The sequence below is a fragment of the Apus apus genome, chromosome 1 (genome assembly GCF_020740795.1).
Source record: "Apus apus isolate bApuApu2 chromosome 1, bApuApu2.pri.cur, whole genome shotgun sequence".
In the NCBI taxonomy this organism is placed as follows: domain Eukaryota; kingdom Metazoa; phylum Chordata; class Aves; order Apodiformes; family Apodidae; genus Apus; species Apus apus.
In genome coordinates this window covers 64,543,916-64,673,217 of record NC_067282.1, presented here as the reverse complement: position 1 = coordinate 64,673,217, position 129,302 = coordinate 64,543,916, and the positions used below count along the sequence as shown (strand labels likewise).

The 129,302-nt window shown below is 40.5% G+C and overlaps 3 protein-coding genes across 4 annotated transcripts; 2 read left to right on the top strand and 1 right to left on the bottom strand.

Annotated features, from left to right (window-relative positions):
* The first annotated feature begins 22,134 nt into the window (after positions 1-22,134).
* Positions 22,135-57,210, top strand: SLC9A2 (solute carrier family 9 member A2). Of its 2 annotated transcripts, XM_051644177.1 has the most exons (12): positions 22,135-22,507; positions 28,032-28,495; positions 33,937-34,187; positions 40,699-40,916; positions 42,277-42,479; positions 46,022-46,111; positions 47,350-47,420; positions 48,895-49,056; positions 50,021-50,117; positions 51,066-51,197; positions 53,187-53,277; positions 55,339-57,210. In XM_051644177.1, exons 1-12 carry the CDS (start codon positions 22,231-22,233, stop codon positions 55,710-55,712), a joined length of 2,430 nt encoding a protein of 809 aa, XP_051500137.1. In that variant the 5' UTR covers positions 22,135-22,230; the 3' UTR covers positions 55,713-57,210. The 2 variants fall into 2 exon arrangements, with proteins under 2 accessions (XP_051500137.1, XP_051500138.1); XM_051644178.1 differs by lacking the exons at positions 33,937-34,187; positions 40,699-40,916; positions 42,277-42,479 and having other exon boundaries at positions 22,199-22,507.
* Positions 57,211-62,475: 5,265 nt separating this feature from the next.
* On the bottom strand, positions 62,476-73,585 carry MFSD9 (major facilitator superfamily domain containing 9). The gene is made up of 6 exons (XM_051642999.1): positions 73,264-73,585; positions 70,893-70,980; positions 69,556-69,599; positions 68,166-68,295; positions 66,938-67,147; positions 62,476-66,394 (listed from the first exon to the last, which is right to left on the bottom strand). Exons 1-6 carry the CDS (start codon positions 73,411-73,413, stop codon positions 65,604-65,606), a joined length of 1,413 nt encoding a protein of 470 aa, XP_051498959.1. The 5' UTR covers positions 73,414-73,585; the 3' UTR covers positions 62,476-65,603.
* Positions 73,586-85,829: 12,244 nt separating this feature from the next.
* On the top strand, positions 85,830-109,576 carry TMEM182 (transmembrane protein 182). The gene is made up of 5 exons (XM_051607893.1): positions 85,830-86,171; positions 86,593-86,692; positions 88,084-88,182; positions 97,008-97,145; positions 108,061-109,576. The coding sequence occupies exons 1-5, from the start codon at positions 86,031-86,033 to the stop codon at positions 108,282-108,284; spliced, it is 702 nt and encodes a 233-aa protein (XP_051463853.1). The 5' UTR covers positions 85,830-86,030; the 3' UTR covers positions 108,285-109,576.
* Positions 109,577-129,302: the final 19,726 nt, after the last annotated feature.

The window sequence follows — 129,302 nt, the reverse complement described above, 5'->3', positions numbered from 1 at the left end:
AGAGCATCTAACCTCCATTAGCCACTCCCACCTTGCCAGAGGGTGCGTAAATCAGTAGACCCCTCTTCACACTGAAGCTGGAGCAGTACTGCACATAGGGAGCAAGAAAAGAGAAAAGGGAGCCTAATTTTGTATCCCGCTAGCTAGCAAGAAAGAGGGACCCTGCTTTTTGTAGGGCATCTGCCTGTATGTTGTACAGAGAAGCATTTGCTAAAAACAACCAACAACTGATCAACAGCAACAAAAAAACAACAATCAGAAATAACCAGGGGAACATGCACTGGAGCCTGTGACATCCCAGCTTTTCTACTGAGCTCCCATCCAAGTTGCTCTGTGTGCCAATGCTCCAGTCTCAAGGTGGTTCTCCCTAGTAGTAGGGGAAGCAAGATGCTATGGTCTGGAGTAATTTTGGAAAAAGTCTAAAATCCCAGATAAATAGTTCCTCTGATGGAGCTCTTTTCTGCAAAATGGAAGAAGCTCCATGCAGCTTTTAAATAAGTCTTGTGCCAGGTCTCAATCCTTTAGTAAGTTATATTAACATATCATAAATCTCAATGAAAATATTACTTTAAGGAAAAGAGTGATCATACAAAATCAGATCTTAAATTGCACTGTGAGCAGTTGCCATATGAAATTTAATTGAGGACACAATCAGCGCCCATGTGGCATGGTCCTTAGGCCACAGTGCTGACATAGGTGCATAGAGTGAGGTGACAGAGGTGTGGGACCTGTTTCTGCATGGAAGAGTCAGAAGGAAGAAAGAACTCCAGAAGTGGCTGGCAGCTGATGTGAGCTGGAGGCAATCTTTGGGGACAGCGATGACAGGAAAGTGGAAACCTGAGAGGAAGGTGAAGAAGGGAGGGTGTCTCATCTTCAAAGGGAGGCACAGGAAAGAGATTAATCACAGGAATTAGTGTGAGCTGCAAATTCAGCATTTCCTCTTTAAGACGATTTAATCAACATGTTGTCTGAGGAAACTGGACAGATACAACAGTATGAGATGAGGGATGATAATGCGATGTCTGGAATGGCATGGAAAAACACTAGACATACAACATGAAAAAGAGGAGTCTGTGCAAATTTCTCAGGGTATGTGTGAAAGGCATGCTTAAAAGTGACTCCCAAATTCTTTATTAAGTTTTCTACAAGTTGTGGAGCATTTATTTAATTACCCATTGCAAGTAGGAAGCAAAATGTTCTATTTCTAATGACCATTTATATTAGAACTAGAGAAAAATATTTAAATCTTTCTAAAATACAAATAAAACTAGTGCACAGCTGGAGTCAAATCTCCCTCTTTTGGTTCATTCCTAATCTCTCCCTTGATCAAATCAGTGAGCCAGATCTTCAGAGAGTGTAAAGCCATAGACCAGCTCAAAGTGAATAGAGCTCTCCCAGCTTTTGTAGTCTGCCCCCCAAACTTGTAGTCTATTTTTAGTTTTATTTCCTAGCAATCAGAAAATAGGACTGGAAGAAAATTTCCTTCTGTGCCTTAGTTGCTGTTAATGGTTTTGCTGGCCATTAGCCTAGAAGCAATGTTGCAGATGCCTGTATAAGAAATATATCTTTAAACATATATAGCTGCACTTTTTATTTGTTTTCATAGTTATTTCATAGTTGTGGACAAAAGAGTTCTCCTTGAAGTAGCCCATTGCTTATGTCTTAAATAGCAATAACTACAGCAATGTCTAACTATAAGTAACTTACTTTGTATCTATAGGCTCTCAAGCTCAGTCCATAAAGAAAACAGAAATGGTTTAGGTCATGAATTTAAATCTACTGCTGGTGGATTTAAGTCCTAATGGGTGTGGGCATTCTTAAACTCCTTAACTTGGGTCACAACCAGGAAGCTTGTGCTGATAATTTGAAAGGTAAGTTAATTCAAGATCTCAGGGTTTTTTTGGTTGGTTGGTTGTTTTTTTAGACTGGTACAATGTTATTTACTGGAGAATTTAAATTGTGAACTGTGAAAAAGGTGAACTGGCACGGAAAACTCATACCTAGAAGGTGAAGAATCATTATTCAAAATCCAGAGGGGAAATAGGAACTTAGGGAACTGTTTCCTTGGGACAGAAGCGTAGTGCAGGACATGTGAGTTTCAGGAAGGAATAAAAAATAGCCTGTATCTTCAACAGTAGAGAAAATAGGAGGTACATTTAAGCCTAACTTGCTAACCTATGAGAAAAATATGGCAAGAACAACATTCATAATGAGAAAATATTTTAATACTGAAAGCAAAAATGTTCAAACAGAATATTGCTGAAAAAAGGAAGGAGTTAGCAAAGTCAATATTACATGTGGGCAACCATCAAGACTTTAATATTTATTGCATAGCATGATTAACTGTTTGGTCCTGTTGTTCTTGCTGCAGCTGTTACTTTTCAACTATATCCCAGGCAAGTAAGAATGTGAGGTAAAAAGAGAATCTCTTCTTCAGAGAGCTTATCATCAGGGACACAGGAGTGAGGGGAGCACTGGTAATAAGGACGTGATAGCAGCAAGCCCAGGGACTGCCCACGCTGTGACCTCCTGAAACACCATTTGACAGAGTGTGCAGAAAGAAGGCATTACTGTGGTCCTTCTTCCAGGAGAAATGGTGTCCACTGGGAATGTCTGCATGTGTGTAGTCAGGGCTGCAGCTGCCATCCGTACAGCAGCCAGGGAAACAATACACTGGCTATGTGGTAGCACCAGCAAACAGGACTGGGAAAGATGCTGTGAAGGACCTGAAAGCAGTTTCTGTGTTACACTAAGGGAGGACATTGGTGAAGGAGTGCAGAGGCAGAGGGATAATTCACCTCGTATCATGGCTCAAAACTCAAGGGAGTGGAGTAGGTGTGTGTCTATCAAAGCCAGACATGAGAAGCTATATTAGTTGGGAAAGAACAAACACACTGGCTGGAGCTCTAGATGGACTGATTTACTGCTTTGTGTGTGGGCCAAGAAAGTAGGCCAACCTAAAAGAAAAAAATTACTTCAAATGTATTTCAAATAATTAAGGAAGGCAAGATGAGATTCAGAAAAGCAGGCCGGGGGTTCAGACTGGAGAGACTGGTAGAGAAGAAGTAACAGTGACCATGCTCTGCACGAGAAGGATAGCTTAATCCATATTTACAAGAAAGGTGGTCAGAGAAAGAGGACTGTAGGGAAAATAATCAAATTTCTGGGATGAAATACTGACTTTTACATAATAGAGATGAAAATAATTGTGAAATTATTATTTTCTTGCTGGTAGGTTGATTTTGAGAACTGACACTTTCAAGGTTTTACTTCCAGCCATTAGACCCTAAAAACTCATGTTTTATTGTCATGTATGAATGGACACTACTATTTAAAAGCCTGTAGGAGACTGGAAAATGTAAAAAAAATATATTTCCAAGCCTTCTTTCTTTATAGGTACTTCTTCTAATTTTCTATCTACATACATGGATAAAACACAAACATTAAGAATAGAAAAAGAGACTACCTTATCTTTATATATTGTTTGCTTTTTAGGTAGGACAATTACATTTATTGTTTTTCCAAACTCCCTGTACTTAAGAACCTTAAAATTAGAGGTGTAAGGTAACATGAGTAATGCTCTGAATCAGTTAAGAAGACTAGAAATCTATTGAGCTAAGTTGCCTAATTTATTTCCTTTTGAGAATCTGTCTCAATGTTAATCACAAGTGAAACTCGATTTTCTTTCCTGCTTTGGTTTCACAGGTGTGAAATTTCAAAAGTTAATATTGGTTCTTGTTTATTTCTAGCCTGCCCTTCCTTCTTGAAAAATTCAATTTCCTACTATCTTTCAATCATAAGAAATGAGACACAGACTGAAGAAAACAATGCCAAGCTCTCTTTTTCAGAGTTTGCTTTCTTTGATGTAGCAGATTGCAGCCACACCAATAGTGACCAGCTGGTCAGGGGCAGACACCCAAGATGAACATTATCCCTGATTTTTTTTCCTACTGTCCTTGTGGAATCACTCTAGGAAAAAATAAGTATATGTCAAGAATAGCCACAGTGAGCTGGGGGCACAGGTATAATTAATCTGCAACATCATTTTTACACACTCAAACACAAGTCAGATCCTTTCTCATCACTAACTTATTTTGCTAAATATAAAATTATCATAAAAGAAAGTTGAAGTTAAACTGTTATTTTTGTTTGGTTGGTTGGGTTTTTTTTCTGTCATGTATGTCAGATATTAATTTAGACTTAATAGCTGGTATTGGGCCTAACTTAATTTGCTCTACTGTATCACTGCTCTCTGCTTTGCAGCAGTGATAAAGGGTGAAAATAATGATAATTTGCAAATGCCAAATAAAATATATTCCAAAACAAAGGAGATTTTGTTTTTTTTAAGGCATCTTGGAATAAGACCTATAGCCTAGATGGCTTTATTCATGCCTTTCTTTAAGGGAAAAATTCCCATCACAGAAACTTCCACTGCCTGAGGAAAAACATTATAAATAAAAACCACCTGCCCTGCTTCAGTATCACTGAAGTGGTGACACTGGTAATACTCACGGTGGTGCACAGTGTCTTTCAGGTGCTGCGTGTGCAGCAGGCACAGGCAGTTCAGAGGCAGGGCATCCTGAGAATTCTGGCTGTGCTAAATCCCCATATGAAAGGTGGGGAAACTTGCACAAAGCAAATGAGCCGTGTGTACACCTAGCACAGGAACAGTGCCAGGAACTGAACACAAGACCCTGGTCCCTGGACTTCACGTCTACTTTTCCTTCCCTTAGGCTTTCAGGTGACTGAAACCTCCGGAAAGGAACAAAAGAATAGACTGAAACTGTCTCTTCAGCTCTAACCACAAAAAAAAAAAAAAAAGAAAAAAGAAAAAAGAAAAAAAAAAAGAAAAAGAAAAAGGAAACAATCTGCACAGGAATTACACTGTGCACTGCTTCAAGCCAAGCATCAGGGCCTGATGTTTACAAACATGCAGTGTCATAAAGAGATAAATTTTTGCCATATTCAAGATATATGTATGAAATACACATAACGTAAAAAAGGTGTAATTCTTCACTCAGTCTTCTCCACTACATTAACAGTTGTTCCTTTCAAAATCTACATATGTTCTGCACATTTTGCATAATTATAAAATTTGGTAACATTGAAGGGGCTTTTAAGAAGTAAATAAACTATGGCAAACATCTTTTTTTCCCTTCAAACCTGAAATGAAAACTCTTTGAACTACTTCTCTATTTTGATCTGGTTAGTAAAGGATGCTATAGATTGGCACAGATTTTTTATCTAGAACAAATCTCTTAAGCTTTTTATGTTTCCAGTTCCTCACGTGCAATAGGCATAAAGACACTCAGGGATGTCATACACAAGTGCCTCAAGCCATCTGAGTTTCTAGATTTGGCATAGGAACCATAAGAGCCTTGTGCTCCCTGGTTTAGCATCCAGTGGCCAGGGAAGTCCCTTGGGGCACTTTCACAGCAGCTGAACTGCATCCCCGGGGCTGGGGTAGGTGGGCATCTGCAAAAGGCAGCCAGCGGTGCCCTTCAGTTGGATGCACGTGGATGGCTGCCTTCCAGTGATCTGAGGAACAGCTCAAGCTCAGACACCTACCCCACAGATAGACACCTTCACAGTGAACAACTAAACACAGCTCACTCAGTCTGAAGTGGAATGCCACTGTCCTTGTTCTTTAAGTGATTTTGGCACTTCTGAATGAAAAGCATCTTTGCAAACCCAAGCATTACAACTGGTTTAGCTTTGAGATGAATCTTCTTCCTCAAGAAACGAAGCTATTTCTGTATGTAGGCATTAAAAGGTAATAAATATTTTTTAACAGTGTCTTGCTGTGCACAGCTCCTATATTCTGTTTATTTCTAAAGAACTCTTTGTCTGCAAGCATATTTGGCTCAATCAACTGTAATGGGATTAGCAACAGAAAACTGCAAGGCTCACATTACTGCTGGCTCAAATGGACTCTTTGGCTCGAATTCCTCTTAATCATAAATGTCCAAAAATCTTTCCCCACCATTTTCATAAGTATACAAACTTAGATTCAATGGATGTGATGACTGCTGACAATTTTTTTTTAATCAAGCCTTTGCAATTTGAAGGAGGTCTTTCCAGAGCTTTTTTCTTATTTTTTCCCCTAATGCAAAAATGCCTGATACTGATTTACCAAGCACTTCAGAGCAGATATAACACTCGGTGCCAAGACCAGATTTACAGGTCTTGCTCCTGTATAATGAAAAGGAAGACAGATGTAGCGACAAAGCTCAAACATCACTATAAACAACTTTGCCTGAATTAGATTAAGTTCCAAAACTCAAAAAAGCCCTCCTAGATATTTGTCCTATTTCCTGCCCAGCCCCTCCCCCCTCCCAAGCCTCTAACTATGTATAAATTTCCTTTACCAGGATAAATGGATTAATGGATAAACGGATACTCTGCTAGATGAGAGCATTAATACTTTTGCTTTATCTGCTGGAAAGGCATGCTTTCACTAGAGGAAAAGAGCTGCAGTGACCTCTGTTGATGGAATTAAGCAACGTATTTAAAGAGCCAAAGACGAGAGGTGACTCTTCCAAATCCTCTGTTAAGATTACATTAGGACCAAAAGTCAACTGGGCAAAGAGAGAGCAGGTTTCAGGTTGCATGCGGAAACGACTATTTCTCAACACACACTGAAGTCAGAATCCTCATCTGTCTAAGCTATATTTAGACAACTTGTTCCTTTTTACTGTGGAATTAAAAAATATTGGCATGAAGACAAAAGACGTAACAAACTAGGGGATATGTGGTTTTCTGAAGTGCTATTCTGCATTCCAGGGGTTTATATCAGCACAGAAAAACATCATGATTGTATACGTGATCTGAATGTAGTGACCAGTTCCCTGTGCCAGCCTGACACAGGGTATTCTTGAAGTTTTGAGGCAAAGAAGCTTTCCAGTTGGCAGGCTGCCTGTCACAGAGAGAAGTATCTAGGAAATGTCATGCCTTTATGACCAAGAATTTGGAACATGTCTGTATGGGCTAGTTCTGATCCAGGAAAATAATTAAACACGTAAATACCCACAAGGATCTGGATCTTAATACTTAACTTCATGGTTGAGTATAGTCTCAGTAAGGCCCAATCTTGAAGGATTGACTGTACAATGAAGATTAGTGAAATCAATTAAAAAACATTCCATGAAGAGCTAAGTAGCTTGTGGAAAGTGGGGTATTATGTCCTTATTTTTTTCAGACTTGTCCATTTGCTAAGAACTATGCAGTATTAAACAGAGACATAATTTTGGGCCAAGGCTTTGAACTGTTAAGGTAATTTTATGTTTCTGAGCTGTCCAGTAAACAAATGGTAGCAACACATGTTGGCTTTTCTAGGAACTATAGCTGAAAAGACAGGTATCTTTCTCGTTCCATGTCCAGTGTTATGGGAGATCTGACCATGATCACAAAGTTGGGAGTTTTCCCAATTCAGGTATATTAATTTGTTAATGCCTCCAGCAGAGCCTGACAAGTTTTATTTTTAGTGTATTTTCCAGAACCACTGCTGTCCCTCTGATCCTAGAATGTCCTTCTCACAAGAAACAAATGGATATCAGTAATGAAACTTTACTGGTATCTACTATGGTATCCTCATTCAGGCTTTTGTAGAGAATCATTTCTGCAAGTATAAGAAGGGGAAAAAACCCACGTTGCCTTCTGTTGTTAATAAAAAGTAAGAAAAGCCATACATAAATACCTTATTTTGATATAGATAAAATCAGAAAATTAAATAATAGATCAGTACACTATGATATAATGAACTAGATACTAGAGGTGTACTTGCTCTGCCAGTTTAAGAAAATCAAGATACACAAAATGTAAAGTATTAAAATCAATCCTAGATTACATATGTCATATGTAAATGTTATGGCATCTTATACAAATTTCAAGTCAGAGTCAAATATTATTGCTACCCATTTGAGAACTTCATTCTGTCAAGCACGAAGAAAGTATTGATACATCTTACATATGTAATTAATGATCCTGGCTAAGACCTTCATTGATTTTTGGGAAATTATATGTTTTTTTTCACTCTGCATGAATCTGACATTTTTGTGGAGCATGGTTAGGATGGGAAGTACATCTCTGTGGAAGGTAGGATCAAAGATTTTTTTGCTTCAATATATTTAACATCCAACAAAGACCTCTACATGTCAAAAGATGCCAGTTACCCACTCACTCTTCTAAAGATAACCTAAGGAAAGTCTCTGTTCCTGGGACAGTTTATACATCTAGTAAAACAATTTTATGTTAGAATAGCATATAGAACCATTCTATATAAGGAATAACTATTTTCAGCCATGCTTACATTGCAATAGGACAGTTATTTCTTTTCATATTGCTTGACATACCTTTAAAATGAACATTTGTAATACTGTATAGAGCTACAAGTTTTGCACTGAAGGCTGAAATCACTCAGGCTCTGATATCTGTGCTAAAGCTGAGCCCTAGTTCCCTGTGTATTATCTTTGCTACCTCAGGTACGGTTTAGGAAGCAGGTTGTGACTGGAATAAAAATATCTTATTGCCATTTTTCTACTGTGCATTCTTATTACCTAGCATTCAGGATTTATAATTTAGTTGTTTTCTCTTGTAATCTTACAGTGCATTTATGAAGAAGTTCCTGAGTGGTTATTTATGTACTAGTCTTCAGAGGTCAGCTCTTTTGGCTTATCTTATAGAAAAGAAAGGAAAAAGTCAGCAGTCATCTTTTTTTACATCTGGAAAAGTATCTTTTTTCATACAATTATAACTGTTTGACAGGAATTTGCTTAAAGTTAAATAATATCTTTGGATGGAGATTAAAAATGGAAAATTACATCTTCAGAGATGTACTTTTCTTTAAATTACTAGTATGTGAAAACTGTTTTGGAACTTTAATTGCTGCTACAGACTTACTACAAAATAAACTTTGCCATAAACCCTGGCTGATCCTTATCTATAACCAAAAATCTCCAACTGGCAAGAGTATAATATTGGGTGAAATCATACTTGGATTAGGATTTTTTTGCAATGGAGTTAAACAAGGCAGGATTTTCTCTTTCAAACAGCCCCAAACTTCTCTTTCTATGTGGAGATTATCTGCATCCTGCAATAATTGCTGGTTGGGGCAATTGCTTGATTTGTTACAGTGAGGAGGCTTACATACTTTCTGGTTTTGGCCTCACACAGAAGCATTTGGGCATAATTTCCCAGGGTAAACTGAACAGTCCAAACCCAGAGTTTGAGTGACCTCCTCAGTTAGAAGCCAACTTCTCTGTTCAGTGCCAGCTCTGAACCCTAACAATTATGCCTGTTTCCAAAAACTGCATCTTAACCTGCCATTCTTTTGACCATTGTGATTTTGACAATTTTCATCTCTCTGCTAATCCTGTTTTACCGTGCTGCAGGTGGGACAAACCTGAGGCTCAATCCCAGGAGAGAAGGCTTAGTTGAAAGTTCCCAAAGAAGCAACCCCTGCAAAGTGGGTAGGTAAAATCCTTTCTCATCACAGAATCTCAGAATGTTTGAGAAGGGACCTCTGGGAGGCATCTAGTTCCATCCCTCATCCATGGCTCCTTTTCCCTCTTGTGAGTAGTCGTTTGGAGAAGACCTGGACAATGCATACACTTAAAAGTCTTCAGCAATGGCAAAACCTCATATTCCACCACAGCATTGTAAGAAAAAATCACGAAAGGAGGTACATGCAATAAACAATGAGGGAGGAGGCACCTTGCTCAGCTTGGCCTATGATTTTAATACCAGCAGGACAAATGATGGGTTGGAATCCACTACATCCAGCTTCAGATGTGTCCACCGGCCTATCAACCCAGAGCTCCTTTCATGCTTAGCTGTAAGAGGCAGCATCTACAGACAGTGATTGATGAGCCTGTAATGGGAAGCAACAACCAGGCCGTTTTGAAGTGCCTGCTGCTTTCTAGGAGTCCTAAATAGAGGCCAGGGTGACAAGCTGGGACATAGATGCCATTACTAAAGGACAGATGAGCCATCCTGGAACTAAAATTATTACTGAGGAATTGAAGGGGGTTTAATAAATTTTGTTTTTTCTATGAGCAGCATCTGGGCACATTTATGTGATGTGAGGGCTGAACTTGTGAGCAGTTATTAAAAGCATACTTTACAAATAACTGATACTTTTTATTGTAGTCCTGTGATCAGATACTCGAATTAGTTCTAAAAAAGCAATTTCCAGAACCAGAACAGCTGTATCAACATCTGTATCACAATCCCTGTGCCCATGTTCATCTAAGAAGCCCAGCTATTTTGCCCTAAGAATATATACACCCAGATGCGTAGTGTCCAGAGCTCATCTGGGAATCCCACTGCCAGGACTGGGCTAGATTATTGAGGATAAAAAGTGTGTTAGTCTCTCACTGCTGGACTTCATGCAGCTTTAAATTTTAAGGCATCTGAATTTTACACTAGAAAACAAGGGCCAGATTGGTTCCTCTTTCCTTTCTGAGGTTTTTCAGATAACTAGCTGCTCTGGTTTATTTCAAACACTGTGGGATGGTTTTTGCTACCATTACAGGACTGTCACCAACATGCTGGTCTAGCTGAGATGAGAACCAAACTGCTTACGGTATAAACTTACTTCACCACAAGACAAACAGAGGTTGAATGCACAGGACATATCTGTAGCCTCTGCTCCTCTCAGAACTAGCACTATTATTTTTTCCTGGTGTTTTCCAAGCTACCTGCAAAGGGAAAAGGGGATTTACTCACCTCTGTCTATAAAGAGATGAAAACCCCTTTTGCCAATTCCATTAGAAATGCTGCTAATTCAATTTTTTTGGCAGTATATTCCTTCCTCAGGAGGTATAGATGGAGTGTCACATGGAAGTAGTTTGAAAAACTGCTGGTAATTAATGACTATGAATATAATTGCTCCACCTTTTTTTTTTTCTTTTTTTTTCTTTTTTTCCCTGTGATGTAACATTCCAAGAAAGACTTGAATAAGAAAGCAATCAGAGGCAGGGTAAAATACAAGGAAATGGATATAATCCACTCCGTAAAGCAATACTATCCTGACGTGCCTTCTGTGAGTAGATTTGTTTGTTGCAGGCATCAGAAGGCACGTTAGCATTCCTCTGCACTTTCCTACTATGCTTATTAAACTGACTTTCTTGAGGTTTTTTTGTTTGGTTGTTTTCCTGTGCAGCCTTTTCTCTGATTAAAAGGTATGCTCACATTTTGATTTTAATATGTGTGTGGGGTTTTTTATAACTTGTAAGTGCTTGGGATTAAGTTGGAAACTCTAACATTTACATATTTATGCCTAGTTGAAATTATATAAAAATACAGGAGCAGATTCCAGTTGCAATATCTGCATTTGTGAAGAAAGGGAGAAATAATTCAAAATGTAAGACAGTTTATCCAAGCTAATTATATGGAGGGTATGTAAAACATAAAATATAAATAAAATTAAACTCATATTACTGTATATGTTTGTGAGTAAGTGTATAGATATAGATATATTTTGAATATCTACATATAAAAGGAAAAGAGGGTGGCTGTTAGACCATGCAGAAGCAGTAAATTTGTTCTCTACTGAACTGTTAGCATACCAGTACAATCAAATCCACAATATAAGCAGATAAAGAGGATGTGGGAGTCAGAGTAATACTGATGATCACCAAAGGACTGTGACCATTGAAAAGTTTCATCAGATCTTTCCAATGGTATAAGTTACATACGCCCTGCATTTAAAAAAATTTACAAAATGCTTTTAAAGTTAACTGAAGTCATTTCATTGAGACAAAGAAAATTCACCATCTTTCTTATGATGCCAATGTGTTCTTGTTTTGATAGCAGCCAGCAACAATTAGTTTGTTAATAAAAATTTCCACTTGCTTTCCAATGAAGTGTCCATGCTTTCCATTCCTGAAAGCTCCTGGATCCATCTTCCCAACATAAAATTGCACTAAAACATTTTGAAAAGTTTTATAATATTAGTAATTCCTCCTATTAGTTTTATTTTTTTTATTTTGAAAACTCTGATAATGAAAAAATAGTACACTTTTCTTTACACTCTTTTGAAGGCTTAAATGAGGCGTGAGCTACAACCATATCATCTCTGAGATAAAGAGAAGTCTTGTTCTATAAAACAAAGGGCTTTCATGCTTAGCTGCAGCTCTCTCTAACCCCTGCAACATTTAATATTTTAGCCTGAGGCTCTGTTAATCCCACGTACTGATGCTATTCCACTTGTGGAGTGCTAAAATCCAGACTGTAGGTTAGGGAGGGTTTAATGTGCAGTTGACCATTCTACCCTTTTTCTCCAGAGAAGAGAGGCATTGTTTAAAAGCCATAGTCCTTTCCACTCTGTGTTTATGGTGCCTACAGGGAACTTCCAACCCAAGACTTTCTTTTAGCTCTCACAGTCTCACTGACTATATTCTCCCAAACACCCAGCAATGTGGAGAGTAGATTTTTCATGATATTTCTTCTTGAATGAACATTATTTCCATTAGCTTCTTACCAGATTGGTCTGTGCTGACTTTCCCAAGGACAGGATTATGTGAAGAGGTGAGGTAGGTTTATTTTTACACGTGAGTTTGGAACAACAATGAACTGGACTAATTGTTATTGAAAACAAGTCATATGTAACATTCTGTATAAAATTTAAAGCCAAACTCTCACCAAGTCAAAGGGAAAACCTATGTTCACACCAGCTGTCTACTGGTCATAAAGCCAAGCAGCTGAGGTTTACAGCTAAAGATTGTGCAAGGGTTTATTAAGCTTCTTCAATGAAAATATTGTGACATAAAAAATGCAAGCAATGAGTAATTAACTTCAGTGAGGAGGCTGAATAAAAAGAAGAAATAAGGAAAACTGGAGAGAGATAAGCAAAACAAACCCTAAAGCTACTGAGTGTTCATCAACACCTGAAATTTGTCTTTCTGAACCCTAGCAGAAAGTTATACACAGTATATAGAAGATATCACCTACTCTAGGTTTCTTCTTTTTTTAGATAACATACGTTCACTATTTAACGCCTGCATGCACAGTATTAGTATCCAGGAAGTCAATCTTTTGGCTGACCACTGCAGCAGTTCACAGACTACCTTTTAGTGCACCTCAAACTGCAAACTGCAAAACTTCTTTATATGCCTCCAGCTTCAGCTGTCACAAGCATTTCCCTGGCTTCAGTGCAGTACATGCAGCATCACCCATGACAGAGAATCAGCTCTGAGGATTGTGGAGGATCTAAGGTAGTTTTTTATGGCACTGCTAAAGGTTGGCTCCTCTTGTATGACCAGGGCTTGTCAGCTCTGACTGAGCTAACGTAGAATGTGTGTATTCATTTTTTGCAGGTGGGTTCTTGGTGTAAAAGGGGAGATAAGTGTGTCAGAAACAAAGGAGCTGGTGAAATTGATGTGAACAGTTCCCTGTGCTACCCACATATGCACAGCAATTCCAGCTAGTACTTATAAACTGACCCACATTACTGACAACTGGATGATGTTTAATGTGAGGGCGGTGAGACACTGGAACAGGTTGCCCAGGGAAGTTGTGGCTGCCCTCTCCCTGCAAGTGTTCAAGGCCAGGTAGGACGAGGCTTTGAGCAGCCTGGTCTAGTGGGAGATATCCCTGCTCATGGCAGGGAGGTTGGAACTAGATGATCTTTTAGGACCCTTCCAACCCAAACCACACTATGGTTCTGTGTTCTGTAAGACACTTCAGTAGACATTTCTGTATTCCTCCTGAAGATCTGAGTCCTCTTAGAAAAGCTCTTACCAAAGGCCTAAATCTAACCTATACATACCAGTTCATGTTGGTGAAGAGAGAAGCAGACTTGGGGCTGTGCTCATGAGCTGAGTGCAAGCACACAGAAGGAAGCTCCTGGGCCAGAGGAACTGGTCACAGTAGGAGACTGAGAATAAGGTGGCAGTTGATTTGACTCAAGCTAGAGCACAGCCTGAACATATTTTGTTATTGCTTCAGAACTGCTTGAAAAACATTGTAACATTTATTTTAAAATGAAATTTTACTCTGGAAAAAAAAAAAAAAAAGAAAAAAAGAAAAAGAAAGCAACCCCTCAGCATTTTTGAAAGCTACATTTGTTCAACATGCTTGTGCTAATAATCTACTGACAAAGAACAAGTAGGAAATGTAGCTTAGCAGAAATCCTCCCAGGACTCTAGGATGGGGTCAGCCCTTACCTTGCCCTTTGCAAACAGAGGTTATGTCTCTATGCTTTAAAGATGGCCAGAGTTATAAATATAGGCTGTGGCACTAAAGGAATCACTTAAGTCACTAACTCCAACACTTGAACACATGGGAATGCATTTAAAAATATGTTTATAAACCTATTGAATTCTGCTTTCAAAGGAAAATTCTCATCAGTCATGATGCCATTGTAAGGCTGAAACTGGAGGCATTCTTTTAGTCATTAACTTTTTTTTCCCCAAAAAGTTAAACATTTAAATTAGTGTTTCTGTATTCATGGCAGTGACAGATGTTAGGCTTGAGAACAGTGGCTACTTTTGACAGCCAGCATGGGGACACAGCCTCAGAAATCATTCAGTGACTAAGTGTCCTGATGTAGAAAGGAGCTAAAGAGGGAATTTACAGTTTAAACATTAAACATGTTGCTTAGCTATTAAACAATTAGATTGTTCTAATCCTTAAGAGATGGAGATCAGTCTGTCATCTCCAGTTCTAGGTTTTCAACAAATGTGCCCAATGATGTCATTTTCCGGTGATACTCAGATCACCTGGAACACAAGTAATGAAAGAAAGGACTAACAGCACTAACTCCCTCCAGGCAGCTCCCCTTGATTTTGCCTGTCTTAAGAAAAGAAGCGCACTTTATTTCAAGCAATATCAAAAATTAACTTCATAGGTTATTAGTCTTTCTGGGTTATAAGTGTCCCTCTGGAGCTAGAAACATCACTTAGTCCTCCTGCAGGAGCTGGCAGCAGGTCCCGTTTTTGTTCTTCAGGATGGTATTTAATGCTGATGCCCTGCAGCACTGCAAAAACATCTCTATTTGGTATGAGGCACAAAATGCTCTCTCAGAGCTTCTTGGCTGAACCTGCTAGACATGCTTACTCATGGTGAGTGGAAGTGCCTGTGTAAACACCAGCTGGCTGGGGAAGGCCTTAGGAGAAGTCTCTGGTAGAGTGTTCACAGGGGGGCAATTATTCTGATATCCAGATTAGCTCTGGCCCTGGGGAGGTGGTTGCCAATAATCCACAGAAGCAGCAGCATGTTTCTCCCTCAGGGCTTCAGGCTGGAGTGATTGTGACCGGTGCTGCAGGGCAGCAGTTCCTGCATGAAGCCTCAGGAGATCCCAAATACACAGAGTTCACCACTCTGAATACAGCTGGCTGTCTCCATTCTGCACCAGAAACTAATGTTCAGCTTCACTGCTGCTTCCTTCATTCATGGGGCTGCTTAAAAAAAAAAAAAAAAAAAAAAAAAAGAAAGAAAAAAAAAAGAGCTATGTTTTTTCCTTCCTGCTATGTGTAGTCATGCAGTCGGCTGCTCCTGCCACTCCTCAAGTTATGGAAAATCAGGCAGTTGTTGGTACCTGTGCCCTTTCTCAACCCTCTCCAGTGTAAAACCTGAGTTGTGCCGACACAACAGTTAACATCGTAAGGGCTTACCAAAGTTCAGACCCGCTCAAGTAAATTGCTGCCATTAAAGTGCCCATATTAGGAAGGTATAATGCCTCTGGTAGACCTGGCTTATGGGGACTGTTGCTAAGCAGCCCTGGAAAAGGCTGTGGAAAAACACATCTTCAATGGACTATTGATTTTGTATAATAAATCATTTGACAGCTGAGATATTCTTTCACTAATTAATGGATTTAGAGACAGAGTTACATGGGCAGGCCCTGATGACATAGCCCTTATAAAAAAGATTCAACCTCTAATGGAAGAGAAATTTTGAGAAGTGTTTGCTATCATAATGCACACAGGTGACTGACCAGCTCCCCTCCCAAGGAAAACAACTCTCAAGCGTCAAGCTTATTTTATTTCATAGTACCGAAGCTATTTCTAAGTAAGTAAAAGAGACCTATGTCACCTCCTTGGTGTCTGTTCTCCCTTAACTCCTTGAGCATCCCCATTGGATGTACCACGGGTACAGGTTTTCCCCTTGTTACTGTGATTCCCATGCAGCTGTAGATGTCAAGAGGAACCACCTTTTTACCTGCAGTAACCTGAAAACTTTCTTCTTTGTTCTAATGATAACACTAGAATTTTTAACACATTTATTTTAGTAACACACTGATACAGTTCTGCAAGATGGTCTGTTTTTAAGTCTCCTGTACTATACTTTTGGGGAAAACTGGAGAAAATCTTTCTGCCTGTTTTAGAGAAGTGGCTAGAAAGAAGAGTGAAATTTATATTTTTCTTCTGAACCAGTAACACAGATACTACAATTCTGCTAACTGGACAGTGTCTTTAAGAATTAATTAAAGATGCTATCTAAAAGCTCCTCTACAGAGAGTTAATTTCCATCAAAATAATGTATCAGCAGTAGAATATATATATATATATATAAATTTTTAATCTGCTGAAAATATCTGTCAAACTATAACAGAAATGAGAATTTCAGACACATGTTTTAATATATTTATGAATTTTCCCCCAACCATTTTCATTTTTTCAACACAACTACAAGAGAAAACCTAAAACATCGCTTGACCAAGATCCAGTTATTGAAGTAAGTCATGGTAACATTTTCCAGAAATGCTTCCTTGATATCAAACAGAGATCAGAAAATTAAGTATAAAAATGTGACCCCATAATCTTTAAAGGATCCCTAAAAGTGAAGTCTAAATCTATGATGGAGTGAATTTTTTTCAAAATTCATTCACTTGTTCAAATCGGCATTTTTCTTTAGTTGTGAAAGCAGAGTTGTGATGGGAGCAATAACGATAGATCTTTTCCTACTATATAAATAAAGCTGGATTAATATTAACAGATGATGTACAACCCTCTAACTCAAAGTCATGCCTAGAGTGAAAAAGTCCCGGTGCCTACTGCAGCAGAAGTAAAACTAAGCTGTCATAATGCCTGTATGCACCACCAGAGCCATGGCAAGCCTGTGTGGTGTGCCTGCCAACGCCTCTCTTTCCCAAACAGCACCCTGTGAGTAGCCTGAGCAGTTTCTTGCCCCTGGTAGTAGTTTTCAGTAGTAATCAATAAATGGATTAAAAGGCAAACAAACTGAATTATGTGAGTTACCATCTTGATGTATAAAATAGCATGCACTTTGTCACGTGAAGCGCTGTTAGCACTGTGTCTGGTAAAACAGATGATGCCTGCGAGCGGAATTAAGGAGATGAAAGTACAGGCGGGTGCAGATGGCACAGGGCGGGCAGGGAGGCATCGGCAGGGGCATTGAGGGAGGGTCCTCTATGGATCAGTTGCAATCAGGCAAGTGCAGCGTACGTGCTTTCTGTTTGTGCTGTCATTGAAATGGTGCGGAGCGACCCGACAGAAAATTGTTCTGAAGTGGGAGCAGATGCATTGAGCTGTCAGGGGCAGAGCCATGACGAGACACCGTGGCGCCAGGGACACACCTTCACGTCTCCTCTATCGCTCTCCCTGGCTGAAGGGACCCCCCTCCTTCTCCTCCCTGGCCAGCTTTATAACTTGGGAATATTTTTCTCCATATGGCAATGTCCCTGGCTGTGCCCTCGAAAAGGAGCTGCTTAATGTGTAGGTACCAGCAGGGCTGGGTGCAGTGCGAGAGGTGGTGGAGGGGAGCAAAGCTGTTGCTGCTGTCTCATGCAGCCTGGGTGAAACAGAGGTAATGAGAGTATCATAACCCACTCTGCTGTCTCAGACAAATCTTTGCCTGGATTTAGAGACCCTCTAATGGTGATGGTTAAACCCTCCAGCATCTGTGGGACCAGCTGCATGTGGCTGGTAGCAATGAAAAGCAGCACATGCTGAGAGAAACTCCACAAGACCTTCAGCACCTTCTACTGTACTGAACTTCATTACACCTGTTTCAACAAACTCCAAAGTCAAATGTGGTCTACTTCCTTGCTGTATCATGCTATCCTGTAAAGCCGTTTCCTATTTAAATGCTAGATATTCTCTTATACACAATACATCCATAAAATAGATTATATTTTAGTGTAACAATAGATAGTATCAACTCTAGTAATTCGTCTCACCTTCAGTTTTCTTCACTCTCCCAGTTTTTTGGGATCTGTGTAAATGTACTATTTCCTTTTTTATTACTGGCGTGTAAGCTACCTGCCTCAGGATTAATGATACCTTTCCCTCTTTTTTTTTTTTTTTTCCCCTTTCCATTTGCCTACTTGTCATTTTCATAACCATAGAATCATATAATGTTTTGGGCTTTAAGTGACCTTAAAGATCATATAGATCCAACCCTCCTGCATTGGCAGGGACACCTCTCTCTGAGGTTGCTCAGAGCCCCATCACCTGGCCTTGAACACTTCCAGGGAGGGGACAGTCACAATCTCCCTGGGCAACCTGATCCAGTTTCTCACCACTCTCACACTGAAGAATTTCTTCCTAATGTCTAACCTAAATCTCCCCTCTTCCAGTTTTGATCCATTACCTCTTGTCCTCTCACTACAAGCACTTGTAAAAAGTCCCTCCCCAGCTTTCCTGTGGGCCCCTTCAGGTACTGGAAGGCCACTAGAAGGTCTCCCCAGAGCCTTCTCCAGGCTGAACAACCCCAACTCTCTCAGCCTGTCTTCACAGGAGGGGTGATCCAGCCTCAGCCCAGTAACTAGACCCTCAGAGCAGGAAGGATTTCCATTGTGTGTGCCCTTTTGTTTTTGGAGAGGAGGAAAGTAAGAAGACAAATAATGGCAAATAAGTGGGTGGTGCCCCCCAAAAGAGTCTATATTGCTGTGCCTGGGAGAAACTTTGTGACTTTAAAGGCATGACTCAGGTGCCAAAGCATCTTTCTCTGCCAGCCTGCAGTAGCTGGGCTCTGTCATCCCTCACTGCCTTAAATGAAAAGAGCAGCAATAAAGAACATTTACCATTGAAAGGGACCTTCCTCCACCTTTGCACACCTCAGCACTTTCCCACCCAAAGGCTTTTTTCCTCTCTTTTTGGCAAACCAAAAACCTTCAGCCAGTTCCTCAAGCCTGTGGGTCTATGAGACAATGGTCCAGTTCCTTGCTCTCCAGATATTTTTGCTGTGACTATTGGATGGGGATATGAATCCCCACATAGATGGGGCTTATGAGGTGATATTAGAGAAAAGGGTTGATGGGACAGTATATAAACAACTATACTTCCAATAGCCTTGTCCAGCTTGCTCTTGCCAATGCTTTTTCACTGACATTATTGAAGATTATTCTCAGGCTGTGCAATATCCTGGAGGCACAAGTCAGGTAACTAGAGAGGATCTGCAACATGGCTCTTAGGTGAGCAGGTACTGACACTCATAGAATCACAGAATCATTAAGGTTGGAAGGGACCTTAAAGATCACCAACTTCCAATCCCCCTGCTATAAGCAGGGAACCCTACCGCTAGATCAGATTGCACAAAGCCTCGTCCAACCTGGTCTTAAAAACATACAGGGATGGGGCATCAACTACCTCCCTGGGCAACCCATTCCAGTTCCTCACTACCCTTGTAGTGAAGAGTTTCTTCCTAATATCTAACCAAAATCTCCCCTCTCTCAGTTTAAAACCATTACCCTTTGTCCTATCACTATCTTCTCTGATGAGAAGTCCCTCCCCAGTTTTTCTGTAGGCCCTTTCAAGTACTGGAAGGCCACTATAAGGTCTCCCTGGAGCCCTCTCTTCTCCGGGCTGAACAGCCCCAATTCTCTCAGCCTGTCTTCATAGCAGAGGTGCTCCAGGCCTTTGATCATCTTGGTGGCCCCTCTCTGGACCCTTTCCAACAGGTCGATATCTTTCTTGTGCTGAGGGCACCAGAGCTGTACACAGTACTCCAGGTGGGGTCTCACCAGAGCAGAGTAGAGGGGCAGAATCCCCTCCCTGGCCCTGCTGGCCACAGTTCTTTTGATACAGCCCAGGATGCAGTTGCTCTCTGGGCTCCAGCACACACTGGTGGCTCATGTTGAGCTTCTCATCTACCACCACCCCCGTTATAACTGTATTTTTCAACAATGCTTTATTCATCTGGAGGAAAGGTCAGAAAGTGAAACATATAAGTATAATTACAGGTCTTATGATTTTAGATTGAATTAAATTTATGATTTACATTTTGAATTGCATGTGAGAAATAATGCTATCTCCTTCACTTGAGGGTTGGACTTACCCTCTAATGGTCTTCTGACAAGGACCAGGAGATTCAGGAAAAAAAACCAAACCAAACATTTCTTGGTTTGGTTTGGTTGTTTTGTTTTATTTTCATGTAAAGGAACTGTTCTCAGAATTAGCAATATTAATCTCTTTCTCTTATTTCAGAGAATCTAATATAACAAATAAAAGGACCTATGAAGACATGACATGCAGCTAGAAGTTTAGATGGTGTATACACTGGGTAGATATTCAGGCATGTTCTCTTGGCTGACTTCTAGTTAAAATAAAGAAAAACCTTTTATTAGTGCCATTGTTTTAAATTTGTCATTAGTACAGGCTTAATGCCTTGTTTTCAGGTTTGGGGCTGGGGGTGGGGAATGACAGCTACAGATACTGAGCAAACTGAATCCAACCTTTAATTCCTTACAGAAATGGTAGTGACTGGTTACTTTTGTCATTTGGGAAAACAAAGGGAAACAAACAAAAAAAAAAAGAGCTCTCACCACCTGCTTTATCTTTATCTACCTGCTTCAGTTTTATTTGAAGTCAAGAAAGACATGCTTTGCTATAAAGTCATGCAGAATGGTGTGCTATAAAGATTTTATGAGTTTGAGCTTTGGAATACTGTCTTACTCACAAGTGGTGAAGTAATGAGCAAATCATGGCTGAGATTCCATTCTTTCAGGAAATACGGAGAGTATCTGATGGAATCAGATCACAATGCCTTCAGGAGCAGGATTTTGCCCATCACATGTTCAACAATGGCAACAAACACAGGCACACACATGGAAATACATTATTAATTTCATATTTATATACAAACATATGAGAATATATGTATGAACATTCATAACTCTTTATACGGTGCGTTCTTTTAACTGTCTCAGTTAACATAATGTAAATCTCAGTTAACAGGAATAGGATTGTGCCTATCACAGGGAGCAAAAATTAGATACATTAAAATGCTACATCTTGTTTTATATATTAAATTGGTTATAAAACTTGTTTTATACAATTTTTAATTATATATCATATATTATACAATATACAGCATAAAACATAAAAGGCAGAATATTATAATAGAATCATAAAATGGAATAATAGAATATATATTAGAATTATATCTATCATAAAGCATGTATATACATATATATACACAGAGTATGCTCTTCTAACTCTCTAAATGAAGATAATTTAACTTTTAATTAGTGGGAACAGAATGTTCTCTTTCATATAGTTTGGCAGAAGCACTCTTCCTGCACATGGTAAATAGGTAACGTATGTACATATACATATGTATACATATATACATATATAAAAATTGCTTTTAATATATATACACATACATATATACATACATGTGTAAATAAATACATATACATTCAGCCATATGTATATATACATACACATACGTACTTACATGTCTCTAAATTACTCTGAACTCTCGTGTGTAGAGAATAGATATGAATGTCTATGTATATATAGGCATGTACATATCCACGTATGTTCATAGAGTGTGTTAACTCTCTACATTAATTCAAAGGAGTGCGTATGTATCTGTATGACAGGACTGTATGCAAATCCTTTTGAAGCCCCCTGAAGAACACGCTCCGGCCATGGCTATCCCCTGGAGGCCCGTCCATCGCAGGCGGTACTGGGGGCAGGGACCGGTGCTCGGGTACCTGGCACCCCCCACGCCGGGGGGGCTGCTGCGCACCGCCCCAACACCTGCCGGCGCCGGGGCGCCGGACCCGCCCGCCGCAGCCCGGGCCCGGGGGTGGCGGGGGCGGCGGCGGGGCCAACCGGTGGCTTTGCCCCTCGGGGGCGGCCCCGGGGGCGGCCCGGGGGAAGCGGGGCAAAGCCGCGGCCGGCCGGCGACGCCGGGCCGGGACTCGCCCAGTCACCGGGAGGAGGCGGAGCCGGCGGGGCCACGGCTGCGGCAGGTGCCCGCGGCGGCGGGATGGTGGCGGCGGCCGGCGCGGGGCCGTAGGGCAGCGGGGACGCCATGGGCAGCCGCGGCGGCCCCCCGCGCCCCGCCGCGCCTCTGCTGCCGGCGCTGGTGCCGGTGCTGGCCGTGCTGGCGGCCGGGGCGGCAGAGGCGCGGGCCACCTCCGAGAGCCAGCTGCCCGGCGCCGCGGCGATGGGCACCGGCACCCCGCCGAGCCCCAGCGGCACCGCCTTCGAGGAGACGCGGCTCCACGTCTTCACCCTGGACTACCCCCACGTGCAGATCCCCTTCGAGATCACCCTCTGGATCCTGCTGGCCTCCCTCGCCAAGATCGGTGAGCGGGGCCGCCGGGCGACCCTCCCTCCTTCTCTCTCCCCCCTCTGCCCTCCCGGGCCGCCCCCCGCTCCGGGCCCGCCGCGGACAGCCGGGCCAGAGCCGTCCGCGCCCGGCGGCGGAGAGCGCGGGGGCAGCCGCAGGCTGATGCTCCTTGGCGGGGCGGGGTGCCCGGGCGTGATTTGGCTGGCAGAAGATGGGGCTTGCTCGGTTAGGAAAGGTGCGGAGGAGAAAGGAGGTTATCTCCAGCCCTCGGCAGCACCGCGCGAACCGCAGGGTATGAGGACTGTAAAACCCAGAGTTCACCCAGGGTGCGACTGACTCTTCCTTGGTCTCCCGGCTGTCATTTGAGCACTGCCTGCGTTTTTCCTAAAATAACGCCGGGCACGATGACAGATTTCAGAAGAGGAACAACGGATCGATGGACAGCAAATATTTATGAGGGTAGAATAAGCCACCTCAGTGTATTTTCCCACCATTCACTTATGTCCCGGGAAGATCGAAGAAGACAGCACCGAGTGAGAAAGGCCACCTCTTCCCTCATGTGGAAAATATTTGTATTGCATAGTTTCACTGTGTTTTGTGCAGCTTATATATAATGCTTTTATTTAGCTTTCTATGTCCCAAACGGAAGAATGAGTGCACTATAATAAGCTAAAGAGTATCAGGTAAAGGTGCAATAGAGAGCTTTAAAAATCAGTCAATCTCTATAAATCATGAACCTTACCTTCTTACCAAGAAGATAATATGAATGTTAAGGAATAAAGCCATAAGAACAGGGGGGAAAAAAAAAAAAAAAGTTTACTCATACTCCACTGTTTGATTCACAAGTCTTGATTTTGCAGCACAGATTTCAGTAAAAACTATGATCACACTCATTCTGATAAAAACCATCTTGTGAACTAAAAACTTTGACTTCTGCTTGGGGCATTTAAATGGACTGTGTCACATTTGTGTTAGTCATCAGTTATTTAAGATTCTGCAAAACCAAAAATTTGTACTTACCTCCTGCCATAGCTAGTAGTTCAAGGGTCTTGATCCTCTACCCAAGCAGCTTGCTATGGCTTCATTACTTACTGCAGAAATATTTTATGTTGTATCTTTGAAGAATGCATGTATCTTGATGCATGTGTCTTGATGCATGTGTCTTAATGCATTAAAGATGCATACTTAGTCTTGAGTATGTACTTAGATGTTTGCAGAATCAGGACAGAGTTCAAATATGATGCACTCGAGTACATTATGAACTGTAATAACCAGAAAATACAGAGTTTGGTAAAGAAGTTGTCTGAGCCAGTAGAGTATTGTAAAATTGCTCTGGCTTCTGAGTTTAGATACAGCAAGAACTCTTGAATAAGCTAAGACTAGTGGAAAAGTTTCTGTGTAAACAAAGATCACAGTGAAGCTACTTGAAATGTAAACACACATACACAATAATACGTGGTTTCTGAAGGACTGTACATTCTGACTGTCACGATGCTTTGCTAGGATATGGGCATCTAAAAAGTAAAAAAAAAGTGACTACTTTCATTTTCCAAGCTGACTGCAGTACAGTACACAAGCACAGCATAGATGAGGAAAAATGCATATAATATTTAAATCCCTTCAGTTACACCAAACAAAAGGTAGTGTGGCTAATCTAGGGCATTACCTCTGCTGTTCTAAGTGTGAGTGTGCCAAGCAGTGAGGGCTGGACCCAGGAGAGGCTGTAGGTGTGGTAGAGCTCAACTTCACCACACCTATCTGCAGGTGCCCTGACTCTGGGACTGGAATTAGGAACATCCAGTTCTTTCTCCTGGAGCTCTGTCTGTGCCTCCTTATCCAGTGAGTGCATCAGGTAAACCTTCCCAGGACAAACTCCTATTGTTCCGAAGTCACGATCCAGCAGCGTTAATTTTTCACTTGCTTGTACCTTCTTTTATGTTGAAGATAGTCCAGATGGGCAGAGTTCCCTAACAGGCGAGACACTGAAGTGTCAGCTCTGCCATGTCCTACTGTGTTACTATGAGCGGGTTGTGTGCCTCAGTTCAAAGGGATGGAGAGGGGTTTTCCAGCCTCTCTTGCTGCCTGTAGCCCTGAAAACAGCCCTGGAAGACAGAAGGCTCTCTGGTGCATTCCTCTCTCCAGCATTTCCTGCTGAGCAGCATCGGCATCTCGCCCCTATCATGCCAGGCAGCATGAAATCCACCTCGAGACTCACACACTGCCCAGGAAACTTGGGTGCCTAATCTGGCATCACAAATTCCTTTCTGGGGCTTGGTGCTGAATGCTTACACTTGGCACTGACGAGTAGTAAACCTTGGTGAACTGAGCCCTAAGTTCTTTTCAGCTGCAAAGAGCTCAGAAGATAGGGTCACAATTAATAACAGCCCTCACAGTGTATGAAGGACCCCTAAGGCAAATGTATTGCAGCACTTGCTTGTTACCCTGCAGGAGCCTTTTTGAACAAATGTGCTTTTGCAGAAATGCAGTTTCACTGGCCAGCATTTGCTGTTTTTTTAAGGGGATTTACCTGAAAGGTTTCTGAGATCCTGGCCATGCTCATGTCATTGTAGGCTAGGTTTAGAGACAGTAAAAGAGACTGCACAAAAAGGGAAAACCTAAAGTTGTCAAGCAGAACTTGAACATTTTGACAATGTACATTTTCACAGACATTAGAAACACAGTGCTTTTTCTTCCAGCATAGAAGAAGGGCATATTTTGACATCTAAGAAATTACCTTGAACAGAATTGTTATTTTCTGGCTACCTCTACTTATTTGTGGGTTTGTGCGGTGCTGCCAAATAGGACGTATGTTACAAACATGCTGATTGGCTCTGAGTATATTAGGTGGGACCCAGGGAACCTGAAGTATGCTGCAGTTTCTAGGCAGTAGTCTACTTACCTAGCAGTTTTGCTTAATTCTTATGCTGCTAAACATACAAAATGTTGTCTGACTGATCTACATTCCCATTAGCCCTGCGTTTAATCACAAATGCAGTATTTGAAGTTCTGGGAACTGAGCTGATACCCTTCCAGCACTTCTATCCTGAAAAAAGGTTAAAGCTATTCAGATGGCCCTTTGAAAACTCATGTATAGTCAGAAGTACACATCTCAGGGGGATTTCCAGCATCAGAGTGCACTGGATTTCACCTAACAAATAGGAAACCAGGACTCTAAGGACTTCTAGCTTGAAGAATACTGAACTTGCACTTTAAGCAAGTGTCCTGATGCCCAATGGCCTGAGGGTGAACACCTTCCATGCTGTTGAAGCTAGGTCACTGTGTAGTCAGGAGCCCAAGAACAGAGTCAGAGGAGGAGAAAGTAGCTGTAGTTCTGGGTTCAGCATAAAAGTCTGAGTATTCATGTACTGCAGGGGATCTGCTCCTAGGGTTTCTGACCATGTGGCTGTGGATCCATCAAAGCAGGGAAGATGTCCCTCATCCTGCAGGGCACCTCCACCTGGCTTGATGTGCATTGGATCCTAAATCCTATCTCTCTGCCCTTAAGTGGGGAACCACAGCCTGTCCTTGATAACCTTTTTATCCCTTTCATGGAGGCAGGCCGTCTTTTAGGTGTTTCAATCATGTTTACATGGATAAAAAGCACATTGAACCTAGTGACAGCCTTTTTATTGCCTTTAAGGATGAGGTGGAGTCCTGAAAGCTCTGAGAGGTTATGAACTTTCCAAAGAGTGCCTTGTAAAGAAGAAAAGTTTTTTTTATTTTTATACTCAAAATAGACATTTCATTGCTCTTGCATTACAGCCGGGTAGGAGGTTTTTTGTTTTTGTTAAAAGTTGTGTTTCCAAAAATTACTTCCTCTTCAATTTTTATTGAGAAAATGATTTAAGATACTTTTGAAGGTCTTAAAAAAACTTTTAGCAAAATCTCCTTATTCAGAGGAAACTTCAATCACTGTATTGGAAATTCTGGCATCCTGCCACTGCAGAAAAAAAGACACACTGCAAAATGTTTATGTGGAAGTCGTTGAAAGGTGAAGAGTCAAGTCTTCAGCTACAAATTCTTGTATTTCCAGAGTCATTACCTGTCCTGCTAATATAGGATATTGATGATTCTGGTTTTGAGGAATGACTGTGAATCTGGCAAACCTTTTAATGAGTCACATAGTCTGTGTTTCTAACTATTAAAAAGCAGTCTGTGTTCACCAGAAAGAAAAAAACCTGCAGCTAGAACTGCTTACTTTAAAAAATAGCTTTAATAGTTATAGCATATGTAAGTAAAAAAATCTGTAGATGAAAAAAATCTTCCCCTTGATCTTTCTTAACCATTTGTTTTACCTGGAAAACATCTGTAATTGAATTAACAAAATAGGTGTTACAAGATACAGAAGCCTGAAACTGGGAAACTGGATGTGAACTGTACCAAGCTTTCACTAGTTTAACTGTTTCAACTACAGGTGTGATTTTTACTGAAATAGTTTTACTGAAATAGACGCCCGTTATTACCAAACCCAGTGTTTCTGTGTAGCTCTCATTTAAAATAATTTAAATGCTTTTTAGTTAGGCAGGAATTATGGGATCTTGTGGGTGTGGATAGTTTTCTATATAATTATGTGGGCCAAATATAGATAAGGAGGAGCCTGGAAAAGATTGGCATCTCCAAGACCTGGAATGTGACCTTGGTGCATAAGGTTGATTGTTCCATTAGATTGGCCAGAGTAAGTTCCTTCAAAACTTTTCCCATTCATTAACAAAACCATCCTTAAAACAGTCAACTTATGCAAGTAATGGAAATCTTCAAATCAAAAGTGCATGGCTTGGAGAGTTTTAGTAAGCTGAGGAACATTTAACCATGAAGTCCAAATTCAGAACCCTTTTTTTATTCATGTTTCCAGTACTTTGCACAGATCTTTACAAGAGACACCTGATGCTACCACAATTCATATGACACAGATGAATGAGCACAACCATCCAGGCTACAACTTTTTGTCACTTTATGGAAAACATGTTGGTTATTGTGAAATTAATTTGGAGGCTCTGCTAAAATTGGATAATAATGTGTCTGTAAATGCTTCCTCATGGTGGCTAAGGAAGTGGCCGTGGGTGACTTGGTGCAGGTCACATGTGCCAGTTCTCCTCTTTAGCTTTTAGACTCTAAAACCCTTCTAAAAATTAAATGAATATACTCCTTAAACTCCTTTGTGAAGCTGTGCATGGAGGAAGGGATGATTAGTGTAATATTTTTTTTCTCTGTCTTGACGTAATTGGCTCTAGAAAAGGGCTTGGTTTGCATTTCTGGAGGATTCCATTTTACAGAATTCCCACACTTTCACAAACAGAACCCTTGCAGAGAGTCACTCCAGCAAGCCTAACTATTCACTGGAACATCTAATAAAGTGACTCTCCACCGACTTAACTGTCCTAGCTGACAAATTTGCCTTGACCTGCTGTGATGGTCCAGTTCAGTCTTTGAAATGAAAATAGTTTGTTTACTATAAAACTAAGATAACAGAATCCAGAATATCATTTTGGATTTTTTACAAATAACCATTTTACTTTCTTGTGTTTGAATTTCCTTTGAAGGCTTTCATCTCTATCACAAGTTGCCCTCAATAGTGCCTGAAAGCTGTCTCCTCATTCTGGTTGGATTGCTTCTTGGTGGGATTATATTTGGAGCAGAGGAGAAGTCCCCACCTGTAATGAACAGTGATGTTTTTTTCTTGTATCTTTTACCACCCATTGTACTCGACGCTGGATATTTTATGCCAACTCGTCTTTTCTTTGAGAACTTTGGTACCATATTCTGGTATGCCGTGGTGGGCACACTCTGGAACGCCATTGGCATCGGAATTTCACTTTACGGAATTTGCCAGATCAGTGCATTTGGTTTGACTGATATCACATTGCTGCAGAATTTGCTCTTTGGCAGCCTCATTTCAGCCGTGGATCCTGTGGCAGTGTTAGCCGTTTTTGAAAATATTCATGTCAATGAGCAGCTTTACATCCTGGTGTTTGGAGAGTCTTTGCTGAATGATGCTATAACTGTGGTAAGTTACTTGATAAATGATTAGTTGATAAAAACGATAAGTGATTTCATGCCACCCCGTTATGTCTTTTTGTATCTGGTTATTACAGTTTGCTGATAGATGGAAGTCAAGGTGCGCTAATGTGCTCGTGTAATTTGCTAAACTTCAGATTGACTACATCAGAGTAATGTGTAATGGTAGCATATTTGCTCTAGGGCTTTTACCACCTAATCTCTTTTGTTTCTGTATCTTTGAATTCTGTTATTTCACTAATCTGAAACCGGAGGTTTTCCTCACCTGCAAAAAAGTTGCTGGACAGGAGAAGGAGAAGGGCCAATGGTGGGTGTGCCGGTATGTTCACAGGGAGAATGGGCAAATCATTGAGGTGGCACATGACCTGCTTGATGTGCATGTGCATTTTGCACGTGTTCATCTGCGTTCATCCAGTTGGAACTGTCCTGGGACCACCAGTCCATTTCTCCCAGGCTACAGATTAGATAGGACAGCCATCTGGAGGCAGTAATTTCTAATCATGAGCTAGCTGAACTGGGCTTGTGGTGCTAACCTGAGGACAGTAATCTGCAAGTTCCATTAACATCTCCAGTGCCCCTTGTATGTACCTGATGACACCATGTCTGGGAAATTGCTGCCGTTTATCCATGCCTTAGTTGAAATCCTGCTTTTGCCAACTATGTCCTGGCATGCTTTCTGTTTTGTGAGACATGGAGATCCAGTTTTTCATATGCCAGAAGGATCAGAAATATTTGTGAATTGAGTCTGCACCTTCCCTCTCTCTGTTGCTGGCTTCTTATTCCTGTCTCATTCTAAGCACCATTTTCCTTTGGTTTTCCCTTTTTCTGGGACTTTGCCTCACCTGCTTAACACTTGTGTATCTCAACATTTAGCCTGAGCCTTAGTACTGATAATTTCTTGTGTGTCCATGGGAGTCCTGTTTATTTGTTGGTGTTTGTTTTTTTTTTCACTTATGCTTCCTGTTCATCTGATTCTGTTGCTATCCAGCCACCTGAATCACATCCTCTCTTATGGCCTTGCCTTGAAGCCTAGCTTTTCTCATTAGCTTACAGCTGAATCTGCCTGCCATTACTAAACTGGTACTTAACCCAGTCCTGAAAATAAATGGGTGTAAACATTGAGTTTCAAAAAGCTTAGCAGTTCAACCATGGCTGTGTCTGTCTCTATTAATTCTTAATGGCCACTTGTGCAGTGGAATTAATTTCATACAAGTTTTTCTGGGGGAAAAAATCTGGTTTTATGTTAGTGTAAATATTTTTTTTGGTGTGTGCATTTTTCCAAGCAAAATAACTTTTCCAATAACAAAATCGATCATATTTCCACTGGAGCCATAGTTAAAGGTGGCAAGATTTGCTAGGAAAGCACTGCATCCTGATGATGGAAGTATTCATGTGTGCTATTGCCCAATGGCAAATTGCTTCAAAACACCATTTTTATAAGTGCTGTCATAACAATTTAATAACAGTGATGTGTGGCTTTCCTGCAGACACCATTATTGCTTTATTTGGAGGTAGTCCTTTCTCATGGCATGTCTGCCAAGGTGCCCTAACACAGAGGAGATACTCTGAGGAGCCTGTAGGCCCAGCCCAGTATGCACACTGGCCATACATATATTCATGGGGGAGTGAAAGGAATTTAGAGTACCTTTGGTCTTACTTCACAGCTATCGCTTAAGGGTAGCACTTGGCAGGAGATCAAGTGGTTTTCACATGCTAAAAATTGGTCTGCTAATAGTTCCTTGTTATGATTTTGCACACCTGCAATCATGTGATTAGACTTAGAACATGACCTAGACCCTCAGACAGTTTCCCTGTGGGGTGCCCTTAGAGGACCTCTCTTCCTCTGCCCAGAGCAGTGGTGCCAGACCAGTCCTGGCTGGGGTTACGTAGTTAAATGCTCAAAGGAGACCATGTTTTGTAAATGCTATTTCTTCTTTCCCCTTGTTGTGTTATGTGGAGAGCTGATAGAAAAAGAGAGCAGGCAGAGCTCAGCACCTTCCAGGTTTCATGTGCTGGATCCCTTGTGTCCCACCTACCCTGGCAGGTGCCTCCAGTAGAATGGAGGGACAAAGCAGGATGGGAGTTGAACACAGGCTGGCCATTTGCAGAACCTGCCTAATTTCTATGGCCACTGCAGTACCAAAAACCCAAGGCCTACACAGATGGGCAGTGCAGAACAGTGCAGTGATTTAGTAAACATGCTTTCAAGCTCTTCTTCCTACTCTCCTGCTTGGACTTCCTGGCTGCTCCTAATAAAAGCTTTTATTAGGATAGCGGTGTCATCTATGCCTTTCCTTTCCAGAAACTGTGCTACCACACCTTCATTTTAGGTGCAAAGTGAGGTGTACTTTCTCAAGAATCTCAGCTCTGCTGTGTTTCTCAGATGATCTTTCATCCTGATGGTTTTCACGATACACCCGTGCACTTGGATGATCCTTTAGCCCAGTGATGGAGTTTTGGAGCTTGAATTCATCTGAGGACAATGTTTGCCACTTGGCTTCTTGTTCAGAGTTGGTGCTTGCTGGAAGACTGGGTCAGTGATAACTAGCACAGTGATAGTAAATAGCAGGATCACAGTTGAAGTTGAGAGTTAGCAGTTCAAATTCCAATTCTGGGTTTAAAATCACAAAGAAGGGGCCAGTGTCATTACAATAATATTATTTCCATTCTATAAAACATTACAACAGTGCTCTGTATTCCACCTCTGCTGAAAACATTTAGAGTGCTTTAAAGTAATTTCAGAATTAAATCTTGTAACTGAGAACTGACAAAAAAAAGCAATTAGTGTCTAGGAAGAGCAGACATGCTCTGAGACAAGACTAAAAAGTGATTGCTGACTAATACTCCTTGGTGTAACCTTCAGTGAGTTCAGCTGAAGGATGTTGAGTAAATGCAAATCCTGAACTTGAAAAAAACCCTGTTCTCATACCAAATGACTGGAGTTAATGTTGTTACTCACCTGAAAGTTTAGCTGTAAAACCCAACTGCTGTAGAGTAAAAGGGAAGTCAACCTGATTTTGATTGCATTTATAGCAGTGTAAATAAAGAACAGTAGAAACAAGATTAAAATCACGTTCATGACATTCCATAGTCTTAGCTGCTGCTTCTACCACAACAGTCTGGTTTTGATCTCAGGTAAGAAGGAGAACATTGCTTTTCTTCTTTCAAATAACTTACAGCAACAGACTTGAGATTTATGGGGTTGTCTGTATGTGGAAACAACAAGCTCCATTCTTTTTGTAGGGTGAATATTTTGCTGTGAGGATAAGGTCATTGCTCACAACCAGTAGCCTTGAAAAGGCTATTGCCTGAGTAGATCAAAGTTACATGCTTCTTTACAGGCAGCTGTCAGTGACCTTACTTTGGAGATGTGCCTTATATATATTTATATGCTTAATTTTTAAAATATAAAAAAGGGTATTTAAAACTCCAATTAAAGAGAATAATAATCTCGCCTAATACATACCAAGGGAATATTCTGCCATGTCAAATTCTGTAGGTGTCTTGGGATAGTCCCAGGTTTCAGCAAGTGACTCAGGGAAACTCCTCTCCCTGCACACAACACTAGTCAGCAGTATTTTTTCTTCAGTCTATGATTCATGGAGTCCTGGGAGTCTGTGGGCTGAGAGGTCCTTCTCAAGTGACCAAGGCACACCTCTTGTCTATAGGCTTAGTTCTGGTATACTTCCTTTCATGCAAATCTGTAAGGCCCACAAGTCAAAACAGGTGAAAACGAGTGGAGCCTATCACATTCCTTTCCTGCACAGGACATAGTAACAAGGAACAGGGCAAAAAGGCTCAGAGTCTGCCTCAGAGCAGCAGGACGAAGGGATTTGTCTAGGAGAAAAAGGACACTTCTCCCAGCTGGACTCATCCTGAGGACATAATTATTATCAAACAAATAGTTCATGCTCCTGGTCTTGTCCTGTTTGTTGTTTTGCAATGAAGATTGCTGTTGATCATGTTAGGTTTTATTTAACCTTCTGTTCTTTTTCAGTTCTTCCCTTTCCCTTAGCCCAAAGGACCCATAACAGTCCACATCTTTGCACTAATCTCTACTGAGAACTTCTAACTCTATAAGAGTTGGTGAATTTGGGCCAAGAAAAGCTAAACAACTTACTTTTTGTCATGTGAGAGAGAACAAGCCTGCCAGCATTACAAATGCCTCCCAGTCACTATGCAAACACCTACATTGTTGGCACATTGCAAGTGCTGATAAAATGTTGTTCTCTTAAATAGCATTACTTTTAGAGTAACCTGTTTGGTTTGCTACAAAGTCTAGAAAGAAAATGAGGGTTTAACTGCTGCAAGCTGTCCAAGGTGACTAGTTAGGTGTTTATTATGACCATGGTGGCTTAGGCTGTGAAATCAGGTTCACTCATTCCTATTGGGATAGGAGTAGGTTCCTGTGACCAAGCTCAGATTTGTACAAGGAGACCATGTAGCCATCATAGTATTGCATGGCTGGGAGCACATGTGCAGTATCAGGGAGGGAATGCTTAAATCTCCCAAGTAAGCCTGCAAATGGAGAGACCCTTTAAGGTTTCTTTAAGAGTCACTGGTTCCATTGTTGTCTGGTGCATAGTAAGGAAAATACTGGATATTAGAGAAATGTGGACTTTACATCATTCTGTTTCCTTGGCGGGGGGGGAAAGGCTCTCTGGCTAAGAAAATGTAATAATCCCATTGACCCAGTTTGTTTTGGAGGATGGTTACAAATACTTTGAAAAATAAACTGGGCAAACACATGGTAACAGGTCTTTTAATGGGAATTAAAACCAAATCTCTAGAAATAATCTCAAGTTCAAAAAGTCTTAAAACCATTGCATTCCTAATGTTGAGGAAGTCAGAGAAGGAGGACTCCATGGATGCCATGTTTCTTGTACTCCTTGGAGTGATCACTGTTCATCTCCTTTCTCATGCCTGCCCTACCCTGTGCCAGGTTAATCTATAATCAGATTCAGTACTGCAGCTCTCAGTGTTTTAATATTGATCAAGCACATTTGAAAATATCCTGATTTTTCACTGATTATTAAACTGTATTTTTTCTTCCTCTTTTTTTATTTATTGTATTCTGGGGAAAATCTGAAATGGCCATTTGTGGAGAAATTATAAGCTCTGCAAATAAATGAAATTAAAGAAAGAACAGATAGTTCTATGCACCTGGCCTGCAGAACAACAGGTTTTAAGTGTTAAGAAACTTGTTCCGGTTGCAGAAGTGGAAATGCTAATATTTGCCCTTCTTTGTGTATGTCCCTGATATTTATGGATGACAAGTAATATGCCAGAGGGAAACAACAGCATATCTCAACAGTGAGTTGAAGGTAGATGGAGATACTAGAAGTTCAGGATTGAAGCAGAGGAGCATAATGACATGAAGGGAAATTAAGAAGAGTTCACAAACATAATCTGCTTTCTTTTTCCTCATAGGTCCTGTACAATTTGTTCAAGTCTTTCTGCCAGATGCGCACAATTAAGGTTATTGACATATTCGCTGGGATTGCTAACTTCTTTATAGTGGGGATCGGTGGAGTATTGATTGGAATCCTTTTGGGATTTGTAGCAGCCTTTACCACCCGTTTCACCCATAAAATCCGAGTGATTGAGCCACTCTTTGTCTTCCTGTACAGTTACTTGTCATACATAACAGCTGAAATGTTTCATCTCTCGGGCATCATGGCGTAAGTACCCCAAACTTCACTAATCATAGCACCCAAGTAAGAATGCCAAAGGAAATTGCAGAGAGCACCAGACTTAGCAAACTTTGCCATGTGGCATCCTTCCACTCTGCATGGCAGTGATGCTGGCTTGAGGATTTCCGGCCTCTCCCCTTCCCGCTTCCGTCCCATTAGCTCAGCTTGCCACCACACCAGCTGTGTCACTAAAACTGTTCATGGCATGACACCGTAAACTGTATCTTTGAAATGTTCCGTGTTAAAAATAATGCCTTGTATTTTCAGTGGGATTATTTTTAACTCAGGCCAGTTTGGTGACCTGTGTCCTCATGTGACCCTACAACTAGTCATAAGGGCATGGCTGAGGGGTGGCCCACAGTGATGTGGGGGCAGTGGTGGTTGGGAGGGAGTGGGAGTGGTAGCTGGGAACTTAAGGAACTGGCTTAACTTCTGATGCCAATATATTATGAAAGTACATCTTACACTTAGTCATGGTGAGCAGCTAGTTAGTACCATTCAATGAAGATAATGTGTATGTCATTAAGGCAAACTCTTGCAGGATTACAAGCACAATAAGGATTGGGTGAATGAAATTTGAAGAATCTAATCCTATGGTGATATAACCCTTTAGTGTAATATGTTGATCCATGTGCCTGTGTGTTACAATGCTCTCTGTATGCAACATTATGTAAGGTTATTCATCCTACTTCCAGCAAATAAAAATATTTTCACTCCTGATTTTTTACTCCTGGGCTTCAGTGAAGAGAGGCCACAGACTCTCATTTGATGCGGTTTATACTGTTAACAACCTTAACTTCAGAAATAGCTTTTTATGACATTTGATGTATTTAAACAGTTTGCTCTGGTTCCACGTAATATTTTTAAAGGCCAGCCTTCTTTAGTGACTTTGTATTGCTCTAGTGGCAAACATGAGTCATTCAGGCATTAGGAACATAGCTTTTTATAAAAGATCAGATGTTACTTCTGAGTATCACTAATACTTGATAATACCTCATCTGATTATTATCTTTTAGGAAAATGAAGATAGGCTAGATATCAATCATACCAATATAAGGTTTTCTGGGGCTGGGATGCAGTTTACATGGAAACTTACAGCTGATGATTTCAGTAGTATAAAAATAGAAATATGCCATGAAAACAGAGGGGTTAGTACTTTAATATAAATAAAGAGCTAGAGATTATATGGGTTTCTTTCTTTGATATGAGCCTAAATAAAGTAACGTATGCATCCACTTTGACCGAGTTCATAAATGTGCCATCTCTTTCCCTAGCTTCTATTCATAGTGTTTGTGTGGTTTCTAGTTTCTGCCACTTCTTAAGTCAAATGCCCTTGACATCCTGTGATCAAATACTTAGAGGGCTTCTAAACCAAAACCGTGTAGCTAAACCATGCATGGAAAAATTGTGGCAGTGTACATGAAAATACTGATTTGGACATGCTGTGTGCAGGGTACAAAGGAAAGGGCACGGAGGGTCTGTGGGTGAGTCAGTGGACCCACCACATGCCAGCGCCTGCAGCCAGCACACCCAGGCTGCCCGTGGCACAAATAAAACTATTCCTTTTAGTTTGTAACACTGGCTCCTGAGTGGGTGCAAAGCAGTAGAGGAAACACAAAGTATTTTTTCCCTCTAACAGTACAACAGAAAAGGAGTTATCTCTAAAATGCCCTGTATGTGTTTTGGCGCTCATTATATTTTGTAACAGCTAAGAGAGCTGGATACGTGAGTAACACTGTGGGGGCTGGGGGGACGAGGGGGCAGGAAGGGCTCCCTTTCTGCAGCCTTGTAGTGTCTCAGCTGTCCTGAGGCATGACGTGTGCCCCCTCCCAGTGGTGCTGCTGAGGGCCTTACAGCTCCTGTAATTCCCTTGGAGTAAATCTACCCCATGGTTTTCACATATCATTGGGCTTTGAACTGCTGAGGGTGTTTCGCTCTGTGTCCCAGTACAACATGCATCTGTGTCAAGTTCCCTGTCGTTTTCTGCAGTGGGTGACGCACGGCTTGATTGCCTGTGTCTGACTCAAAAGTCAGCCCTCTGAGCATGCAGTTGGACCAAATGACCTTGGGAGTGTCCCTTATAACCCAGGTTGTTTATTCATTATATGATTCTGTGGCTATTTGTAGCTCAGCCTATAGGTGATAATTGCTCATCTCCCTTTTTTTCACCCATATCCACATGAGTCTGTTACATTATTGATTCCCTCTTCCTTCGTAACCAGGTTTGGAAAGATCAGGGAGACCTTGTGGTTACTTGCTGTTCCATAGTTTAGGTGGAGGATGTGAGCAGGAACATACAGTGTTATCAAATAAATAAGATACGTACACAGAGTCCCTCCTTTCTGTGCAAGTAGGAATTCACTGGCAGAGGAATAGAGGGGAATGAAAGGTGCTTGTCCCTCTTCTGATAAGTCTGTATACTCCTTCTTGGGACAAACTATTCTTGAAGCATCCATGTATAACCCTTGCACCGGGTTACCTAGCTGAAATAGTGAAGGGACTGAACTATGTCCCTGAGAGCTGCAGTGAGAAAGTCCTCTCTGGAAGGAAAAAGCTTCTGCTGTAATCAGAACTAGGCTTGAATCAGGACTGTGACTGTAAAACCTACAGATGTGAACCTGAACTTTTTTTGCTTGCTTCCATTCCTAATTATAATACTGCATTTTATGCTTACTTATTTCTCATAAGTATTCTGCTGATAGTTCTCAGCAGAGCTATCAATACGTTTCCTTTTTTTTTTTTTTTTTTTTTTTTTTCCCTTTGCAACAGTGAGTTAGCAAGCTGAAAGGAACAAACATTGAAACTACTGTAAATTTAGTAGGTCAAGGAAACTTGAGGACTGAACCCAGTAGCCTAGTTTATTGCAGTCATGAAAGAAGCTGTACTGTTTGTACAGGAGGACTTTTATTCTTGAGAAGCACAGAAGGTTGCAGGTTAATTGCAATTAACTGTTTTTTCCCTCCCCTTTTTGACCAAAGCAACTACCTAAGGTCACAGAAGCGGAAAGCAGAAATAATGTGTGTGGATAAGAAATGTAAAATAAAACACAGTAAACTTTTATGACAGATTATGACAGTAAAGATTTAGTTTGGGAAGAACATATTACTATAATGTACATGAAATCTTCCATATTTAAAGGAATGTATTTTATATTAAATTCTAACACTATATTGAAATAGCATTTTCAGCTTAAAGAGACTTACTCTGAAGAGATACCAGATTCCTAAAGTGAGCAGTGATCAGCTGTGGAATAGTACTTACCTGAAGAGTAATAAACAGTGTATTTGTTACACTGGTGAACCAGCTCATCAATTAGTTGACACTAGTTGAATGAATGCAAAATGTGACTGAAAATAATATTGTATATATGAGTGTCGTTCCTTTAAATTCTAGTGGTTAAGCATGACAGGTGTTTTAAGTTACAGCTTGCAAAGATCCTGATTAATCTGGTGACAGATTCTTGTCAGACATCTATTTACAGTGTCTCCATTACCTCAGGATTCAAAAACAAACCATGTCCAGAGCATAATTCCCCCCTCCCAAGGCTGCAGGGCCTTCCTAAATGACTATAATAATGAAAACTATTTATTTTTAAAAAGTAATCAATAGCCCTGTTTTGTTCTGTCTTTAAAGCAGGCCTGACAGCCCTAATGGTTGGGACAGTAAGCTGCAGCTTTGACACTCTGAAACAACCACAGATCTGGAAATGGCTGTTTTGCAGCCTGCACTGTCTGTTCTTGCTGTGTTGCATTTGCTGCCCCTGTGCTTGCCAGCTCCACTGTGCACAGTTTGCTGGAGGGAGCCAGGATGCATCTGACTTGTTACACTAGTACAGACTAGCTGTGCACACAGAGAAGAGCTGTCATGACCCGTGACATAACCTGAGATATTTTTAAGTCTGTCAGTGCAGCCTGTGGCTTGTGAAGAGTTGGTTTGCCACTGAAAATGAGAGTTTTTGGAGGGTGAAGGTGTTAAGTAGATTTGAGACCCTTATTCTTTTGCACTTTTAAGGTTGGTCACCAGAACTGCATGTAAACTGAAGAACCTGAGAATGTTAAACAGCTTCTGGGCTTGGATATATGTCCTGGACAAGCCATTACTCCATGTCAGGACAAAATCCATGTGGGGCCCTGGTTCGCTTCCACTTTTTTCTTGAGATGAGCAGAAACATATGTTTGTAGGATCTGTGACAAGTTCCCAGTCCGGACAACTGTGAGATCAGAACAAGGAGGAGAACTATGAAAAGCATTGGTGGTCTGTCCAGACTGGCAAAACTGCAGGACCTGTGTTGTCCCAATGACACGCTCAAGCTAGAAGTGTTACCTACACCACTGAGTGTTGCAGGAAGGAAGCATGCATGTTCATGAAATCTGCATAATTTCTTCTGTGGTGGATCCCACGTAGCCATGATGAGCATTGTTTCCCAGACATCATACTCTTTTTGGGCCACTGAGGATCTTTCTGTTTAAGCTTATATTTAAATCAGCTGTCAATGAGGAGAGAACTGTCAGTTATGTCAGTGCTAAATACGGATGGGGGTCTGGGATAGTTTTAGTCAAGTTTTCCTTCTTAATCTTAGAGTTTGCTTCGGTCTGGAGCTAGTTTTTGTATGGCAATGGCCATTTTATTTTGGGCTGTCTAGATCTGCTTCTCTATCACCGAGTGCAGGGGGATGAAACTGCAGGATGAAGGCCAGTTAGATGCACTATCTGCTAGCAAATACTCTCCACATATATTTGTAAGCCACTACCTTCTCTGCATCTGTCTCCACATCAGACCCTCTCTCCTGGGTTGTGCCTGTCTGGGCTGTGCTGCTTGACAGAGGTCAGCACAGTACACTGTGCCCTCTCCCAGTGTCTACGTGTCCTCCCAGATTCATCCCTCAGAAGTAATGCTGCCCAGTCACTTTGGGGATGTGGATGTGTTGGTGGGGACAGAGATCAACAACTATGTTTAAGATCTTGGCCGTTGTCCCCTCCAAAGCAGACCATGCTGGCTCCACTTAAGACGAGGAAACTTCTGGATAAAACCAACTTCAATTAACTAGGAGAAACATTTTCAGAGTCTTGCCAGTGACTACAGCCTCTGCTCCTGCTATGGATGCCCTCTTGCAAAATCCTAAGGAAGTTTACTCTGCAAAGGTCATTTTGAAGTTATTGCTGTTTCTGGGATTCCCTTTTCTGCTTTGCAATTATTTTTTTTATCCCCTTCTTTTAGAAGAAGGAACCTAGGCATAAGTGTTCATAATGTCATTGAGATTTTTCTGAGCTCTCCTTCAGTCTGCCTTTTCTTTCACACTCACATTGAGGGATGTTTGAATTGTTCAAAGTGGGGCTCCTGGCTTAGATTCAGGACGTGCTCAGCAGAAGACTTTGTCCAGTGGGATCTTCATGAGTTGGAGTGTCTGCTTCAACTTTTTCCAGAGGTGTTGGCAAGCCTACCACCCTTCTTTGTAAGAGAGAGAGCAGTGTGGAGATTTCACTAGGAACAAATATCCCCAAATAATTGTAAACTGAAAACCTGGTGAAACTGGGATAAATAACAGTAGCACAAGTCTTCATGGGCTATATTCAGAAAGACAACACAAATACAGTCTCCCTCTCTGTTTAGGTTTAATGTACATGGTTTGACTGAGAACCCAGAACCAGGAGCAACAGCTGCTTCACAACCCATCTTGCTTTATTTGCCCACCTTCATCATTATTAGGCAATACAGACTGTGTTTCCCTACACTGAGGCACCACCTTGAGGTTATCCTTCAGCCAGCTCTGCTAACTATCCTTAAATATGTGAACTTTGTAGCTTAGTAGTACTCAGCTATCCCCACACCGTGGGCAACCATACTGAGGAAGTATCAGCCTGTTTCCTTCATTTGTAGGTGCTTTAAAAGTGTGAAAGCACCAGCATAATTTCTAGTTGTGTATTTCTCCTGTGGGTCCATGGTCAGTTCTATGCACAGGCAAGGGAAGCAGTGGCCTAGAGTTGTGGAGGATGACAAATTGTAGCCTTGCTGCTTGGTTTGCCTGAGAAGATGAGCTGGCTATTGTCACTCCCATTGAGGAGACTTATGGTTTGGTGGGACAACTTCTGGTAGTGAAATCCTGTCCCAGTATGTGCAGTTGCGATCTTGTCTGATGTGCCTCAGCAGCAAGAAAAGCAGCAATAACTCTGTTCCAGAGCTGCCCCTGGCACTCCTCAGCTCCACCTCATTCAAAACGCAGAGTCTGAGTGACCTCTGCACAGATTATGTGGATTTAGTATGTCACAAAACTTTCCCTATACTGATGTCTTCTCAGAAAACCCCAACTGTCGAAAAAAAAAAATTCTTGTGCCCAAAACTTTAGGTTCAACAAGTCTATAAATTTGAGAATGGTTGTGGAGTAAATTATGCTTTGTATTCAAAGAGAACTGTGGCAAAGTGAAAACTATTTTGTAGATATGAGAGAGGCTAAAAAAAAAAAATCAAACTAATGAAATACAGAGTAATGCTTTCCTTTCAGGATTACAGCTTGTGCCATGACCATGAATAAATATGTGGAGGAAAATGTTTCCCAAAAATCCTATACGACAATAAAGTATTTCATGAAGATGCTGAGCAGTGTCAGTGAGACCTTAATCTTCATCTTCATGGGAGTGTCTACAGTTGGGAAGAACCATGAGTGGAACTGGGCCTTCGTTAGCTTCACCCTCCTTTTCTGTTTAATCTGGAGGGCACTGGGTAAGCAAGTCTCAGATTACCTGTTGGTATTCTTTGCCAGTGAAGCTTTTTGCCTCCCCTCACATAGAAAATGCCAAGATTTAGGCAGAGTCCCATTAGCCTGTAGAATGGTCTTCTGATTTGCAATATGTCCTACATGTCAGGGTCAGCTTCCACCTTCCCACACAATGGAACCCAGAAATCAGTCTGGTCCTGATCCTGCCCATTTAAAGGCAGAGTCAGTCTGCTTGTTAATCAGAGTACATGTATTTAAATAAAGATTAATTTTTAAGTAAGCAAATTTTGCTTAAAAGAATTAGCAGTTGAACAACAGTAAAACAGTTATGGGGTTTTAAAAATTTATGTTTACTAGCTGTGGGATTTCCCAATCATTGGCATAAATAGCATCAAAACAAGAAATGCTGTAATTGTAGTGTTGTTCAGGTATATATTGTGCATAAAAAAGTCATGTAAAGAAACTGCTTGACCCCTCCTGAATCTGAAATGCTAGGTCTTTTTCTTTTACCTTCAGACTTAAGTGCAGGTCAGGCTTGTAAATCATACAGTTCCCTATGTAGTGATTCTGTCTGTCTGTGTGTAGAGGTGGCTCATGCTCTGGTCTGCTGCTGCACCCCTCCTTCCAGCTCCCAAGTCTCCTTCCAGTGCATAAATTTGGACTATTTTCCCTCCTGCACCTGGAACCCCACAATTATAACCTTACCCTGGAAAACAGCCAAACAGCCTGAGTACCTCCAGTTCCTGGACCCATGCTTGCTTCCTTCACCTGCCCTTGTACCTTTACTCTAGTCTTCCACATCCCTGCAGTCTTTGCCTTTTGTGCATCAGCATGCATTGGCATCTTCCCCTCCATCCCCAGTCTTGCATCCTTCCTGTCTGTGCAAGTAAAATTAAGTGAATTAATAGGATTTTGCAGGATTCAAGGCATAGATTTGCAGAGGTGACAGGCCAAAATGTTCAAAAGCACCTCAAATCCTATTAAAAAAATGTTGGGAGTCTTGGTCTATACTAACACAGGGAACTACTGCTGTCCTAGAGGTGCAGAGTCTAGCAGATAGCTGTCTTGTAGAGATCAATTAGCTGCTTTGGGTCCTAAATCCTGATGTGGTTATCTCACTAAATATGTTTAAGATGATGCTCCTTCGGCATTTTAAATTTTTCTTCCATGTTGTTTTCAATCTGCTAAGTAACATTTCATTTCTCCAGTTATATATAAGGAAAAAAAATATTTTAAACCAAATATTAACATCGTGGAGTATTTATATGTGATTTTAATTTCCCTTTTTTCCCCCCATCCTTTTTTCCCCCCCTCCTGTCTGCATTTCTGTGTTTTTTTTGTTGTTATTTTATTTTTTTCCCTCAGGTGTTTTTGTTCTGACTCAGATCATAAATGTATTCCGGACAATTCCTCTCACTTTTAAGGACCAATTTATTATAGCCTATGGAGGCCTCCGAGGAGCTATTTGTTTTTCACTTGTATTTCTGCTTCCTCCTGCTGTGTTCCCCAGGAAGAAATTGTTCATCACTGCTGTTATTGTGGTGATATTCTTTACTGTTTTCATTCAGGTAATGCCTTTCCTCTTCTAGACTTATTATTTCTCAGACACATAAATAAGCAGTGGGCAGAAAAACAGATGTCCTAACTTACTGGAAGGAACGTAATTGAAGGTACTCTCCATGGTTATAGTTTAGGAAAAAATGGTATGCAGATTGAAGAGAAGTAGCAAAAGTATGCTAGATATTAAGTACTTACGCTAACACATAAGTAGTACTAAGCATTTAAGACCTAGTGAGGTTGGAGCAGAGATAAAAGATAATCTGGGTACAGCCCCAGCACTAATTCCTTGTTAGAGTATTTCAAGTTGTGCATTTACACAGGACTTTGGTGTTGGATACAGTGCACAGTGAGCAGGGGATGGAAGACACTGAGGGTACTGAGACGTGGTCTGGAGTGTGTGAGTCTGAGTGTTAGACAGTGGTGCTGCAACCCAGCTGGACATCCATGCATAAGGTGTGTGGAAGATTGTGAAGAACTTGTGAGGCCACACCTTGAGTACTGTGTCCAGTTCTGGGCCCCTCATTTCAGGAAGGATGTAGAGCTGCTGGAACGAGTCCAGAGAAGAGCTACCAAGCTGGTGAAAGGTCTGGAGAATAAGCCCTATGAGGAGAGGCTGAGGGAACACAGATTGTTTAGTTTAGAGAAGAGGAGGCTGAGGGGAGACCTTACTGCTCTCTACAACTACCTGAAAGGAGGTTGTAGGGAGGCAGGAGTTGGCCTCTTCTATCAGGTGAATAATGACAGGACCAGAGGAAATGGCCTGAAGTTGCACCAGGGGAGGTATAGACTGGATATTAGAAATAATTTCTTTACTGAAAGAGTGATTAGACAGTGGAACAGGCTGCCCAGGGAGGTGGTGGAGTCACCGTCCCTGTAAGTATTTAAGAGAAATATAGGTATAGTGCTTAGCAGCATGATTTAAGCACTGATTGGGTAGATTAGGTTATGGTAGGGGGATTTAGGTTATGGTTGTACAAGATGATCTTCTGGGACTATTCTGTCCAGGGTTAGGGCTCTAGCATTAAAGGTCAAGGTTTAAGGGTCTAGGCTTAAGCATCTAGATTAAATGGTCTAGGGTTAAGGGTCTAGGGTAAGGGTCTACTGTTATAGGTCTATGGTTAAGTGTCAAGGGTAAATGATCTAGCTGATGTGGTGGTGTTAGGTTATAGGCTGGACTTGATGATCTCAAAGGTCTTTTCCAGCTTTGGCAATTCTGTGATTCTGTCTGTGGTGTCAACATGGCCATGGAGACCTGGTTAGAGTGACCTAGAGAGAGGGATGTGACTGAAAGCAGCAAAATGTAGTGGAGATTAAGCCCCTCAAAGAAACATGTGGGTTTAGTCATTATCCAGAATGTTGAGAAAGATGTGAGAGGCTACTACATGGAGTTTCAGGTCTGTGGGAAAAAAATAAATAAAGTAATTAACCTTCCTTGTACATGAAGGGTGTTATGGGAAGTAGCAAGTATCTATGGTCATGCTTAGAAAAGGGGAAAAGGTAACTGGAACAATAGGATGTCAGTTAGTTGACCTTAGCATGTAAGCTGTGAAAAATAATTTTGAAGGATAGAATAATTTAAAATACGGAGGTAACTGGAATGTGTTATGAAGTGCAACACAGTTCAGAAAAGGGAAACCTGTTATCATTCTTTGTTAAGGCAGTTTCTTTTCTAGAGAATTTTGTCTAACTGGACTATTGTAAAATCTTTGGGGGAGGACACTGCATAGAAAGCTGTTAACTTAGCTACTCATTAAACTGAGGTTTATATTGATATTAGAATTATTGTAAAGTGGATGAGAAAAGAACTGACAGTTTCTCCTATAAAGGGGAACAGAAGCATATGGTACTTTGGGTCAGGAAGGGCCTCTGGGCGACTCTAGTCTAACCCCATGCCCAAAGCAGGTCCAGTTTCAAAGCTAGATCACATTGCTCAGGAAGATGTCAAGTTGCATTCTGGTTATCTCCATGGATGGAGATTCCCCAGCCTCTCTGGGCACCTGCTCCAGCATTCGATCATCCTGGTCAGATGATAAGCTGACAAGATGTTATTAATGGAATAGTTAAGGATAGTTTCTGTGAATGGTTTTGTTTAATTTTTTTGTTATTGACCATGGCACATAAATGTAGGAGTTTTTGGCATTGATGTTTCTTGATGACATCCTTTGGAATGTGTTTTCAGGGTGAAAGAGAGATGCAGTATCATATAGAAAGAAGAGCATTAATTGAGGGCAAGCATGATAGAGACAGAATGAAATTTAACAGTAATAAGTGTGAACATGTTCTTGCTAGGACTTTCTTACTAGGGATTTCTCTTACACAATGGGAAACTTTCATTTGGAAAAAAATAGAAAGGTGAAAAGATGCAGGTGTACCAGTTGATAACAGGGTTGAGTTTAAGCCCCCAATGCAGTGAGGGACAGAAGAAAGGCATATCTGAGCTAAGACATACTGAGACAGGTATTTCCATCAGAGAATGTCATGTTCTACAGTGATCATGGGAGTGGTAAGCCTGTCATGTGGAAGGAGACCAGGATGCCTTAGCCTTAGCAAACTGAAGGAGAAGAGGGAATATAATTACTGTTTATATCAGGGAGTGAATACCAGAGAAGGAGGAACACTGTTTAAACAAAAAAGACAAATGTTGGCACAAGAACAAAGTGGTACAATGTGACCATGATGCAATTAAGAAGGCAGCTTTCTAATTATCAGAACAATAAAGTTCGGGATGAGTGTTCCAGTATGAGCAATGGGGCAACAAAACCTAACTACTTTTAAGATAAAGCTCAATTGATTTACGAAAAGAAGTATGTGACCTGGTTGTCTGGGATAGTAGGGACTTATGTCAACATGATGAGAGATTCATTCCCCTCTCCTGTGCCAGTGCGCCTATACAAATAAACAAATTATGTCAATTCTTCCACAAATAGTTGTCAAAACCATTATATCATTCCAGGACAGCCAAAGTTTCGTGTTATTTCTCTAAGAACAGTCGGGCAAGGACACATATGCACAAGAAGTCTTAGTGTCAGGAGTCTTGAATAGCAATTTTAGTGATACTGTTGCCACATCTTTAAGTACCCGTTGTGGAAGTAATCACTAGCGCAGAGAACTTAATATATTTGCTTTGGCATGACAGGGGATCTGTTTTTTAATTTAGAAAACAAATGAGGGGTTTTCTAATACATAATAGAACTGAAAAAAAGTTTAAAGATACTATGGATGGGGCAATTGTCATCTTCCTGATGGGGTTTGTCAGGTTTCCCCTCTTGGACCTCTTAGCTCTAGGGAGCCCAGAGCCCCTTGCTTCCTTTTGTTGCATTAGTGGAGTCTGTGTGAAGACAAGGACTTAATAGCAAATACACTATTATAACACTATTATATGGTACTTGGGTCAAACTGGATTTGGGGGTTAGGAAGGTAAAAGGGTATCCATAGCTAAAAAGACCATTTTCAGTCCTCTGACAGGGGTGGAAAAGACTGAAAGTCTTTGTTTTTCCTTTGTGTTATGGAAAAAAAACCCAGATTATTTTTTTTTTCCCCTTCTTCATAGGGAATAACAATTCGCCCACTGGTGGAATTTCTTGATGTGAAAAGGTCAAATAAAAAGCAGCCTGCTGTTGGTGAAGAAATTTATAACAGGGTATGTTGCAGCTTCACTGTCATAGATGAAACCCTCATATAGGTGAAATTCCTACTGGCTTTCAGCAAGATGGCGATTCAGCACACAGTATTACAGAAAGACACATGCTTTTTTAGATTTCTTTTTGATAGCTGTTACAAGCACAGTAACTGTAAAGCTTGTATTTAACCTTTGGCAATTATCAAAATTAGCGTTACTACATAACCTTCACTTGCTGAATTGTTCACCTCTTAAGGTAAATTAACCTTCTGTAGTTTGTTTCACATATGAGATATGTGTTATTTTAGAACTTGGCTACATTAGGAAACATTTGCCAATTTAATTGCATTCCATTGCATTTGAGCTAGTCTAATGAAACAAATTCAAACTCCTCCTAAATGCACTCTTAAACTTACTAAACTCTCACATCATCAGCCTCTTTGTGGATTTGCATTTCAGACGTATATGTCTCCAATTATTGCAGTTTATATAGCCATGCATATTCTTGAATGTATACCTCCTTGCAGCATACCTGTGGCAGGTGTTTTGAAATTCTAAAAATGAGTAATAAGAGCTACATTCAGCAAAGAAGTCAATGTAGGCATCTGCCAGGATTCATCCCTGAATTTTAGAAACCCCTACTATGGTACTTGAATTAAGAACAAGCAAGCTGCCTCTGGGGATCAAATGAGATCTTAGCAGAACTGATTCACTGCTTCATAATTTATAATAGACTGAGGAAGAGTTTGTTTTTAATATTAGGCCACAGTCCCCTAAAACAGGAGCTCAGGACCTGATGCTGGGTGTCTTAGCTCTGTCCTGTGCATCCTGAGGGGCCGATGGTGATGTGAGGAGCTGCTGCTCACTCAGGCTCTCTCCTCTGCAGAGTCATACATGGTTCACTGTCAGGCCTGGGGAAATCCCTGTAGAAGTCCCAGGAATAGTCCTGAGTAGTTAGGGAACTTAAATAAAAATATGGGGGTGAAAAGTAACCTCCAGATTCAGGTAGAAGCTGAGCAAGACTGATGTTGAGGAACTTAGTTACTAACTTCTGTCCTTTTGGGCTGTGAGCTGAGGAAGCTCCAAGGGAATAAAGCAAAGTCTGGCTCTGAGTTTCATTAGACTGCATTTAGTTAAACTGAAGTGTCTTGAATTCAGATTAGACTTTTCTGTTTTGAAGTGTTAGAAATTAATAATATCTAAGGGAAAGCCAAGAGATGTCTGTAAATTTATGTAATGAACCAACATTTTCCCTTTAGTTCTTTGACCACGTGAAGACTGGAATTGAAGATGTGTGTGGACACTGGGGTCACAACTTTTGGAGAGATAAGTAAGAATGTAATTTGAAACTTTTGTTATATAGGAGAGGCCAGACTGGCTCAGCAGCAACAAACGAAGGCTGTGAGGCATCAGATTTCATTTTCAGCATTTTGTTCTTCAAAGCAAATGGTTGTTTTTAGAAAGTGTGGATAACAAAGGGAAAGGAGAAAAACAATGTCTTTTTACTAAGCCACAAGCAAGTAGAACAAAATCTCGAGCTGGAGGGAAAGGCAGCTCTCTGATCCCAGGGTAAAGGATGGTACCTTGTAAGGGTGCCGGTCTTCTCCCTCTTTTCTGACTGTTTCAGAGCATTTCATGTATGCCTGCTGAGCCTTTCTTCCCATCCAGCTTTCCTCCTATAAATTGTACATTTCTGTGGTGTTAAATTAGGGGTCACTTCCCTATTTGATGGGAGACATATGAAAGCTTTTAGGCTTTCTCTAGAAAGACCAAGGCACCAAGCTGATGTGCAATGCATGAGAGATCCTAATGGCAGGCAGCTCCACAGTTGTTGTTGGTATTATTTAAGACTTATTGTCAGTTAAGATTACCACTGACAATACCTGAGTAATTCCTGTTTTCAGTTTGGCTGCTGAATCACCATAATCATCATTGGTTTGGATATAACTCCTTTTTCTCAGAAGCACATTCTTTTACACTCAAACCCTTTAGACCCAAAGTTTGGGCATTGCTCAACTATCTTTTAGTCACTGCTCCAGCAAGAATTTAAGTTTTCTACAAAGAGAACTAGCACCAGCAGGAAAGGCTGAGAAGAGCCCTCTTCAAATTACTTGAAGGCATGACAGTGAGGACATTCAGACTGTATGGGTTCAACTTTCCTCAGCCTGGTTCTCCTCCAATCTGTGTGAGATCTTTAATTAACAGATTACAGAGCTGAGGAAAGTCCCACCTCTTCATGACCTTCTGAAACATTTTTGACCCAAATTCAAGAATAACTTCAGAATGGCCAGAGGGCAAAGTATTTTCTGACAAACAAAATCTCTCCAGCTATAACCAATATTTTTTCACTAAGCATCCAAGAGGGTTGCAGTTGCTTTAGAGGAAGGGAGAATTTCCAAAGTTTTACAAGAGTAGGCTAACATTTCAAAGAAAAAGCAGTGAATGCAAATTTAGACCTTTTATTTGTTATTACAGTAAATATTTAATGTTCTCTCTGTCTTGATGAAAGCGGAGAATTAAAAATAATATTGCCTAATAACAGAATATCTAAAAGATGCTGCTAGGGAGACTGTCCATTAATATATTAACTAAAACACAGGTTAATACTATATAGGCTACATAAAAACATACCAACATAAAAAAGGATCAAGTTTATCATCTTACTCAACAGTAAGTTGTTAATACGAACAGACACATTCCCAGGGAATAAACTAATTTACAATTGCATTAGCTGCAGTATATTGGCTTTCGTTAACTATGCACAGTAAAAATTAACTGGTTGGGTTGGTTTGCCTCACATACAGGTTTAAAAAGTTTGACAATAAATACCTGCGAAGACTTCTAATCCGGGAGAACCAGCCCAAATCCAGCATTGTTTCTTTGTATAAGAAGCTGGAAATCAAACATGCCATTGAGATGGCAGAGAGTGGAATGATAAGCAAAGTCCCATCATCAGTGTCTCTCAGGTAAGAAAGCAATGACAGTGTGGTCGAGCATTTCAGCTGGGTCACATAATTTATTTCACTGCCCAGTCTGTAGGGAGAATCATAGACTCATAGAATGGTTAAGGTTGGAAGGGACCTTAAAGATCATCAGGTTCCAACCTCCTTGCTATGAGCGGGACACCTCACACTAGACCAGGCTGCATCCAACCTGGTCTTGAGCACCTCCAGGGAGGGGGAGTGCCTTATTCCAGTGTTTTACTAGCCTCATTGTGAAGAATTTCTTCCTGGTGTCTAACCTAGATCTTTCCTCTTCCAGTCTGAAAACTTTCCCCCTCGTCTTATCACTACACACCCTTGTAAAATGCCCCTCCCCAGCTTTCCTGTAGGCCCCTTCAGGTACTGGAAGGCTGCTATAAGGTCTCCCCAGAGCCTTCTCTTCTCCAGGCTGAACAGCCCCAACTCTCTCAGCCTGTCTTCATGGCAGATGTGCTCCAGCCCTTTGATCATGTTCATGGCTCTCCTCTGAATAATCACTTTGACTTAGGACACTTCATGTCCAAATGTCACCTGAACAGTAAGTGGATGTGAAATGAGAATGTTTTGCCTGCAGCTCACAGATGAAGCACTTGGTGAGCTGTCCTCATCCAGAGCTGGTAGCTTTACAAGGGCAGCTGGTCAGGGAAACATTGATTTGCCACATAGAGCAGAGCTGGATTTGAACCAATGCCTGTCCATCTGCTGCAAATAGCTACAGGGGAAGCCTGAAGGGCTTACAATTTAATGTAAGTTGTATCATATTTGGGAGACTGAGCTTGAAGTCTTACCACTGACACAAATGAGATCAAGGTTTCATTCCTACATATTATGCTTTCACCTCTTCCTGGATGGTTTTGAAATGCTTTTTGCAGCTCTAAACCAATAAAAACATTCTTTCTCTCTCTTTCCTCTACTTTATGATTTTTTTTTTTTTTTTATCCTAACACAGTGAATATCATGAAGGAAAGATAAAGCCACTTTCTCCCACTGAAATGGAAAACATGCGGGAAATCTTAACAAAGAATCTCTACCAAATACGACATCGAGTAAGGATGAAGTTTTGCAAACTTAAATACCCCACTTATCTTTGAATATACTTATTACCTTCCTAACATATCTTTGGGCTATTTTATCTGCTGTACCATAGCATAATAATTCTACTGTCTATGAATCCATGTCCTACCATATGTACAGCAACATATTCATACTCCTTCATATAAGTGGCTTACTTGATCTTGTAGTGTTGATAAAACTTAATGTGGGGATTTTTTTGGTCATATTACCTGCAAAATACTTACATTATTTAAAAAGAATCATAGGTGCAAATTCAATCCAACACTGTCCACTCATATCAGTGTATTTTTGGTCACTTCATGATATGGGATTAGATTTCCCATTTGCCTCCGGTTCTGAAGTTGCTTGTATTAAGAGCAGAGGTGATGAGCTGGAAAAACAGTGAAATAAAGCAAAAGGACATTTCATGTTTACCCTCCTGTGGCTAAGTAGTTTGTATGCCTGAGCCCTTGGAAAACATTCAAAAGTAGAACAAGCTTCAGCTTGCTGGAAGTAAAAATTACTCCCCCCTAGGTGACTCATTGCTTTCAAATGTGCGTCCTCTACTGACATACTGACTGAGCTAGTATGATGCGGGGTAAATGCTGTATTAAGCCAGCTTTTTCCAATTTCTCTTTCATTATAAAGATCAGCAGGTCAAAGAAAAAACAACCCCAAACAAAACAGGTGCTTGTGAAGCAGATAGCTAAAGAAATGCTGGCATAATTGTTGCTCTTAATCATAGAATAGCAGAATGGTTTGGGTTGGAAGGGACCTTAAAGATCATCTAGTTCCAACTCCCCTCAATATGATTTTGTTCAAAAGGCTTTTTTGATGCTTATTAAAACATTAAAGCAAAAAGCCTATTTTGCACTGTACATATAGTTCAATACACTTGACATTTTTGTTTTCAGAATGTGACCACTGGTTTTCTGTTGCAGACCATGTCATATAACCGACATAGCCTGGCTGCAGATGCAAATGAAAAGCAGGCCAAAGAAATTCTGATCCGTCGCCGACACAGCCTCAGGGAGAGCCTGAGGAAGACAAACAGCTTGTCAAGAGAAAGACCGGTACTTGGATTTTGATTGTTTTATAGAAAGCAGTTCTTTGTAGCTAAATGTCATGCAGAAAGAAATCTTCTGAAATGCAGAAAAACTAAATCCTGAATGGGAAGACAACTGCACATACAATCACAGAATCACCAAGGCTGAAAATGACCTCTAAGATCATCAAGTCCAGCCTATGACCAACACCACCACATCGGCTAGACCATGGCACTAAGTGCCACATCCAGCCTTTCCTTGAACACATCCAGGGACGGGGCCTCCACGACTTCCCTGGGAAGCCCATTCCAATGTCATGCTTACACACAGAGTTGCACACGTATTGATCTTTTCAGCAAAGCTTCAGTCTTGTAGAATGTGCTATGGGAGGGGGATCTGCTGCCATAATTTTATCGCAGAGGAGCTGAACAGGCTCTGCACACAGTGTACTTCTAAGGGATGCTCAGTATTCCATATCGGTATTTTGATGAAGCGTGGAAGAACAAGGTCGAAAATTACTTTGAGACAGACAAACTACACACAGTATGCTCCAAAATATGGGAAAGAGAACTTTTATCAAGTCTGTCAGAATGAGCTCTTCATTTGAGCAATGTTTTGGACTCTTTAGAATTAATAAATGTAACAAGGACTTCAGATTTTAACAGAAAGGGAGACCCCCCTCCACCTACAAGAAATGCTGTGGCATGATAATATTTGGCTCTCTGAGACAATCCTGTAATATGTTCACTGTAAACTTCAGTCCATATTTGAAGGAGCACACTGATTCAGCAGAGAAACTGATCCCATTTTCAGTATCAGGGAAATTAACCCTCCTATAAATATGTATTGTCATGTTACAGGAATACTTACAGACTGTCATCTTCACTGACACATTTGTACATTACAGCTGAGGCTGTAACAATGTTTCCAATAAGTGCTATATCTTATTTGTGATCATTACCAGGGCTACTGTGGTATTAATAGTGACAATGTCTGTTTCTGGATTATTTTTTTTTTCCTCTAACTAAGGTTACATGTGTTACTAGGTGGAATATCAGAGACACAGCAGGACTGAGACATTTTTGCAGCAGAGAGAGAAACAGGGTGTCTGACAGCTTTTAAAAATGCCAGGCTGCATTTTTAAAATAATTATTCTTGGATAAATCCACCAGGGAGGGAAGCATAGTGGTCCTGAGCAGCAGTACAATATCCAAAGAGGAAAATTTCTCCTGGAAAATGAATTTCCTTTCAGGTTCCCTTTGAGTATCCAACAATGAATGGCACAAACAGAGAAGAGCTGGTAGACTGTAATGGTTTTAAAAAGATCTTTGTAACAAGGATGCCCTTGAGGAACTTTTCAATTTAAAAAAAAAAAAAAAGCAACCTGCCCTGGAAAGCACCTCTCCTGTTCCAGGAAGCATGAGGTGTGTTTTGCTCCCAGGGACTTTACAGCTTAGTCTTGGAAAACAAGGGGCTTATGCCCTGAACTGGTAAATGATCATGCTGGTTCCTAACTTTCCCATCAGCCTCAGTGTGACTAGTCAACTGTACAAAGTCATTTATATGTATAAAGCCCTGGCAGGATCAGAATACAGATTAGTTCTTGCACCTGAGCTTCAGTCTCAACCTCATTTTTGTAGCTGACTAATAAGAAGTTTCAAACTGGAGCTGCATGAAGTCATGCTATGTTTGCCTTCCTTAGAAAAACTTGTACTGGTAAGGCTAGAGAGCATACATTTTACTAACTTTGATCTCAGAGAGCATATCACTAGGCTTTCCTTTGATTAATCTGCTTGAGATCACTCAGTATTTACTGTGGTTAGCACAGACCTCAACGAGCAATCAGTGTTAACTTGAGTGTGTAGTAAAAGGTCACATATTAGCTAATCCCAAACTACTCTCCAAGCCCTTCAGCTACATAAACCTGCTCAAGCCTCAGTCGTGTATCTTAACATACATTATGCAGGTAATTCAGTCTGCAGTAACTGACCGTTTCTTATATTACTTTGCATGCAGGCTGCTGCAAATACAAAAAGATTCCTTTCACTTCCTAAAAACACTAAACTCCCAGAGAAACTACGAGTGAGGAATAAAACGTCTTCCAAAGGTAATGAAAAATGTTCTGCTCTTTCTTACTGTGCTACATGTTCCCTGTGTAGAAAGAAAGTTTTTCCCGGGATGGTATAGATAAATCAGCATATTCATTTTCAAATAAATACTAAATGTTATATGTGCATGTGCTTTCTTTCTAGAGTTAATACCATCACAGTATATTTGGATTTTAGAGCATTAAAGCAATGGGTCCTAAAGCTGTTATTTGAGTGGAGAGAAGTGCCTCTGCAAGCAGTCTTATGGTTGTTTCTCAGTTCAGATGCCATAGTGGCATCGTCTTCCCAGCACATCTCCTCATGTCAGCAAGCAGTAGTTGAAACACTTCTGCACCAGAAACATTGCCGTGGCTTAGTCTCCTTGTACTTATTCCAAAATGTCCACATCTCCTTCTTGGATTATGAACCTATTTGTTTTCTTTTCTCACTGAGGTCAGGATAGTGGACACTGTTCTGAGAACCAAACCAGAGAAGAGAATGAGGACATGAGGTTTGGTTTATGGTTGTCAGGAAGAACTTCCCAAAATGCTGTGGTTTACAACCAAAATGTCAATTATTTCTTTTCTGCCTAAGCTCATAAACAATTGTTTTATACTGGAGTTCTTGAATTATAACAAAAAAGAAGAAATCTGTAGGAAGGCAATCATGTGCCGTGAAAACTTTGCCCAGTTCTACTTTTGATTTTTACTGATTGCCTTTCCATGCTCAGGAGCATTCTGTTTTATGACAGGCAACCATCAAGATCTCTTGCTGGGAAGATGGAATCTCTGCACAATCATTAAAATATCTTGATCCCCATCCCAATTGTTTTCCCACCCCTCCAGATTAATTTAGCAATAGACCATGTTTTTTCTCTGTTGATAATTATATCTTTGCTCTCCTAAGTGTAGGATGCTTTTAATTCTGTAGTTATGTCTGCAGAGGTCACCTACTGTCACCTAGAATTAAAAAGGAAATGTGCCTCCAGATTATTCAGTTGTCAAAAAAATATATTATTTGACATATTGGGGGGGGGGAGAGCCTGCAAATACAGTCTGATAAAGACTTTTCTTGACATATAGTTATCTGGGTGAATGGATGATTATGTACTGTTATATATTTGTTGACCCCTTCCTCACCTTTTTAAAAGAAATAACATGTAGGTTACTAAGAGAAGTTGTTCTTATGACAGTTGCACAATACACAATTTGCTTTGATATATTTAAAACATCCGATCTGATTTAAGCATAAGAACAAATTTCAGGCTATTAATAAATGATTGTTAAAATGATTATCATATTACTGAAGCGTGCAGGTTTTGAGAAAGATGCTAATCAATTTAAAAGAGGTCTGCTGGGGAAAGTATGCGCACATGTACACATCCAGGAAGTTTCCAGCTTGGTTTACCTGACAGTGATCATATGAGAACATTCCTTGAATTATTCTGCCAGCTTTTCCTTGACCATTTTCTACTCTGCTGTGAAGGGGTGAAGGAGTCTGCAGCACTTTCAGTGTATAAGCTTTGTCCTATGAATTTTCTTTGATACCTAACATTCAGGCATATTGAGGACAGGATGTTTCTTCCCATCTGAGCATTCACCATGGGACATCCAAAATCCTTTCCTCAGTGGAGTGTTGACTTTCCTTTTCCAAAGTCACGTTTCTGGAGCCCCTGTACATGTTGTGCTATGGAAATGCCTCTCAGACTAGATTTCATGGGATGTGAGGAATCACATTTCTGTATCCTGCTTGGACATAAGCAGGGACTAGACCTCAGGTAGCTCAGAAAGAGTCAGATTTTTCCATGTCCAGAGAAAGAGCTGGGGAAATACCAACTCAAATGGTGATTAAGGAGAAGCTGAGTAGGGGCTTTCTAAAAATCACAGTTTTGAGTGGAGGGATGTTTGTAATTCAGATTTGTTCTCTGTCCTGTCAGAGCTAACTCTCTATCATTAGGTCTAACCAGAAAGCCCTGGGAAGCTTTCTTCTATGGCTATTAGTGCTCTGTGTGCTCTTATTTAAGTATTTCTGAAACTGCAACATTCTGCACCTAAAATTTTAATTTTGTTTTCAATTAACAGTGGGTGACAGCAGTGACTCTGAGCTGGATGCTGCTACCACAGTGCTCAATCTAAGACCCAGAGCAGGGAAAATCTTGAGAGACCAGAGACTGAGACAGCAGAGACCACCAGCACCTGAGTTTAGGGTGGAGTGGAAGAACGAAGTTGATGGGAGCCAGGATAGACGAGGAGAGCAGCAGGAGCCGAGCACCTTGCCTCAGCCATCCATCGGGTTCAGGCAGCCACTGCTGACCAGACCAAGATTTGGCACTTTGAGCAGGGAAGATTTGACTGCAGACCATGGGCCAGCAAGACCTATGCCACCACCACGGTTAGTTAGGCAGGTATCACAAGGAGAAAGGCAGAGAAGTAAACCTGAGAACCAGCCATACTAAACATAGCTGAAAGAGAATAATGGTAATAAACCATGGACATATCGAATTAGGATTCTAACCTATCTGATATGGGATCCATTAAAAAAATACAACCAAGCCTCAGTGTGGATCTAACCACTTCCATTTGGGTAAAGTCAATGCCACTAACTAAGTAAAAAGAATACTGGAGCGATTGCAAAGCTGAAGACATAAAAGATAAAAAAATAGATTTTATAAATAACTTATTGCAATGCTTTAATTACATTATTTCCACTATTAAGATAGGATGGAAATGTGCCTTATCACATCATCTCTTGTGGAACCAAGTCATGCAGGTTCAATACCCAGTTATCCATTGAAAATCATTGTTGAAAGTACAGTGATGAATGGGTTCTTAAAAAACTTCTGTATCATTTCAGATTTTATTTATAATCAAATAATACTTGTTTTAACCAGAGCTTTAACATGACTAACAATGAAAATTGCACAATGCACCTATCATATAGACTCTGCAAGAAGAATAAATATATTCCTGAAGTCCAGTTTGTTCAAAGAGCTGTGATGCAGAAAAAAAGAAGATAAGAAAGAAGCTGCAGAAGCAGAATTGCAAGTACAATTTATAGAGAGGAGTTGCAACAGAAACAAGACCTGAATAGCTTGAATTTTTATCTTACGAATTTTTGGCAATATGGAACCTTTGCAAGGTACTGAGGATCACCGAAGGAAGTCTGCAGTATCTTGACTTTCAGTGATGTTAACAAGGGCTGAGAGCACCTAGCAGGACACCAGAAGTCCTAAAAAGAGAAAGTTTCAAGTGGATAAATAATGTTCTTACTCAAAATTGCTTTTTTGCACCTTATGTTCTTGGTTGCAATGCAAACACGGCAGTAGAATAGTTGCAGAGCGCTGCACGTAGACAAAGCGAGCAGTCTCCTTTCTGAGTCAGGGACCACTGAGACTCCAGAAAGCTTGTTCACTCATGCTTGTGACCCTGGTCAACTTGTTTTACCTTTTGTTTCCTCTATTGTAAAAGGGGAAAGATAATCTTTTCTTTGTCAGAGCTATGCACTCCAAGGAACAAAAATGTTCCGTCTAATTTGTTTGTACAGAAAAGTAGCACAGCAGGGCCCTGGAATCAGTTTGAGTCACTGTGCACCTTAGAGTGCACCTCATCCTAGCATAAATGGCTGCCATTTGGGTGCATATCGGAAGGAAGGGTGCATTAAAATAAATTGTACTTAACTGTAGCTCTCAGGAATTTGCACTTTCTGTCCCACTTAATCTGTCTTAAGCTTTGAGCTTGCTTTAGCACAGATACACATTTCAGCAAAATGCATAAATCATTTTCATTCTATTTGTTAAAAGATTGATAACTTAAATTGAAGAATGTACACTGTGAAATTGTATCTCTTCTTCTGCATTAGAACATTTCTAAATCTGTGGGCAATAAGATTATGTTTTTTTTTTAATTTAAGCTTGTTTTGAAAGAACTATTAAAAATCAGAATTTCCTTTTAAAATCACAAGGTAGTTTTCTTTCAAACATTTATGGGTGGGGTTGATAAATTCATTTTATAAATGGAGATTTAAGTCTTCCCTTCTTCTAACAGGTTTTCCAAAATATTTCTTTCATGTACGTATTTGTATGTATGTATGTCATGTATGTATGTCAAACCTTTCTCAACTCTTTTATTGACACAAGTCTACTGGTATTTTTACTCTGTTCCAACTATGGAAGTTTCTGCTGTGTGTCAAATGCAAACTAAGCTGCTGTGTTAACCCTAGGAAGTTTCAGTCAAATGATCATGGCTATTCTCAAAACTTTATTTTTGTGGAAGGCAATGCTTAGCTATGCTAGAATGATCATCTCCTCTTTGGAAATAAAACTGGGTTCAAACAAAGCTGGAAAGCTTTAAAAACAAATTTGAATATGTCTTTCAACAGGAAAATATGTTTTTGTCAGTAAAATTGCCAGCGAGTACTTTGTCACTGCATTATTGGGATCATGCTTGAATGTGAAAGAAGCCTTGAGTTTGGATTTCAGTTTTGAAACCATGTCCTCCTTGCAGATCAGACTGTTTAGATTAGGTGTTTTACCTAAAACCTGAAACCAGACCAAATAACTAAATAAATAAATGTAAGATGTTGCACATCAACATTTAACTTTACTCCCTGTGGAGCTTTCTCATTCATGTGCTGATAATGACCAAACAGTTGGCTTGTATCTGGGGAAAGCCGCCTTCTTTTTCTCCTTTTAAATGGCTGTCATTTTTTATGGCACAATTGTAAATAATGAATGCAGGTTTCAGGAACCTTACTGCTTTTCTGGTTGTCCATTAGTACAGTGCATGCCCAGATCACTGGTACTTTAAGTGGGTGCCCTGTAATAGAAGCACATCAAATTGAAGGCTGTGTTTATGAAATACGGTCTTACGCTCTTGGTGCTTCAAAACATGCCAGCCCATTGTTACCTTTCCATAGCACTTTGAGATCCACAGAATTCAAGCATGAAGGCAGATCTCTAACATGGTCACACTGTGAAGCAGGATCACAAGTCTCCTTGCAAATGTTCTGTCCCTTCCTCACTCCCACTCCTCCCACCTTTTTCAGGCTCTTTTCTGCTACTGCTGGGTCAGACCCTACTCCCCTCTGGGAACCACCATGGGTTTAAGAAAGGCAGGTCCAGCCTGACAAACCTGATCTCCTATTATAACCTGATGACCCGGCTATTGGACGAATGAAAGGCTGTGGATATTGTCTCTCTGGACCTCCAAAAAGCATTTTACACTGTTCCCCATAGAACTCTCATAAAAAAACTGGCTGCTCGTGGCCTGGATGAGCACACGATCTGTTGGATCAAGCACTGGCTGGACAGTCAGGCCCAAAGACTGGTGGTCAATGGAGTCAAATCCAGCTGGGGCCAGTCACAAGTGGTGTTCCTCAGGGCTCAGTGTTGGGACCATTTCTGTTTAACATCTTTATTGATGATCTTGATAAGGACATAGAGTGTATCATCAGTAAGTTTGCAGATGACACCAAGCTAGGTGGGAATGTTGATCTGCATGAGGATAGGGAGGCTCTACAGAGAGACTTGGATAGATCAGATTGTTGGGCTAATGTTAATGGTCTGGGCTTCAACAAGGCCAAGTACCAGGTCCTGCACTTGGGCCACCAACCCCAGGCAACGCTCCAGGCCTCGGGAAGTGTGGCTGGAAAGCTGTCTGGCAGAAAAGGACCTGGGGGTTCTAATTGACAAGTGGCTGAATATGAGCCAGCAATGTGCCCAGGTGGCCAAGAAAGCCAATGGCATCCTGGTTTGGATTACAAATAGTGCGACCAGCAGAAGGAGAGAGGTGATTGTCCTCCTGTACTCAGCACTGGTGAGGCCACACATGGAGTATTGTGTCCAGTTTTGGGCACCTTAATTCAAGAGAGATATTGAGGTGCTGGAGCGAGTACAGAGGAGGGCAATGAAGCTGGTGAAGGGCCCAGAGAATCAATCTTATGAAGAATGCTTGAAGGAGCTGGGAATGTTTAGTTTGAGGAAGAGAAGGCTGAGGGGAGACCTCATCAGTGTCTACAACTACCTGAAAGTACATTGTAGAGAGGTTGGTGCTGGTCTCTTCTCACAGGTAATTAGCAACAGAACAAGAGGGAATGGCTTCAAGCTGCAACAAGGGAGGTTTAGACTGGACATCAGGAATATTTTTTTCACAGAAAGAGTGGTTAGATACTGGAATGGGCTTCCCAGGGGGGTGGTTGAGTCACCATCCCTTGATGTCTGTAAGGGTCGTTTGGATGTGGTGTTGGTGGATATGGTTTAGGGGAGAACTTTGTAGAGTAGAGATGATGGTTGGACTCAGTGATCCCAAGGGTCTTTTCCAATCTGAATGGTTCTATGAAAAAAAAAAAAAAAGTAAGTTCAATAGCACTTTCAGGTCTTTTTAAAAGGCTCGTCTAACTTTAGCTTGCCCAGGAAACTTTTCCTTCATGCATCAAGGAGAGTTTTGGCTGCTGGGTGAGATGCCAAATAAATCTGTCCTCTAGCACCATCTGATGGCGAAAATCATGTATTGACTGGGGACATGCTTTTCACTTTTTCAGGAAGCCGCAACTTCAGCAGGGTTTGGGAAACTCGCCAAATCCACATACATTTTTTTTTTGTTTCCAGACGGATGCCCCCAGTACACTCTGTAGTATTTATATTTTACTGCCTTGGGCAGGAACCACGATGCCCTGTTGTCCAGTTTTAGGGACAATGGGAAAATATGTGTGTCACACTGAATTAGACTTCTCTGAGAATTTCTTTTCCCCTTTGGCTGTTGAGAGGCCCATAACTTGAAAGTAAATAGGATAAAAAAGTCGGTATAGCAAGGGCTACAAACTAGACAGACATCCAGTTATCCCTTTTAAGCAGATATTTGAAAAAGTTAAAAGGAATAATATGCCATAAGAGGCAACATTTTCAGGGCTGTCCTACTCAGTACAGAAGCATAATGCATGTTCCACTGAAACCACAGGGGTTCAACCAAAGAAAGCCATGCAGCATAACAATTTAAAAATGTGAGACTATCCTTCTCTACTGAAGCAACATAGAAAGCACTTGGAGAAACAAAAATTTGGCTGAAAAGCAGTACACGCTGTTACGAGGAGTATCTTGGGGTCTCTGGGAGCAAACACTCTGAATCTTGCACAACCTTTTTCAAGAGATGCCAAGTCCAAGTCCACCAATTTGAGGCACCAGCAGTGTTTTAAGGCCACCACTGCAGGAAATGCTTCAACTGGTCACTATTTCCAAAACTGTCTGAGTTCTGCCAACATCCCCCAGCTCCTGAAAAAGAGGTGCAGGGTTTTGAAATTAGCTGGAGGAATGCTTTTTGTACCACCAGAGCCCTGACCCTATAAAAATATACTTGTGGATATGCTTAAAAAATGTAATCTGCCATATACAGCCTCATCCAGGCCAACAGTAGATTGGAGACTTAGGCCAGGAACAGGTTGGAGGGGGTATCAAGTCCAAGCATGAGAAGAAGGAACTGCTTTAGGACACTGGAGAGTGAGAAGTCATGGACTACCTAATTCAGGTGCTATTTAAATCTGGGAGACATAGGGGGACTAACACTCCCTTTTTAATCCTTGATTTTAGGACACCATGATATAATTTTCACTTTCTAGGTAAACCTGCAGCTGTACTTGACACTGTCAGTTGTGTGAGGAGCCATGAGGAAGCTGTCTTACAAGTCAAGAGTTTAATCTCCCTCCTGGCCTATTTATTAGATGGTCAGCTAAATGGGAAGCAACTTTAAAAAAAAAAAATGCACAGCAGCCTAATTCTCCACTGAACAGTTGAAGGAACCTTAGCATTTGGGAGTTAAACAAAGTAGGGGCTGAATATTGTCCCTCTTGGATACTGTGCTGAGCCACTTGAGAATTTTACCCATGGGAAGAATTCTTGCAGTTGGCAGACAGATCTTCTAATAGAACAACACGATGGGAGACTGGGCTAGCACCATTCCTCTCCCAAGTTAGCAAACACTGATGTGGTTAACTGCACAGCACTGACTTGCTTTAGGAGTGTTTTTATCCTGTAAGGTTTGATGGAGTAAGAGGGACTAAGATTGCAGAAGGGAAAGTAATAGTTACACTGGCTGCTCTGATGGTCTCACTGATTCATAATATAAATGCTCAAGTTTAAATTTGTAGTTTATGTATTACGGCAGCACTATAACCACCACAGGTTTAACTTCAAAAAGTAATTTTTTAACCAAAAAAGGAAAAAAGCAGTTTATATATCCCAGTTCCTTCATTTATTTTTCATATCTAAGGCTTCCTATGTATTATAAATTTGAGAGAAAGAAAGAGCAGTTCCTAGCTGATTTAAGATGTAAAATAACAAGAAATTTGGCTTAAATTCTCCTTGTACATTAACACGGAAGTTTTTCAAGACTTCCCTTTAAAACAAGCTCCACAAACTTTCATTTTTATGAGAAAAATCTAAACTCCACCCACAATAATTTGGTTCTCGAAGTTCAGGCTCCAATATACTCCTTAACAAGATTCATGATTAGCTCTTTGTGAATGAGTCTTCAAAATTATAGCAATTACAGCACAGTCGAATCCTGGGTTTTGAAATCCCAAAGCACCAAGCTGCAAAATCTCATTTATACAGGGCTATTCATGGCACCTATAACCAAAGGGGGGCTGGCAGCACCTGAACATATAATCATAGAATGGTTTGGGTTGGAAGGGACCTTAAAGATCCTCTAGTTCCACTAGACCAGGTTGCTCAAAGCCCCATCCAACCTGGCCTTGAACACTTCCAGGAAGGGGGCAGCCACAGCTTCTCTGGGCAACCTGTGCTATTGTCTCACCACCCTCATGCTAAAGAATTTCTTCCTAATGTCTAATCTAAATCTATTCTCTTCCAGTTTAAAACCATTACCCCTTGTCCTTTCACTACAAGCCCTTGTAAAAAGTCCCTTCCCAGTTTTCCTGTAGGCCTCTTCAGGTGCTGAAAGGCTGCTATGAGCTGTCTTTGGGGCCTTCTCCAGGCTGAACAACCCAAACATACCCAGGGAAGCTAATTCCCATCAACTAGAATAAGATGGCATTACAGAGTGCTTGAAGTAACGAGCAAGCCAGTTAGTGAGTATCCCTTGCCCTGTTTTGTTGCTGCATTATCTGCTCAAAAATCAACATGTTCTCAGAAAATGAGAATGGTACTGACCTTTGTGATGGTGCCAGGGTGAGTCAATTCAGAGAAAAAACAGGACAAGAAACAAAAATCTGCATAACTGGCACATTTATAAAGGATCTCTTCAAATATATAGAACATACACTAACATGGAATAAACCTTACATTTGCTTCATAATTTAAATGCAACAAATTCAGTACGTATCATATGCTACCAGCTGTTTTTCAGAAATAAACTACTACATTGTATATACAGCCTCTTCAACATCAGACGATCATAAAGGTCAGAAAAGCAGTGTTACAAAAGTGGAAATGTCAAAAGGTAAAAAGCAAAAAACACCAACCCAACCCTGCTCACAAGCCCCAAAAACTCAAGCCAAAACTTACATCATAGCAAGCAGTAGAAAAATCTTAATTTGCAGTGATTTGCAGCTAGAATTATTTTTTTTAGTGCACATTCAGATCTCTAATTTGTTACTGTTATCAGATATCAGAAATTAGATTCAACAAACTGCTAAGTAATTGAGTAAAGCCCACTTGACTAAGCAAAAAATAGCTGCAACTGCTCCTTCTTCAACTTAAAAGGGGAGTCATATCTCCTCATCTCCAAGGATGTCATTTACTCATCACTCTGAATTTGCAGTTATGGCAACTAACAGGCAACATGGGGATCCAAACATATGATTCTATGATTCTATGGTCTCCAGGCACTAGGAACAGTAGCTTTAAGCACTCCATCTCACAACGGGTAAGCTCTCTCTTTTTACTTCTTTTTCATTAATTGTCAAGCCACTTCTTGGTTGAATCCTAGGCTTCTGTGCCTTTTATGTTGAAAGGAGGCAGATTCAAATGATCCTTGTATGGAATAGCTTGAAGAAAAAGAAAACCTCTTCATTTCATATTGACCTGAACACCTCTATTTTGTGCTATAGTTTCAGCAGAGGAAGAGAGGAAAAAACCACAGCGACAAAATGTGGAATGTCACTTAATTTTATTTCTAGTCCTAAAAAAATATATTAAAAATTAGGTCAGTTTTTCTCTAGCTGAGTCTTTAAAAAGAATAAATGTTTCTGCAGCACACCAGAAATCACTTTGGCATACAAGTAAAAGCCTTTCTCCTGTAACATCAGTTGCAACATGTCTCTGAGACCACAGCCCTTCCACAGATTTCTCAATTCAATTACTTAATTTCATTTTTATTTACCATATAGGGAGACCTGTTTTTCAAAACAGAAGAAAAATATTTGCTGATTGTGGCAAGCACATTTTTTTTCACTTATGTATAAACAAAGCCAGCAAAATTTTTAGGTTTTTATAAGTGGAAAAGTGGAAAAAAAAAAATCAACCAGCTGTACATGTTAGTATAAACTGAATTTTATGGTGTTTAGAGAATTCAGCTTTAATCAGCGCAGCTACTTAGATGGTAAATTTTACCTGTTACCTCATATAATCCAACAAGTATACTAAATTTTTCAGACACAGTAATTTTTGAGGGTTTTTACCTACCCTTTTCCTTCACTCCTTGCTATAGTTGCAAAACAGAAGTCTGTTACTTACAGAAGTATGGTTTTAGGTGTAAAAAAAAAAAAATAAAAAAAAAATGCAAAGAAAGGAAAGAGGAAATTTAGGACAAGAATGTTTTCTTGGCATCTACCAAGCAAGACAAGAAAAGACAAGACACTTGAAAATGCCTCAGGTTCCTAGAGAGAAATGAAACACAGGTTATAACAATATGGAACTCTGAGGATATGTACTGAAATCATAGTGCTAGAAAGACACACATTCATTGTGTCAATATATAATATTAAACCAACTCAGAGTTCTCTACGTATTCCCATGGTACTGCCATTGGAATCACTGAGGTTTCATCAAAGTTTTAAATTCTAGCAGGCACTGGAAAAGGTAAAGAAGAAGAAAAAATTTAAAAAACGTAAACCAGCATCTATGATTCTCCTGAAGCAGCAACACTATTTGCCCAGATGTGTTCAAGGAGGTAACTAAATTGTTCTTAATATAAAAACAAAACAAAACCCAACAATTATATATAGCTGACTTGGTACTTTCATTACATAATACTGGGAAAAGTATTTGGAATGTTATCAGTATATCAGTGCAAAATACATGTTTTGTATGTTTTAAGTGAAATGCAAACAGTGGTGAGTGGTAAATAATATAAGCTTGAACAGTAAAATAGCATGAGAGTGCTACAACTCCCAGTAAACCTCTGAGAGTAACCTCTCATTAGTTAAGCACTGCAAACAAATGAAGATTAGAATACCAACATATAAAGTTTTTGTCACTGTAACATCATTTTTGCCTCCAGAGGTGCCTTACTCCAGATCCGTGAACTACTGCTAGTTGCTTCAACACACCTTTGCAGTCAAAGAATTAAGAAGCAAATTTATTCTTAAAATGAAGGTAGAAAAATTGCACAGGAAATATTAAATAATTTATCACAAATTTGCTCAGTAGAAATTATTACTAAACAGAAGCCACCAGGTCAAGTTTCAATAAAGCGTATGTTCATTCTCAGTTTCAGTCTGAATGACTTCATCTTATTCTAAAATTGTCCATTTTAGGCCTTTTAATACATGAAGTTAGCATATACCTACTTCTGTTACCTGGAAAAAACAGGAGTCAGCAGGGCTTGGATGGCTACCTAATAGAATGGTGCCTAATTACTCTGCAACAAGTGTTGTTAAGTATGCTTAACAAAATCACAAAAAGCAAATACTCTTGTTAATTAAGCTACTATCACAACAGACAAATGACAGCAGACCACAGCATAAGAAATTAAAGCTAATGCGCTATATTGCAAATTCTTCTTCTGACTAAATAATAAAAATTCACCACTGATTAAATAATAACAATAAATTTCTGTCTTTTAATAATCTATAAATCTAAACACCATCTCAAATGTGAGCTACAAGCGCGATTTGTGTATTTAATTCTTTTTTTCCCTCCAAAAAGGTTAAAAATCCATTAAAGAATCCCAGCTAGTACAACACCTGTCCCTCTCACAGGTTTTCTAGTGGCACCGGTTAGAATAACATTTGTCTAGAATTAATATCCCTGCAGCAGAAATATTTATGTGCACTTGCCTCCATGTGGACATAATGCGTCCTTTTAAAAGATCCCGTTACTACTGCACAAGTCTGGCAGGTGTAAGCATCATGCCAGGTTGATTCACTTTGCCTCTCCTGTAACCCAACTCTGCAGCTATTGATTTTTTAACTTAACATTTCCGTGGCTACAGTATTTTTGTTTGTTCACATTCATGATCAGAATTGCTACTAAAGCTAGTCCAACCCCTAGACTTGGAGGGCCACAAGGACTGAACTCCTGAGCAATTCCAGCAAGGAGAGGGGCAACTATACGCCCCACTGATGTCACAGACTGTCCAACACCTAGGAGCGTACCACTGGCCTCATTCCCACCCATGGTCAATTCGAGATCAATGATGCAGGTACGACCTATAGTAGTTGAAAAGGCTAAGAATGTGGAAGACAAAATGATCACCCATATGCTCAGTGCTGATGCATACAGGAGAATCAAGGTGCAGGTAAGAGTGCTGGAGTGCAACAGAAGTCTGTAAGTGTTGTGTTGATACAGTCTTGTTATTGGTCCAAGCAGACAACCAGCCAGCACTCCAAGTGCACTGCTATAGCTCATTAAGTATCCAGCGAACAAGGGTTTCACCCCAAATCTCTCCTCCAAGGCCAGACTAAAATTACTGTAGTAGAGCAGTATGGCAACAGACATCAGCAACCGCACTAAAAATATATCCCACAGATCAGAGCACGCAATTCCTTTAATCCTCTTCAGCACTGTTGCAACTTGAATCCACGGAGACTGGAAAAGACTATTGCTTGCCACAGTTCCATTAGAGGCTGACTTCAAGTGCAGGTCACGATTTGCTTTTGCTGAGAAACTGTCTGTTCCTTTGCTGCCTTGTTGATGTTCCATACTGCCAGTATGTTCTTCGCTCCAAGGTAACAACCAGACCAGACCTACACAGATCAAGAAATTACCTGATTTCATTCAATGCATTAACTTTACACAGAAGGCATCAGTCAGGTTGTAACAGTTCACTTAGTGTAAACATCAACATTCAAAAAAGGACTTTACTAATCATTTTAATTCAAAAATTATGAAGATTAAGTCTAGTGTTACGAGTTCAATTTTAAATGCTGTAAAAACCAGGAAAGAAAACACTGAGGTGACACCTCTGCCACATATAAACAAATCTAAAGGCTAAAGCCAAAATTCTGATTTCTAATCTTCACCTCTGGGTACATGAAAAATTCCCATTCCTGTGTCTGAATGTAAAAGTCATATATACAATAAAAAGGAGAAACATCTGGAGGTTAACTGTTCCAAAATTCCCACCCTTCTACACAGGCTCAAACTGAAATGGTACTTGCTATCAGTATACAGGACATATATGCCATAGAGGATAAACACACTACGAATTCCAGGCATTACAAATTGCATAAAAGCACAAAAGCAATGAATGAAGGGACCCAAGATCCAAAATATAACATACAACTTACCAGCATTCAGAAGGAAGATAGAGGCACAGATGAAAGATGTTTGATAAAAGCCACCTTCCAACTCTGTAAGGTAGCCACCAATGACAGGCCCCAGAATGAAGCCCACGCTGGAGGCTGCATTGAAGCGTCCCATGACTAAAGGACGGTCTCTCTCAGAAACCAGGTCAGAAAGCAGGGCTTTAGAGATGGAGAGGGTGTGTTTGAAAATACCTGCAACGTAAGTTAAAAAGCAAACATGTATCAGTCCTTCCAAAAGATTTTAAAAGCCAGAAGCTATGTGAAATAGCAAAGCTCAAAATCTATTTTTAAGATTCCATAAACCACAAATCATTCAACGCTACAGTCATGCAGCACGTTGGGCCATGACCATCATCCTGGCTGTTCAAGGATGAACAGAAGAAAACGCCAAAGAAGAGCACAGAACATACTGCAGAAATACTAATAATGTAATCTTCTCTGCTCCTTCCCTCTGACCAGGGCAGTGCGGTTAGCATTCATTAAAAAGTATTACCTCAGATAAGTCATTAAATATTAACCAAATAATTAATTAGCAAATCGTCTTTAAAGAACTAATATAAACAGTTCAAAAATACAGACGGTTGCAAAATTGAGACCATAAGGCCGTAAAAATGCCCTTTAGTAGATGTGTTCACAGCAATAGCAATGCTTATTATATCAGAATATATGCAAAATGTGTTCAGCTATTATAAAAGCTCTGATACAAACCTTGGCACAAACATAGTTTCAGTGCTGCAAACATATATGCCTTTTGCAGAACAGAAATATTCTGTTGAAGCAGCAAACTAAAATTTCAGCCCAATTTTGTAGTAACCCTTTCAGGTATATTTTCAGCATGAGAAAAAAAAAATAATGCACATATCATTCCATTCTGCACTGTAACTGCAGGCCAAGATTTCCAGCAGTGACCTGGTGCATTTTGCACCCACTATGACTAACCATACAACAGCCTCTTTCAAGGAACTGCTGCAGACCTGAAAAAATTCAGCCACTCAAGGTGGTACAAAAGCTCTGACAGTTTTTGAGCATTCATTTTAAATTATTTTCAGAAAAAAAGTTACAAGAATTATTTGTAGAGATACTTCCATTACTAGGGTTCAGCTGGTGCTGCTGTATGATGATGCTATGTAGCATCATGATTTCTCTAGTAGTAAGTCTCAAGCTGAGACTACAGGGAATTCAAACTGGAAAATGCGAAGTGTTTACTCACCTACAGGGACTCTAGAAATGGCAAAGAGGAACACAGTGGTGGATGTTCCAAGAAGGAAGTAACCCAGTGCACTGAGAAGAATACAAGCAAGCAGGGAATAACGTCTTCCTACTATATCACTCCAGCAGCCCTTTGATAAAGCAGGAAGTGAAGTTTAGCCTTTTATAACATTAAAATATTTACAGTGAACAATTAGTACTTCTAAATTAAATTGAGAAAAGATCAAAGGACTGTCAATGAAAGTTTAATAAGCTTATTACACAACACTCCTAAGTGCTGAAAATCTGGAAGTGATGAGCAGAGTTCTGCCCTGCCAGCAGTGCACCTGCTGAAGCTATTATTTAATGTCACGTGTTCCGCATTAAAAAAAGTAATTTCTCTCTTTCAAAAATACAATTCTGCAGTAAGCACCATGCAATATTAATAGTAGGGGCCCTCTGAAAACGTCACCGCAATTGATCACAAATATTTTTTTGCAACAATGAGCTACTATGTATGTACTAGAAACTTGTTGAGCATCCTGAAAGGAATTATTTTAGCTATGACGAGTTTGTCGCCTGAATACAGACAAGTAGGAAGTATTTATAAGAAGGGTAAACAGTAAATTTGCATGTAGCATCCTTAACAAATCAGCTTGATTCCAAATTGGAAATCTTTGAAAGAAAGTAGGCGATCATCTTGCAGTTGAAAGAAAATGCCAAGATTGTAGAAGCAATTATCACAGGTGGCCTGTGAAACGAACCCTGAAACAGTTATTTTCATGAGATGCTCAAACTCTGCTCTCTTGAAAGCCAGGAGCTACCAGAGCAATATTAAAATTGCCAAATACAGGGTTCTAAGTTATTGATAGGTAAAGCACACATACAGGAGGCTCAGCCTCGGTGCTTAGTCTTTGCCCTCTTACTTCGATCATGATATAAAAAAATCAAAAGCTAACAGGAAACAAAACCAAACAAAGTTCAAAGAACTTTTCAAAGAATGAATTTAAGCCATATGGCAAATTACAGGGCACTACCCATTAACCAGGAAAAACAAATTCTAGATAACAGGCTTATGAAGAGCTGACTTGTGAGACCGCTTTTTGGACAGTCTCACGACTGAAGAGAACCTTGTGTGGCCAAGATGTGCTCAGTAATATATGACTGACACCAAACCAGGACTCTAGTTTTTACCTCAAGACTGTATTCTGTTTAGTTCTGACAAATGTGGTAATTCCCCATAAGCAAGATACTTTCCACACAAACTAAAAACTGGATCCAACCAAAAATGCTTATATGAACGCTATAAACATTTTAAAAGTTTCAAGAAAAACTATTACTAATATAATCCTTTTTTCCCCTAAAATCCACAGAAATACCAATATACTTAGTAGTGCAGTGTCAGAACTCACCACAAACGTGCTGGAAAATAGTTGCATTATACCATAGAGAGATCCTAAAAGAAGTGAGTAAAATACCAATGTTAAAATTAAACTGATTTTTTTTTTTTTTAATGAAAACTGAACAAAATTTTTCAATGAGGAAACATGAGAAACTGGGAATAATTTACTAGAAGAATAGGAAGAGGGAGCAGGACAAACTAAGGGTGGAGCTTAGCCCATAACTAATGAAATCGCTTCTGCAGAAAACTTGTACAATTCAGTAACAAAGAAGGATGTTGCTTTGTATGATGTATTAAACATTGGCATTTTCAATTGCTTTCTCAGAATTAGGAGAGAATTTAATTGCTGGGAGGCACTAATTACTTTTCACTTGGTGCTTCAGTGTGTTATAAGGTACCACAGAGGCCCTGAAGATACCACTGCAGACCCTGCTCTTTAATTTTAGAGGCTAAGAGTTTAGCAGCAATTAGTACTAGAAGAAAAGCAGCATTGGAAAGCAGAGAGAAACACCTGCCAGCTTCTTTTGTTTGTAAAAATACACTTCAAACCCCAGTTTCTTTTAAAGTTAAAAGTCAAATCAGACTGTTGAAATGAAAACATAACTTTTGATTAATTGCTGCTTAAAATAATATTCTGAAAACTCAGAGCAGAACCAGAATCATTTCATTAAAAGTGCTAAATGTCATCAAAATAAAAAGATAAGAAAAAACTGAGTAACAGCCCAAGTCAACCACACGTAGCTATAAAGAATATCATATTTGTATAATTACAAACCATAAGAAGTACCAAAAGATTTAAATAACAGCTTTATAACCACAGAACTTCACCTCACTGCTTCACTTTTAAGATAAAATCCTAAACCTTTGGAATTTACTGGTAAACATTCCCTAAAGGTGATAAATATTTTTCCAAAAAACAGCCACAAGGCATTTCATCAAACTGGGAGCAATCACTGGCTTTGGAAAGCTCAGGAGAATCAGTTGCAGAAATACTATTTGCAAAGCCTGTAAATAACAGTAAACTAAAAGCAACACCTTCAGCTCCCAAATTACGGAGTTGTGAATTCTTGGATGCTGGAAAAGCATAGTACAAGTTCTACTGCAAGATTTCCTTTTTTTTTCCCAAGAATGCTCTCTCCCAAGCTTCTGGCTATGGTCAGACTGTAAGTTTGAAAAGGGTTTTGGTCTAACATGGTATGGCTGCCATTGTAGTTTTACTTTGATATTTGCCTGTTTATGATGTTACTAGGAAGGAACAAATATGTTACATTGTCCAATTTGCAGTAAAGCATAATCCAGTTCACATTATCTTATTCTTTGGTAAATCAGTCAAGTACTGTAACTCACCTATTATTCCGGCGACTGTATGACTTGCTCCTAGGGACTTGATATGAAGATTCATTAAGGGAACAACCATGCTCACACCAAATAAATCCTGAAAAGAAGGCAGGAAAAGTTTTAATAATTGATCATTTTTACAAAGATGATGGCAACCTATCCTAGTAACAGTTAATGATAATATATATTTCCATACCAATACAAGAAGAAAATTTTTCATGGCCAACACAGCATGTTGTAACCTGTACAATGCATCCAGTATGTACAAAATTACAAAACCACATAAATTTAAAGCTAAGGGATTGCATCACAGAGGAGTTAAAACTATGACAACAGCAGTCCTCTTTCTCCCTCCAGATAGAATAATTCTGAAGATCTATATTTAAACATCAAATATTCCTTTAATATATATATTAAACTTATATCTGTGTAACTAGAAAAGTACTTGATACCAGCATTTTAAATTCAAAGTGGTCTCTAATTTCAATCAAATTCAAAAAACCTTTGATTTGTACAAAGAGTATATCAGAAAACCTACAGTATTTTAACTCTCAACCACAATGACAAAGAAGCTATGGTAGATCTAAACCTACCTACAGACTACTTTTGTGTACAACTTAAGAAATGTGGTGAAAAGGCAGAAACATGAAAAAAAAACCACAACCCTGCATAAGTGAAAAGCATTTTGTAAGAGGAGGGCAAAGGACACTGCTCACCCTGAACAGTAAAAGGATCTCCAGCTCATTCCTTTTGATTTTTTATCTTTTGTTAAGCTAACCACACTGGCTCAGTAGTTCTTTCACTACAACTGTCTGGCACAGCATATGATATCCTGTATCAGAGCAGAACCTTACAGAGAAGATCTATTGGAGTAAGATCACCCTTTATCAGTGACTGTTTGAGCTGACCTAGACTAGGCCTTCATAGTATGTCCAAAGCCTGAGTAAGTGTTAACAGTGTGTATCACTAAGTAAATTCTCACAGTCTATCATTACTATCTTTTGAGGGTTGAGCATGAGCAAACAGAGCACATGACTTAGAAACATCTGTAACACATCAGCAAACCTAAAGACGTCCAATGACCTCGTTCAGGTCACTGACTGCGACACTTAAAAGGACCAGTCTCAGAACCTGGCAGTCCTGGCAGGACTGAACTTGTCATAGGCCTGCAGGTAAAGCAAGTCTCATTAACCACTATCCCAGATGGGAAGTTATTTCTCATTTCACTTATAATTTCTAATGTCAAGTTATACCTAGGCTGTATTTGCTAGGTTACAGGAAGCTTCCATCACAGGCAACTGCTCTTTACTGGGGCATTTCACCACACTCTACACCCTCTACAAGGGCACTCACTTCTTGGTCAGTTTCAGTGTGTACTCCAGCTTGGTGTCAGCATGATATGACAGGTTGGAGAACTACAGTGCTTGTAAGTGAGCTAAGAAGCAATGCCTGTTCTAACACAACTCTTCCTGGAATATTTGCTCCAGGACCCAAACCAACTAGATTGTTTCAACTGCCCAGCTTAACAGTAGGTAACAGAGTATACCTACATTTCACAGTGCAAATTTGTACTAATTTTATATTAGTTTTCCAAGTTATCCCTTGGAATTTTCAATTAAATCAATTACATCTTCCTCAGGCTCATGAATCAGAACACAGAATACAAAGCTTCTTTAAAGTCAGTGCACTATGTTCTTTCAGTAAGGGTTTTCTATTTTTTTAGTAAAAGCACAGGTGGTTGTTTTTTTTTGGGGGGGGAGAGATGGGGTGAGGTTTTTTTTAGGGTTTTTGGTTTGTGATTTTTCTTGTTTGTTTGTTTGGTTTTTTGTTGTTGTTGGGTTTTTTTTAGTTTACACTAACCGCTGGATTTTCAAGGAAACAAGAACAGCTCTCCGAAAAGCAGAGGGCAACGCTCAGCTTTAAGGGTGCTGTGCTATTCCGTTTCATTCCCTGCGTAAAAACCCGTACTTTTGTACAACGGTCTGCACGCTAAAAACAAAACAACCGCTGCAAACTCCTACCGCTACAAACATTCGAATTCAATAAAAGGGGCTGAAGCGATGGACCCCGAAACCCAGAAGCTTAATCTGGTGAGCACCGGGGGAGCCCGCTCCGAGTCGGGGCACAGGGCACGGGGAGGGCGGTCCTGGGGGCGGGGGGGGGGGTGTGTGTGTGTGTGTCTCCCCGACTTCGGGCTTTCCAGCATCTCCTGACAAACCCGGAGGGGAACTCACGGCCCCGGAGCCGCTTCACTAGTTCTGCCTCCAGCACAGCCGCCCCGGCGCCGGGCGGGGCGGGGAGGGTTCCCCCTTTCTCAGCTGCAGCCGCACAGGCCGGACCGGGCCGCACGGGAAGGGCACCGCCGCCGCACCCCGCTTACCAGGAAGCCCACCGCGTAAAGACACCGCACGAAGCGGCGGGACGCTGCTGCTGCTGCCGCCGCAGCCGCCGGGCTTCCCGTCGCTGCCCGGCCTCCATCACCCTCCTCCTCCCCCTCCATCCGGCCGGCGGCGGCCGCTGCGCGGGGCATGCGCGGTGCTGGCGGAGCGGCGGGAACATGGAGGCGGCGGGGGAGCCAGCCCGGGCGAGCCGTGCTGTTTCGATGGGCGATCTTCGTGTTTCCGCTTTGTCAGGCCAGGGAGAGGAGGAATACTTATCCCTAGGGGTTTCTGAGGCCGTCGGGATCCCTGCCGTCCCACAGACACGCCCGTAGGACTTTGCCCTTCCTGTCTCTTCCGGCGTGTTTGTGGCGGGGGCGTCTTGCTGCCCGTCGTCTCGGGGCTTGAGGCTCTGAGGAAAGCAGGAAGAGCCGGGTAGGGTTGGAGGGGCTTTTGGAGGCAGAAGTGCGTCCTAGGAGCCATGGTAACGGGTCCACTGTGCCTAGTGGGCGAGGGAAGGGCTGTGGGTGTTTTCTCCCTGGGCTTCAGTCAAGCCTTTGACAGCTTCTGCCACAGCTCGTGGCTTAGGCAGGTGTGTACTCTTTGTTGGCTGAAAAAGTGGCTGAGCCCAGAGAGTCGTAGTCAATGGAGCTAAGCCCAGTTGGTGGCCAGTCACAACTGGTGTTCCCCCGGGGCTCAGTTTTGGGGCCAGTTCTGTTTAACATCTTTATCACTGGTTTGAATAAGGGGATCCAGTGTACCCTCAGTAAGTCTGCAGAGGGTACTCATTTGGGTTGATCTGCCTGAATGGAGGAAGGCCCTGCAGAGGCACCTGGGCAGGCTGGGTCAATGAGTCAAGGCCGCTTGTATGAGGTTTAACAAGGCCAAGTGGTGAGTCCTGCACATGGATCACAACAATCCCATGTAACTCTACAGGCTTGGGAAGAGTGGCTGGAAAGCTGCCTGGCAGAAGAGGATGTTGTGCTGGTTGACAGCTGGCTGAACATGAGCCCACAGTGTGCCCAGGTGGCCAAGAAGGCAAATACCCTCCTGGCTTGTATCAAAAACAGTGTGGTCAGCAGGACTAGGGAAGTGATTGCCCCCTGTACTCAGCACTGTTGAGGCTGCAGCTCAAATATGGTATTCAGTTTTGGGCTTCTCATTACGAGAACGACACTGAGGTGCTGAAGCATGTCCAGAGAAGGGGAACAAAGCTGGTGAAGGGCACAAGTCTTGCAAGGAGCAGCTGAGGGAACTGGGGTTGTTCAGCCTTCAGTAAAGGAGGCTGAAGGGAGACATTATTGCTCTCTACAGCTACCTGAAAGGAGTTCGTAGTAAGGTGGGTGTTTGTCTTTTGTCTCTAGTAATAAGCAACAGGACGAGAGGCAATGGCCTGAAGTTGTGGCAGGGGAGGTTTAGACTGAATATTAGGAAAAATTCATATCCTGAAAGAGTGGTCAGGCACTGGAACACCCTGCCCAGGGAGGTGGTTGAATCACCATCCTTTGAGTTATTCAAGAATTTGTGGGTGTTTTTTGGTGGGGTGTGTTTTTCATGGTTTGTTTGTTGGTTTTGTGGGGTTTTTTCCCCTTTTTTTGTGATCTCAGAGGGCCTTTCCAACCGTGCTTATTCTGTTCTTTCTGTTAAAAATGATGCTGACTTTTAAAAGTTAACACCAGTTGATAAAGGTTGAGAATGATCAATCAATAAATAACTGACAACAAGATAAAGTCAGTTCTAACTTAGTGATTTCAGAAGAAATAAATACCCCAGGATATAGAGTCTTCAGCAGATTTAGGTCACAAAAAAGGAGAATGGAATGTGTCTTTCCTTAAGGTTATGAAGAATTAAGCTCAAAAAAACCCCAAAAGCCTGTAAAGCAAGACGTATTCCTACATATGCAGTTTATTTATAAGGTATCAAGGCAAAGCTTTGCCTAGCATATGCATAGGGACAAAGATGTTCTCAGTCTCCAGAATAACTCACTTGTTTAATGTCCCATTTGCTGTGATATATTATAGTTGGCTTAACCAATACATCCTGCTAATTTAGCTCTCTGAGGCTACTTTGAATAAAAAATGCGCTCAGTAAGATTTTTCTTTTAATTCTAGATGTATCATTAATGGGGATCACAGTTGCATACAATTCCTCTAAAACAGACAAAATGGCTACAAGATACTGAAATATTAGACCACCATGGGAACTGACACTACATTGTCTGCTCAATATTGCACTAATTTTACCCTTGGACATTTTAACTCTGATAGAAGAAATGGAAAAGACCCAAAGATTTATCAGAGGAAACTATTAAAGAGATGGATCATTAAAAGATGTGGCAAGGTGTCCTGGTTTAATAGTCAGGGTGAACCACAAACCAGATGGCAGAATTGCTCCCTATTACTGCCTCTTCACCCTCCCAAGGAAGATAAAAGGGGGATAAGGAAGAGAGATTTAAGGATGGGAAATAAGAATAAATTCACTGTAACGCAGAAAAGGGAGTAACATGTAGGTGAAAGAACATACATATATATAAGCTTATATACAAATATATACAAAACCAATCTAACTGATCGCAGGAGTTAGCGTGTGAGTCTCTCCCTTGCAGCAAGGCCACTTCAGGAGAAAGATGCATGGCTTCTCACAGCACCTGATGGAGTTGGATTCTGGAGAGCACGTGGTGAATTGAAGAAGCCCTAGGGAAGAAAGCACAGGAAGAAGAGGACTGAGCTTCTCATTCTCCTGGCCTTATTTATAGGGCATGGCAGGAAGTGGGAGGTAATACAGATCCCTTTCTGTTCCAACCTTCCCGGGTTCTTTGGGGTCCTAAAGACCCTCTCTCTAGTTCCTCTTATAGGTCTCAACAACCTGCCAGGCCACTTAAACATTAATACAAGGGTTTCGGTACTATTTCTGGAGTATAAGGCAGGTTGGCTTTTGTGCAAACACTGAGCCCAAGTGAAATTTTTGAGGTTTTGTGTAAATGTCAATCTCTGCTATAAGTCTCAGAGTTAGCAATTCTGCATTCATCTCAGTTTCTGAAGATCACAATTATCTAATATGGGGAAAAATATTGTAGGCAGCAATATTTAATTCCCTGACAATGAAAACTTTCGTAGTTCTGTCTATTATTTCAAGCTATCTCCATGCAGAATGGCTTGCAAAGCAGAGAATAATTGAACTTTGTGATGCTCCGATAACTTTGTTAGTGCAAACTGTTCCCAGAGCAAAAAAAAACCCCAAACATTACTTAACGTACAGATATTTCTACCTTTAACAGATCTCTTAAAACTTTTGCAATGTTTTTTGGGGGGGTTTGTTTGTTTGGGGTTTTTTTGTACTATTTTTTGTACTTTTGCGTAACATATAAGAAAAAGACATTAATATATTGTAACATGGCAAATAGCTCTGTTGCCTTTGAAATGAAGGTATATGACTCCTGTTACCTCAGAATTTCCCACTCCTGTTCTGTCATTGCAATTACAAAATTTAAGATAGAGGTTCCCAGATAAAGTGAAGGGAACTAAAACGTAAAGGGATGAAATACAATTAAGACCATTTATCACAGTCTTAAGGAAAATGGAACCACTCTTATTATTTTGGGGGACAGAATTGCATACTTGGTTGATTAAAATGATGCTGGTGATATAGTACGTTACTTTAAGTTATTTAACTTTGTTGACACTTTAAGGTGTTTGACTTGTTACTTGATGATTCTTAAAGACAGAAGAGCAATAAATATTCAGAAATGGCAAACAGCACGTGGATTCAGAGTTGTTTAATGTGTCTCCAGACTGTATTTGTGAATGGGTAGTGTTCCCTGAAGAAGGGATATAACTAGACCTCTCATTTCTAACCCTTTTCTATGACCTGGCAGAAGAGAATACTCATTTTATGGATAATGCTAGGTCCAGGAAAATCAGGCAGACTACTGACGCAAAACAAACTGAGTACTCAATTTTCATTATATGTAAGTATTAGGAGTGTAAAGACACAGCTAGAAACAAAGCATAATGCACACTTTGAGGGTGCACCTCTCTGTTGTAGCAGTTGGTGATTATGAGATTAACTTGGCAGTCATAGTAAATAACCAGTGACCATAAGTTTTTATTGCTATTCTGTGGCCCAAAAAGCAAAATCTGTCTTTGGATACGAAATAGAGGAGCCTGAAAGAGAAAAGCAGGAAAACTTCATTACTTTGCATCAGTTATTTTGTTGGAATATTAATGCAACATGTGTCTAGTTCTACTATCCTAATTGAAGATCAATAAATGGAGAGGGTTAGAAAATAACTAAATACGTACTTTATTGGCAGAAAGAACATTTCTTACAGTATTTGGCTGCTGGAGATTGAACTGTCCTTAGGGCTTGTCTAGTGGGCTGTTCTTGCCTCAAATTATAAATGGGAGGAGAATTAGTCCGGGACAGAATGTCTGAGGTTCAGTTAGCTAACAAGAAGGGGTGAGAGATCTACAACCCTGTGCTAAAAACATCCACTGTGGCAAATGTTTGGTGTCACCTGCCAAGCAAGGGACTAAGGCAGTCTGCAGCTGCCCTTCGTCAGCCAGCTCTGTGGCTGTGTGTGCTCCAAACCATGACAGAGTGAAATCACTGATGGAAGCCATCTGAAATCTAACAAAGTTTTGAAAAAAAGATCCTTTCATTTCCCTTTTCGACAGGGGAGAAAATTTTAAGCCTTACAAATTCTTAAATAAAGTTTGTAAAATACTTTTATAAGACAGATCTAAGACAACTACAGCAATTTATTGCAGTAAGTGGAACATATTCTTGGATTACTGCATTACAAATAGATAAGGTCAAGACCCTCAAATGTTCAATTTGTCATCAAATTTAGCAAATCTAACAATGACTTATTTCATTCTGGTTTACTGCTTCAGATCACATGGGTAACATTCAACAGTAACTTCAACTTTTCATATACAAATTGAGCCCAGCAGAAAAGGTTATAATCCAGTGGTCCAGAACATTCTAAGAGGTACTGTAAATGAACTGGAGTTTGGAAACTGCTGTTAATCTTAAAGACATTTAAAGTGTAATCTATTTTAAAAGAGTTGCAGATTTAAAGGATGTGGAAAGAAGCCTTTTAATTGCCTCCACCCTCAAAGCTCTAAGTGCTGTTGGGCATGACAGAGTGACTTAGAAAGCATTTCTAAACATCTTGTTAAAGGAAGGAATTGTTTCAGGTGTTGGGGCTAGTTCACTCCTTCTAGAGTCTTCCATGGCAGCATAACTAAGACTGTGTAGCTTTCCATGTTTCTTTCAATTACTATTTAACAGATAAAATAAATATGGCAGGAATGGTTTAGATCCTATCGATTCTGCTCTGTAGCAGAGCGTGGCCTAGATGACTCCTGTTGACTCCAGTCAATTTCCTGTTGTAGTACAGTACCCTCATTTCACATGCACACACACAAGAGTTTAGGATTTGGGATTTTTTTTTTACTCTCAGTAGCTCTGTGGAAGCTGGAAGTGTCAAGGCATGTCTGGAGGCTAGTTCCTCAGGCTTCCTGAATAAAATCCAAAAATACATATAAAAAACTGTGCAATAGATGGAAGGAGTTACTGCCTCCAAGTGGATAAATAATAGCTTCCTGTTCTAAAACAGCAATAAAAATGGTGAAGAAGGGTGCAGCTCTTAATTTCTGACTGTATCTGGGGTGCAGGCACATAACTGTTACCATAGGAAACTGCCTGGAACACCACCTAAAATCAGGCGACTAATTAATTTCTGTGCAAATTGCATCCATGGGTGAGCCATTCCTTTAAATCACTGCAGGAAACAATGGAATTGGCCTGGCTTTCCTGTAACTGTAGGAAAAGTTTAGAGCACTCACCAAGGGTATGAGGAACTCAGATGCACCTTCTTGTATGTTAGATGGTTCTAGTTATTTTGCCCAACTTGCAGGGATATGGATTCATCACATACCTTGAAGCAGTGTTATGACACAAAAAATACCATGCCTCCTGATATATTGGATATAATGGATAACATCCTGCTCAGCTGGGGGTGATGGACAGCACGAGGATCTGCATTAATGGGTGAGATGCTCCATTGCTGTTCAAAATGTTTTTCTCCAAGAGTAAATGGGCAGTGACGTCTCAGAAGGACTCAGCTCTGAGGCAGCTGCTGGAATTGTTTCTTCGTGTATAGTGAGACATGCAGCCAGTTTTGAGAAGCTGTTTTTAGATCATGGACATATCTGCCAGCCCAGATAAGGAGCTGCCTGCCAACTCCAAACATACACATGCGACATTTACTCAATCACACGCAACATAAACAACAAATAAACAACCTCCCCCTCCTATAAACTAATCAAGCTTTTTCTCCTTCAGATGGAAAAAAATGAAAAAAACCAAAACAGTCTGCTATTGTTTTGATTTTTTCTTCTCCTAATTTTAAATACAAGGAGAGGCTCCGATACTATACTGAAGCTGGAGCTATTTAGATACAAAAATAAAATATGCAAATTCAAGAGTTCATTCCCTATCAGGAAAATAAGCTTTGTTAAATGAGTTTGGAATTTATCCCTTATGTGGGGGTCCTTCGGTCTTCACACTGTGAATCAACAAAATCCATGAATATTTAGCTTAATTGGCCAAATTGATTGTATATTAAACATGATTTAATCACTTCATTGCTGTTATGGTAGGAACAAATATGGGTAAGTCACTTTGATTTTAAAATGCCAGTCTTTCTGTAGAAATTCAGGAGTTTTGGAAGGAGTTGGGGAATTACCTTGTTTAAGATTCAGAATAATGATAAGCTTGATAAGCCTAGCCCTGTTTTCCCTGCCTTGAAACTTTCTCTCGTATTGAGGAACCTTCAGAATTTAATTTAATTCAATAAAGAGTGCCAGGAGTTTTTCTGTGAGTATTCAAGTAGTGGATAACATGAATTTTTAAGCTGACAACAAGTCTTAACATGGCTTCTGATTCATTCCTGACATAGCTGGGCGTAATACTGGAGATGTTAGAGTGTTAGGAAGATAGCACTGCTAGAGAACGTGAGATCCTCTCAGGATGAAAATGCTAACATACTGAGACCAGAATGCATGTACAGTATATTAAAAATAAATACTTGTACTGCACAGGCAGTGATTCAGCAGTCGTTTGAACTCAGTGAAACTTTTTCATACAAACTAATTTCAGTGAAACTACTCATGAGAGTAAGTTATGCTCAAGCAGAAGTGGATTCATGGGGTTGCTGACATTTTTCTGGCCTGAAGCCAGGTAGGTGCAATAAGACTGCAACCAGCCATTTTATCTATTTTATTATTTCATAGAATCATAGAATCATAGAATGGCTAAGGTTGGAAGGGACCTTAAAGACCATCAGTAAAGAGGTTACAACCTCTTTGCTAAGAGCAGGGAAACCTCACACTAGACCAGGCTGCACAAGGCCTCATCCAACCTGGCCTTGAACACCTTGGGGGGAGAGGGCATCCACAACCTCCCTAGGCAACCAATTCCAGTGCCTTACTACCCTCATGGTGAAGAATTTCTTCCTGATGTCTAACCTAAATCTACCCTCTTTCAGTTTAAAACCATTACCCCTTGTCCTATTTCTACCCTCTCTGCTGAAAAGCCCTTCCCCATTGGCCCACCTCTCCAGCCTGTCAAGGTCCCTCTGGATGGCATCCCTTCCCTTTAGGCTGTCAGCTGCTCCACACAGCTTAGTATCATCAGCAAACTTGCTGAGGATACACTCAATCCCACTGTCCGTGTCTCCAATAAAGATGCTGAACAGCACTGGTCCCAATACTGACCCCTGGGGAATGCCACTCATCACTTGCCTCCACTTGGACACTGAACCATCGACCACAAATCTCTGGGTGGTACCATTCAGCCAATTACTTATGCACTGAGTGGTCTGTCTGTCAAATCCATGTCTTTTCAGTTAGGAGACTAAGATGTCGTGTGGGACAGTGTCAAATGTGTTGCACAAATCCAGGTAGATGATATCAGTTGCTCTGCCATTATCCACCATCTCTGTAGCCTTGTTATAGAAGTCCACCAAATTGGTTAGGTATGATTTGCCTTTAGTGAAGCCATGTTGGCTGTCACCGATCACCTCTTTATTTTCCATGTGCCTTACCATAGTTTCCAGGAGGATCTGCTCCATAGTCTTGCCAGGGAATGAGGTGATACTGACTGGCCTGTAGTTCCCTGGATCTTCCTTTTCCCCCTTTTTAAAAATAGGGGCTACATTACCTTTTTTCCAATCGGCATGACCTCTCAAACATGACGAACAGAGGCTTAGCAAATGCATCCATCAGCTCCCTCAAGACCCATGGATGGACCCCATCAGGTCCCATAGACTTGTGCACCTTCAGGTACTTTAGATGGTCACAAACTTGTTCTTCTCCTGCAGTGGGGGCTACTTTGTTCTTCCAATCCCTGCTTTCTCCTGCTGTGGCCTTTGTGATGAGGCTGGAGCACTTGCCAGAGAAGACTGATGCAAATAAGTCACTGAGAACCTCAGCCTTCTCAATATCCTACATAGCTAAGTCTCCCATTTCCTTCAGGAGAGGGCCTGCATTTTTCTTGGTTGTCCTTTTATCCCCAACATACCTGTTGAAGCTTTTCTTATTGCTCTTTACACCCCTGGTGACATTTAATTCTACCTGGCATTTGGCTTTCCTTACCTGATCCCTAGCTGCTTGGACAACTTCTCTGTAATTCTCCCAGGGTAGCTGCCCTAGTTTCCATACTGTGTGTACTTCTTTCTTAAGTTTGAGCTTTTCTAGGAGCTGCTTGCTCATCCACACTGGCCTCCTGGAGTTTTCACCTGACTTTCTCTTAGTTGGGATGCATCACTTTTGGGCCTGGAGAAGGTGATCCTTAAATATCAGCCAGCTTTCTTGGGGCCCTCTTCCCTTCAGGATGTTATCCCAAGACATACTCTCAAGCAGATCCCTGAAGAGGCTGAAATCTGCCCTCCTGAAGCCAGGGGTAGTAAGCTTACTGTGAGCCTTCCTTGCTGCCCTAAGGATCTTGAACTCCACCATTTCATGGTTTCTATAACTAAGGATGCGCTTGAGCTCAGCATCCCTCACCAGCCCTTCCTCGTTGGTGAGAAGAAGGTCCAGCATAGCACCTCTCCTTGCTGGTTCCTTGATTACTTGGAAAAGGAAGTTGTCATCAATACACTTTAGGAACCTCCTGGATTGTTTGTGCTTTGCAGAATTGTCCTTCCAACAGATATCAGGGTGGTTGAAGTCCCCCATGAGTACCATGGCTTGTGAACGTGAAGCTGCTCCTATCTGTAGAGTGCCTCGTCTATGCTGTCCTCCTGCTCAAGCAGCCTCTAGCAGACCCCCACTGTAAAGTCACCTGTGCCTGCCTTTCCTTTAATCTTAACCCATAAGATCTCAGTTGTCTCCTCAACCGTCCCCAGGGAGAGTTCCATGCACTCCAGCTGGTCTTTGACATAGCAGCAACACCCGCACCTTGTCTCCCCTGCCTGTTCTTCCTGAAGAGTTTATAACCCTCCATTCTGATGCTCAGTGGCTGAGTCAGGTGGCTGGAGTTCTCTGTACTTCTGATGCAATGTTGAAAAAGTCATTTCACCTTAGTGTGCCTCAGTTTCCTTAGTGAAAGGTATGAATAGCAGTGCGTAACTATCTTTGAAAGCTGCTTTTGAGAATTGTAGGGGAAAGCATGAGACTGAAAAGCATTTGTGTTATTTCCACTGTCAATATTCACCAAGTTCAGATTTGTCCTCTTTTGCAGTACTCATACGTGGCTCTGTCCAACTGGTATTTTGGAGGTTATAAACAGGTATCCTGTAACACTGAAAAATAACAGTATTTAAGATGAATCAAATCACATTATGTTAAACAGCACATCAGAATTAATTTTATCTGTGAGTTGTTTTCAGGGTTTTTTTTTGCTGTTTGTTTTTTTTTGGTTGTTTCTGGGGTTTTTTAGTGGATATCATGAAGAATTTTGTATCATTGATTTTATTTATGTCACAGAACCACAGAATGGCCGTGGTTGGAAAGGACCTCTGAGATCACCAAGTCCAATTATAAAAAAAAAACAACCAAAACCCCCCCAAATAAACAAACAAAACCAAAACAACAACAACAACAACAAACCAAAAAGCCAAACCAACAAAACAAAAAGCCACAACCCCACAATCCATAAACACCTAGTCTACAATCTTGGCCACTAGCACATGCCCTGAAGTTCTGCATCTACACGTTTCTTGAATACATCCACTACCTTCCTGGGAAGGCAGTTCCAGTGCCTGATCATTCTTTCAGTAAAGAAATTCTCCCTAATGTCCAATCTAAACCTCCCCTACTGCAACTTCAGGCCGTTTCCTCTGGTCCTGTCATTATTTACTTGGGAGAAGAGGCCAACACCCGCCTCCCTACAACCTCCTTTCAGGTAGCCGTAGAGGGCAAAGACATCTCCCCTCAGCCTCCTTTTCTCCAAACTAAACATCCCTAATTCCGTCATCTGCTCCTCCTATGACTTGTTCTCTAGACCCTTCACCAGGTGGTGGCTCTTCTCTGGACACACTCCAGCACCTCAGTGTCTCTATCCATGCTTTATTCAATCACTGTTGCAAAGGCTCTTAGTGCCATTTGATGTAATGGAGGTACTTTAAGACCCCTGTGTGAGGCTGACAGATATGGTTAAAACTGGGAGAGAAATATGCCCTTATGGAGTGGCAAGTATAGCCAGCAAGATACCCTGGAAACTAGAAGGAGTGAGTGATGGAACTGAGCTCTCTCAGTCTAATATAGGTTGTGCTGAACCACTCTCCAGGCTCCGCTGATGATACTGACTAGATTGCTATTGATTTTAATGGAAAACCCTCTAGCTCATGTGAAGTTGTCTTAATTTGGGCATGTTAGTCCTTCACTGAATCGTACTTCCTGCCCCCCCCCCCCCCCTTTTTTTTTTTTTCTTTCCTTTTTGCTATTTTGGACACATGAATAGACTAGATTAGACTAGACCAGAATAGATTAGACTAGACTAGCCTAGACTAGAATATTTCAGTTGGTAGGGACCTACAACAACCATCTAATCCAACTGCCTGACCACTTCAGGGCTGAAGATAAAGCATTCTTCTAACCTGCAAGTAATCCTTTTGCAAAATATGCCTTATTTTATTTTATAGCACATTCTGTGTGTTCTTCATTTTCTTGAAGATTTTTCTTTCTTTAATAAAGAACAATAAGACATCACTTTCCACAATGAAGTTCCAAAACATCACTTTCTGCTATAGAGGAGTGAACTACATCAGTGTCTCTTAGGGAAAGTGAATATGGCAAAAATAATGTTTGACTAAAAATTAATTTACTCTTCTACATACACCGTGCAAAAAAGCCACAAAGTATCAGATGTGCTTGTGTATGAAGTTAGTATAGTATCAGATTTAAATAAAATATGCCTTGTAATGTGGGAATATGGCGTTAGGAAGATAATGTAGTGTTATAAAAACACTCAGTACATATCTCTGGTTTGTATGTCTGGAAATGAGGAGGGGTGGTAGAAACAGTCTTTTCCCTGCTCTCCTCGTTCACATTACTCCACTGTCCAAACTGATACTGGGATATTGGAAGTAGGAGGCCTAAATCTGTTGCAATAACATTTTGTAATCAATGTTTTCTGGAGTAAATTGACTTCATCTTTCTCTTAGTTGCAGCCCTTCCCAGCATGGGAAATCAGTGGAATGTTTTCTTCACTTGTGGTAGGTGATACTAGTGGAAATGTATTGGGTAAGGATGACAGGATCTGGTGCAAAATGAACTCAACAAACCTCTACAGGAGCATGCTCTGTATTCACTAGAGATGTTCCAGAAGGCCTGCTCGGCATGAAAAGTTTTTGGAAAAACCTTTTTCTTGTGCACTGTGTGCTTGGAATTTAAATGTGTTACCTCATCCCTTTCCAAAATGGCCAAAGAACATGTATGGGAAAGTGTCTTCTTTTTAAAAACGATTGAAGTTTATTGGGTACTAGGAGGAATTTTTAATTGCATGCGTTTGTGATCTATGCAAATGAGATGCATCTGAATAAATAAAGCCGTTAAATGCTTAGTTTAGTGTCATTAAAGCTCTTACTTTAAGGTAAAAAAAAAAAAAGCTAACTGGATTTCTAATAAAAATTAGGATTTTCCAAAGGCATCTCTGCAATTCAGTTACCATGTTGTAAAAGTTCCATTAAAAATCTCAGCCTTCATCTACTAACATGTTTTAGAGTAACTTCCAAAGTGGTGTGTGTCTTTCCTTCTCTGGTAGCAGCCAAGGAAACATTCACCACCAAGCCTGAACTTTGGAAGTCCTTGCAGCTACCCTGTGCCCTATAACGCATTTCACGTGGTCAGACACAGCCATTGCATCTCCATCGCCATCTCCACTGATGTTGATGCACCAGCTGCAATAATATTTCAAGTCAATCCCTGATTAGTTAGGGGAAGGTCAGCTATTTCTGACTGGCCTTGTCCAGACAGAGAAACAGAATGAAGTTCTGCCATCAGTGTCCCAAAATAGAAGGCCCTTTTCATCTGTCAGGCTTGAGTCAGCCGCATGGAACACAAATTAGGAGACACAAATCATCTCACAGGGCATTGGGAAACACAGGGAGAAAGTCAAGTGAAGAGAAACTTCTTCAGATATGAACTGTGTTCTCCAAATGGCTATTTAGACATCTTCCTAAAATTTTATTTATTTTACTGCTTTGTCTTAAGTAATAAGAAAGTAGCTACTTATTTTTTCTTTGAAGACAACTTTGATAATGAAATTGAGTGTGGGGATATTTTTTGGAGGCTTTTTTGCGGCTCTAGGGGTTTTGCTTTTTTTGGTGGCATTTGGAACTGATTATTGGCTTCTTGCTACGGAAATAGGAAGTTGTTCAAATGCGCCTGAAGATGCTGTGGTTAGTGTGAACATTTTTATTTATAATGATAACTATATATATATATATATAGATAGGTTTCTTGAATGTGTTTCCTTTGTAAGAATTCATTTCTGTATTAACTTCTGAATATACTAATTTTGACCTCACAGCCTTACAAGCCTGCTTCAAAACCTCTTGTAACCAGTTGTAATCAACTCTAAAATGAATTTATCTTTTATGATACTGCTTTTGCAATATGACATTCTTTCAAAGGAAGTATCAATGTTTAGATATGCTATAGGTAACGTGTATTCAGACAGGCTCTGTTTCATTATGATGGTGGTGTTTTTTTACCTCAACATGTAATTTCAGTTGAACTTGATTCTTTCAGCCATTTGAAAATTGCCAAATAATGGCGCTTTTTTTTCTTTGTTTGCTTTTTAATTTTTTTTACCCATAGGGAGAGAAGGCTACTTTCCATCATGAAGGTTTCTTCTGGAGGTGCTGGTTTAGTGGGAATGTAGGAGAGAATAATGCCAGCATGTGGAATTTCTGGTATAGTAAGTAACTTTTTAATTTTAAATTACTTACAGTAATTTGTTCTCAGAATTGTTGTGGGGTTTTTTTTACATCTTTGGAATCACTAGATTTCATATGGCTTCTTTGGTGAACAGGTTCTTCAGCTACTTTAAAATAAATTCTTGACAAACATTTTTGTAACCTGTTCTAAAGGAAACCCCAGGACAAAATAATACAAATTTAACTATCAGCTTATGCTCTAAGTGTTATAGTTGTTCTATTAATCTGAGTCCATTCTTATCAGGAGAGTCTCTTGCCACTTACTATTAAAAAGACTGTTTATTTCTGTAACTTAGTGAGAAAGAGCTTAGTGGTTAAGATGGTCCATGAATTTTTGCTTGGAGAGTTTCTCCAAGTAGTTCTGTGAGTCGGTTGAGGATGCATGTGCAATTCCACTGTGGAAGTAGTGTAGGACACATCATCTCCTGAAAATTTTTTCTACTAAATTCACAGATGATCTCTTGCTTTCTTCCACTACATGCCAGGAATCTGGAATATGAGATTGTATTTTACAACCAAAATTTTCCATGAAGCAGAGGTCAAGCGTATGTTTTTTTCCTGTCTTTGACCTTACCTCTGAGGTACAGACCTCCCTCTGCTTATTGCAAGATTTCCACAATCCTTTTGAAAAGCAGATGCCATCATACAAATTTGACTTCAATAACCCATAATGTGTTGCTTGGTCTTAGGTGGCAAATGTAATATTCATTGTAATTTCCCCTTGTTTTTTATCTAGAGAATTCTACAGTCAGGAATCTGAAATTTGAATGTGGTTTAAGCTATAGTCAGCCTTTATCTTTCATAGGGAAGAAGGTGATGTTTTCAATTAAGAAGATTTATATAAAAATAAGAATAAGAAGATTTAATATAAAGAATGAAATAACCTTTCTCTGGGGATATTGATTCCATAGACTAAACTCATATCTGTTAAGACAGTAAACTTTGTGAAGATGCTTGATATTTTTCATTGTTCTTTCACAAAAGAAAAAAGTAATTTCCTGTTTTATTTTCTTTTTTTCAGGGAGTGGGACATACAATAATGAGACAGACATAATTAATTCTCAGAGGAGAAATGTACATATGCACATAAAAGCGTATATATGCATTGCATATAAATTGCAGTGTGCCAGATAGGCAAGGCTGCTTTACTGTGCCCATAGTACAAATCTCTGTTGCCCTTTAAGGAATAGCCTTGGCAAGATAACCAGGCTTGTATGTCTTACCAAAGCAAAATCCCCTTTAAAGCTGTTGCCTGGGAAAGGACCTGGAATCTTGACCTATGAAACCCAATTTGCCCATTTGAAGAGCAGGCTTGAAATACTTATCTGTTAAGGCAGTAAAATATTAATCTTTAGCTTTCTTTCACTTTCAGCTAACCAGTCACCTTCTAAGAATTGTACACATGCTTACCTGTCACCATTTCCTCTTATCCGAGATGAACACAATTCAACCTCCTATGACTCTGCAATCAGTAAGTTTTTTTCTGGCTACAAATTGATACGATGCCTGTAGTTTCACGAAAACAAATTGGATGCTTCAGTATAAAAAAAGCCTTATCGCACCACACAGTTTAATTAATAGAGTTTTGGTGTTTCAAACTTCTCATAATTTTACAGCATGCATATTTAAGCCACTGCTTAGCAAAGCACTTGAATGCTTAGCACGATTGTAGAATGGAAGTAATTTCTAAAAAAAGAGACATTTCCTTTTTAGTGTTGTTTTTTTTATCCAACATAATAAGTATCTTCCTTGGGCTGAATGCATTAAACAAGTATTTCTTCCAATGTTTTCCAATATTTTTTTTTTGTTGTTGTTAAATAAATAACCACATTTGGAAAAAATATTGCATTTTTACTGTATGAGAAAGGAGGAGAGAGATCTTGATCCTGTCTAAGTTTATTCAACTAACTCAGATATACTGCACCAGCTGCTGGATGTGCCCACTTCCCTCCATTGCTACTACAGGGAGCTGAGGCTCTGGAATTACTCTGAACAGCCAGAGACTGTAACAATGGGCAGTTTTGTTTACTGAACTAAGTTATTTTAAAATACGTATGTATCCTCTATAATAGTTGAAAATACAATGTTAAACTGAGATGTTACCACCAAGAAGCTCTGGTGCAGTAACAGAGAAACATATATGTATATATATGGAAAACACACAGTAATTGTAATACTTCTGGTTGAGTAACGCTTGGAAAGCTGTTTTTGCAACTCCACTTGAGAATATTGGTCACATTTCATCAGATCAAGGGCTTTATGCATGTGCATTTAAGTAAATAGCTTCTGATACCTATTTTATATAACTTTTAAAATGACCCATTATGTGTGGCTGCTACATGTTTCTGAGCCCCCTGGCTCAGTGACTTAAGTGATGCTTTCCAGTCTTTAAGCTATAATCATGCCTTAGCTAACTTTGAACTGTCTTCAGAATCCAATTTTTATGCTGCAGATATGAAGAAAAAAATGAAAATTTGGTCTGATAGTCATTCTGTTAATGTGTAGAAATTATGAACTGTTTGACCAGGCAGAGTTCAGACCTCATTGTTGAGAGATCTAGTCTGTAACTTCACAGCACACCTAGAACAGTTTATCTTTCCATTTGAAAGTGACAGAGTTATCGGCTCCAAATAATCTAGACGGTTTGTATTCCACCATTCACTCATACATTCACAAGGATCCTCAAATTATATTGCATGATTACACAGAAGTGGACAAACAAAGAAAAAGGAAAGGAGAAGGAATATCATCAAAAGTTTAATTAATTTTAGTGAATGTTTGCCAAAAGAACCACTGCTCAAATATAATTTTCCTATCTATATTTCATAATAGGAGATTAAAAATAGACGGAACTGTACTATAGGTGCTGTCCTAGGTAGAGTATATTCAGAGCCATTCCTGCAATATAAATAGATAAAGTTGGATTGCTTTCTAGCTCATTAAAACTGAAGAGAAGTGGGATTTTTATGGCTCTAGTTCTTTTTCAGAATCCAAGCTGGGTTATTTACTACTCAGGTATGGTTGTTCACGAGTCTTTCACAACTTTTTATGAAGGAGGTTATGTCATAATCTCTTCTATTAGTTCAAAACTTAGTTCTCCTTCAGTCTGGTTTAACAGTCCTGCCCATGATATTTGGCAAACAAGTTTTTAAAACCTTGCTGCAACTGCAGTTGCTAAATTAAGAAATATTAGGTTATCCTTCTCTTCACAGTGGGGGAAATGGTTCTTTGTAAAAGCAAGTGGCAAAAACCCTCAGCTTGAATACATGAAGATTTCATCAACTATTCCTACATCCAGTTGGCTGCATCCAATACCTTACATCAACTAAACACAGAACAAAAGTACACTACAAAAAAATCTGGGTTCTTGTCCCTTTTTTTTGTTTGCTTGTTTGTTGGGTTTGTTTTGTTTTGTTTTGTTTTGTTTTTTCTGCTAATGTTTCTTGATACAATATTATAATTTTCATGGCTCGTAGCTTTCTCAACATATTTACTTTTTGGGTTAAAAAAATCTCCCACACAGGTTTATGACTGTTTTCATTGACTCCTTCAAGTCCTATTTTAATCAGGAGTGAATAAAAAGAAATATTCTGTAATCTGAAATCCCAAAAGACTCAAACACCAAAGACCTTCAAGTTTAGTCTTTCCGTACAATTTACATAGCTTTAGACTGAAGGCTTGGTTCATCCTGCCGTGTACACCTAGACTATGAGACCTTGGTGTCAAGAATTACAGCCTTAGATGAAAATGTAAAGACAGAGACAGGTATAGTGATGCTTATATTGGGGATTTTTATATGTTTTAATGTCTCAGGTTTCTTTTCATCATTACTGTTGGATCCATGATCAGTTTTGAAGGGTTAGGTAGCCCTGCTTTGAGATTGCAGCTTCCTGTATCATTTAATCACAGGTGTAATGTTTTGCTCATTCACTACTTTTGTTAAATGTCTTAGCACAGTGGGGAGGACTTCACCTGCCTGCAGTGTAAGGTGCAGTCCACAGCTGTGCTAACCATCATTTATGGTTAATGCCCTTAAAGAAATTTGCAGGCCATGCCATTCATCTTAACATGAAATAACCATCTAAATGAACTCAGGGATGCCTGACTCTAGCGACTTTGTGTGATGGTACATGGTTTATAGTGACAGATATTGTAGCATGCAGCCATTAAATAGTCTTAGACAGCACCTTATTGTGTTGCCAGGACATTTATTTATATGATGATTCACAAACCTAAGTGCAACAAATTACAAACCAATAATAATTTTTTAAAAAATAAATATTAAATTAGTCCATACAAGAAAGGTGCCAGAGTAGTAACCTCTGCATTCTAAAATAAACATAGGTTTGTACAGAGTCAGATTGATTATCCCATCAACCACTTTGGAAACGTTAGTATAGTACTTACATAATAATTCATTGCTACCTAGATTAATGCATGGTATCATGTCATCGGATTACTTAACAGTGACATTCAGGGGTTTACCTTTTTATAAAACTCTCTTTTACTACAGGACAATACTAGACCTGTTTTTGAAAAATGCATAAATTCCTTACTCATATAAGTAGTCCCATTTGCTATAGTGGGCTTATTCCTAAGAAAAAAAGAGAAAGTGCAAGATCTAGCACTTAGCCAAGTCATTAATTTTATTTTTCAGGGTTTTTTTTCTACATGATTTGAAAATAAACAATAATTCCTTAACAGTTGTACATTGCTCCAGCACCTTCTAAAGCTAAATTGGAAGCCATTTAATGGGGCTGCACTGACACATTAGTTTAATTCTATGATTTGTAGCTGCTAGTACTTTTTTCCTTGACCATTAGTATATTATTTGGTCCAACACTGGGCACATTGCCAGCATTTGAAGTAGTGCCTAATATAATGTAGAATACAGAATGTTCAGAGGGCAGAAGAAAAATTCTCATTCAGCAGCTATTATATCTAAAATGGTGTGATCAAATTTATTGGCAGGTTTGTTACTGGCTTGAAATTAACCTAAAGTAATCTAGAAAATACCAGCAATGAAATCTGAAAGTAAATATGGTACAGTGAAGTGTTAGCAGTAGCCTGTTTCTAGGGAAAAAAAAAAAATGCTGTTATGTAATACAGTCAGAAAATTGCCCTTGAGAGACTGTAATACAGTACATTTACTAGGGTAGAACTCCCAAGCCACCAAGCAGCAATAAAGCAAGAAGTATTAAAAAAAGCAGTGTATTCATACTGTGAATATTGTATTTGTTTTACTGTTACGGTTATTTAAAAAATAATATTATTATTACTAAGGGATAGTAAAGGGTACTGAGTAAAACTGAGAAAAGTTTTGCAAGGTTTATTGTGTTGCCAAGTGTATCTCCTGCACTGATTATTATCTAATTTACAGCTGTTTATCTGCAGAGAAGATACTCCTGATTTAAGGCAGCTCAGGCATTTCATCTTTCATTATATTTTATATTGTAGGTGGTACTTTGATACCTCTTGTCAGAAGCATTTTGCTATCTCTTACATTAAATAGAGAAGTAAAAAAGACATAGTCTAAAATGCAATCCACAGTCAAATCACTTTAGCGTGTGAGTCTGTGTGTGAAAACTCAAGGCAACTTTTCTAAGTAAGTTTGCCTATCCTTAGTAATATTTATGCAGCTTTGTACTCATATATGCTTCACAATTTTTTCAGATTTGTAGTGCTCAATAATTCATGTTTGATATTGAATTCACTACTGAGTGACTGGATTGGGGTTTTTTTGATAGGGCATAGAAAATGCATGGGCTGATGGCTGAGATTTTAGAACACTTGGAAGCCAGCAAGGGCAAAAAAAAATGTGCTGTGGTTCCATGATGTTGGTGTTAATGTCTCTGGTTGTAGGTGGGTGGCTTATTGTGTCATTAGCTAACCTGTTCCTGATTAACCCATTTATGAATCTTCCAAGGTGCACGTTTACTACACAACAGCAAGAGTCCATTGCAGGTGACACAACTATGAAACTTTCTCAAATATATTATTATTTCTCTTTAATATAATGCACCAGCAGCATTTTAAAACATGAATCTGTGGATTCAATTTATAATCAATGCTGGGACCTACCACACTAGAAAAGGCAGGTTCTGATAATTTTCCACCATTTCTCCAAAATTCAGTCCCTTACTCAAAACTAGATACTTCTTCCAGTTTGCAAATGGTGCAAAAGTCTCCAGAGGAACCTAAATTAGGATCTTTAGGGTGAAAAGCAAGCAGCAAGGGAAAATTACAAGTCATGCAATTTTTGAGAAATATACTGCAGCTATAATGTTCCCATAGTATACAGGCCAAACGGTGTAGAGCTCAAAGACAAGCATACTGTGTGTACTCCTGTTTTCCTGTAAGTGCTACTTTATTTTTAGGCCCGCCTGTCACTGCCAAGGCAACTGTTGTACCCGATGAAGGGGCAGCTTACCAAGACAAGTTACAGAACCTTCTGTTTATCACTCTTGTGAGAAAGAACAATGGTATCTAAGATTAACACTGCAGATATGTTTACCTCGGACTCTGCTGTAGCGCTTGTACTTCTTCTGCAATAGGAAGTATTTGGATTAATGCATGTATTGGAGGTAGCTAGCTCAAATGTAACCATGAAGTACTCTTTGTCATCTGAACCAGAACATGGGCTATCCCATTAACTGCCTCAGTGAGACTGGAAATGGTGCAAACATCTCTTAGCACCTTGGTATGCAAAACCATTATGTCTTGAAACAGGCTGCTTGGATCACACTGTCAGACTTTTCATGGGAGTTAAAGAAGCATAAGGCAAATCAGCATCTTCTTTTGCTTTTTATCTGTCATGGTTCATCTCAATCTCCGAGCATCAAAGTCTTTGACTTGAAGAGTAAGTTCGTTCTTAGGTAATTTTAATTTCAGGCAGCTCTTTTGTGTTCATGTAAAGATGCCAGCTAAGCTAAATGACAGCAGTAGGGCTTCATTGTAATTTTGAATGATTAGCCCTGCAGGAACTGATCTTCCCCATCTAGGCAGAGAAGACAGGAAATGTGATCTGAGCAAAAATATTCTAAGTATGAAATAAGTGAAGCCTTCTTTGCAGAAAACTAGCTGCTTTTTAACTAAAGAAAAAATTCTGAATTCTCTTAGGATGTTTCCTCAGACCTGTGCCACAAATTACTCTAATTACTTACTGTCTTGCAGATTAGAGGGAGTAGTTTTTTGCTTTGAAAAGTTGCTGATTTGAGAATATTGCAGACTTTTTACCTATCAACTCTATTTTGAAATTGATGTTTAATGATGGAGTTATCTGGCTAAACAAGTATTAGGGTCATCAGAATTTATCCATTCTCATTTATCCATTCCAGAGAAATAGAATGAAAGGTAATTTCAGGTGATATCTAGGTCAAATCAGTATTTCACATATAATGCATAAAATAGTTACACTATTTGAGCAGAGTTTTTCTTTTGCATAGTTACAAAGAGGAAAATTATTCAATGATTGATGATTCTTCTTCTGCTTCTCTTACATGAGAAGCTCAACATGAGCCACCAGTGTGTGCTCGCAGCCCAGAGGGCCAACCCCATCCTGGGCTGCATCAAAAGAAGTGTGGCCAGCAGGGCCAGGGAAGTGATTCTGCCCTTCTACTCTGCCCTGGTGAGAGCCCACCTGGAGCACTGTCTACAGTTCTGGTGCCCTCAGCACAGGAAAGATATAGACCTGTTGGAGAGGCCCCAGAGAAGGGCCATGAAGATGATCAAAGGGCTGGAGCACCTCTGCTATGAAGACAGGATGAGAGAGTTGGGGCTGTTCAGCCTGGAGAAGAGAGGGCTCCAGGGAGACTTTATAGGAGTCTTCCAGTACTTGAAAGGGCCTACAGAAAAACTGGGGAGGGACTTCTCATCAGAGAAGATAGTGATAGGACAAAGGGTAATGGTTTTAAACTGAGAGAGGGGAGATTTTGTTTAGACATCAGAAAGAAATTCTTCACCATGAGGGTAGTAAGGCACTAGAGTAGGTTGCCGGGGGGATTGTGGATGCCCACTCCGTGGAGGTGTTTAAGGCCGGGTTGGAGGAGGCTTTGTGCAGCCTGGTGTAGTGTGAGGTGTCCCTGCTCATAGTAGGGAGGTTGGAACCTGATGATCTTTAAGGTCCCTTCCAACCTTAACCATTCTATGACTATAAAGAGGTTTAAACAATTTTTCATCAGTTGCATTTGTACTCCTTTTGTGTTCAGTTTTCAGGAATATTTGAACAAATCAAGCTTTTCTGGTAAAATTGCACTAAAAGCAGACTTCAATGTTTCCAGTATGAAGAGCAGATAAGGAAACTATACTGATTTTATAAGGCTGGAGAAGCTTGTGTCCTCATCCATTCAGAAAATATAAACACTGCTGTACAGCTTAGGTGACTGACTATAATGATCGTGAAGAAAGCTTTTTCAAGGTCCATTTTGGCCAATGTGTCCGATTATGTGGCATGACTTTAAAGTACCTTGGGCCATTCATGTAAAAGAGTTGGGTGGTTATAGACTGATATAGTGGTATTAGGTTTTAAATGAGGAAGTAATGTCCCATGGACTTGGGGACTGTGATGAAGCTTAGCAAATTAGCCCCATGAGTAAAATAATATGAAATTGCTTCAGAGACCCAGGATTGAAGGACTTGAGAGATTTACCTTTCTAGGTCTCCAGTCACTGTTCATTTGCATTAAGTGAATAATTTAACTATGTGTTTAACTTTAAATGGGGGCCTATATCCTGTAAGAGGTAGAGTTCTTAGAACACACACTTAACTGCTTTGCTGAGCCACAGCCTTCCTCTTGCCTATAATTTCCATATTTGTTTGTTTATGTGGAAAGAAGACTTACAGTGGATATGAACCAAAGCACAGGTTTATCCCTTCTGCCAGTTATCTTCAGACACATTCATCCTTCCCTTCCCCAAATCTGCTGATCAGTGTGGTGGAAAGTTATGTCTCTGAATGTTTACCTGGATTAAAAGGGATGTTATTTTAAAAGTGTGGCTAATGTGATGTGGTGAACATGATCTAGTTAATACATTTACAAGACTGATATAAACAAGATAGTGCTGTAACATTAGTTAAGATGGTCAAGTTAAAAACTATAGATTTTCCAAACAAATTGTGAGAAGCACAAGCTGATTCAGATGAGAGCAAGCCTGAGTTATTCCTGAGTAGCTGGTTCTGCCAAGCTCTAAGAATTTGAAATTTTCAGAATATGAACCAGTATAATAGTTGCTTAGTTGTGTTTTGCAATAACAGTAAGTAGGTGCTGTCAGATGATAAGTGGCAGTTTCTTTTGTGACTCACTTCTCCTGACTTGCCAGCTGGCTTACATGCTTTCCCTCAGTTGGGTGGAAATGTTTTTCACTAACTGAATTGTCAGTGCTTCAAGATTTTCAGATCTGACGATGGAGATCTTTGCAACTCATAATTTTACTAATGGGTTGTGTTAATGTACCAATTTTTAAATCCATGGGAGAAATTCATGTCACTCTTTTAGCATTTGTAAAATGATGACTTTGTTAAATGGATGTGCAATTAACTAGCTAAAAAAATAATTGTTAGAAAGACTCTTTTGGCCAGAGTATGTCACAAAACTCTCGGCTCATTTATCACCAGCTGCATCCATTAATTCAGCACTGGTTGGCACTGTCTAACAGGGACTTCTGAAACATCACATTTTAAATTTAAAAAAATACAAAGAGCTTTAGAGCAGGAATAGGCTGATTGAAAATCCTTAACTGTTTTTAAGAAGCTTGGTTTATATTGTTTTGAGTTTTTCCTGCTTTAAAGTTCCTTCTATTGAATATAACTATATGTAAATAGAATTACCCAATTGTAAATTGTGGAGAATTTACAGATTGCTATTGGTGGTTGAGTGCTAAGAATGCCAAGATGTTACAGCTCTGCTTCTTCAAGACAATTTTGGTAAAGCAATTGTATCCTGCCAGCCCGACAATTTCTCCCAAATAATCATTGCTACAGCTTTGGTGTACCATTTTCCAAAGAGCATAAATTTGGCCAAGCTGCTGTCTTGCAATTCACTGCTAAACACTAAGCAGATGGATTTCATTCATGGTAACTTATAACCTATTCACCATGATCATCAGATAAGAACTGGCATTCAATCCTAATTTGATGCATATGACATATAATGTATATGTACAGTAGAATGAATATTTCATTTGTTAACAAGGAAAATGAAAAGAGAAGGGCAAAAGAAAAATCTTTGATAGCCAAATATGTCACTTGTTTAAGTTCTGAAAAGTGTTGTGTTCTTTTTTGCTTCTTCCCTTTCTCCAGTTTATCGAGGTTTCTGGACAGTTCTTATGCTCCTGGGAGTGCTTACTATTGTGATGGCTAGTTTCTTCATCATCTGTGCAGCTCCTTTTGCCAGCCACATTCTGTACAAAGCAGGAGGAGGCTTTTACATCATTGCTGGTGAGTATACTGCTTGCTCAGTCAATTAAGAATGGAAAGGATGAGGTATTTCTCCCATTTTTCATGACCAAAATTCACATCAATTATAGTTAAAATACAGAAAAAGCATATGTTCTATCTTTTGACAATTCTTTCCATAGTTATTTGGTCATGAAACTATTCTAAAAAGTACTTTTGGATTAAGAAGAAAAAAAAATCCTAGACAAATAATAGAATTACACTGCAATTTCAATCTACTTTTTTAGCATAAAAAGAATGCATATTTAGGGATGCTGACTTATAAGATTCTCAAGGGCTTTAGCTAAGAAGAGGGGTCTTTTATCAGTGACAAAAGATGATTACAGTACCCTCCAAAGAAGTTGGAAGAAAAGAGCACATTCACATGATTGATATAGGATAAATGTCTTGGATGTGGTTGGAGTACACAAAACAGTTGTCACATATGAGTAAGTGGGAGCTCTAAAGTCCTGTGAATGAAATATAAAAAATAACTGAATTCCCTTCTTGCTCCTAATCCATGTGTACTGTGGAGAATACAACCTCTTGGGGTTCAGCAGGTATGGGCAGCTCTCTGGGATGCTGTTCTGTTAACCTTGAAAAGTCTGGGAAGATGTCACACTGGTGTGAAAGATCAGTTGTGTAGGATGTAAATGATAGTAAGTGCTCAATCACTGTACTCTTTTGTCTAAAGCCTGATGAGAGGCAATCCTATGAGAGCAGTATTGTGCTATGGGGTAGAACCACTCCTGGAGCCTGGGCTCTCTTTCTATTCCTGTTACTGACCTGTTGACCTTGCTTACCCACTTCACCTCACAGCCCTTCATACACAGCTAATGATCATTATTCCCTCTTAAAGGACCCTCAGTAAAGTGTGGGAAGTATTTTATAATATTTTTTTGAAAACTCTCCTCCATACTTGCATATGATCCCTTGAGTATTAGTCCTTCACAACTTTTAAAAAGATATGCAAAAAATATTTACAGTCTGATGGAAATCCTAAGGTATTTCAGTGCTTTTTGTTACTGTTTTGCAGGGTAAGAGCCCATGTGAGTCCTGCTCTTTTTCTGTATTTGTAATCTGTAAAAAACCTCATCTGTCACTAGAAAGTTACAGAGGCTGTTAGGAAAAAACACTTGAAAGACACCAGGAACCAGTGGCCAGAGGTGTAAAGCAATGTGTGTGTTCTCCACTCTGGGTCAGTCCATTTGCCCTCATTTATGCAGGGGAAAGTTAGGTCCCTTGAACCTGTCTCTTTGCCTCTGTCACCCTTTGGTCCCTGTAGAGCAGATGTTCTTCAAGGGAAATCCTGCATTTTTACTGTCTCTCTATATAGATCTTTCAACTTCAGCACTGTTCTCAGTCAGAGCACCAGAGAAGACCTGTGTTATTTTTATTATTACCCTTGATGTTGAAAGTGGAGATATTCAGCAAAATCCTGCTATGATTTGCCCAAAAGGTAGTGGTGGCAGGAGAATATAGGACCCTGGAGCCATTTTCTTTGGATAACATGTGTTGGCTTAGATAATGGGACCTTGTTCCTCATTGAGTTCTTCTGCATCTGCTCCCAGTCACACCAGTAGGGCAGGGCTGCTTGGGGAAGGTAGTAACTGTAGCTATCATTATCCTATACAGCACTTCAGGTCACCCACAAAAACATACAAAAGCAGTTAGTTTCTCTCAGCTTTTCTCACAAGTCAGTATACTCAAAAAGCCAAGGCCTGGGTTTAATTATATCATGAAGTAAAATAATACTGGAGGGAGACACCATATAGGCTTAAGAAGAGCTTATAAAGACTGCATTGTCAGTAGTTAAAGCTATGTCCTGTGGGATGTCTTGGGCAACAACTCAGTTTCCTGTCTTAGCACAATGTCCAAGTAGCTGTTATACTGTGGAGAATAGTAGGCTTCTGAGAAAGAAGTTTGACAAGATGGTTGTTCTGTGGAAGTTTGGAAGAAGAAAATAGGAAGATCCATAATTTTCCTACTTACTTTTACATCTTCAAAGAAAAACCCTAGATTAAGCCATTTGAATGCTTGTTATTGGACTGAAGTATCTGTATCCTTTTGTAACTAACAAAAAAGAAGCTTGTAGAATGGTCTGCTGTGCCATCTTAGGGTTCAGAAAGCAGCTGAAGAAGTTATTTGGGACCATCCAAGAGCTAAGTGATTTGTATGCACTAACTGCTTAAACTTCTATTATCATCAGTAAGAAACACTCACAGAGGGACAATTCACCTTATTCATGTAAAAGCAGATAGACTTTCCTTCTAGAGTCACCTGTGGAAGGAGCCTAAACAGAGATCCTGAGTGACATAGCATAAATATAGTTTGGAAACAGCCTTTTGTGGCAATCAAGTCTGACCTCCCTTTCAAAGCAGCCCTGGCTTCAAAGTTAGACTGGGCAGCTCAGAGCCCTGTCTAGTCAAGTTCTAAAAATCTCCCATAATTGATATTCCACACCAAATTCTGGCACTTGTCTCAGTTTGATGAACTTGACTGTGAAAAATATTTCTTTTTTTTTGCTTATATCCACCTAAAATTGTCCTTGCTGCAGCTTGTGACCACTTTGTCTCATTCTTCCAGTGTGTACCTATCTTCTCTGTAATTCCATTTAGAGAGATGAAGACTGTTTTTATCTTCTCCAGACTAAAACTCCTCAGCTTGCTCAACTTCTCCATGCCCTCCATCACTCCATCTTGTGCTTTAAGGATTTTGCCTGTGAGGAACAAAGTTCTTCTGGGCCCCTTTTGCCCTTCAAGGCTTCCTTTGTCCTTCTTAACTATGCAGCCTGTAGCAGATTCCCACCATTCCCACACCATTTTTGTCCACCTTATTGTCCTTAACCCATAAGCTTCTGTTACTTAGGAGATCTTTGTCCACTCAAGATACTTCTTTGTGCAGACTGCAGCAATCCTACCCTGTCTTGGCTGCCTCTTCTTAAAGAGTCTGTATCCATTCAGCAAAGTACTCCAATCAAGCAAGCTTTCTCATCACATCTGCAATTGCAGATCCATCATCCAGTGCCTGCATGAACTTCAATTCCTCGTGTGTTATTCCAACACTTAATTCATGTGTGTACAGGCATTTCAGGTGGGCTTTCAGTTGTGCTGCTTTCTCAGTGGAAGTGTATGAGCATCCCTCATTGCTCTGTCCCATGCATACGCTCTCCATTCCCTTCACCCTGCTAATCTGGAGGCTTTGATGTCCATCTGCCAGCAGTCCTTGTTTTTATCTCCTCATAAGATTACTGAGCTTGTTGCTCTTTTCTCACCTTGTCTGATGGATCTCAACTCTCTCCAGCAGTCCTCATTTCTCAAAGAGTGTCCCACGGTCACAGAAGCTAAAGCTCTGCTTGGGACACTAGCTACGAAGCTAGGAGCTGATGCACAGTGTATGTCATCTTTTGCCTATTTTTTATCCTTTAAGCAGCAGGTTTGAGACCATAATCACCTGGGCTCCCTGTCATTCACCCTGTAATTACCCTCTCAAGGGCACAAAGTTTCTCTGCCAGCACCACTGGTGGCAAAGGGGCATCAGAAGTCTCTCCACAGTGTCATATGTCTGGGTCCCAGAAAAACAGCAAGCCTACACACAGAGCAATTCTGATGTCTGGTCTATGGCAGAATCATAAACCTGCCTTTTGCTCATCCTGATCATTAAGGCTTCTTTTATTGAGCTGTGCAGTTGAACTACCACAAACTAAGAGAGACACACAATTATTAGCCTTGGTGGCATCTCACTGACTAGCAGCTTTCCCTGTTAAGCTTTGTAACTACATTTACTACCTGAGGCTAAAGGTGAAACTGCAGATAGGGGAAACAGTCCATATAAGTTCGTGATACCACAGTCAGTGGCCTGGGTGCTGTCTTTGCAACCTCCCCTCCATGCCTGTAATATCAGAAGATGGACCAAGAGCAGCTGCAGTAGTAGTGCTGTAAGAAGAACTGTAAGAAGCCTTACAGTTGCTTCAAAGGTCAAAGGAAAAGAAGGAAAGATACCATAAATTAATCACTTAGAGCAGCCTTCAGTAACATTCATAATTACCCTAGGCCTGTTCCTGTCTGGATGGTGAAAGCCATCCTCTTGTACTGATGTCAGGCAAGCTAGCCCCCAGGATTTGCACAGAACATTACGGAATCACACCCTTGTGAAGAAGAAAGGTGAGAAGTACAAGTATGATTTCTTCTTGCTACCAAAAGAGAGAAAAAAGCTGATATTTTTAATTCTAGCTCTTAGATGAGGACAAAAATCTGTCTTCAGAGATCTGTGCCAACTACCATAACTCTTAAGTAAGATCCTCTGCAGGTACATCAGAATGGAATGTCAACCATACTTTTTAAGTAAAGGACACAGGAGGCCAAGGTAGGTGGTAGAATCTGTAATAAGGACAAGGACAGAAAAATGCAATTGAAAAAAAGAATGTGCGCACACACACAAGTTTTTCTCAAGTGAGATAAAGAGTTCTAAACTTCTAGGCACAAGTAAAAAGCTCACTTCATTCTTTCCAGCACCTGTTGTCTTCGTGTCTGCATAGTAAAATATTCATGCCATAAACAGCCATTCACCATTGACAAGTGAAAGGCATTTCTATGTGGGAAGAATAAGTACTAAAGGCCAGCAAACTGCTTCTTGAATTCACAGACATTTCTAAAGGTTCTGTATTCTTTCTCCTCTGCAATATGTGCAAGTATTTGTTTGAAAGGAATTCAAAAGAATAAATGCAAAAGACAGAAAAGAATGACCTCTGAGAAGTCCGTGTCTTATCACACTGCACAGAGCTGTGTATCAAACATGTGTGTTCTTAAAAAAATGCAAAATGGAAAAAAAGGAAAGAAAAAGGAGGAGAAGGGAAGTATTTATTTGTCTTAATCTCTCTCAGACATATTTCAAGTTCTAGGAATAATTTCCCCATCATGCCTGATTCATGCAACTTCTGTTTTATTTTATATTCACTAAAAGGCAAGGGCAAATGGACACCTGCAGACTATGTAAAAGGTCTAAATGTTGAAAATGTAGAAATACATCATAGTACATTTGTTTCTAAAAATATTTGCTTCATGAAATTGTGAAGGTTTCTTTCAAACTCAGTAAATTCGCCTTGGAGCTTGGCTATGAGGGTTCATGACATTCACAATAGATAGTCAGTACAAGACCGCAGGAACAGATTTTCCAGAATAAATATATATTTATTTTAGTATATTCTTCTTCATCATGGACAGGCATTCCTATTACACTGGTAGTGGATGCTTTTGCAAGTCTTAATGGCATGACTAGTATTCTGGAGGAAGGAGACAAGCTATTGAGGCAAATTTGTGGATGCAGAAGTAGGATGGGACAGCAGTAGTGTACTTATATAAGTAGAGGAATTCTCCCTATTGTTTTCCACAAGCAGCATAAAATTTATCTAGGAAAATGCTCTCCAGCAATAACGAGTCTAATTCTGACCTCTCTTCAGTTTTACATGGACCCTGCTGATGTTTCTGAGTTATTAGTATTCTAGTGATCCTACTAAATTCTTCAGAATTGAGTTCAAATCTTGTGATTGGGGGCAATATGAAGAAATAGCTTAATTTAAAACTTTTTGAAATACATGATCTTTCTTCAAGAACACCATATTCTCTACACATAAAATAAGGCAGAGAGATTTTGCAGTGACAGAACTTAGTTTAAAAGACTTCAGCAGGCCAAGATAGACAATTGCTTAGTAATATTGCATTTGGCCTTCAGTCCAATGCCTTTCGTTTTGTTTAAGCACACTTTGTTGGATGGTACCTCACCAAATGTTATAAATGACCAAAGCAGAATGTTGCAGAAGTAGTGCACGAAGCAGAAGACTTGTATCTATTAGCAACTCTGCTATGGTATGTCTTATGTGTTATGCAAGTATGTGCCTTGGCTTTGAGAAGCAAGAGTCAAGAACAGAATTTGGATACTTAGAACATCTCAATATCAGATTAGTTGTTTCTATGCCTCATTTTTCTTTCTACACAATGGAGATCTATATTTTTGTAAATAGCATATAATGTGCTGACTGTTATTTGACATGATTATTACTGTTCCCAGTGCATGGACAAAACTGATATCTTGTGGTCTGTAAAAAATACTTCAAACGTTATGTGTATCTGAATTTTACATGCAACTCAGTATGCTGCAGACGTTTTTTTATTCTGTTCTTGATCATGCTTTTTCTTCAAACCTGACTTGAACCATTAGTATCCCACCCTTTTGTGAAAATAAGACAATGCAAACAGCCATGAAACCATATAATCTGAAAAGAAACAGTATTTTTTTTTTACTCTAACAATCAGATACATATTTAACGTCTGATAAACATTCATTAAGCTCCTAACTCGCCTTTGAAGAAGGTATTTTGATGCAATTAGTGTGGATGCCAGGAGGAAAAAATCTTTAAGTCAAAGAAACTTGCACATATGCTTAAATTTAAGCACAAGCTCAAGTGTTTAATGGATAGGAAGGAACTAATGCCTCTGGCCCTAAACATCAAACAATTTAAGCAGATGCATTAGTGATAATAGAAGTACAAGATCTGCTTCCCTGCTCTCGCTGCTGCTTCTAATGTACTCTAACGTCTTAGGAAACAAAACCAAAGGGACAAAACAGGGAGTCTACCTGTTAAGAAATGTTTCTGTTTTCTTTTTTCTCTGTTACTATTGGTAACATGCAGGAGCCTCAGTTAGCTCCTGTTAAAGTGCTCTACTCCCATGAAATCATAACTCTGTGAAAATTAGACAAAAGGAGCACTAACAAATTAAATGCTGTTGGAGGCAACAGGACATGGTTGGTTTTTACTTAACCTGACTCTACCCTTCAAGAACACACTAAGCAATGTACCTACTAATTAGCCTCCATTAGCAGATAGTGAGAACCCTTAAATACTTCTCCAGTGCCTTAATTAACTAAGAGGGTTTACATATTCTCCCTTTTCTTTCTTTTAAATACAGACATTTATCTCTGCTTGACATACATTTCTTTAGCAAATTTACATACCCAACAATTTGCCACACACAGGTATTAGAAGCTTGCTGTGAAATCACCCGATGGATATCAGCTTCCCTGAAGTTGTTTTACCACTGGCAGCACTGGCTGGCTATTTTATATCTACATGGAGTTGGCTCCAGTTCAGTCACAGAATCATATAATGGTTTGGGTTGGAATGGACCTTAAAGATCATCTAGTTCCAACCTCCCTGACATGGGAGGGCACCTCCTACTAGACCAGGTTACTCAAAGCCCCAGCCAGCCAGGGCTTGAACAATTCCAGGGAGGGAAGCATTCCAGCCACACTTTCTCTGGGCAACCTGTTCCAGTGTCTCACCACCCTCCCACTGAAAAATTTCTTCCTAATGTCTAACCTAAATCTACCCGCTTCCAGTTTGAAACCATTACCCCTTGTCCTATCACTACAAGCCCTTGTAAGAAGTCCCTACCAAACTTTCCTGTAGAACTTTAAGTTCTGCAAGGCTGGTATAAGGTATTCTCAGAGCCTTCTCTTCTCCAGGCTGAGCAAAACCAACCCTTTCAGCATGTCCTAATAGGAGAGGTTCTCCAGCCCTCTGATAATCTTTGCAGCCCTCCTCTGGGCTTGCTCCAACAGCTCCATGTCCTTCTTGTGTTGGGGGCACCAGAACACTCCAGGTGGCGTCTCATGAGAGTGGAGCAGAGAATCACCTCCCTCGACCTGCTGGTCATGCTTCCTTTGATGCAGCCCAGAATATAGTTGGCTTTCTGGGCTGCAAGCACACATTGACAGCTCATAGAATCATAGAATTGTCCGAGTTAGAAGGGACCTCTAGAGATCATCTAGTCCAACTCCCCCACTAAAGCAGGATTGCCTACAGCACATTACACAGGACTGCATGCAGGTGGGTTTTAAGTATCTCCAGCCTCCCTGGGCAGCCCATTCCAGTTCTGTCACCCTCACTATAAGGAAGATTTCCCTCATATGTAAATGGAACTTCCTATGTTCCGGCTTGTGCCCATTGCTCCTCTTCCTGTCACTGGGAGCTACTGAAAAGAGTCTGTCTTCATCCTCCTTGCACCCGCACTTTAGATACTTACAGGCATTCATAAGGTCTCCTCTCAGCTTTCTCTTCTCAAGGCTAGAGTCCAGCTCTCTCAGCCTTTCCTTGTAAGAGAGATGTGCCAATCCCCCAATTATCTTTGTTGCCCTCAATGTTGGGGTTCTCATCAACCAACACCCCCAAGTCCTTCTCCTCAGGGCTGCTCTCAATCCATTCTCCACCCAGCCTGTATTTGTCTCAGGTGTAGCCCGACCCATGTGCAGGACCTTGCTCTTGGCCTTGTTTAATGACCTAGAATGTGTTGCTTCAGAGTGCCCAAAGAGCAACGGGTGCCCACTGTGAGATTAAAGTGCCTGAATGAGCCTTTTTTTAATGGCAGATGCTTCTGACTAACTGTGCTATGCAGCTTTGTGTCTGCCTATGGTGCTGGAGGTCAAAAGCATTCCAGATGTGCAAGGCCTGGTTACACTTACCCGCTGCTACAGAAAGGGAATGTACGTCATTACTTTCTGTAATTATTATTGTTTTGGACTAAGTATGCCCTGATGTAGAGAATAAATAGAAGACTAGAGACATATGAAAATGCACAGGCACAGCCATCTGAAGAGTTGCATTCCAATGTTCATACGGATTTTGCCATATTTTTGGGCTATGTTGTTGGGGTTTTTTTTAAGTTTTGAAACCTTGAACAAATTTCATGTCTCTAGTAACTCCATTTATGGATTTGGCCCTGAATTTTTTATTTTTTTTTTTTTTTTCATTAAAAGTTACCAAACAGTTACTCTGTTTGGTTCTAATTTTCCTGTATTTCCTACATTATCTGTTAGCATTAGATACTCTGTTATAGGAGTCTTCCACTCAGTTTAACTTACATTTGGAGACTCTTCAATTTAATTTCTCCTTCTTTGTGTCTGGCCCTAAGGTGATTTTTCTTACTGATTGTTTCACCAGTTGAAAGTTCAATACAGTCGCAGCACTGAATTCCATCAGAATTGAATTTTACTTCAGTAAAATACTTTCAAGATTAAATCTATACCTTTTAGAGTTGAGTATTGTTGGTTTTTTTAAAACTTTGTTAGGAATTTGAGCCCTAGCAAAAATTGTAATCCTGGAAGTATATTTCATAGACAGGAAATATGTCTGCATCCTTTTTTATTTAGTTTTTTTCCTTTATGTCAGGCTCATAAAAATTGCAGGTCCTTTGGGATTTCCAGTCACGTTTTGCTTATGCCTCAGGTTAACTACTTCAGCTCATTTTTTGGTGGGCTTCAAAAGGCAGTGTTCCCAAATATTGAGTTGCTAGCTCTCAGCTCCCAGATGTTCAGGATGTCCAGAATGTAAAGCTATTACATTTTGACAATAAAACACCAACAAGAATGTCACCAGGTCACCAATTTAAACTGCTTCAGCTAAGCTGTCTGATTTTGCCTGAAGCAAATGAGGGAGTGATGACAAGCATTGCATCCTTGTAAGTGTGTAGGAAGGGCAGGGAAAGGAGGTGGTGAGGCAGCATCTCAGGTTGGGGATGGGCAAGATAACGATTAAAGCTTACCAGGACAGATTATTCTGGAAGCAAATGCCTGTCCATGGGTGCTTACAAAGTGCATTTGTGGGTTTTGCCACAAGTGCCACATTCATTCAAGTTTGCATTCCAAGTATTTAGGAGAATGGGGAGGAGACAGCAAATGCCTTTGACTTACACTCTATGGCATGTTGACTCAAGTTTGGCAATAAGTGTTCCCAGTAATATGCACTGGTTGATGGTTTTAATGAGACACCTAAACATCCTGGGATAAAAACATGATGGGATGATGTTCCCTAAATATAAATAATGTTGGGATAGTCCGGCTGCTGTAACTGTGCTGTGACAGCTGGAGCTCAGGGAGCAAGTGGGTACAGGCTGGAGTATGCAAAAAATTCAGGCTTGTGCCCTCAGTTTTCCAGGAGATCTGCTAGAGCATCTGTGCTGCAGGCTTGCATTTCTCAAGTGTCCACGTTCCTCTAAAGTGAAATGAAATATTAGGAATGCAAATGATACTTTGGGAAGCACTTTTTTATATCTCCTACTGGTGTATAGTAACAAAGAGATTAACAAAGTTTGTAAGGACGTGTCCTCCTGTTACTAGCATGTGTAAACAATCTGAAGGCCTTTCAGAGGAGTGGTTGAGAAAAGGCTGTGAATTATGCGGTGGATTAATTCCAGAAAACTGCTGTATCCAATCTGAGGTTAATATTGATAGTCTGCTTCACAGCTTTCATGTCACTATTGTTATTTCTTATTCCTATATCAATAATTTATTTTCTAATGTGGAGGATTTTTAATTCATTACACCTGAATTTGTTTGCAAAATATTTTAGTAGAATACTCTGAAGGTAGTATGTTTCAAACAAAGCCCTCTTCATAAGAAAAAGAAGGAAATGTAGAGTGGTGAAGATGATTGATAGAAAGATTTCCTACCCTTTACCCCTTTTCATATTTCATCCAAAAGACTGTGTTAGGAACAGCGGCAGAATCTGGGAAGCCAAAGTATTTTTTTTTCCAGGCCATCCCGTCCCACTTCCCTTCCTTTCCCCTCCCTTGGCTCCTGAATTCAAAACAGTAAATGCCTGCCTGTTTTTTGTCCCTAAACACACGTGTTTCAGTCTACCTACCAAAAGCAGGTGTATCCTTTGTTGTGGGATTATGCCTGGCAGTGCAAAGCAAGCTGGGGATAATGCTTGTTGGAGAGAGTCAAAGGCGAATAATATCCAGTGGTGGCTGACTGTTGCCTTGCAGATTTGGGCCTCAAGTATTGCTGGCTTTCTAGGTATTACAGTAAATGCACCCAGCATTTATCTCACACTCTGTTGTTAAACCTGGTGTTTCTTTTCCAGGTGTCTTGTTTTCGCTGGTAGTCGTGATGTACGTCATCTGGGTCCAGGCGATGGCTGATCTGGAAAACTACACAAACATGAAAAAAATGGATTGCCCAGACTTTGCTGTTTACGTACGCTATGGCTGGTCTTTTATGCTGGCTCCTATAGGAGTGTTTTTTGCATTATTAGCAGGAATGCTGTTCATGTTGGTAGGACGTGCCATTTATTTGCACTCAGACTAGTCATACACTCCTGAAGGGAATACAGGAATCCTAGTGAAACTTCATTACAGCTGTAAACTGGAACACAATTTTATACATTATTACCGTTATGGCACTTCTAAGTGTGCAGGCAGACTTTTGTTACTTGTTAAAGAGAAAAGGACACAAAACTCAATACAGGAAGAACACAAAACTCAATACAGGAAGAAACCACCTTTAGTCTCAACTGATTTTTAATTCTTTAGAAAGTAAACCCGTGGTTCTTCGTATTGTACTATTAGAGGCATTTTTGCCGTTTTGCAAACAGAGAAAGGCAAAAATTTTCTGCAACCAAAAGCCTGACAAGAAGTGGGACAAATCAATATTTTATACATTTGTCTTCTAATATCTTTCTTTTGCTTCTGCTTGTGGGGAATGGTACAAGGTGGAGGGGAAAACAAACATTCAGACACAGTAATTCAATCTACCTCCTCTCCTGTTTTCCACTACTTGCCTTAGCTTTAATACAAGCAAACATGCCTGCACTTTATAAAAATAGAGTGCAGTTGTTCATGCAGCATCCGTGGGAAGAGGACGAGAGCAAAGAAAATTGCCATGAACAGCGACCTGGTGCTAGTCTGTACATGTAAAAACTTAACTGCTTCTGTTAGACTTTTCTCTTTTCTGTATGCATTTGAAAGCTGTATACTTCTGTATGCTGAAATACGTGTTTGTTGCATGATTCTCTACACCAATATGCCATAGCTAAATCACTTGCTGAAATTATGCCAAAATTGTACTTTGAATTACAGCATTAATATTTTAGTCAAGTTTTAACCCTTTTATTTTTGAATGGAATAATTGGCTCCTTCACCAAATATTTTCCTGGTTGTGTAAAATTACTTTTTATTAAAAAAAGGTTTATTATGAAGGCAATATCTAGGACATGTAAGTGTATGTTTTATGTAGCCTTAATTTTCCTAAAATTTAAAAATCCACATTGTAGACCAAATCCACCTTGCCTACTGGTCATCCCAGAGAGAGCAATGTGCCTAGCTAAGACAGCAGGGGAGATAGATTTGGTTCTGTATTGTAGGAGTGACTGGTCCTTCTGTGTGTGTGCTCTGTGTGTGCATGTTTGGAAGATGGGTGAGAATGGGTCTGTATGCATGGTATGGAAAAGATGGGGTGGAGTTTTAACAATGGGGAAACTCTGTCTGGCCTCGGGCCCAAGCTGAAATTAAATCCATCTGAGAGTATGTTGGTTTTCACTTTGTAACTCAATGCAGAATATTTGGGACTGCTGGGGAAAAATAAAGACTGCATGTTGGTTTCTTCTTGTTCATAATGCTTAATTCCACAGCTGTTATGAATACTGAAAGCATCACTAAAAGACAGGAAAGGAGTGCCCACCTAGAAGATGTGGTGGGCCAGATTGGATGTTACTTCCATTTTGGGAGCTTTTGTGATTGGAAGCTTTCCAGCCTTCCCTGCTACTTATTTATTTTTCCATCATCAAGATTAGCTTTATACATTATAGAACAGGAAGAAAACAAGGGCAGGGGGTAGGAGAACTGGGACTATGAGGTTTGGAATAATTACCAAATCACAAAAATATTTTTATTGGCAGCTAACATGGTGTTTTTAATTACTGTGTCAGAGCATGATGGGTGAATTTTAGCCAAATGTTCATAAGCATATATGTGAACTCCATATAAATGATAGCCATGCGGAGAACATTAAGGTTACACTGTAATGCCCTTGGTTAATCAGGAAATGCTGAAATTAACCCTGCTCCTTGTGCATATGGTATTATATTCCTGCCCTTAATTACACAATCACATACTGTTTCTCAAATAATACAATCTGTTGGTATTTACCCCCTTTCAGTCTGGGATACTCACTGGTAATTGTGGAGGTAAATTCAATAATCAAGAGTTGACTAAGTACCCCTCCCAAACCCTGTCTGCTTCTCTGTAGGGGAGAGTCCCTCTCCACAAGAGTTTAGAGGGGGCAATACACTTGAGCCACTTTCCTGCTACTTTTAGAAGCTGGAGGAATTGAGAGGTGCCTCAGAGCTGGACTTCATCCAGCAAACCTAACCATGTGTGCAGCAGCAACTAATAAAGTCTACGAGGACGGAGCCAAAGGCTCCCGTGGAGCCCTTAATTCAGCCCATGTGCATCTTCAGAGCTCTCTCCATTATGCTGCTAAATTGGCTACACTCTTGTGTATGAGGCAGTCTCTTTTGGAGGCAGCCCTTTGGGTCAGACTGAGGACATAATGGCCATTGAAGATCCAAGGTGTTTCTGAGGGTTTCCTTAGAAACTTCAGGAAGCCTTTCTGGCGTCAGTAGGAATTGCTTGAGTACTCGTAAATTCTTCACTCAAACTCACACTTTTGCAGTAGTCTACAGGTCTATCCATTTGCTTTAAGTTGATGCCACCTTCTTCTCCTAGTGGTAGAAATGAAAGTAAGGTTGCTTCTGAAATGGTGTAAACAAGCTGCTTGCTCCCTTCAAAACATGCATGCATCTGAACATAGGATGTGCAATATGCAGCTGCTGTAGACCGGGGAATGGTGTTGAGAGTGATGGGGAGAGGTTTCTGTACAGGTCTTACCTAAAAGCACAGTCTAACTCTTGTTTTTCAGATTTAATTGAAAAACTACTTATGGGGGATGGGTTTGTAAGAACTCGGGGAAGGCAGACCAGCTAAGGAGACTCACTCCATGGCATTCTTCCAGATATGCTTTTGTCTAGAAAATCCTTCGTGGCAATGCAGGGATTTTCATGATTAAAGCTGAGTAGAAGATTACAAAGGGCATTAAATACTGCAATCAAAATATTCTGTAAAATTGGTTAAAGAACAGTGCTCCTCACAAACTTATAGGGCTTGGGGTTTTTATTTTTCATTGCCTGGCTGGCTTAATAGCCTGTGATCATATTGGAAGAAAAGAGTGTTGTGGGGGTTTTTTGGTGGTGTGTTTTTTTTGTGTTGTGTTTTTTTTTTTGTTGTTGTTTTGTTTTTGTTTTTTTTGTTTGTTTCTTTCTTTCTTTTTAAGTAACGTGTTTGGAAAAGTGATGGTAAAAGGAACAGGTTTTTAAGAAGCATTTTCTGATTACTTTCAATCTGAGAATCATCCGCTTGTTCAGCGCAAACATGGTGAGGACTGTGATTTCCCACAAAGGAGGCAGTGAGGAAACAAGGGGATGGAGGTGAGAAGGGAGGGGGAGGACAGAGGGTAAACATCCCTCTGCAATGTCCTCTGCCAGCCCACTGTGTAGCTGTTGTGGATTCCTTGGGGACATGCTGACACAAGGTGGCAAAGGCAGCTGTTGACAAAACTAGTGAGAAAAGGATTTGCCCTGGTTTGCCCTTATTACTCATTGGAGTGGCTGCTGGAAGTTCCACTGCAGCTGACCTTCATGAAATATGTGGCTGTTTATTGACATTTATGTTAGTGAGGTAGAGCCATGTTCTCCTTTGAGGAAATACAAAATAAAGCCTGCTCTGTTTCTCTGCAGGGTGGCTAGCTGTGGCACCTGAGTCTGTACTCTATAGCGTGCTAGGTAACTTCTAGCGCGGCGATTGAGAGATGGGAAGCAGCTTGATGCAAGTAAAATGTCGTTTATTTTATACACAGGCTGCCTTTTATACACATTTTCACTGTCCACATGAATCCTATTCCTGTTTCATTGGTTTCCTTAACCTGTTCACGCGCCAGTCATGATCTCAGCCTAACTCCACATAGGCTGCCTTTGTCAAAATGCTACTTTTTTAGCTAAGCGCAAGTTTCCTTATCTAAACGCAGGCTTAGCACATTCCTCTGCTAACATATCCTTAGTTAGATTTACTGTGGCTTCTTACTGTCTGCTTCTCAGGGTCAGTGCTTTTCCACTTCACTTAGCTGCATTCTATTCCCATGGTTTACAACCTACAGGGGCCAGAGTATCTCCTCCCATTAATTGATCAGTGCTCTGAGTTTTGCTCCCCAGGATTTCTCCTTCATTCTAGTAGGGTGATTGTAAGTAGTGTCAGTATTGCCATGCCCCCATTCTTGCAAAAGCCTATCTGTGAAGTATGTAGTGCTCATTATCTTTTAGGGAGTAATATTGTACCTCTTACATGAGCTATTTACCTTCTGATGCAGCAGATGGGTTTTCCTCTGGCTTTCCTGTTCCTACCTGTACTCTTGGCAGTGTGATTTCCAGGCAGTGAAGACTAGATAAAGTATGTTCACATGAAATTCTGCTGTGTTGACTTAGAGTAACTTAGACTGATGCTGCTGAAGTCAGTGGAGATACTGAAATTGAAAACAGAAGTTGGTCAGCTATAATTGAAAGTGCCAGAAGGGATGAAGAATCGCAAGTATTTACAGTGCCACTTTTCCCTCTGTCTCTTACTCATGTTACCAGTTTAAATTGGTCAATCTTTCCAGTGCACAATGTGGCTCATCTACTCAGGAAACACATTGACAATAGGGATCAGGAGAACCATTTGACATGAAGATAAGAAGGAATGGAAAGCTGGCAGCATCTCTTATGTTAGACACCTCCAAACTCTGCACCTGGTTTTTCCTTACATCCCGAAAGAGTCCAGAAGGGCCTCCTGGAGTGATGCAAGGTTCTACATTTTACTGTGAGGATAAGGGGAAAGCCTGGAGCAGAAGTCACCACGTGTTACTTGCCATAGATCTGTTTCAGATCTGTTTCTTATCTGTTCCTAAAAACTGCCAAGGATGGATTTGACACAAACTTGGGAGGAGCCCGTGCACACCAAAGATGCCCTTCATACTGGGAGGCAGCCACTCGGAACTGGGTTGCACTAAGGAGTGTACTGCACAGCTGGCAAACCATTACCTCCAGCCTGTGCCCCAGGTGCCCAGTGAGATGTTCTCTGAAATTACCTGCACATGATCCAGGTTTTAAACAGTTTAAGAAGAAGATTTTAAATGTATGGATCTTTAAGATGGAAACACATTTAAACCAGAAAGAAACCCAGTCAGATAATGAAAAACGTTCCTCCCTGCTTTTCTGTACCACATCAGATTGACTTATCCTCTGTTATGTGGCTTTACTTTGAAACAGATCACTCTCATTGCAACACGTTTAATGCTGCCAGCCACCACATGGTTATTTGGCAGCTATTTAAAGCTCATATCGTATTACTCTGTTGCAGTGCTAGGCATCCATGCTCCAACTGGTATACAACAGATCTAAAGAGATACCAGATTCAGGTTTTGTTCTCTGAAATTAAATGTGACGGCACAATCTCTGTGATCCTTTTTTTCCCCTTTTCTCTTTTATTTTCTTTTTTTTTTTAAATTATTATTATTATTATTTTAATATTCTTTACTACTTTTTGGAACAGCATTTTGCTAGCACCACAGGAGAAATTCAGTTAGGTTGTCAGCCTCATACAGTGTTTTATCAGACATGTTAGCTTTTCCTACCTCTTACATTTGCTTCAGAACTTATAAACCACAGAGACTAAAAAGTGCTAAATAGAATGAAATTACCTGTCAAAGTTAGATACAGTATTTGTGAATGAATTAAAAAAAAATTCCACCAGCTTCAAGCACTCCAATCTCACCGTCAGTGCTATCTTGAAATTTGGCCTCTTTCTTTTTTCCCCCAAGCACTTTGATGGTCATTGATTTTTGATGATTGCTTCTTGAAAAGGACTAATTTTGTCTTCCCATATTCAGTCCAGGACAAGATTATTTTTAGCAGAAAAGGATGCCATTTTGAGATTTGAAATAGATTTAAATCCTGCTCTAAATATAATAAGTCTAATCTTGAATTTTACAAAACATTGAACAAAGTCAAGACAAGTGACTCCGAAAGAGAATTAACCAATAAATACTTTAAACTGCAGGGAATTTAATTATTTTATTAATGGAGAATAGGAGAATTTTCCATAAGTGACTAATCTTATACCCAGGTCATTGTCAACCCCGATAGATGTATTAAATTGAGGAGCCAGGGTGATCAGCTTGCCTTTATCCTCTCAAGAAATATGGGATAGTGCTTACCCGTAAGCTCCAGTAGGTATTGATTAGGAAACTGAAGTTTTGTATACGATCCTTCTTTCACTCCTTTTTTCTAACCTCCTGTCTGCCTTGTTTGTCAACATCTATCCCTCCCCTGCTTCTTCCCTGCCCGTGCCCCCAGCAATTATGTCAAAAACCTTTCCAAGATTTAAAACTTTGCCCTGAACTTTAAATAGCAACTTGCTAGTCAAAGCAATATGAACAGCATATTCCTGCATGTTCCAGGTCTAGTGCTAAGGTTATAATGTAACTTGTTCTTTGGCATGTACATCACATAATCGGGTACAGGAGCACTGCTTTCAGCCTTCCTGGAGGAGCAGGCTTTAGGGAGGGAAGTGTTCCAGCTCCCGTGGAGCATTGCATGCTTTGCAGCTCTGGTGTGATGCTGCCATGCACAGAAGAGCCCTGGACACACCTGGTGCTAAGATGAGCTGGCACAGCTAGATGAGTTGCTCCAGGACTCACACCAGGGTCCAGACGTCAGAAGATACAACTTAAAATGCAGTCTCCGAAGGTGTCCATGTAGCAGTGTTCTGTGGACATACCAACTAGCTCCAAAAAGTTAGCTTGAGTAATTGGACTCTGCAAGCTGACGGTGACTGTGCTGTGGTGTGCAAGACAGGGTGGATCAAACAGAGATGAGGAACGATAGCCTGGACTATGCTCTCTGCTTTACTCACAAAAACAAGGCCCAGTGTGCCAGTACGGTGTTCCTATCACTACAGGTCCACCTTTGCCTATAAAAAAAAAAAAAGTGTGGTTCATTCTTGAAGTTGCACAACACAGCAGTAATTTGTAGGTTTTCCAAATATTATCTATGTCTGACGAAATGAGCCTGGTGGGATTCAGAACAAAACATGATATGTGTAGGTTGTGACTCTTCAGCTGGATTGACACCATTCCATATAGATGCTGTGCAGAGCTTCGTGTTTCCTCTGAACATGTTTCTGAGACTACTAACTCTGTTTCTACAGAGAATATGATCCACAGGAGGTACTTGTCACTGTTGGGAAAAAACCTCTAGCCTAATTTAAAAAACCCAAACAACTCCTATTGGGTTAATTTTTCTAGCTCTAATGAAAACTTAGTAGTACCTTATTGTACAAACTGTCTCATAGAAATCTGTCACAAGGCAGTGACGCACATGCTTAAAGACAGGATGGTGACAGCTGGTTCTAGTACATGAGACCTTCTTATAACTCTAACCTGTGATTCACCCAGTAGGAAAATATTTAGATAACCTTTCTGCAGTAAGAAGCATTATTTTGTGATTCAGATGTATGGGAATATTAAGTAATTATATTCCAAATATTAATTGCTAAAAAAGGCATCTCTGACATTTTTTCTCTGCAGAAAAGAAACTCAACAAATTCCATGCATGTGTTAATGACAGTGAAATACCCTTCAGATTGCCCCTCGTAGTCTGTTCCTGTATCTCCACTGCCCTGGTGAAATGTGCACATCCCTTGAAGACTATGAATGAGTCAACTATGGACTCTTTAATTTAAGGAGCTTCTGCACTCAGAGTGGGAGGATATTCATGAACCAGAGACACCAAAGTAGATGCTCCAGTTAGAAGCTAATGCCCCATATTGTGGCATCTGAAACTCTTTGATCAGTTGTACACTTAGAATATTTGATTAGATCCTTATTCCAGTGTAAACACACTGCCTGTTCAGCTATGACCTGTATATCTAGACATAGAGACAACTTCAGATGCAAGAATGTCTAAAAAAAGCTCAATAATAGAAGAAGATGGGGTCCTGAGATAGCAATTTAACAAAAAGCATTTGGCCCCTATCAGCTTTTCAGTGCGCCCACATTCTGCTGATGAACAATGCTGGAAGCATGGTTTTAAGGGAGAAAAGGACACTGGGTTGTCATGAGCTCCTCAACTATGTTTTTCCAGCCGAGAGATAAGTGGTTAGCAAAACCAAACTTGCACTTCACAAGACAGGGATGCCAGCCAACTTCTGTGAAAGAACTGCTATGTGCACCATGTTTATAGAGATTTGTTTCCATTGTGTTCAGCTTAAGAGGGAATACAGGTAACGTCAACGTCACCCCTGTGCAAACCATAGCCCGTATGTTGTACACAGGATGGAAATCCCATCAGCTGATGCCTACATCTGCCAGCCCACCGCTGCTGTTTACTCTCACTCAGTGATTCATAAAAGTAGGCTGGGAGAAGGTGATGATAAATTTTTCAGAGGGGAGATGAGTGGGCCAGAAGTGTGTTGCTGTGGTGAGTTCTGCCCTACACCAAGGTGAGCTTGGAACAAGCAGGGATGGAAGGCCAGGTTGGAAGGGGCTTTGAGCAGCCTGGTCTAGCGGTAGGTGTCCCTGGCCATGGCAGGGGGGCTGGAACTCAGCGATCTTTAGGGTCCCTTCCAACATTCTATGATGATTCTATGATAATGAAGTGCAGCTCCATTTTCCCAGCAAAAAGCTGGGGTAAAAAGCCAGTCCCAGAACTAGAAAATACGAAGCCGTTATATTCCAGAAAGGGACAGGCCGGGCTGCGGCAAAACCGCGGAATTTCTACCAGAGCCGTGGGGCAGCGGGCCCGACGGTGAGGAGCCCGGGAGACCCGCGGTGCGGGAGCGATGCGGGAGCGGTGCGGGAGGGGGTGAGCTGCAAGGCGGCCGGCGGCCACCGGGGGGCTTCATTTCACCTCGAAAGGAGCTCAGCCGGGAGCTGGCTCCAGAGAAAGCGGCTCGTTAACGCTAATGAGGCTGGCTTTTCTCCTCCCCGTCGCGGAGCGTTTGCTGCTAGCTCAGGTTTTATCCATTTAAAGGTATCTCGGTCTCCCTGTTTATTTTGGGGGCTTCGAGTCTGTCGGCCTTCACAGAGTTGAGGCTAGCTCACTTAAACACATTTTACCCTTCACAGGAGTTTAGTGTTACCTTAATAATAGCAAAGGCCGTTTCTGGGGCAAGACAGCCCCAAATGTGCTAAAAGCTCTTTACAGCCTACCAGACTTCTGTTCCCGCCGTGCTGCTCTACTATTTTTTTTTTTTTTTTTTTTTTTTTTTTTATGAACGGGTGCTTCAATCATTTCTTGCTTAAATAATTAGCCATGAGAGTAATACATATTAATAACTATAATACATGGGGTTTTTTAGACACTTACATTCATTCGTAAGATCTCAAAGTGCTTTTTAAATGAGGTCAGCACAATTAACCCTATTGAACCACTGCTGTGAAGAATTTCCAGACGTGCTCATAACTGATGATGTCACTGTGCATCAGCTGGGCAAATGGTCCCATTTCTAACACCTTTAAGCCAAGGCTGGAACCAGAACCAAAACCAAAACAGAGGGAAGCCTCCACATTAGGTAAAGTTTTTTGGTCCCAGAAGCTGCTGCTGCCTTGAAGGGAGGAAGAAAACAGCCTAGAAGCAGTTGGGAACTGCCCTGCTGTGGTTAAAATGGTTGGGGATCACTGAAGAGCTGAAATGAGGAGATGCAGCAGTTGGCAAAACCTGGAAGAGGTAGCAGTGAGAAGGAGAGTGAAGTTTCTTAAGTAACATATAGCTTAGAGAGCTGTCATAGTTTTTAAGATCAGCTCCTGCCCTTCCTTGGAGAAAGATGTTCCCAGTGATCTGGGAAAACAAGGAGGCTAAAGCCCTAAAAGGAGGCCTCCAATTTTAGAAGTGTCTATCCTCTCCATAATCCCTACACTTTTATAACATTTTCTACGTATGACATTATACAAACAGCGTAACTGACAAATCCTCCGTTTGCATTAGATTCAAGTGGCTTCCCTCCCATCACTCCTCATGGTTAAAAATACGTTACAGAAATTACTATCCTGGCTAGGAAAATGTGTGATGACTCTGGTATCTGTCGTTTATTTCTAAAACATTTTGGCACTTTTCCTGTTGGGTTGTCTTTTCCCTTCAGCTTTGAGTGGGAGAAAGGAAAGTGCAGGGTTAGGGTAAGATTTTTTGATTTCCGCAGTTATTACATGCATGCTTTGCAGCCCACATAACAGGCATGATGGGTTGCTGAGCAGAAGCAGTGAAATCCTCAGGAGAAAAGGTGAACTGAAAGCAGAGAGAAGCCAGAGTTTGCCCTGCCATCAGAATGACCGTATTGAAGCAGAGTAAAGGTACTGGTCCAGGATCTTGTCTTCCTACAGCGGCCAATATTTACAGAAGACTGTCAGCAAACAGCAAGTGTAACATGACCTTTCCTCTTGCTTGACCTTTCAGCTACTGCAAAGGGGACAAATTCACCCCTGCTTTCACCTCCTTGCTACATGGGCTAAATTTGACCCTCCACATCCAAATGACCCTTGAATCTCCTTTGCTCCTTTCTCCTGAAGGCCTCCAGCTTATGCTCCAATTCTACTTCTCAGCAGCTGCCCGAGCAGATGATTTCTGAGCATTAACCAGGTCACAGAAATCCATTTTCCCTCTGATAAGAGTCGGTCTCAATCTGCAAGGAAAGGAAGAGAATCAATCTGCCTGATTGCCACAGACCTTGCATTTTGCACTCTGCAGCCCCATGCCAAGCAGAGCAGCGGGGGCGTCTCTGCTCCATTGCTCCCGGCAGGTGTCACTATGGAATGGGAAAATGCAATTCCGGGGCCGGGAAAGGAGCCCTGCTGCAGACAGAGCATCCTCTGACTCTGCTGCCGAGGAAGCATGCCCCAATGTCCGGGAAACTTTTGTAATTAGATCTGAAACAACTGTGCTGTCACCTTCTGCTTCTCCCCTTTTATCCCCTCCATCGGAGGAGTTCCGTTGTTTTAAAACATTGCTTAGCAATGAATGAAGAGCCACCCATCTTCATGGATCACTACCCTGTGTAGTAACATGGCACAATAATGTGTAAAGTTTCCAGAACTGTTGGTAATTACTGATAAGCCCAGTTCAGCTCTCAGTTACATACAAAGCTGGGTAAACAACGGGAGGAAAAAATTAATTAAAGCCCATGTTTGCTAAAGCTGGCTCGCGATTCCATCTGATCACGTTCCTGCTCCTTTTATTCCCTTTGCACAAACATTTGGGTGGTCAGGTTTTGCTGGCACCTAGGTGTGCAGGAGGAGCTTTTGTCTGTGCAAATAGTACATCTCTCCCAGGGCACAGGCCTTTCTGGCAAGAGCTCAACTGTGCTCTGCCCTTGTGTTTGCAGCTGGGAAGGTGTTTGAAGGCCTGGGGAGGCAGAGGTTAAACGGTCACCTCTCCCAAGCAATATCAGAGGTTAAATGGTCACCTCTCCACATCAGCAAGACCAACAAGGGAAGAAGGCAGACAGGAAAACCGGGAATGGGAAACAGTGGGAAGGGCATTCATCTGAAGACATTTTGCGTGGGTTTTGACCACAGAATACTCCTGTGCAGTGTGTCTTCTGTGACAGCAAGCACAGCCTACATGAAGAGGCAGAGAAGAATCCAGCACCTCACACAAGGCTTCTCTTGAGCATGGTCTGGGTACGCTGATGGCATGAACACTGGGCTTGGCTTGGCTTGCCTAACTTTCTGGGAAAACTGGTCTGGGCCCAGTACTTAGAGTAAGACTTGGTGAGTGTTCATGGAAGCTTGGACACTGCATGGGCTGTTTGTCCTTCCCTGCTTCCTCATCAGATACTTGCACAACTTCTGTCTTTTCCAGGGGACTGAGGGTGTCAGAGGGTGTTGCTAGGGCTCTAAAAAACATGTTCTCCTTCATGACCAATTGAATCACCTCACTAGAGTAGGTCTGATTTACTAATGTCAAAGTTAGCCCAGTCTTGTGAAGGTGATCAGATCAAATGACCTCCAAATGTCCCTTTCAACTAAAATAACTCCACAATTCTGTGAATGTCCTGGGGCAGAGGCCTTATTTTTCTGCCTGCCATTTACCGGTTTTATGCAGTGGCAATGCCAGTTCTTCCATTCTGCCTTCTCAGAGATCAGGAAGGCTTCATATGACATCTTCTTGACTGGTTATAAATCTGGTGTATCTTTCTCTTTCGTTCACCCTGGGAAACTCTACAGGTGAGTACCAGTATTAGCCAGCGGTAAAGAGGGAAAAGACTTCAGTGCCCTCAGTCAGCATCATCCCCTGCCATGCTCCATTCCCTGAAGTTCTTCCCCAGAGTCAGGGCCACAGTGTTTTATTCAGATTCAGCTCCAAAGTGTAGAAACCAGGTGAGGCAATCATAGGGATGGCCTGATGTTTTGCTGGCAATGAACAGTTTGGCGAGACCTGGCATCTGCTTAGAGTCATGATGTGTTTTTCCACTTGTGAAGAAATGCTTGGCAGATGGATCCATAAAATTCTGTCCTGAAGTGCATCCTTTTTATTGGTGTTGTTCGTGCCTTGGTGCTCAAAGTTGTATTTTATTGGGTGCTGGAAAAGGCTTAGATCAAAGTTGATGTGATTTACCCATGATACTTTCAGCAAGATGAGGAGTTAAAAAGCTAGGAAATAATTTATGAAGACAATCAGGCTTTACATATCCTTTCCTGCACTTAATGCAGAGTTGGGACTGCAAAAAGAAGGGTTCTAGTCAGAAGCCTAATATCAGTCCCTCCCTTTTCCCACTAGCATGTTGGACAAAGTGTACCCCACCTAACTTAGCCTGAGGGGTCTCCCCTTGGAGTCCAACCATAAGAATCTGCCCCAGCAGTGTACTTTTAAACCAAACTCAAGTTGTGTGGGTGTAATGAAATTCTCCTCTTTCCCTATTTGAGGTACCATTAGGAAAAAAAATTAATCATCCTTATGCTCTATTTTTTGTTTATTCCGAACACAGTTGCTGGATGTAAGCCATTCTAATTAAACTGCAGACTTCTTTTGTAGAGAGCTCAGATGTTGCTGAAATTGATGTCAAGCATTACAGAAGTCTGTCATTTGCACTGATCTTTCTAAACTTTGCTGGCATGGAGAAGGAGCAGCAAAAAACAACAACCCCTTAAAAAAAGCCCAAACCCCCAGACCTATTTACTGTTGCACTTCAGCTGTCCCTGAGGTCTCCATGGAATTTACAAAACCAAGAAGAGTGCCTGACACAGGGCGTCAGCTGGCAAATGTGGGTGGTACTTGGTTGTCAGATAAAAATTCATTTAGAAATGCAGCTGAAGAGAAGAAAGCCTCCTTCAGTACCCAGCACAGCCCTTGCAAATCAGGGCTTAAATTTGGTATCATGCAGTGAGCATGTGTTCTGCAAGTTGTTCCCCAAGTGTAGGTTACAGAGGTGATGCTACTTTAACCTACATAGTTGCACCGGATGCTCAGCAGAAGACCCTGAGACACTTCGCGAGCAGTGCGGGAGGGTCTGGGACATCAGCCAGCCAAGCTGCATACACTTGCTCATACTCAATTAGCAGGTTCAGGCTGTGTGTAATCCACATTGCCTACAGTGCCAAGCTGCCAGTTGCCCTCAGCAGTTAATATAGATCTGCAAAATACAGTTAATTAAGTAGGTACAATTTATTCCATAGTATGTTCCCCACACAAAAAATGGTGTGTAGGTTTCTGCTAGTGATGTAGGATGTTGCTCCCAGAGTTGTCCCTTGTGGTCCTGGTTTCAGGTGCTGAATTTCATTCTTGCATGCTCTGTGTGGGAGCTGCACCTGAGGTTGTGGAGGCCATGACTGGGACAAAAAAATATAAAGTCTTCTTTTACACTAAAGTCTTATTCATTTTGGGCTTTGGACTTATGATTGTCTTTCTTTGGCTACATTTGCCATCACTTGCCTTCTAAACTAGGATCCCAAAGAAGATCTACAACTGTAGTTCTTTGCTGTTGGAAAATAACCACGTGGAGGGCAGTGGATAGGATGAGAAAGGTCTTTTTTCTAGGCAACCACAAGGATTTCTGTGGAAGCGTCATGCCAACTGCTTCCCCACCAGTGTTCATTCAATGTACTGCGACACCACACAGTTGTCTAATGCAGGGATTCTGCAGCAGCTTTGTTTGTGCCCAGATGCAGAGCGCTATGACTTATAGGTACAGAGGATGTATATGAAATCCTTGGCAGATACAAAGGGGCTTGTTTCATAAGCTGACAGTGAGCTCCTTTTCAGAGAGAAATTTTTTTCAGGCAGAGTATCACACTGATTGAAGGCAGATTTATGACAGCTGCCTTGTTAGTTATGAGGTGGAGAGAGACGGAGCGAAACTTCATAAGTACTCTAAAAATCATTAAAGAAAATCCAAAACCAAAACAAAACCAGAGTTGAGAATGATTGAGAGTAATCTGGTGGCTATTGTATGAATGAAACCTTGCTTTCTCCTCTGCCCCTGCTTGTTACAGTGAAATTTCTTCAGAATTTACCATTTGTCTGGGTCAAGGTGAAATATCTGTTTGGTTTTGAGGAGGAATCAAACATTTTTACAGCACATCTCATCTTATTTAAAGTGTTATTCTTGAGATGCAAAGAAAGCTTGGCCAGCACAATGTAAAAGAGGTGCAAGTCCACTGAAATTACGTCAGACCAGTCTAAGCAGAGACCAGAAAAAAACACCACATTTATTTTTAAAAAGAGAGAAAAAAAAGAAAGAAAAAAACCCAACCAACCAAACCAAACACCAAAAAACTGGAAGAGACAGTGAAAGATGAAGATGTATTTGAATGATCTGGTAATTATATGTACATCAAGGGCCATTCATTCATTTAGCTATTCTTCCTTTGCCAGCATTGGCGAGCAGGCAGAAATGAGACTCTTCCAACCTTCCCTGTCATTTGCTGCTTCTTTCATCTGCTTTCCAGTTTCAAAATCAAACACTTGGCTCTCCCTCTGCTTTGGAGATTTGTAAGGTTTCTGTTAGGTTTTCTTCCTTGATTTGACTTCCAATTCACACGGCACCGGATGGGCCCAATATGAAAGATTAAATTATTAGCCCATAAGACTGAATTACTAATTTCAGGAATAAATAGAAGCTCATGAATCCTGCATGCTGGGAATGTCACGCTCAGTGATGAGGGTAGCGTTTAGATGTCAGGGAGGGCTGATGGACTCATAATGGTCACAGCAATGTGCCACTTTTCTGCCACTGATATGAGGATAATTGCCCTACACACACATTTCAGACACAGGGGATGGCAAAGTGACTGCCCATAAGAGTCTTAAGTTTGACTTCGAACAAAATACAACAACAATTAGGAGGGGACTAAGCAAGAATTAGGAGAGCAGTAAGATCACACAGTAAGTAACTGCCTATATGGACAATTAGAGAGTTCCTAGCCATTTCAAAGTGGAGTTGTGTGAATAATTGATTTTTCAGTTCACTGGTCAAAGTGAAGAAAAAACCCATTCATTTTGGATGGAATTTGGATGGAAACATAACATTTTATTGACATTCTTGGCAAAATGAAAAAATTTTTAAAAAAATGGATTTGGGGTTGAAGTCAAAGTTAATGGTTCATTTAGTGCATTTTTAATTTAGAGAACTTTAGAAGTAATAACTTCTGGAGAAAAGGTTGAAATGTTGTGAAAATATGGAAAAATTTTCTCTTTTTTGAAATAATCTTATTTTCAGTCAAAATTATTAGTCAGCTCAAGCTAAAATGGGGAATAATTTTGATCTGTTCTCTTTGCCTAGTACTCAATCACACTGGTTCCCTCTGTCCTTCCACCATGCTTTCACAGGATAATGTATTTGTTGGAAGAAAGGTTCCAAACCACTTCTGACAGAAATATCAATTTTATTTTTAAATGAGGATTTTTAACTCACTACTGTTGGAGATGAAGAACACAATTCTAAACCTGCTCCTCTATTTTAAAGCTAAGATTACAGAGAAAATACTCAAGTGAAGTGATTCTGTAGGGGTTTTTTAAGGTAATATGTAAATAAGTAAATAAGGCTTTGCAAATGAAGAGAGCAGTCCATTCAAACAGCTACAGGTAAAATTACTAATTATCAGTCCTGAGAAATAAACCAGAATAAAATAATGTGGTGTCAGAGTATTCAGGTGTCACAGATTTGCACTGGAGTTATAGCCATTGTTCCTGCAGCAAACTGGTGGTGACCATGGGTGTAGAGGGCTGCTTGGGAGCCCTGTGTGGGAGATTGACTTCTGGTCACTCTGGCTTTCTGGATGGCAGCCCCCAGGGATGAATATCTCCTTTTCGCTCAGTAGGAAAAATCTGGCTTGCCTTCTCTGGCCTGTGCTTTCAGGGTTGCTCTTCTTCCTGCAGCCTTTTAATAATCAAAATAGCACCAGAGGCTATTTCCCAAGATCCTGAAAGGCACCCATTACATTGGCCCTGTGGGAAGTGCCTAGCAAAGGAATGGGGTGCAGTGATTGTTTTGGTTTCTAGGAGTTTCCTTCTTCCAAAACCCTTGATTCTCATTACATTGAAATTATTTTTTATCTCATAAATACCATCCACTCTTTCCCAGTCCTTCTCTCTCTCAAATGTGTACTTCATTTTTGCACGTCATAGTTTATATGTTTTAAAATTATTGAAGGGGCTCCTTCTACTTGCATTAGCTGAGTAACTTTGAGCTAGAGAAAGAAAGAAATTGTCTTACATGGTCACTCTTCCCACACCTGACTCCCTGCATCACCAGCCTGGTGTATGTTGTGCACGGGGCCTCTGCCTGGGTTGGGAGGAGAGATCTTCACTTGGAGGAGACTGTATCAACCTCTCTTCACGTGGGCTCAGCAGAAGAACACAGGCAGTTATTTATGTCTCTGAAGTCTAAGCAGCTATTAGAAATGAAGACACCTTGATCCAGTCAGGTTATGGAAAATAATGGCCACTATACATGCACTTTGATATATTTGCTTTTCTTTTGATTTGGCTGAAAGCCTCTCATTCTCTATCTTTCCACTCCCTACTCTCATTTCCCTTTTTTCTCTTTCCATGCCCATTTTAAACCTGACTTAAAGAGTTTATGAAGGAGAACTAAGCCCCAGAACAGACATTGATCTTAAGGGAAGCAGGTTTCTGCCCATATTAGTCTGTCCTTTGGGTGCTTCTGAAGCAATCAGACAGTTCATTTATTTTATGTTAAAACTTTATCAGGTAGACACAACCAATCTTGTTTTTCTTTTTGTGTTTCTCTATTTCCTTCTCCAGAAAAATTGTAAGAAACAGTCACACAAAGATGCATTCATGGAGCAATAAATAATGATAAAAATAACGTCATAATGGTCATTAACAACCACACTCTAATACTCTTTTTTTGGGCAATAGATCACCTTATCATGACTTCTGTGGATCTCTGTGCAAAAAAAAAAAAGCTTCTCATGGTGTATAAAGAAATCGAAACCTGTTTATTTATGACTGGATAAGAATGAGCTGCCTCATTAATGTGGTATAAAATGGGTATAATTCAGCATTCCATACAATCCTCCATGACGTGTTGACAGGTGCTGTCATGCACTATCACTTTTAGGTTATTGCACTCTAATAGACTACAATTATAGCTCATTTAATATGATATGACAGTGGGAAAGCAAGTGTGAGGTTACAAGCAGTTACACTTACAAAACAAGCTGGTGGCAATGGGTACAGCTACAGGTAAATATTGCAGGGGCAAACCCCCTCTCCACCATCTCAGAGCCCAAAGCTCTGTGGCTAAAGATCTGATACATACAGTTCTTGCAATGAAACATTTGTGTCTAGCCACTTCCTTACATTTTCTCCTACTTTTTCCCACAAATGCCAATATTATTGCTTTCAGTTGTGTCTCCTAATGTTGCTCCAACAGTTGAAACCACAGCAGGGGGTGGAGTAGGCTTGAAGAAAAGCCGAAGCCCTAAGTAGCACAAGATTTATAACAGTTGGCAGCCCAACATCTCATCTCATGCAAACAACTCGGTTTCCTTTTGGTGGCCTGCTGTGCCACTAACAAGGCAGGCTACAGAATTCACCCACTGGGTGACAGGGGAAGGCAGCTCGAAGCATGTGCCAGCATCATTTTCATATGGTAGGAGACTGGCAGAAAAGTTGGACCCTGCCCTTTGGTTTCACTCATTAAAGGGGAAAACTGCAGAACTGATGCTGGATAGAAATATTTTTAATTGGTTAAAAAAATATAAAAAGGTCCCTTCAGAGAGGGTAAAGATGTCTCAACAACAATTGCCACCCAAGCATTACAGAGTTTCATCAGAGCAAGATTTGCACTGTGGCCATGTACATGGTATTACAAGCCAAAAATATGCCAACTAGTCTGTATTTTTGTCTAAGCCACATACTGAAGTGAGTGGCTTTGCTGCTTCTTTGCTTACAATGCATTTCAGCTACTGTTTTAAATGCTGAGGTCATAGCTGTGCATGCACATGGAGTAACTGTACGATATACTCCTTCTGGGAGTTGCCACACACTTAAATTCAGGGGTTTAAATATAAAAGCCTAGAAGCTGGCTCTGTGCAATGTTTTCAGAAAAACAGCTTTCAGGCCTGTGCAGCCGCGGTGCCTGGACAGCTGGGTCACGCCAGATGGGTCAGGATGCTGCCTCTCCCTTTCACGCATCCGCGGAGCTGGAGTAACGCTCCTCAGCCTGTTGATGATGAAACATCTCCTTTGCATTATAAAGGACACTCTTGTTCACTGAAACTCTTTTCCCCATCAGCAGCAGTCATACGCTTGGCATACCTACTGGAAGAGTACACACGCAGCCTCCCCTGCTCCTCCTCAGCAGCACAGAAGGCTCAGCCTGGTGAGCCGTTGCCTTCCTCCCACCCTTCCTGAGCAGCCACCTCTCTCCTTCATAATTCAGTTTCCCTTGCCACTCATCACACCTTTTCCAATCTCCAGTTCCCACCCCTCCATGTTCTCTGTGTACCTGCGCTGACTCCTGCCACAGGCTTGGTGAAGGGGGAGTTAACTTTCAGATCAGGTCCATTACCGGGCTCCTGCTTCTCCACCAGTGGGAAATGAGTTTCAGCCAGCCCCACGTGACTGAAAAACTGGGGTATTCTGACCACAGCTAAACTTCAGGGGAGACATCTACGCATACTTCAGCCTGATAACCCCAGCTGGTTGCTATGTCCCATGGACATGCCCAAAGGATGCTTACTGGAGCCATCTTCAAGTACAGACCCTGTTAACCTAACTGTGCCCTGTGGTTCTTATGGAGATTGCAGTGCTATAGAAAACATCATGAATAAGCTCCTCTGCTAAAAACAGCAGCATGCTATTTTACATCTTTTTATGCTATTTTATGCCTCCATCCCAAGGGAAGAATTGAATTAATATAGCATACTGGGGTCCTGGAGAGAAAACATGAGAAGTGTGAATATAATCATGCAACACTTACCTTTAATATTTGTGTTATTTTGGGTCAGGACTCTGCTACTCATTGGGGAAGAACTTCCTCTGCAGGAAAGTGACACTTGGGATCTCAATCCCTTGGTTGCTTCTAACAATCTCCTATTTAATGTCATTGTTTTTAAATTCTCCTGCAATAAAGAGAAAATTGTGAATGTTAAGATAAATAGGAATGCGTTGTTCAGGAGCTCTTTGACATTTGAAAATTAATTAAAACAAAATAAATCTAAATATTTAGATGACATTTGCTAGTAATAGATGTTTTTGTAAAAAGTTGATCTCATGTCACAGCTATCAGCTCTCTTTTTTATTGTTGTGACCAATCTCAAACCTGGTATCCTTTTTAATTTATGAAAGTACTAAATTTTAAAACCAAGCTTCAGTATGTCACAGTAATGTCATATGGTTAAGATCTATCAAGAACACGTAAATGCTAACATTGACACAGCAAAATGAACTCTGCTATCCTGCAGGCTGAATGCTACAAACAGGAGTATCTATATGCACCAAACAATGCCCGTTGCTACCAAAAAAGTACCAAACCCAAACAGAAAGAAAACAAGATTGAGGCTGTAAGGGCACAAGAGAGAATGCCTCACTTCTGAATTTTCAAATATTTTTCTGTTTGGCTTGAAAAGCTGTCTCTGTAAATTGAAGGGCAGTCAGACCCAGAATTTCTGCCCTTGACCAGTGTTTAGTTGGCAGGAACTGTGCTCTCCTTGATTATGATTGTTTGGGGTTTTTTTGTCCATACCTGAATAAAGATACTGTCACTGACTGGGGATGTTATGAGGGGGTTTGAGAGTTAATGCTGCTTGAAATAAAACTCCAAGTGAATTTCTGTGAGATTCTTCTGGGGCCTCCCTAGGGATGCTGCAGATGGCATGTGGGCCTCCTGCTTTGGACTGCACCCAGCAGGCACCTGTAGATGGGTCTGGGGAGTGAAAGGAACAGCGCCATGGAGAGCACCAGACACAGAGGTTTTCTTTTTCTACAAACTGGCTTTGAAATAGCTCTAGCAACCAAGTAAAAGCTTCCATGTTAAAAAGTTTGGTGATTTTTTCACATCTTTTAGTACTTCATACCTATAAGAATCTCCCTTCATCGTCCTTCTTATTCTCATATCCACAGTCCTGGGATAGCAATTTATTTAGCCCCCTTTGTGATGTACAGAAACTTCAGTTGTGGCTGTGTGGTTTTAGTCACGTTCTCAGGAGGAAATGTGTTTTCCCTCCTCCTACAGAGTGATTTCTAACACATTTCATAAATTTCATCCTGAAAGAAAATGTCAAGTAGAGAATTCAAAGTCCTCCTTTGAGTGCCTGTCTTCATGAACTGCTCACAGTGGATAATGCCATAACCTCTACTGGTAACATGTAGTGTTATTAAAGCCAGGCATTTGCAAATCAGCAGGGAGGTAGAGACCTGAAAGACTTTTTGTTTTGTTTTTAGGTTTAAATAAAGATGGTCAGATCTTTTCAGGTATCTCTCTTTTTTTAGGCTCTGTATTGGTTTTGGCTTGACTAAGACCATGCTGAAGTGGTTATCATTATCTTTTCCCTCCTTGTTCCCAAGAGTTGTGACCTGCAGGTTCTTTATGAATCAAATATTCAGACCTATGTATGTGTGAAAAAAAGAAAAAGAAGAAGAAGATAAAAAGTTGGATACATTGTGGGTTTTTGTTGTTGTTGTTGTTGTTTTGTTTTGGGTTTTTTTTGGTTTTTTATTTTATTTTATTAAACTACATTCAGCATGCTTCTATTTTGTTCTCATGTGAGGAATATTTT

Excerpts from the sequence above, each read along its gene's own strand:
- TMEM182 (XM_051607893.1), top strand. The coding sequence starts at position 86,031 with ATGAAATTGAGTGTGGGGATATTTTTTGGAGGCTTTTTTGCGGCTCTA. Across the intron at positions 86,172-86,592 it reads ATGCGCCTGAAGATGCTGTG|GGAGAGAAGGCTACTTTCCA; the intron begins GTTAGTGTGAAC and ends TTTTACCCATAG. Across the intron at positions 86,693-88,083 it reads CATGTGGAATTTCTGGTATA|CTAACCAGTCACCTTCTAAG; the intron begins GTAAGTAACTTT and ends TTTCACTTTCAG.
- SLC9A2 (XM_051644177.1), top strand. The coding sequence starts at position 22,231 with ATGGGCAGCCGCGGCGGCCCCCCGCGCCCCGCCGCGCCTCTGCTGCCG. Across the intron at positions 40,917-42,276 it reads TTTAATCTGGAGGGCACTGG|GTGTTTTTGTTCTGACTCAG; the intron begins GTAAGCAAGTCT and ends TTTTTCCCTCAG. Across the intron at positions 42,480-46,021 it reads TCTTTACTGTTTTCATTCAG|GGAATAACAATTCGCCCACT; the intron begins GTAATGCCTTTC and ends CCTTCTTCATAG.
- MFSD9 (XM_051642999.1), bottom strand. The coding sequence starts at position 73,413 with ATGCCCCGCGCAGCGGCCGCCGCCGGCCGGATGGAGGGGGAGGAGGAG. Across the intron at positions 70,981-73,263 it reads TTTACGCGGTGGGCTTCCTG|GATTTATTTGGTGTGAGCAT; the intron begins GTAAGCGGGGTG and ends CCTTCTTTTCAG. Across the intron at positions 66,395-66,937 it reads TATCTTCCTTCTGAATGCTG|GTCTGGTCTGGTTGTTACCT; the intron begins GTAAGTTGTATG and ends TGATCTGTGTAG.